The 107,497-nt window shown below is 40.9% G+C and overlaps 3 protein-coding genes across 4 annotated transcripts; 1 reads left to right on the forward strand and 2 right to left on the reverse strand.

Moving 5' to 3' along the window:
- Positions 1 to 359: 359 nt before the first annotated feature.
- LOC131233293 (novel plant SNARE 11-like) lies at positions 360 to 13,780 on the reverse strand. Of its 2 annotated transcripts, XM_058229944.1 has the most exons (10): positions 13,221 to 13,780; positions 11,450 to 11,542; positions 10,655 to 10,748; positions 10,475 to 10,512; positions 7,535 to 7,629; positions 2,519 to 2,598; positions 1,938 to 1,994; positions 1,738 to 1,830; positions 1,533 to 1,607; positions 360 to 767 (listed from the first exon to the last, which is right to left on the reverse strand). In XM_058229944.1, exons 1-10 carry the CDS (start codon positions 13,295 to 13,297, stop codon positions 678 to 680), a joined length of 792 nt encoding a protein of 263 aa, XP_058085927.1. In that variant the 5' UTR covers positions 13,298 to 13,780; the 3' UTR covers positions 360 to 677. The 2 variants fall into 2 exon arrangements, with proteins under 2 accessions (XP_058085927.1, XP_058085928.1); XM_058229945.1 differs by lacking the exons at positions 11,450 to 11,542; positions 13,221 to 13,780 and adding an exon at positions 11,383 to 11,399.
- Positions 13,781 to 26,644: 12,864 nt separating this feature from the next.
- Positions 26,645 to 50,180, reverse strand: LOC131233547 (novel plant SNARE 11-like). Its single transcript, XM_058230303.1, has 10 exons — positions 49,571 to 50,180; positions 43,017 to 43,109; positions 42,624 to 42,717; positions 42,444 to 42,481; positions 41,414 to 41,508; positions 29,020 to 29,099; positions 28,472 to 28,528; positions 28,276 to 28,368; positions 27,573 to 27,647; positions 26,645 to 27,098 (listed from the first exon to the last, which is right to left on the reverse strand). The coding sequence occupies exons 1-10, from the start codon at positions 49,645 to 49,647 to the stop codon at positions 27,009 to 27,011; spliced, it is 792 nt and encodes a 263-aa protein (XP_058086286.1). The 5' UTR covers positions 49,648 to 50,180; the 3' UTR covers positions 26,645 to 27,008.
- A 21,145-nt stretch (positions 50,181 to 71,325) lies between these two features.
- Positions 71,326 to 75,112, forward strand: LOC131233128 (uncharacterized). Its single transcript, XM_058229732.1, has 2 exons — positions 71,326 to 72,306; positions 73,485 to 75,112. The coding sequence occupies exons 1-2, from the start codon at positions 71,337 to 71,339 to the stop codon at positions 74,930 to 74,932; spliced, it is 2,418 nt and encodes an 805-aa protein (XP_058085715.1). The 5' UTR covers positions 71,326 to 71,336; the 3' UTR covers positions 74,933 to 75,112.
- Positions 75,113 to 107,497: the final 32,385 nt, after the last annotated feature.

The raw sequence follows: 107,497 nt of genomic DNA on the forward strand, positions 1-107,497 counted from the left end.
GATCACCCCTCTGATTCTATGGTTAAGATGGCCCTGGATAACAATCAATGGCTTGGATTGTACAAGGGATGGACCAGAATCTATGGTATACGATCTCTCCCTTTTCTCTCTCGAACTCTCGAAACCATTGGATGATCTTAACGAGAAAACTCCTCCCCTTTTTATATGGAATGGTCAGAGGAAAACTTGAGTGGGACCCACCCACTAGTGGTTGCCCACAAGTGGGCCCCATGGGGCCATGTCTAACATATGGATGGGCCCCATTGGACAGGGCCAATATGGGTATTTAGTTTTCAGACAGGTCGCCCTGAACATATCTTTCCTCCAGAATAAAGATGCATTACCATACTTTCCACCAATTGAAAATCAGTGTCTAGATTTCTATAAATTGAACCACGAGAAGAGAATTTCATGACATTAGGGAAAATTTGACCTGATCATACATATGTAAGGGCTATTGAATTTAAAAAAAGAAAAGAAAATATAAGGTAGAAAAAGTAGCCACGGAATAATCACAGGAATACCGCTACTACTGTCGGCATGTTGTGGAATCCAAATCGCCTCGGTGGTCATGAGATGCTTTGAACATCCAGCAAATGAAGCCCGGCAGCTTGACCAAGAAGACCTGATATTGGCAATTCTCCTCAGTGTGAAAAATTCAGCTCTTGTTTTCACCTCTAGTTCAGATCCCAGAGAAGCTTCCGGTTAAGCGCTGGCGGGGCGAATCCAGGGATATTCCGAATGTCCTTGTTATTTGGCTTTACAATCTGAAGACTCAAAATCCACCATAGCAGTTGAGTCGTACAAAATCTCAAATATGATATAAAATGCAAAATCTAACACAAAACAAACACCAACATGAGCATGTAAAATAATTCAAATATGAGGGAATTATAAGATCCTCAACCAGAGGATTCTTTACACTATCACTGCCCCTTGGTCTGCAGAGGTGGTCCCATGGTTTGGTGAATGAGACAATCACTCACACCCAGATCCATAGCTCAACTGGCAGACTGAGTGGAGATACCTCGTTTCAACACTTGAGGTCTTCGTATCAATCCCTAGTGGGGGTGGCTAACATGGAGTGTGTGTACTGACATGGGTGTGTACTAACAAGCTAACCCAAAAAAAAAAAGAAAAAAAAGAGAGAGAGACAATCACTCTAATGAGTCCCCTGGTAGATGGACCATGGTGGCCCAAAAACTTCCCTGATAGAATAATCATAACCCTTCGATCAGTGGCCTGCAAATAGACTGAAGATCCAAGAACAGTCCACATTCAACAATTAAAAAAAAAGAAGGCCAAAGATAGAACAGCTTCCTAACCGGGAAAGTTTTGAGTCAACATCCAATCACAGTGTAACCAAGTCATAAATGATCTGGATTAACAAAACAATGGGCCCCAGCATACAAACTGAGCACCTGAGAATATATATCTCCAGGGTTGAGGATCATATAATTCCTCAAATAAAATATAAAAGGGAGAACCAGGAATGAAAGCGTAATACAAACACAAGAAAAAATAAATCCAACCTTCACAATCATGATTGCTACCACTCCAAGAACAATTAGGAAGAGCAAAGCCATAATACATCGGTCAGTTGCAACCTAAGGCAAATGTAAATGAATTAATTAAATATATTTAAAAAAATGAAAAAAGAAAAAAAAGAAGCAGAGAGACAAACGTAGTCCAAAACAAACAGAAAAAGCACCGAGTTTGATATTTGAGAAAACTGACCTGTCTACCAATTTCCTTAACCAGTTGAGAGGCCTTCTTGATTGAGAAATGGATGGAGTCCAGCTCATTAACAATCCTACTCATTTGTTCAGTCTGAAAAATAATAAATTGACTGAGAGTTTTAATACTTGCAGCATATCTTAAAGGAGAGAGCGACGAAACAAGAAATTAGGATTCTCAAATCTTATCATATCACAGACCTGAGCTTTGAGAGCAGCTGTTGTATCGGCTCCAACGTTGATGGTCTCGTGAACAACCTGCAATCCACAGTGATTGCAGAAACAGATAGGCACGTAAACTTGGGAGTTTTAACTATTGCAGATCTATTGGCAACAAAGAAGGCAACAGTTCAAAAACATTCCAAAATCTGAACTCCAAGTGGTTGAAATCTTCTTTCATGTTTTCATCAGGGTAATTATGGACATGAGATCAATCATGACCTAAAGGGATTTTAAATTGACTTTATCTTCCGAATGATTAACACCATTGTGGGGTTTTAAACTACAGCGAAATGGTTTTAAATTTTTGAAAACCTATGTCAAAAAGTCAAAATTCAAATATCAAGGCTCATATTTACATCTATTAATTGCAGTTGAACCAAACAAAGAGTGCTGGAAGAAACCCAATCAGCAGATCCCTCAACAAGCATTCAAGACCAAGCAATTTTTAAAACAATTGACTTTAAAAAGAACTCAAATTGAGTAATCATCAAGCCCCAAATAGTGAAAACTAGAACACCCTTTTGTCCAGTGCCAAATTAATCCCTGGGATGGAGGTTGACCTTTTTCGACCGCTCGATAGTTTGATCTGTCTCATCCATCATTCGGTTTCCACTATCAATTAACTGTTGATTGTTCATAGCTGCAAAAATATATATTCTGCTTCAGTAATTCAGAAATGAACATGCTAACACGGTGTTAAAAATCTTAGAAGTTTATGCATTATTCAGTTAACAGGGCTGTCCTTTTTTTAATTAATGATGTTCTCATATATACAAGCCAAAGAAGATCACTTGAAACAACAATATCAGGAATGCCCAAAATTTTATTGCAACAAAATGGGCAGGTATAGGAAATCTAGTGTGTGCGCGAGTTTTTTTTTTTTTTTTTTGAGGGGGGGGGGGGGTTATCAGCAACAAAGAGGATGCATGCACAGTTCCTAAAGCCATTGCCATGACAACTGTTTCAACTCTAGAATATGAAGTATTTCAGTGGATATTCACTATTTGTTCATCCTTTAATAGCTACTGCAAAGTGCAAACAAGGAGTACTCATCTGGAAGGTTCTCCAGATAGTACCAGGCTTGTGCCACTTCTACTCATTGTTACCCATTCACAATTAATAGAGCACTACACACCCTTAGGAGGATTCTTCCAATACAGTCTGAACTTCCGTAAATAAATTTTAATTTCTTGTTATTTCCTCTTTCCTATCTAAGCAAATTCTCCGTGATTTTGATGTCCAAGTTCCACCTTAAAAGTTGAAATACTGTAGGAATTGAGAGAGTACACCATCCTCTAAGTGTTCCTTGGAACTTCATATGATTAAATAATAATTTACATGCATTTGGGCATGCTTTACAATTGTTGCAAATACCTCACCTTAGGTGATTATGATGACAACAAAACTTAGAATGCTCTACATGATGATAGTAGTGTTTTAGTGCCTCAGATCTACATGTGGAGATTGATGAATGTTATGGGACAAGAATAGTTGTATCATAGTAGCTTTCGCTAATATAAAAAATAAAAAAGAAGGAAAGAAAGAAAGAAAGGAAAAAAGATCTATCATGTCCCTCAAAAATAGGAAGTGGTGGAATTGTGTTGATGTAGGACAAGTCAAGGGAAATTATGCAGGTGGCCAAAGATTGAGAGAAATCAGATTGTATGGCTCGAGATGAGGCCAAAAAAAAAAAAAGAAGCTATAATGCACATTATAGCTTCCTACAGCCGTAGTTGTGTGACATTTATCATAATTGCACATATAATATGTCACTAGAAAGCTACCGACGAGCCCCATGTCCTAACCAATGCCAAAGGCAATTGGTCCCCATATAGTTATTCAAAAATAGGTCATTTTGGGGTTAATTTTGAGTTTTTAGTCAAAATTTATTATTTTTAATGACTTACAATTTTTGCTATTTTTAGGGTATTTTAGGTTTTGGAGATTCTTGCAACAACTTAAAGTCCTTGTTTGAGTCATATGAAAGAGTTTGAGTAAGTTTAGAAGTTGTTTACTATTTTTTAGTGAATTTACTATTCCAGGAAAGTTTACCATTTCAGGAAAGTCTACTACTCCGCATCAAATTATGGCTAGGGTTTCTATTGCTTATTAGATACATCATAAGCAACACTTTTCATCAATAATATCAATTTTTAGAGATTTTCTCTTTCCTTGTGGATTCAAAGACTTTTTTTTTAGAGCAAATGATGGTATAATAATAAGTATAAACTTTATACATCATGACGAGGACATCGGAGCACCATTCAGGGTCTACCAGATGAGGAGGAGATCAGCACCAGTTTTCCTCTAGATGGATGACCACTACATGGGCCCGAGTGGACCGTTTTGAAGACCCCACATGCATTTGATGCATCTTCAAAGACCCTACGTTAGGAAGATGCATGTGGGCTGCATTTTTTTTTAGTCTGGACAGTTAGATCGAGTGCATGCATCAATCAGACCATTGGATCGAGCACGATGGACTGTTAGACCACTCTTAATCGTGGTCCATGTTGATCGTGGACCACCCTATTGGCCACAAATAGTTTAGGATAGTTTAGATTTATTTGTTTTGAGTAGTTTTTGTCATTTGTTTTATTATTTTGGACTATTTTATGTTTTACTTAAGATATGGTTTTTTTATATGAGAATTCTTTCCTAATAGAGGTTTTTTGTAAAAGTGTCTTTCTAAGACTACAAAAGAGAATGGGGTGTGTGAACCTATTTATGTTATTGTTTCAAGAAATTTCAAAGTTCCTCTTGCTTCTTCATGCGATTTGAAGATTTTTCCATGCGATTTGGAGATTAGGTGTGGTGAAATTCCATTCCTATTCAACGGAGTTGTGAGGCTTTGATGGGGGAGTACCTTCACTACGCACGTACGAGAGGAGCAGGACCCTACCGTTGATCTACCTTGGCGACAGCATGGATTGAAGACCCACAACTTGTGGGAGGAGTATTGAGAGTCTTAGAGTCTAGAGTGGACCCGATTATGGCCCATCATGTCATGATCGTGGCCCACCACTATGAAACTTCGTAGGATTTTGGATTTTACTATTTTTCATGTTTTAGTTTTTGATGGTCAGCTCGGATTGATTAGTAGTTGTTTGGTTTTTATTATTTTTATGTGGACCTTTTTATGCGCACTTAGCGCAGGGGCACTTTAGTCATTCTCTCCTCTTAGGGTTTCTTTATAAACTCAAGGGGAGGGGGCATTATAGTTATGCTGTAGGAAATAAGAAAATAAAAAGGTTGTTTTCTCTCTTCTCTTTGTGTGTGTGGAGACGTGAACCATAAGAGGGCAAAAAGCCCCCCTTGTTCATCAAGGAAAGACTACCGAGGTGCGAAGCCTCATCCTAACTCATTCCCATCATCATCATCTCTTTCCCCTTCATTCACGTTGCTTGTTTAGCCCAACGAAACAATCCAACAACAATAGTGCATCTTCCAGATCCAGCCCGCTGTTGCAGGACCGCAACCTTCAATGTAGCACTACGACTACACCGCACATCGAATCGAGGCAAAACTCGGAGGATCAAGACTCCTCCCCTGGCTGACCAGACTGGAGGTAGCTCCCACCCCATACATGCGAGCCTACTCGCCCACGTGCGGCACATGTGCGGGTCCCACATGCGAGACCTTTCTTCCTGGATTGATTCATCCTTCTGGTAGGCCTTCCTCCCCACTCCAAAACCCCTTTTGGATCACCGGTTTGAAAGGTACAAATTTTTTTCTATTTTTCCTGATTTTTCTTGTTTTCTGCAAAATTCCCTAAATCATATTCAAACCCCAAATTGACCAAATTAGTTCTCAATTCTCAGCCTAATAAATCATCCAATCTGGAACCCTAACCCTAGATTACCTAATCCTCACTTTTCCCCAATTTTAGCGCCCTAATTTTGCCCTAATTTGCGATTAGAGGATCCCATTGATGATGAAACAATCCTACACAAGCTTGAGGGTTTCCACATTCCTTGGAACTCATTAGTTGATTATTTTGAATTAGAATCAACCCTAACTTGCGCATAGGCTTGGATCTTTACAGATTCCCCTATTCGGAATGGTTTGACTTCATTGTGGGATGTGGAGATTTATTATTATTAATTAATTTGATGATCTTAGCCTGAGTTTCTTGCATATCATAGTTAATTTTCATGTCCTACATCAGGCTTCCATCTATCATCTTCCTTCTCTCTTTCTTTCTATCCAAAAAGATGTATATTCTCAAAAACTTCATCTTTCTTCTTTCATTCCCATCCAAAACTATCCAAATCATCTTTTTCTTCAACTTTTCATCAACCAACTTCAACCCCAATCGAACCCAACCACTGAGGACCCTAAAACCCCATCCAACGACCCACATGTGTGACCGTACGGCCACACATGCGAACCCCTAGGCTAGTCGTATGGTCCAACCCTTTTTCCTTTTTGATTCTCTCTTACCCTACATCAAAACCCCTAAATCCCTTTCTAAAACCCTAACCTTAACCCTAGATTCCCTACTTTCCAAATTTCTCCAAAACTTCCAAACCCTATAATCCCAATTTCCCTAGTTAACCTAAACCCTAATCCTCCAACCACTCAAATTCCTAATTCCCCTCAAGCAATACCCAAAACCCTAATTTCACATTTTTCCCAAATTCCTTGAACCCTAGGTTAGCCTACATTCTAATTGAGCAAACCCTATGTAGTAATAGTTCTTCCCTTTTGAAATAGGCTTATTCCTATACTATTTAGGTGTTCTAACATCCATTAGATCCTAATTTATAGTATTCAATGATCATGTATAGCGTTGTTTGTTAATTGTAGCCTAGACTATTCATAATTTCATGTTGGATTCTTGAGATATTTGATGATTTTGGCGTGATTTATGATTTTGATTTTTTAATTGAATTTGTTGATTGACCTCACCTCACCATTTAGCCACATGCATGCGTCTTGCATCACATCAATTACTAATCACACACTCATAATAATAAAAATACTAATAACCTAACAAAGGATATCCGTTTTAGACCGAGTACTTGGCTCAGGCATGCTAGGCCTGAACTGGCCTGATAAGCAAACAAGCTCAATACTTAGGCCCAAGCCTGATTCATGGGACTAATTACCCAACGCAAACCCAGGCCCTAAGTGGGCTGGATAAGCATGGCTTGGACCAGCTTAGCCAACTTGCCACCATAATTGTAGCCATGCTATCTTTCAAGTTGTGGTGTAATGTCAAAACAACCAAGCATTTCGGTAACAAATTTAAAGCTATTGTCATTGTTAAAAAGTGGGAGATTTGGCCACAAGATAAAAAGGGCCATCTGACATGGCTATCATCATGACAAGCTATCGGATATTGTCGGTTGTTGCCTCTCCCCGCAATATATGTTTGTACAAGCACAAAGTTGACCCTTGATCTCTTTGATGTGTCTACTGTAATTTCTTTTCCTTCTCTCCTTAATAAAATTTTTGTTACCAATCAAAAGAGAAGTAATTGCAATAGCAAGAAATAATGGTGGAAACACAATCATGAAAATGGAAATAACGTGAACACTTGAACCTTAAAAAAGTATGTTATGTGTGCCTACATGAAGCTTGTAGAACATTATCTTCCACAAACCCCCCTCCGCCATCAAGCCCATCAAAGAGATCAACCCGCTTATTGTCAAGACTGCTTGCATACCTGCATTTCCATCCACAAGAAAAGAGAAATAAATACATAAAGACACACAATAAACAAATCTATGGCACCTGCAAATAAACTTCGCAAAATGAATAATATAAACAAGAGAAAATGGCACTAAAATAAATATGTTGATAGAAATATTTACCGAGTAGTATTTTAGTGAACTAAGAATTAATCATTTTCAAATCAATATTTTAAGTATCGACAATATCGGCCGATATATCCCACGATATATCTTGTATCCCACTGCGATACAAAACACACAAGTAGTGGAATATATCCCACATGTTCAATCCAATGAGCGCATTTTTTTTTTTCGATCATTTTTTTTTTCCTGTAAATCATGTTAAATCAATGTCAAATTGTTACAAATTCATGATTTTTCATGTTTTGCATGAAAAATCATGGATTGGGAGCTTCGATTTCGAGATTTGGAGGAGATGGGCCGAGTTGCGGAAATTTGAAGAAAATCAAAATTTCTCAATTCTCGCAAATTGGTTGTAATTTTTGTGTCCAAACATAAAATCAAACATGTATGTAACCTAATCTAGTGATTCTTCTTTTGCTTTTGAATGTGTTTCTTGTGTTTTCACACGTCTCCTTACATTTATAAATCATATGAATAGACTTCGAATATGCTTGCATCAATTTAGTTAGACAACACAGAGATTAGGACCCCATACAAAGAAAACCAATTATGTACACTTGTTTTTTTGTAATGCTTTGATTTATAAGTATGTATCGATACCTTTTTTAACAATCACTGAAGTTTCATTGAAAAAATCGACCAATTTCCTAATGTTTTCCCATGTTTCCAACAACAGCAATACATCATGCGATGCAACTGATATATCCCATGTGATAACCGATATGTATCTAAATTCCAAAAGTGCGATACGTAAAGCAATACCAATATTTTGAATATTGTTTCAAATTATGAAGCAATTCGTCAAATGGAAAAACCAATTAAATTATTTGGGCATTAGATTATAAAAAAAGGAATTTTAATATTTTCAATTTACTAACAGAAAAAAGAATTAAATGCACCACAGAGGGTGTGCGAGCACTGTTGAATCCAATCTACTATACACTCCAATGTCAGTGAAATACACAGTAATCAATGTTTGAATCTAGTTCACAATACTGCAGGTCCATCTTGACCCAACGGAGGATAAGAGGTGTAGAAATGGACAGCGCATGCGAGGTACACCTCTAAATCCTTCTTTCAGCTAACCTTGGATCAAGGCAAGGAGTTGGCTCCTTCGGCTAAGATATGGAAGATTCTTGAGCTGCCAAGAGTCCAAGCATTCTGTTGGCTCACTATGGCCAATAAATCATTATAATTGACAATCTTGAAAAGAGGATGTCTGCAATCCCCAGCGTGTGCATCATGTGTAGGGAGGATGGGGGAAGGGACACCATCTATCCCTTCACTGATGTGTGGTCAGAGCAGTTTGGAGTCATTTCTTCAGCCTCTTTGAGATATATCCTGGACTATCAATAATACTATCTTCAACCTCCTTGATAGTTGGGCAGATAGCCCTTGTCATCCCTGTGGAAGCACCATCTGGAAGATGGTGGGGATTGTGGAGAGAGAGGAATAGAAGAGGTTTTGAAGATAGAGGTATTTTGTCAGAAGACTTAAAAGTAATTGACTATTCTCATGATTAAGCAGGCTATGCCGGAACCTGAATTTTGAGGATACTCTCTCTGGATTTTTTTAGGTATTGGAAGTCTATAGTTTGGGTCTATCCTTAGCTCCCTGGATGCCATGTATCTTTTTTGAGAGATTAATCTCGAAATTGGTATACAAATTTCCTAGAAAGAGCAACTTTCCTAATCTAATTGTGATTAAGTACATTAAATTATGTCATCCATCTACATTTTGTTATGGGTGATTCTAATTTTATTCTTCTGTGCTATCTAAAGTTGTTGCCATCTGACTTTTTTCTGTTATCCAATCTAGTCTGGTTCATCATTCAATGGTAAATCTGAATTGCTATGCATGGTGAAATTTAAGCTGATTCATGCTTTTGTGCACTTCCTAGTTCCTATCAACAATAAGTCCCAGACCTCACCGTCGTCCTTATCCTACATTACAGCCACAGTCACATGGATCTCAGCATACTTTGCCATTATCCAGCAATAGAGACCATATTTTTAAAATTCAGCGGATCGACTCGAAACTCAGCTGAGTCAACTCAACTCGACAAGATTTCAAGCTGAGTCTCTTGTAAACTTGCTGATGGGCGTAACTTGGTCGGGACTCCACACGACTCGTCGAGTCTGCTTGAAAACTTGATACAAATTGGTGTAACTCGACCGAGTGAATTCTTAAAAAAAAATAATAATAAATAAAAATGCATGTGACGGGAGTCAAAAGTGCAACCAAAAACAAATGCATATGACAGGAGTCAAAAGCACAACCCCATGAGACAATGCAAGACCCGCTACCAGCATGCCATAAAGAACAATTGTGTTTCATTTCGTGTATTTTATTTATGTTACCTATTTTAAACAATCTTAATTTTTATTACCCACACTATATACTTAAAATTTAATTATATTAATATCGAGTTGAGACCCACAACATCTGGGAACATAGACCACTTATGCTAGAGACACGCAGCATCTGGGACCACATACCAGTTTTAGAATAGGAAGATGGAAAAGGGCATTTGCCATTTCCTAAATCAACCAATGTAAAGAAACTAATAGCTAAAGGCAGAGTAGATGTTCTAAAAAATTTGATGTTCCAAATCAAACAAAAGGATGTTTCGTAAATGAAAGAGTGCAAGATAAAACCAACTTAGGTAATTTGTATGAAATTTCAATAACTCACTGTTTTTTGAGAGCAACATAGGAATTCAATTCTTTAATCTGCAGAACAACAAGAAAGAACTCATATTTAAGTTTGATAGACAGTAATGAATATGGACTAAGTTTATAAGAGATTCAGACAATCATTGAGAAAGAAATAGCAATTGCTTTTAAAGAGTAAAGATCTTTGAGTGAACATCACCATTGATTGTTTTTTCTCATTGAGCATTTTGTTGGTGTCTGGAGTATTTCTACTTTCCTCTTCCTTAACTTCTCGGTCAAACTCTTTGATAAGCCTAAAAAAATTACCCAATAACACATTTGTATCAAAAGGTTCCTTCATCTAGAACATGGATTTTTCAAGATCTTTTTCTTCTTTTTTTCTGGGTGAGAGGGGAATCTCGCAATTTTATTAAAAGAAATCAGGACAAGAAATCCTAACAACAACTACAGCAAGCAAAACAAACGGAAACAAAATAAGCTACATGACATTACAAAAAGAGCTTCAGGTCAAAAGCCCAAACTATGTCATCCATCTCACCAACCTAAACACCTCATCCAGAAGCCTACGCCGATTTCAGAAACATCTATCATTATGCTCAGCCCAAATAAACCATAAACCAGCAAGAATTGAAAGTCTCAAATCTAGTTATCTAAAAACTAGCATCATGTATGTAAATAACTGCTAAATAACCATAGAACTATTATTTTTATCAGAAATAATAGTTCAATATGCAAATAAAATCCCAAATGCAGTATTTAAATAATAATAATAAATGAATAAATAACAGAGAGAAACAGAGTACATGTGTCTGTGTGTGGGTGGGAGAGAGAGAAAGAGAGTACGTGTGTGTTTGTGTGTGTGTGTGTGTGTGTGTGTGTGTGTGTGTGTGTGAGAGAGAGAGAGAGAGAGAGAGAGAGCTCACCTACCTCTTACATTCCCGCATGAGTGGGTGTGAGAGAGAGAGAGAGAGAGAGAGAGAGAGAGTTCACCTACCTCTTACATTCCCGCATCTTTCCCGTAAGTTCTTCCAATTGCCGGCTCTGCCTGTTTGAGTCTTTAATCTTCTCCAGTTTCTGGAATCCATTTCTACAAGAAATGACATTGCGTATTTCAGATATCCTTATCCAAGATTCATATGGAAGGATAAAAAATATATATATTTTTTAAAGAAAGATATTCTTAAACAAGACAATGTAACCCCGTTGATATCCAATGCCCAAGCACATGCCAACACAAAGCAATCCCACATCTTAAGAAGCAAACACTGAAGTGATGATTGAATTTCAATAACAACTTGTTTCTGGTAGCTCCAGGCATCAAATGCACATCTACAGCTTGACAAATAGAGCTCCCTTCAAACATAACTGTAATGATGACATGAACATGGAAATGATCCGTTGCACTAACACCTATAACAAGCTTTCATTTTGGGTGAATCTGACCACCATCTGATGTGAACGCACTAGATTTGACATTTTAGGGCACAGCAGTTTCAAGTGGGCTCCACTTGCTTCATCCTTTTAGGAGGCACTAGGATCAAGTGCGGCATAGGAACAAGCACCATCTGAACAGAAAAAGGCTCTTGCTTTGACTTTTTCATGTGGTGGAGATTCTTTGTATTGAATAAAGAAAATAAATAAACATTGAAACTCGAAAACAACTTTACTTTTACAGAATTACACTCAGAAGTAAAACTGCTTATTTAAAAGATGAAATTAATAGGTTTTTTTTTTTTTTTTTTTTTTTGTTTTATCTCTCTGCCTCTCTCCCAGTTCTTGTAAACATTCAAAACTTTATTTTATTATTTTTTTACCAATAGAAATTTATGGCTTTTTTTTGGTTACCAATAAAACTTAGGGCCTGTTTGGTAGAGACGCCTAAAAATGAGTTAATTTCATTTTTGTTAATCATAATTATGTATAAGAGATCATGATTGTTGGTTCTCAATATTATTTTTAATCCTTCCCACAAACAAATGCGATCTCTGACATATAATTACGATTAGCTAAAATGAGATGAGCTAATTTTTAGGCATCTACCAAACAGGCCCTTACAAATGTGATCTATAATACATAATTACGATTCACTAAAATGAGATGAACTCAGTTTTACGCATGTACCAAACAGGCCCTTAAACTCATTTTTGATATTTTCTTCCTTTACTCATTTAGCTTATTTATGAAATATTTATGTTTTAAATTAATAAGACCACTCTCTCATTTCAAGAGGGAATAATAAAAATTTTCCTTGTTCCATCTCTCTTAGCAGTAAGACATTCAAAATAAGAACTACACATGCACCCAGCTACAATGCATGTAGTATATATGCCTAATCATACAACCCAGTAATCATATAACTCTTGGGAAAAAAGCAATTTTGTTAAAGAGGAACTATACGATCCTCTACTGAAATTGGACCTTTTTGTTTTCTTTGCACTATTTCTAAAATATTTATTTTTATTAAAATATAATGCCGACTCCACAAATCCTAATTTTCAGGCTTCAACGAATCAGGTCCACACTTGTGTTGGATTCCAGCGCTCGTCCACACAAAGTGTGTTATTTCCAAATAATAAATAATTGCATCACTCCAATTGTACACATTGAAATGCCAATTACATTATTCCAGTTGTACACATTAAAATGCCGAATTCAAGTATAAAAAGAACTACCGAAATTAAACACGACTAACCAAATTTACGAGAGAGAGAGAGAGAGAGAGAGAGAGAGAGAGAGAGAGAGAATTTGAAAGAAAAAATGCTTACGATAGCGCACGAAGGATGTCGCTGATCTGTCCATCAATGTTAGCAAGCTCCTCACTGATCTCGGACAACGGATCCATCGCCAGAACCGAACACCGTCCCAATCACAATCTACACTTCTTCTTATAACCGCGTCTACGGTTTCGAAGCAGAAATCCACCAATCAGGAGTCAGATTCTCCAAACCAGCCCCAAAAACGAGTCGGAGATCGTTGAAAATCAAGGCATACATGTCTTCAATATCTTCATCAATGCAGAAAAACAAAATCCTCTAAAAGTACAGATTTCCAAACACTCAGAAACCCTGTTTCTGATACCGCTCAAAGTCGGAAATCCTGTTTCGGAGCTGAGCAGAATGGGATCGGAGAAAATGGTTTTTAAGGTCGGATCTAGACGGTTTGAGATCGGAAAAAACGGAAATGGCGGAAATGAATCCAAGGCAATGGGATTTGAAGAGAATGCAGGATCAGAATCCGGACATCTACGATCTTTTACCGTGTTTTGCAGATCGGGATGGAGATAGCAATCGAGAGAGAGAGAGAGAGAGATTGGCGTTGTGTTCAGAGAGTCCAACAGGGGAAACGGTTCGACCGGCTCGACTGTTGTTAGATTGGGTGAGGGCGTTGTTTGATACTCTGGCAGAGTACACACTCCATACGCAGGCACTCCGAAAGTTAGCTCAATTAAGCCACTGTTTTGTAGAAAGAACTTCAACCTACTCACAGTCATTGGCTGAACAATTTCAACCACTGATTCGTGGACACTTGTTTGTTGAAATATGACAAGAAGTTTTTTTTTTCATTTTTAACCGTCCAATAAATGTCCACGTATCCAATAGTGAGATAACGAAATAAGGGTAACTTTTGGATTATTATACATCTAAACAGAGGCCCATAATTTGGACCGTTTAATTTGAATTACTTGTATGACACGTGAGCAATTTCTTGGTACCCGCGTATCATCAGTCACACTCTCCAGAGTATGAAAGTTTTTTTTTTCTCTTTGGATTTCTCGAGTTATCGGCATTGTTTGACCGCTCGTGCTCACGCACGCTTCATCTTGTGTCCGAGTGTTCTACCTGGGCAGTGATCATCTGCTTACCAAACAATCCCTGACAGCGGCACGTTATGACGGTGCGATGACGCAAGGTAGGTACAGGGGAAGCTGTTGCGTGGTGGTGTGTTGATTTGACCGAGTTATGTAGGCCCATCAATATGTATGGTTCCATCCACACCGTCCATGCATTTGAGGAGAGCAATTTAGGATATGAGGAAAATTATGCATATCCAAAGCTTTAAGCCACACTACAGAAAGCAGCGGGGACAAACGTTCCGCCAACCATGGTGTTTATTTGTCATACAACGTGTTTATAATGCCACGCATACCTGAATTTTGAGAAAAACCAAATATCAGCTTATCTAAAATTTCTATACCTGTGGGAAGGACGCGGATTAGCTGCTGATAGGTTGAGCATGAAACTCGCTACTAAAGTGAAGTCACTAAATTTTGTGGGTCTTACCATGGCTAATGTTTTGTATCCACACCGTTCATCCATTGGAGAGACCATTTTAAGGCATGATTCAAATAATAAATCAGATCCAAATCTCTAGTGGACCCCACTATAGAAGACAGTGGAGAGAGTGATGCCCACCATTAAAAACTTCTAAGGGCCGCAAAAGTTTTCAATCAATCTAATAATTGTGTTTTACCTTTTTAATGTTTGTGTTAACTTATGAACAAATTAGATATCAAATAAACATCAGAGTAAACCTTAAGAAGGTTTCAATAGTAGCCTTCACTCTCTTCATTGTTTTCTATGGCGGGGTCGTTACAGCTTACGATTTACATTTGGCTCATGCCACAAAATGATCTCTCCAAATGTACGGATGATGTGATACAACACATACATCATGGTAGTACCCAAAGAACCTGGTGATTCAAAGTCTCTCTACGGAACCTGCCCTTAGGCAATCCCGTCCCCGTAGGAAGCATTCAATTGGACACCGATTAGCCACTCACAAGTTGAGCAGCGAGACGGCTTCTTGGAGCGACATCACCAAGTTCTGTGAGCTCCTCAGCCTCAGCATAATGAATGTTTTGTATCCTAACCAGTGATCCATTTGAAGAGATTTTTTTATGGTACGAGCCAAAAAACAATTTAGATCCAAAGCTCAAGTGGACCCTATCACAAAAAGTAGTGGGGATTGAATGACTGCTATTAAAAACTTTCAGGACCATAAAAGTTTTGGATTAAGCTGATATTTGTGTTTTCCCTTCTTTCATGTTAGTGTTAACTTATGTACAGGTTGGATCTCAAATAAATATCATAGTTAAGGTTAGTCTTCCCATTGTTTTATGCGGTGGGATCTATGGATTGCTCCATCTTTTGGCTCATGCCCAGAAATGATATCTCCAAACACAGCTTGGATATATAACACATACATGGTAGAGGAGCTTATAAAACTTTGTGATGTCACTTCAATAGCAAGAATCGTTACTCAACCTGCTAATAAAAGTTCAATTCCCTCCCTCAAGCTTTTAATCTTCTTGTTTTTTTAACCATCCCCGTTAACTCAGTAACGCCAACAGACTACCAAGGTGTGGTGCGGATTAGGTACTACCCCCCGCCTATTCGGAGCTTGGGACAGGAGGAGGCTTTGAGACCCATTAAGGGGCCGCCGTGATGTATTAAGTTTATCCACACCGTCTATCTATTTTTTTTTTTTATTTTAGAATATTATGCCAAAAATAGCTAAGATCAATATCTCAAATGGATCACACAGTGGTGATTAAATTTATACCGTTGAAAATTTCTTAGGAATGATGATATTTGTTTTTTCACTTCATCCAGGTGTGTATGACTATAGGAAGGTTTCAAAGATGGGTGTCCTTAGAACCGTTGCTTCCTATGGTGTGGTCGACTCGAGCCTTGGATATGACTTACTTTTTTATCCATTACGAAAAAAAGAAAGGATGTACGTTGTGGATAAGATTCATAAATCACAGTAGTTCTATTAGCCTTAGGAGCCTGTCCCGAGCTCCGAGCAGGCGTGGGGTAGTTCCTAATCTGCGCCCACCAAGGTGTGGCACCACTGCCACTCAATCCACGTTCTTTTTATCTACGCAGTCCAGCTCATTTGGTACAAGCAGAGACCATAGCCTATAGAACTTCGTGTTGCCAACACACCATAGGTGTGACACCACCACCACGCAATCAGCAACATTTTTATTTTTTATTTTATCTAAGCCGTCCAGCTCATTTTTGGTACGAGCAAAAAATGAAACAAATCCAGAGTTGAAGTGGATCAAACCAAAGGAAATAGTGGGGATTAAATAACTACAGTTGAGAACTTTCTAATGGCCAAGAATGTTTTGGATTGAGTTTATTTATGTTTAATTATCTACATTCATAATCTCATGAACGGGTTGGATGAAAGATAATCATAACCATGCCCCTGGGAAGGCTTCAACGGTAAATGTCTTGATCTCCATTGTTTTGTATGGTGTGTCTCATTTGAGCTTTGGATGCGTGGTGTGCTTAATTTGAGCTTGTATATGCTTTAATTTAGGGTGCATATACTGAAATGAGCAGATAAGAGAGATAGACGGTGTGGATAAAACACATACCTCTTGGTGGCCCCAAGAGTCCTTACTTCATAATAACGTGGTGCCAGAGTCAATGCACAATCCGCGTCTGCAGTCCGTGTCTGCTCCGTCCGGGGACGTCGAATGCACGGTGAACAGTGACATGACTGTCTGGGCCTATCATGATTTATGTCTCTTGACCGCATAGTCTTGCGAGCTTATTTAAAGCCAGGAACCCAGGGAGATTCAAAGCTCAAGTGGGCTACGCCATGCCAAACTGATAATAACACCCACCATTAAAACCTTTGCATGGCCCACCACTATGTTTATTTGCTATCAGGTGTACAGGGGTACTTTAGCTTTTGGATCTGCCTCATTTATGACCCATACAATGAAATGAGCTGTTAAAATATACACGGAGGCGGATTGGATACTGACATGTCGAGGTTGAGTAGGAGGACTAGCTACTGAAGTGACGTTACCCAGGTCTGTGAGCCCCACCAAGATGTATGTGTTGTATCCACACCGTCCGCCTCTGCAGTCAGTGTCTGCTCCATCCGGGGACGTGGAGTGCACGGTGAACAGTGACATGACTTTCTGGGGCCTATCATGATTTATGCCTCTCGTCCGTAGTCTTGCCAGCTCAAGATCCCAAGGAGATTCAAAGCTCAAGTGGACCACACTATAACTGGCAATAAAACCCACCATTAAAACCTTTGTATGGCTCACCACCATGTTTATTTGCTATGGGAGCGGATTTCCTGCAAGCTCGAAATTTAAGTGGGCCTTAGCTTGATGTTTGTGATAAATCCATTTCGTTTATTTATTTTATGAGCTTAATTTAAGAATTGGGACAAAAAGTGAGTAGATTGATGAGTGGACTGCATTAAAGAAAAAGGTAGGTGGGGAAATTCCAACCATTGAAATTTGCCTGGAGTTGATAGTTATTTTTACATGCCATCCTCACTGTTCATAACATCATTCTTACTAAAAATGAACTGAAAACACAAATATTATCGTGATTCAACACTTCCGTGGCCCCATAAATATTTCAATTGTGGACGTTCAATCCTCAACTTTTTAGCACATTTGAGTCTTCGATTCGGTTCATTTTTAGTTCCACACCCTAAAATGAGGTCAAAAAGTGAATGGATGGGGTTGATTTCTCACAAACATTACGGTGGGCCCTACCTAAGTTTTGAGAGCCCGAAAGGCTTTGTCGCATAAACCCGCGCCCATTTGCTATCGGGTATACTTTAGCTTTGGATATGCCTCGTTTATGACCCATAGCAGGTGGGATACTAACGGGCTGGAAGACTAGCACCGAAGTAACGTCACCAAGTTATGTAGACCCAGCATGATGTATGTGTTGTATCCACACCATTCATACATTTAGAGAAATCATTTTAAGGCATGATCCAAAGAAGGATGCATATTCTACCCTGGGTGGACCCTACCACAAAAAACTGTGGTAAGAGTGGCACCCACCGTTGAAACCTTTTAAAGGTCCACCGAGAAGGGAAAACAAAGATACTAGCTTGGTCAAAAACTTTTGTAACCCTTGGTACTTTTTAATGATGGGCGTCACTCTCCCCAATGTTTCTGTGATAGGGTCCTCTAGAGCTTTGGATCTAACTCATTCTTTAGATCATGCCCTTCTATAATCTCTCCAAAGGGGTGGACGGTGTAGATACAAAGCATACACGATGGTGTGGCCCATAGGACTTGGTGATGTCAATTCGTCGCTTCATAAATGAGTCTCGCTACTCAATCTGTCAGTAGCTAATCCGTGTACAATACATAAACAGCTGATAAAATGCATACACCATGGTGGACCCCACAGACTTATAGCCAATTCGGGCAATCCGCCTCCTCGATCGGGACATAACCGTTTGTCGGTGACATATAGGATGGAATTATGCGGAAGCGCATTGGGTAGTGAGTTACTCACTACGTTTAGCATACTTGGTAAACAATGTGAGATCCACCATAATTTATGTATTTTATCTGATCGGTCCATCCATTTTATTAGAAAATTTTAAGTATTGAACCAAAAAATGAAGCATATATAATACTCAAATGGACTACACCATAGGAAAAAGTTGAATTGAAGCGTGTACTATTGAAAATATCTTGGGAGCCGCATAAATTTTGGATCAATTTTATATTTGTGTTTTCCCTTAATTCATGTTTACATGATCTTATGTACGAGGTTAGATAAAAATAAATAAATATCATTGGGGGGCCTAACAAGATTTCAACTCCAACGGTGCAAATCATTATCCCCATTGTTTTCTGTGGTATGATCCACTTGATCTCTGGATACGCTTTAATTTTGGCTCAACCCATTAAATTAGTTGAAAAAATTAATGGATGGCTTGGATAGGCCATGTACATTCAAGGTGGGCCCAACTGAGTTTGCTCAGTACGATAAGAGAATCCGATTTCGAATTATACTCGCTATGAGAGATCCCAGCCCTTCATCAGAAGGCTACGCCCAGCTTGCGCCTGGCTTTGACGGTGCGCTTGTCCGTAGGAGCTGCATAAGCATGAAAATGACGTAAAAACGCGCTAGCCGTCCATATTGGATGCGCAAGCTTTGGTCCACACGATGAGTGGGGGTTATACATGGGATATAGTTATCAAAAAGCAAATGGTATGGTCTGATGAACGGTTTCTTTCTACCTCACGTGTACCATCATGACAGGTGCACCCGCGTGTAGAATTTTGTTCTACACGTGCGAGTGCCTGGACTCGGATTCGGTAGTGTCCTCTCCAGTACCAACGTTGGTACTGGTCGGTGCTGGAAAACTTATGTGGGCCCATAGTGACGTTTTTATTTTATCCAAGACGTCCATCCATTTTTTTCAACTCATTTTAGAGCATAATCGAAAAATTGAGGCAGATCCATGTCTCATATGGACCACACCACAGGAAAGAGTGATGATTGAATGTCCATCGTTAAAAATTTCTTGGGGACCAAAAAAGTTTTGGATCAAGATGATATGTATTTTTTTTTTCCTTCATCCATATCTGTATGACCTAATCAACAGGTTGGATGGAAAATAAACATTACAGGGTGCCCCGGGAAGTTTTTAAATGATGGGCATACAATCACCGCTGTTTTCCTCCAGTGTGGTCCACCTAAAATTTGAATATGGCTAAAAAAAATTTCTAATACTTAGAATAATTGAAAAAAAATGGATGTACGGATTGGATAAAACAAATATATTATGGTGGGTCCACAGATCACCGACGGTTAGCTACATCGTACAGGCAGCGTTGCATCCACGTCGGAGTTTCCTTCTCATTTGCTTTCCACGTACTCGACAAACAAGAGATCCGATTTGAACGGAAAGCCGAAAACGAACAGAAAGCGATGGAAAACGACAAACGGCAGGCAACTTGCGGGATATCTGCCTTGGACAGTAACACCTGAGACATTCCTATGACGGAGGCTACTCATCCAGTGGGCCCCACTTACCATATCCCTCGATATGAAAAAGATCTACTATTTGGACGATGTGGTGGGCCATATCAATACCTGCAATTGGACGGCTGAAATTAAAAAGGGAATTGGTTCACATCAAACGAGCATATGTCTAACTAGACGGTTAGGTTTGTGATCGGGCATGCACTGTGTTGCCATTCACAGCGAACCATTAGATGAACATCTACAACCGTAGAGATAGGGTTTACTCGGGTCGAGTGCGGAGGATTACGAATTCCAGTAGTCATGCCGAGTGTCACCCGTTAGTGTTCTTTTTTAACGTGGGAGAAAAGATCTGCATGAAATCCAACCCGTCAATCAGGTAGACCAATCCTTTTTTAGCTTTGATATTAGAAATCAGGATGATTCAACACTCAGGTGAGCCACCCATGTAATATTATACATAAAACCTCTTAATTCATGTGCTATGGCCCACATGAATTTTAGAACAGTGTATTTTTAGCTAATTAATTCATCTGGATGAGATACATCATATGAATGATTGTGTTTACATTGATTTTTTATATACCTATGTGGTTCAATAAAAAATTGTCATGTGTTGGCATTACAGGCTATCAAAATCATGCTTGTGCCTGAACATATATTTTGCGGCTCTTTCTTTAGTGATATGCCGTAAATGTAATGGCACATATATGTACACATGCCTACAATAAAAATGAACCAATAAATGATATCGTATTAAGGCATATAAGCAAGGCAATGTATGTGGCACGTTTATAGAAGACTTGTTGAGGCAATTATTCTATCACATATTAGATATGTTCTGTAAAACTAATTCTCACAATCCTATCAAAATGTAAGATTTTTTGGGAGTTATTAAGAGTTTTTGCGATGGTTATGAAGAATCTTAAAATCTAAAGGTCATACTAATATTTGAGTAAATTAGAATTGATAGGTTAGACTTGATTAGGATACGGTGGATCAAGTCCCACGAGGCCATGAATATTCCAAGACATGATAGGTGAGGAATGAAGATGGTTCTTATCGAGCTAAATTTGATGTAATAGTGTCCCGAAAATTCTAATCTACATAAACATCTATGTAAAATAAAAATTACAATTATGAAGGATCTTGAACAACAAAAAAACTTAGCAAGAGTTTTGTCGCCTCTGAAAAACCATAGAAGGATATATAATATAATGAAGAGATTAAGGCCAATGTTAAACATAATCTATCATTTTTATATTTATATTTATCTTAGCATAACCCAATCTAGCCTTAGCCTTAGCATACATCCCTATTGTTTAGCATTGTAGTACTGTAAGAATAATATAATTATTCAAAATCTTTTGTTGTTGGATTCCGATTAATCGAGTTTTTACTTGGGTGTTCAAACCACCTGGTCACATTTTGGCAACCATTCACTTGGACTATCTTTTCATTCAAACATTTTCAAATATTCATTCCTTTTATGTTTCTCTAGTTATTTTTACATTGCCGATTGTAATAAGCATCATTCAAAAATTAATAAAATGTTTGAAAAATAAACATCATTCCTTTTATGTACTTATCTTTATTTCTTTGAAAAATACATCCACAATTATTAGTCAAAAAAATTCATAAACGTAAACCAAAAGTAATCTATCAAGAAAGACTAACCCCTGCTCTTATGGAAATCGTCTGATCCATGTTACAACCTATGGTTAAGAAGGCAATTGGATTCTAGAATCTAATTTTAATCGTCCATCTCAACATCAGGCCAACGTTCAATCAAACATCATGAAATGTTTGATTGAATTGCAAAAACAAATTAGATGGCATATAATCTCTGACATGGCCCTGCCAAAAAATAATCATGGATGTGTCATCCCGATTGTTTCCTAAAGCAGGCCATGTATTTTTGAATCATCATGATTTTGTGGATCTAGGGTGAACATGAGGCAACTTGCTCAGATTACCGAAAGCCATCTACCGCGGCTCATTTTAGGAGGGCACATGAAGTGCTAAAAACAAGAGCCCCACGTGTGCCAACGTGGCATGTGTGGGTGAGATCCGTTCCATGGATCAAGTGGTCCTCGTTAACGAATATTCTATCCTAAAATCCCACCTGTCCATTCCATCAGTTGGGCCAAACATTTCGGGTCAAAAAAGCCATGGTTAGTGAAGAGATGGTCCACATTCAGCCAGCAAGTGTGGCCCACCGAATGAGTGGCCAGCCTGATTTTTAGGCCTCCATGGATTTGTATAAAAACCATCTGATGTATGCCCCAAATCCTGCTCAAATGCACCACGTCGATGTATCAGACTCACTTGTATCTGCGGCTAATGAGTAATGACATTCTTCTGGGCCTGTTTGGATGGGAAGAATCCAAAACATGGACATGAAAATCCACAAAAAACTAGAGACAGAGAATTGCTTGGAAAAGAATCCAAACAAACATACATGATTTCTATGGAAAAGGGGTATTCCTTTCCAAATCTGGTGTTTGGTTTGCCTCAGAACAAGCAAGGAAATGCATGGACGGTCCCGATCATCTCACCATGGACCCAAATGGACCAAACAACTGATCCTCAAGCACTTGTGATTAGGTAGATAAAACCCATGTAATTGCCATTTGGCTAAAAAGAAAACCGATCTCTCCATAATGCTTAATTTCTAGGTTGCACTTCTCTCTCAAAATAGCTAACCCTCTTCAACCAGTTTTAGAGTGGACAGCCACACATCATGAGAGACCACACCATGATCAGCCAATGGACGGCTACGTGCTAAACACGTCCAAATAACCACGTAATCATCAACATTGATCAGCTCTCAAGGCAATTAGGGTGGGGCACACACTCCAAAGGGGTGTTTGATGTGTAAATCCCCTTTTAAGCCAAACCAGAGCTTTTGAGGTGTCTTTGGATGCACTTTACAAACCCTATTTCTGGGTCCCATTGACAAAATAGCACTGATGAAAACCAATTTGATTGATTATTTAAAGCTAGATTAACAATTGGGTTCACATCAAACAATCCCAGCCATCCAATCTTCACACAAAGTCTATGTATTAAAATCACAGGCTGTCTAAATTAGACCTAACATGAGATAGACATGAGAGCAGTTGCCTCTGTGATCTTTGTTGTGGAGTTGACCTATGTTTTTTAAGAAAAGAAAATTACTTCTTTATTTTTATTGTTGCAATAATATTTAATATTTATTTAATTTTTGCATTTTAAAAAAATCTCAAATAATAAATGGACACGTGAATGGGTTGACCCCAAATATTAAATTTATAATATTCCTCAAATAATAAATTCGGTTCACGAAAATCCTAGTCCACAAACAGGATATGTGCAAAGCTCCCATTGGAGAAATAGTGGGCCACAGCCATGAAATGATGGGGGCCACAGGTAAATTGAGATTCTCCAACTGGACACAAGCGGTTGCCCATTGTTTTCCAAATGGGGGGCCCACATATATAATTTGTCTCGTCTCAGCATCTTTAAAATTTCCTGATATTTCTAAGCCACCAATGGGGTTGTTATATATATATATATATATAGACACACACACACTGGAGAACGTGGACAAGCTGTTGAAAGGAATAGAACTTTTCCATTGGGAGTGCATCGATGGTTGACGGTGGGGCCAAGTGATACATGTTTTGGACCGCTGAAGAATGGGCCCCACTTGTAAAAATCTAAAGCCGAAACTGTACCGCGGAATCTCAACCCAAGCAATGTAATGCTTTTATCAGCATCCAATCTGAGGGGCTCAGGCTGACCAATCCGACGTACATATGTTCTGGCACAGATCGTTATCAGCCTATGTTCTAAGAGAGTTGTTTGATACTCTGGCAGAGTATGAATTTCTATATTCAGGCACTCAGAAATATACACGTGGCATAAATCGACTCAAATTAAACCCACTAAATTGTTGAACCTACAATTGTTAAGTCAGTCCCAAAATCAGATTATTTGAACAATCCTAACCGATTGATGTACACTTCTTTGTTGAAATAAGATCATTTTGGATATTTTTCATTCTTTAACTGTCCAATAAATCTCCACCAATCTGATAGCTAGACAATAAATCAAATGCAATATTTTATAAATTATTTGTGATGCATATAAGCAGCATTTGGATCATAAGTTACTTTGGATAAGCTACTTATGCCATAAGCTACTGATAAGTATATTTGGTAACCAAACGTACTTGTCAGTCAAAAAGTCAAAAAAGGCATGTTTGGTTTTCAACATCATAAGCAATTATGTCTTAAATCTAGTCCCCCTCACATCCACCATCCATCATGTGGGGCCAACTTTGATGTGGGTCATTCAGCTGTATAAGCCCCACCTTTGATGTGGATCGTCCATCATACGGGGCCTACCTTGGATGTGGGTCATTCATCATTATGGCCATACCTTTAATGTGCACCATTCATTATGTAGGCCCACCTTAATGTTGGTCATCCATCAAGTGGGGCCCACATCAATATTATTGGTCATCATGTGGGCCCCACCTTCAATATCCACCGCCCATCATGTGGAACCCACCTTTGATGTGGGCCATCCTACATGTGGGCCCCACCTCTGATGTGGGCCATCCATCATCTAGGGCTAGCTTCAATGTCCAGTGCCCATCATGTAGAACCCACCTTTAACGTGGGCCATCCATCATACCAGCCCGCTTTGAATATGGTCTTTTTATTATTATGGGCTGACCTTTGATGTGGACCATCTATATGTGGGCTCACATTAATATGGAGCCACCCATCTTGTGGGGCCCACTTTTAATGCAGACCATCCACCAGGTGGCTCCACCTTCAGTGTGGATAGTGCACCACGTGGGGCCTCTTTTGATACGGAGGGTGAGAGAGAGTGTCCTTTAACATGGGCTGTGAAAGAGAAGTAGAAAAGTCATTAGTTAAAAAGCTAAAAGAAATTACTCATTAAGATAAGTAGCTTTTGGAATAAATTATTTTTATCAAACTAACTTAAGTGAAAAAGTAACTTAATTACTTAACATAAGTTAACTTATTTATTGGTATCCAAACGTGTCCTAAATGACCGTAGTGACAAATCTCCATCTTGGCAATTTCTCAGCATGGAAAATTTTCGGGATATTTTCATATGTTTACGTTTATCTCATGATATTATCAGAAAAGTCTGGTTGAAAATAAAATACATTTTCACTTCTAAATGCTCTTTACATATTAAGAAAATTTGTAATAATTTCACGAGAAAATCTAGCAATATTATCACAATAATACGTCCAATCTTGCGACATTTTCAAAATCCCAATAAAATTTGTTGCAGTGACTGGGGATGCGTAATGTGGAAAGTTTAATTGACTTACATGTATGCCACATCAATTTCTAACTGCCTGAGTATCATCCATCACACTCTGTAAGAATAACAAAGTTCTTCTCATATTCCAAAAGATGAAACACGAAATCCAGAACATCATATGGGAATCTGGGTCAGTTTTTAAAAGGGTGTTTAAGTAAACACCTGAAATCGAAAGAGGGGGGAAAAACAAAAAAAATAAAAAATAATCCATGTTTTCTTTCCTGAAAGGAACTCCAGAAAGCAGCACCTTTGCATACCAGGAATTTCAACATGTATGCATGTATAGATGCTTCCGAGGCCGGATCCAATACAAATGTTTCCCGGATAAGTTTATCTACAAATTGACATGTTGGACCCACCATGTACACGCCCCCTGATGATATCCAATCCGTCCATCATGTGTGCCCCCAATGTTCTCCTTGGCGCCCAATAATCCAACTGTCCAAAACTCAAGTGGGCCGCATCACAGGGGAACAGTTGGGATGGAGATGATTACCATTCAAAACCTTCCAGATTGTATGTAAGGCCCTTCGTGTTCTTTATATGGTATCCAATCAATTCAGAAGATGCATGTGACCAGGATGAATGGATACAAAGATCAGGCCATTCAAAAACTCATGTGGGCCACAACAAGTGGTTTTAGAGATCTTATGCACAAGTTTACAAGGTGTGACCCACCTGAGTTTTGGGGTCAGAGAATACGAGGGGGAGCACATGATGGATGGATTGGATGGCAATCAAACATCACATTGGGCTCCATACGTGATGTGATATCGGATCCGAGAAATGTTTATATTGGATCCGACCTTCTGAGTTTTTACTGCATGTGATATGATATGTACGTATAAATACATGATGTAATGATGTGGTTGGAGTCATTTGACCATAAAATTAGAGAGAGAAGCACCTTTGACTGACCCCATGTTGGAGGGCCCACACACATGATTTTAGCTTTTTGGGTGTGTATTGATGGGACCTACTGTAAGGGGATCAATCTGGAATGTTTTCGTTTCCATAAAGGTGGGTCTAATCATATCATTCCTCCATGAATAAAGGACTGCATAACAAAGATTACTATTCTTTCCTCACTCCAATTTATTAATGGCCAGTCAATGTCTTGATTTCCTGTGCTTTGATAGCAAAAACCAAATTTCATAAAAATGGAAAAGAAATTGACCAGATCAGACTTCAGGTTATTGATTTTTTTTAGAAGGACAAAAATAAAATATGACTTAGAATAATAGCCATAGAACGATTGGAAGACCACCGCTCAACCATCAGTCTTGTCGGATCAGAATCACCATAGTGATCATAAGATGCTTGCTTAGAACATCCCGTAAATGAAACTGGGCCACTCAACCAATAAGACCAGGATTCGGCGATTTTCTTTGGTGTGAAAGAATCAGCTTCAATTCCATGCCTCTAGTTTGGATCCCAGAGAAGTTTCCGAGTAAGTGCCGGCGGGGCGAGTCCAGGAATATCCCGTATGTCCTTGTTATTTGGGTTTACAAGCTGAAGATTCAAAATCCACCATTGCAGTGGAGTTACACAAAAACTCAAAATAACACATGAAAAGCAACATCTAAAACAAACCAGAAGGCCAGATGAGCTTGTACGGAGATTCATACAAGAGGGATGGTGATGATCCAGACCATCTTTCTGATGAGTGGCCAGCAACTAGATAGTTAAGAAGATAAAAGAAAGGTCCACATTCAGCAGAGAAAAGGCCAGAGATGGAACAGTAGGACCTTCCTATCTGAGAACATTTTGTGGGAAGGTCTATCCGGCGGTGGGGCCTAATCACAAAAAATGATCAGGAATCTGGATCAACCAACCAATGGACCCCACTTGTACAAACCGAGTGCCTAAGGTTACGATACATATCCAGGGGTAGTGGACTACATAATCACTCCTAAAATAAAATGTAGCAGTAAGAAAAAATTGTAACAAAAATGTAATACAAAGGCAAGAAAAAAGAAATCCAACCTTCACAATGATGATTGCTACCACTCCAATGACAATTATGAAGAGCATTGTCATAATGCATCGGTCAGTTGCAACCTAAAGGAAAACATGAATGAATTTGACCAAAAAAGAAAAAACAGAAAACATTAACAATAAAAATAACGAAAGAAAGAAAAAAAATTAAAAGAGTAGAGATGCAAACAGAGTTCAGATACATTGAAAAGTAAGGGTGGCAAAACTGGACCCCAACCTGCCAACCTGACCCGGACCCAACCTGGAAAGTTAGGGTTTTGGTCAACTCATTTCCTATTTTGGGTATGGCAGGCCTTGCCTCCTCGAAATGCTCTGTGTGTGTGTGTGTGTGTGTACTATATATTATAATATATTATAAGTTCAAAAATCCTAAACTCGGTTCTGATGTTTAGGGTTTGATTTTATATTAATTATAATTTCTAATATGTGGTTGATAATTTTGTATTTTTATACAAAATGATAATATTTTTTAATTTAGCTTTTTATATTTTTAATTAAATGGAGATGGGCTGGGTTTAGGTTGAACCATTTACATTTATGGATGGATTGGTTTGGGTTTGGGTTTGAGATTTTCAACCCATTCAATAAACAGGTTGTGTTTGTGTTGGGTCTATCCTCGTTATGACACCCGACCCCATCCATTGCCACCCCTACCAAAATGGAATTGAATTTGAAGTTCGAGAAAACTAACCTGTCTGCCGAGCTCTTTAACCAGTTGAGAGGCCTTCTTTATTGAGAAATGGATAGAGTCCAGCTCATTAACGATCCTACTCATTTGTTCAGTCTGAAAATAACAAATTGACATAGTTTTAATACTCATTACAAATCTTAAAACAACAGTGACAGGCGAACTAGTCAGGATTCTCAAATCTTAACATTTTGCAGACCTGTGCCTTGAGAGCAGCTGTCGTCTCGGCTCCAACATTAATGGTTTCGTGAACAACCTGTAACACAAAGTGATATGCAGAAACAGATTGGCATTGTAAACTCGGAAATTGAATACTGGAGATTTGTTGGAAAGAAAGGGGAAACCAGCACTTCAGACAGATTTCAAATTTTAAACTTTGAGAAGGTGAAATCTTCCCATGAGATCAATTAATGACCTAAACTGCTTTTGGAAATGAAATATCCTCCCACCAAGCACCTTTTAAACTACACCGACATCATTTTAAGTTTCAATCACAACACAACTCTCCAAAAGGAAAACATTCAAAAATCAAAAATCATATTTAGTTTTAGAAACAAAGAGTTCTGAAAAATAAAAATAAACATAAAAACCAATCAGCAGATCCTTCAACAAGAATTCAGGACCATGCGATTTTTAATACAATTAAGTTAAAAACAAAGTGAAATTGAATAACGATCAAGGCCCAAATAATGACAACTGACCCGCCCTTGGCCCCGTGCCATACTAATCTTTGGGAGGGGAGTTAACCTTTTTTGACCGCTCAATTGCTTGATCTGTCTCATCCATCATTCGGTTTCCACTATCAATTAACTGTTGATTGGTCATAGCTGCAAAAAATACAGATTCTGCTTTAGCAAAACAGGAATGAACATGCCTACATGATGTTAACATCTTAGAAATTACCATATCAATTAATATACAGGAGGTTTTACTAGACCCAAAAAAAAATGGTGTTTTGAGACATGCAATTTGAAGAAGTTAGCTTGTAGCAATCAATATCAGGAATACCCAAAATTGTGGCACCTATGGAAAGTGGAACATATGAGATAATGTGAACAGGAGCACTGATATGTAAACATAGATTGGTAGAATATATTAATAGAACCACACTCACGTAACTCACCTGGGATATGACTGGCGTAACTACCACTAACCAAGTGCTACATGGAGGGAAGAAGCGTATGACCCACCCCATCCATCAGATGTGCTGCCTCATGTTCACCAGGAAGCCAAAAAATGTGTGTGATCTAAACTCAGGCAGGCCATGCCATAGGGAACAGTTGGAATGGGGGCACCCACTATTAGTTGTGTGGGGAGCTGGCCATGATGTTTTTATGCCATCCAATCCATTTTTCAGATGCCACTGATCAGGATGAAGGGGCTCAACAAAATTCAATCTATTTCAAAACGCAGGTGGGCCATACCACGTGAATGTAAGTTTTAAGGTTTAGGCATGATTTTACACTATTTCTTATACTGTGCCCAACCTGAGTGTTTGATCTTCTGGATTTTTGGGATTAATGCCAAAAGAAAATGGTGTACCTGATGGACGGGGTGGATCTCATTTACATAAAGTATTTCCCTCTATATGTTAGCAGTAGGTACGCCCCTGTATACCTATTTCCAAAAGATGCTTTTTGGTGAGTGAAATGAACAAAATTACTCTCGCGTCTATTTTTTTCCTCAAAAAATGTGGTAGAGTTGAGCATCATGGAGCCCACGTGTGTATGACATCCAACCTTTCCAGCAAGTGCATCACACCACAATGACCTTACAAACCAAAAATCAGGCCATTCCAATCATCAGGTGGGCCACATGTAATGTAAATTTGGAGGTTTTTGGGTAGTAAAACAATGTACATCACCAAAAAATCTCCAAATTCACACACGGCGCACCTGATGATTTGATTGATCTGATTTTTTTGATCTTATCGTCAACATTGTGGGATGCACCTATCAGATGGGTTGGATGTCATAAACACACCATGTGGGCTCCACAATGCTCAAGCCTACCAACTTTTTCAAGTGAGGGCGAGTGCATTCTGGTAATTTCACTCACCAAAAAGGAGATCTCGGCACTTTAACTAAGCCAATGCATTGTTTGGAAAATTCATCATTCTTGAAGAATTTTCCAATAAGAAGTCCCTTTCAATATAAGTTAAATGTGCAAAAAAGAAAAGGAAAAAGACATGAGTTTTTTATCAGCAACAAACGAGTATAGATCCCAAAAATGTCGCTTTTTTTTTTTGTTGTTGTAATGATAACAGTAATTTCATTAAGCTAAAGGAGGGGAAGAGAATTCCCAACACGGAGGGGCCTCTAGGCCCGGATCTCGCAAGATCGATTACCAGAGGATTAGGTCCTCATGTTTTTGGGTGGTAAAACAATGTAAACCACCCAAATATCTCCAAATTCATACATGGCCCACCTGACTGCTTTTATCGATCTGATTTTTTATTTGTATGGTCATCATTGTGGGATGCACCTGTCAGATGGGTTGGATGTAATAAACAAATCATGTAGGCTCCACAATGCTAAGAACTTACTGGCTTTTTAGAAAGAAAGGATGAGTGTGTTCTAGTAATTTCACTCACCAAAAAGGACATTTTGGCTCTTCAAATAAGCCAAAGCATTGTTAATGTATAAAACAAAAAAAGGAATAATATATATTTTATCAGCGACAAATGAGAACAGGTCCCAAAACCAATAGTTGTAGCAGCTCTTCTTCTTTCTTCTTCTTCTTCTATTTTTTCAGAGATAACAATAATTTCATTAAGCTAGAGAGGAAGAGAATTCCCAGCATAGGGGAGGGAGCACTGGGCCCAAATCTCAGAAGATCGATTAACAGAGGATTAAGGCTTCATAGTAATCTCTTTAAAATTACAATCCAGAGTCCAAGGAAAAGCTTTGCTCCCATAGCCCATGAATATACCGCTGCAGCAGTTGTTTCAACTCACAAATACGTGGTGTTTCAATGCACATTGCATTGTTGATCAATCCTTTAGTAGTTATTATTTTACATGTAATTATCTTTAGGTTGTCTAGATTTTGTCAAATTTGTGCCACGTTAACAAATATGAGCATTTTTTAAAGGTGAAATTATGTTACTAGACCAAACTATTTACAGCCATAGTTTGCAAGCCTGAACTTGACTCAGGACACGGTCAGTCATGGGGTTGAGTCAACACTGCGAGTCCCAAGCCTTTAAATTTCGAGATTTTATTAATCCATCATCATTAGTTTCTTATATTTCTTCTTCCTCTCCTTTGAAATTACATAAATGCCCTTTATATGACTTGGAGAACTCGTTCAAACTGGGGCAAGTAATTATATACATGCCCTTTATATGACTCAGCCAACTCGTTGAAACTACAGCGAGTAACTACATAAATACCTTTTATATGACTCGGTCATCTTGTTGAAATTAGGGTGAGTAAGCCGAGTTCTGAGACGAACCAGAAAAAGAAGCCGAATTATAGGCAAACCAGAGCCAGCCTGGTTCACCAGACCCACTAATTAGGCCCCTGACTTGGCCGGGTTGACTCCAGGAAGTCGCGGGTTGGCCCACCTCATTTGCAAACTACTAAAGATAAAAACATAGCATAGAGAGGACTGCCAAAGGGCCTCCCAACCTATTTATCCTATTTGAAGACAGGCCTCAAGTTCTACTATGCTACAACCTCTAAAAAGGGAGTCCCTGCAGCCCAGGATATGATATACCCCTTGACCCCATGGAAAATCATCTCCCTTTCTGACTAATTGTTAAAATTTCTATTTGTTTCTTCTTGCCAAAGTGACCAAATAGTAGCATTCTAGCAATGAATGATGAAACGCCATTGTGCAGTTCTTTTCTTTTTATCAGATACCCTCCCTTTCCATGCTAGAAGCAGTGAGGCAGCCAATTAAGACATGACCCAATCAATTCTGCAAAGGTCCAACACTCCCTTCCAAATTCTAGCTGCAAATCGCAATGAATGAACAGATGATTTACAGTCTCCTCATCTCTTATACACATTAAACATATCTTTGTAAAGATCATCTTTCTTTTCCAAAGTTAGTCAACTGTGAGCATTTTTCCTTTTCCGCTAGCCATCCTAACACCACTGCCTTTGGTGCACCCAGGAACTACCATATTTGTGCTTCCAGCCTTGACCTGTTTTCCCCTCCCATTTTCAGCACCTGATAGAAGGATTTGACTGAGAACTAGCCATTTTTCTTAGAATTTCAACACCGCATGTCACTCTTGGCCAGACTAAATGTACACATCTGTAACTTTTCTTGCAAGTGAGCAAGTTGTTCTGTCACCTCTTCAAACAAATTCCTGTAGAACCTTGGCATCCATATCCATCCCCCTCCTCTAGTCAATCATCTTGAGATACTCTTTTCCTTTCGTTTTCTTTTTCTTTTCTTTTCTTTTCTTTTTTTTCTTTTTTTTTTGAGAGAGAGAGAGATAAACGAAAAATTTTATTAAAAAAGAGCAAAAACCAAATGGAACAAAACAGCAAAAAGAGACGCCGAGATGGCATCAAAACTACATCCCTAGGAACTCCATATCACACCCCTTAAGCTTAGAAGCAGGAGAAGCCCATTCGACTATCAACAATCTGATTCTAAGGGAGATGCCTTCCACAGACTTGATGGAATTATTAAATCATCTCGCATTCCTTTATTCCCAAACTGCCCACCAAAGCCCGACAAAGGCCATCCTCCAAAGGGCTTTTTTGATGGCCGAGACTGATGCCATGCCATGCCAACAAACAACGATCCACAGCTTGGATGACACTCTTTTCTTTGTCAGGTGAGATATTATAATGCCTTCTAAAGCTGTTGCAAAGGGATTCCCTACTACACCATGGATCTTCCCTGAACTTTACTCTGGTCCCATCACCTATCACAAAAGATGCACCATTCTTACATTCCTGCCAGTCACCCATCACCGTTTTCCACTCTCCCCATGCTCTATATAATGCTGATACTTTCACGGCCCATCCACCCTCTTGTGCACCATATTTTCCAGCAGTCACTTTTTTTAACAAAGAGAGCCTTCCTCATATCCAAACCCCCATAATCATTACCCAATCAAAGCACAATTCGTCATGCTCATATCCTTGCTACCCAATTCCCAATTCTCCAGGGACTTTCAAACCTCTTTGAAATTTACCAAATGAAATATCTTTTTCCTCCTTCCCTTTCCATAGAAAATCCCTCTGCAGTTTCTCGATCTGGCACCTAACACTAGCTGGGCATTTGAACAAGGACATAAAATACACGAGCAAGTGCGATAAGGCAGCCTTAATTAATGTGACACAACCCCTCTATCGGCAAGTATGTACATTTCCATGCTGGTTAACCAATACATATTGGTAGCCCAAGATAGGCTGAAGGTAAACTTCCAGTTTCACAGCCAAATATGTCCACCAGATTCTGCACCCCTTCTTCATTAAGCCAAACACCTATTATCTCACTCTTTTGCAAATTGGCCTTTTATCCTGAAACTATTTCAAACCATGCAATCACTCTCCTCTAAATTGGCAACATGTTCCGTGTTTGCATTGCAAAATAACAGTGTTCTTTGGCTTATTGGATGATTGATATCTGCATCTCATTTCAACCAATTGGAAACCCCTTCACCATTCCCTTGTCCATCATTCTACTCAACGCTTCTGCCACCACAGAAAAATAGATACAGGAACATAATGGATCACCTTAGGGCTCGTTTTGGGAGCTTGTATTTGGAATGCACTGGAATCCAAAACTTGTGTTTGGATGCTTGTAATTGGAATGCATTGAAATTCTTTAGTATATTCATAGGAAGCTGAATTTGATTAACTAAATCAGCTTTAATATCCCAAATTAGTGTACAGATGTGATATTTGACAGAATTATTGTAATATGCCCATTGAAACATATGCTTTGACCAAAAATGATGAAATTCCAAGCCATGGGTGGGCCACAAACGTAAGGATTACAAATGAGTAACTCACCGACGTTTTCTAACCGTCCATTTAGATGGCCGATGTTTCGACAGTTCGTGATCATTCTACTGATTTGATTTTAGTGCAGCCAATAATTAGATTGTTTTGGGGTATCATCAACATGCCACGTGTATAGTGGATTAGTAGCCTAGCAACACCTTTGTTAAACGTGCGACTCTTCTGCACCTTTCGAAAGCGATCCAAAAAAGGAATTTAACTCCAATTATACCCAAATCACAACAAAAATGTGAAAATTCAAAACACCAAAAATGTTTATTTCAAAGACCTCCAATTCCATTTACCTCCTTTCAACACGGCACCAAATGCAAAAAGCAGCCATGAGGAATCCATTTACCCCCAAGTACATCCAAAACGAGCCTACCAAACAACCTGTTATCGTATGCCTCTTGAACTTTTGAAAAATCCTTCAAGACTTCCATTGGAAATTACTTAAAGAATATTTCTAAAGATTATTAATAGATCATTATAGAACCAAGAAAAAATTCTTCCATTTTTTACTGTACTTCCAATAAATAACCTTTTACCTCTTGTAATTTCCACCTTCCTAATTAAGTAAATTCACCATGATTTTGATGCCCACCTGCTTCGCTAAAAATTGACCTCTCGTAGAAATTGAGTAGGGTCCATCCCCATTTCTATTTGATTTTTTTTATGAATAACTTAGAGTTCTACTAAGGAAAGAAAACAAAAACAATGAGGTGGTGGAAGCCGGTTCAATGGACAGGCCATATCGGAATCGGGTGACTCCAAGTTCGTTTACAATAAGTATTTTTCAATAATTCAATTTTATTTTTTATTTTTATTTTGAAAGGAAATTGTAATTTTATTAACAAAGCACCAAGAAGGCAGCAAAGAAAACACAACAACCACAACTCCCCTCCGCAAAATAAAGACAAAAAGAACTTTTACGCCCCACCATTACACAAACCCCATTCCAAAACAAAACCCATTGCCTTCCTATCACCCACTGAACATTGTGGCTAACATTACAAAAACATCTCCCATTTTTCTCTTCCCAAATTGCCCAAAGACACGCCAACAAACATAATCTCCAAATAGCCCTCTTCTCCTTCCCTACCTCCGCACCATGCCAAGCCATCAACAAGTCACCAACGGGACATGGCATAACCCAAGAGACATTGAAAGTGGAGATGAAACCACTCCACAACTTACTAGCGAACGGACAATGAAGAAGTAGATGATTAATTGATTCAAAATTACCACCGCATAGCAAACATACATTGGGTAAAATTATCCCTCCTATCTGAGGGTTATACATGGTTAAGACCTTTTCCCTACCAACGAGTTAACGAAATGTTGTAATCTTTGGAGGGGTGCTATAGGACCACAAATGCTTTGTATTCTTGAACGCGCCATCAACCCCTACTTTGTGAAGCATAGTGTAGAAGGACCTAACTAAGAAGTTCCTTGATTTCTCCTTTTGCCAAACCATTCAATTTGTTTCCCCACTAATTGAATGATACAAATGAATAAGACTCAAGAGTGAAGCTAATTCAATTACCCCTTCATCCAAAAGGAACAGGAAGCATGGTGGAGACCACACATCGAGGCACAATGCACAACGAGAATGTTGCAAGACGGAGCTAATCAAGCAATTTTTTGGAACAAATTTTGCAACAGCGTATCTCCCACCCACACATCTTCTCAAAAACAAACCTTCTCACCATCCCAAGACTATAACCAACCCCTTCATCAAAACTGGCCTTCACAAATAGAATCCATTTCCAAATGGCTGAAGCACTGTACAAGGATGACTTGAGTACACCACCCTCCAACACCGCAACCATATTTAGAAGCTATTGTAAGTTGTAACCCTCCACAATGCATCTTCTTCCAACCCGAACCTCCACAACCACTTATCACCTCCAACTCCTTAATTCCAACCACTCCCTCATCAAAAGGCTTACACAACTCACTCCAATTTAGTGGAACTTGGACACTCATAATTTTTCCAACTTCACAAGCATTGCCTTCGGATATCAGAATAGAGAGAAGTATATCGGCAAACTTGAAAGGCCCCAAGATAAATAATGCCACTTCCAATGGGCTGATTTCCTTCCAAACCTTTCCATTACTACAACCCATTGATGTTTTGTCGGTTTACCAGTACACAAAGGCAACCCAGGATAGGTAGAAGAGAAAGATCCTGCCTCAAACCCAAAAGCAATAGCTAGCTTCAGAAGATGCTCCCAAGGCACATGAACCCCCAGCAGAATAGTATTAGCAATATTCACCTTCAATCTAGAAAACGCTTCAAAGCAGCAAATAATCATGTGCAAATTTTGCCACCATAACCTTGTCGGCATCACAAAAAGAAAGCATATCATCTGCGAATTGAAGATGAGAGGCCGAAGAAGACACCCTATCCACACAAAAGCACAAAAGAGCATTTTGTTGCCCCATTCAAGCATCCTATCAAGTGCCTCAGCTGCCACCACAAAAAGGAGAGGGGTAAGCGGATCCCATTGTCTCAGATCCCTCGATCTATGGAAAAATCCTTTATACGATCCGTTAACCAACACGAAATCTGGTAGAGCTAATAAACTCCTTCACCCAACTCCACTTCATCCCACATACGATTCTACCAAGCATGTAATTTCATGCGATCATAAGTTTTCTCCATGTCCAGCTTACAAACAACACCTCGCAGAATATATATATATATATATATATATAGAGAGAGAGAGAGAGAGAGAGAGAGAGAGGAATGCTCACTTGCGCACCTTCTTACGTGAGCACCCATGCGCACCTTTGCACACGTGTCATGGGCACAGAATCTGAATGGTCCACATGATGTGGCACCCCTTGAAACTCTGTGGACCCAATTTTCATCTTGATCCAAAATTCTAGTGGGCCATAGCAATGAGAAATGCAAATTAAGGGAGGAAATTGTTTCCTTTTTCCATGGCCCACCAGAGTTTTGTATCGGGCTGAAAGTTGGGTTTGTGAGGTTTCAAAGGGTGTCGCATCACGTTTGTTGAAGTGATAAAGTCCCTTAATATACATTAATGCACCACACTCTGACAGCTTAAGCTTTTAGAGTAAATGGTTGTTTGACATGGTATTAGAGCGGGAGGTCCTATGTTCGAATCTCTAGAGCAGCAAATATGCCTCGCTAATATATTATTCTCCCACGGGGGGTCAGGAAAAATCAGGTCCAGCCCAAGGACCAGGAAATCAAGCCCGGCCTATTTATGGTGTGAGTGTCCCTCCACCCTTGTCAGTATGTTCCCATTCGGAGTTCCCACCCCGCATGTGCGGGGGGGTGTTGAAGTGATAAAGTCCCTTGATATACATTGATGCACCACACTCTGACAACTTAAGCTTTTAGAGTAAATGTGCCTAAGACACGTGTGAAAGGTGCGCACGGGTGCTCACGAAGAAGGTGCGCAGGTGAGCATTCCTATATATATATATATATATATATATATATATATATATATATATATATATATATATATATATATATATATATATATATATAAATGTTGTCAAAATCGTTATCATATTACAAATTGTAAAGGGGGTAAAAAAGTAATATATGGCATGATATTATCAATTGAGAAAATGTATATGGTATACACATCATGATATTAAAGGATTATTGTCTTTTTTTTTGTTTTCTTTTGGAAAAAAATGCCATAAAAAACATACAAGAGTCTTCAATAATTTTGTTCTTTTGTAACTTTCTTAAGCATAGAATCATATTAGAAAAAATGGCATTCGATTCCATTGTGAATAATATCTTAATTTCTTTGTTTTGGATTTTTGAATATAAAAATCCCAAAATCTCCTCTCTCTCTCTCTCTCTCTCTGAAAAGAAAAAAAAAAAAGGAGGATATATTTAATAGGGGAGGCTTTTTTCATGTTTTATGAGCAAAATGTTACAAAGAAAGAAGAATAAATTGAATAAATTTTTTTAAATGATTTTCTAAGTAATTTTTTGGCCCATTTATGTAATCTACGATTCATACGATTATGGATTTGTGATTTGGGTGTATGATTCAAATTGTACACCCATACAATACGATATGAATCGTACAATTTTGATAACACTATATATATATATATATATATATATATATATATATATATATATTGAAAGGGGTTAGAAAAACTAAAAGAAGCTATAATGCAACTATGAAAACATCTTCCTTCACTAACTATACTCTTTTCTTTTCTTTTTGTCTATAGGGGAAACTAAAAGCTTTCTCCTTTTTCTTCTTTTTTCTTTTTGGTCTGCAATGATGATTTGTTAAAAGGAGCCATCGGGCAATTATGATTCTTTCGCAAACTAAAATCATTGAGTGCCAATAAGTGCAAAAACATACAAAAAGCACACTACTACACCATCCATCCTTTTCTTTTCCCTTTTTCTTTTCCTTTTTGTCTATAACGATGATTTGTTAAAAGGAGCCTTCGGGCAATCAAGATTCTTCCACTAACTAAAGTCATTGAGTGCAAAAAAGTGCAAAAACATACAAAAAGCACACTACCACACCATCCATATACATAAGGTGAATATAGATGAATTATACATCCATTACACAAATGGCATACATGTGACTCAATCCAAACAATTGAAATTCTTACGGTTGATCTTCTTAAAAAGAGAGGTTTAACCCTTACAAAAAGATGTGTTATGTGCAAGACTGAGGATGAGATGGTGAATCATTTCTTTGCAATTAGGAGCTATCAACAATTATTAAATTGAAACTAGTCAATGTTCTGAATTCAACAAAGAAATGCCTAATCAGAGGTTAGGATCATCCAATAGACAAAAACTTTTAGGATATACAACATCAACCATGGTCTCAAGATTTGGATGGTCTGGACTAGAGTTGTACACGAGCCAAACCGACTTGAGCTTGGCACAGCTCGGCTCAGTTCGGCCAGCAGTCTATCCCAGCTCGAGTTCGGCTCGACTCGGTCCTCAAGCCTGACTGGCCAGCTCGACTCAGTTCGGTCAGCAACTTAGGTCAACTCGAGCCAAGTTCAAGCCAAGTTCAAGCTCAAGCTTTCAAGCTGAGTTCGAGTTCAAGCTTTTGAGTCGAGTGTCTTCTTTTTAGTTTTTATATGGGGGACCCCTTTTTATATAATATATAATATATTAGTTAAGTTATAACTCAAGCAGAGTTGAGCCGAGCCGAACCGAGTCAAGTTCAAGCCGAGCTTCGAGCTGAGTCGAGTCGCACTCAAGCCAGCTCAAGCACGGCTCGAAATTCTTCTGAGCTCAAAAAATCAGCTCAGCTCAGCCCGAACCCAGCTTTCGAGTCGAGCTAAGTCGAGATTATCCAAGCCGAGCTGAGCTAGCTCGGTTTGTATCCAACTCCGGTTTGGATTGGGATAGACACATATCGTGTGTATGAAGGTTGTGAGCATGTGCGTGGATCATCATTCCCTGCCAAATTTCCAAGTAATGCATCTTGCCTTTAATCTGCAATAGTTCCTCTCCTCGTGCATAAGTGTTACTCCACTTCTTGTCGTGAATATATATGTAGCATCAATTCCATATATTAAAGGTTGTTAAAGTTACAGAAACTCCAAACTCGTACATAACAGAATTACATGGACTATAGAATCCTATCAAAACTAGACCAACTTAAAATAAGAATTTTTAAATGGCTTAACATCTAAATTTGTGATTTATTTTTAATGGCGACAAATTCTATTAAATTTGCGAATCGTTAATATTTTTTAGGTCCAAAGTGGTTTTTTTCCTTTTTAAATTGACTTAGCAGATCGAGTCAACCTTTTTGAATTAGATGCTTCCACCAATTCACATAAAAAATGGACAATTTTTTCCAGTTTGGGATTTTTTTCATCTTAAAAATGAGCCCACAACTGGTTGATTAATGTGCATCACCAATTCACAAATTCACTGCATGAATCGACTGAATTAGGCCAATACCAACTGATTCAAAGGTGAATTGATTCGTCCATGAATTGATGCAGGACAATTAACCACTTACTCTAAAAGCTTGAACTCTTAAAGCATGGCAAATCAATCCCTTTATCTCATAGCCTAGGCCCCACATCCCATGGGTTAAGACCTTGGTCGAACCCCCCTTGTGGGCCCCACATCCCATGGGTTAAGACCTTGGTCGAACCCCCCCTGTGGGCCCCACTTCACATGGGTTCCACTTCACACGAGCCACCCGCCTCACACGGGTGGCGCCCACCTCACACAGGGCGCCCACCCCGAGTGTACCCCTGTATCCCACGGGCCACCCCACTTGAGATCGGTGTGAAAATGTCACTGTATTAATCATCCCTAGTGAGGAGTCTTGAACACGAGACCTCCAGCTCTGATACTACTTTGATGCAGGACAATTAACCACTTGATCTAAAAGTTCGAACAGATAGAGCATGGCGAATTAATCCCTTTATCTTATAGCTCAGGCCCCACATCCCATGGGTTATGAGTTATGACCTTGGCCGAACCCTCCTCGTGGGCCCCACTTCACATGGGTTCTGCTTCACATAAGCCACCCACCTCACATGGGCCGCCTACCCTGAGTGTGCCCCTGTGTCCCACCGGCCACCTCACTTGAGCTCGGTGTGAAAATGCCCCTGCATTATGAAATCTCATGTGGCCTCTAGCCAATCTACATTGACTCAGCCAACTCCGCATTGAATTGGTCATTGAGATCCATTGCAAGTGACAATTTTTACTTTTATTTATTTATTTTTACTTTTTTTTTATGTTTTCATTTCTTTTAAGAAACATTGTAACATCTAAGGTCGTTTATGATACTTTAAGCTAAGACAAGACTCGTTCAAGTTGTATCAATACCAGCAATAAGACAAGACTCAGTACCAATTGAGTCAATTGCCAACTGGTGTTTTTAAGTATTCGAAGACACTGACTACTTAAATTGTCCACTATCTGAAATCACAATAATGGGCATCTTGCTCATGTTTATGGCATTTACTCATCTATCTCCTTGACGGATTGTATATGATGTCGTCTTTTTCCCCTTATGTTATGTTACCTATCAAAAAGAAAAGAAGAACGAAGAAGAAAGAAATCACAATGGACGAGAAATAATGGTGGAGAACAAATCCATGAAAAAGGAAATAATTGGAATGCCTGAACCTTGCCAAAACAAGTTGTATGCTTACATGAAGCAAGCAGAACATGCTCTTCACCAAAACCATGCTCTCCATCAGGCCCATCAAAGAGATCAGCTCGCTTGCTTTCAAGACTACTTGCATGTCTGAAATTCCATACACAATAAGAAACTAAACAAAACTCTAGAAAAAAGGGGTTAAAAGGATTGCAAAAGCTACTTGAAGCAGCTCAAAAAAGTAAATAAGAAAGGGAACTCAATAAAGAAAACTATGGAATGAACGACAAACTTCAAGAAGTGGAAAAACTTCCTAGGAAATAGCTCCCTTTCCAGTCTAGTTGTGATCGAAAGGATAAAAGTAATTCATGAATCTCGAAAGATGGTTCCCTTGTCAATGTGACTGTTTTTTTTTTCTTTTTCTTTTTCTTTTTCTTTTTTAAAGGTAAATGTATTGTGACTTCATTATTTCATTCACTTAATTTTAGTTCACATGCTTAGCATCCTTTTAACATCCTCTCTCACTGCTACTACATTTTGTTTTATGCGTTTACAGTATTAGTCCTTTGTGCAATCCAAGTTGTTGCCATCTGAATTTCCCTTATCCAATCAAGGATTGATCCACATTCAGTGTCAGCATCTAGAAAAGCCTTTACGGCACCGCCTTCTATGCTAGGTGAACTTAAGCTAATTCATGCTTCCATGCACTTCCTTCAAAAAATGGGACACAAACCCTTTGACATCTTTCCCGTTCTAAAATCCACCCACAATCACATGGGTCCCAGAAGTTGACCCGATTAGTTGGGATAAGACTTAGCTGATGATGATGATGATTATGGATAACATGGTTCCCAGAGCCCTTTGTGACCATCCAGCAATAGAGGCCTAGAACATCTGGGATCCCAGACTGTTTTAGAATAGGAAGATGGAAAACAAGAATTTTCTATTTTCTAAATTTACCAATGTAAAGAAACTTGTAGCTAAATGAGAAGTAGATGTTCTCAATTAAACCAACATATGCTTCTGCAAATGAACGGGCACAACATAGCCTACTCAAGCAATTGTTAGAAATGTCAATAACTCACTGCTTTTTTAGAGCAACATAAGAATTCAATTCTTTAATCTGCACAACAATGACAAAAAATTCAGTTTCAAGTTGGATATAGAACAATGAATATGGACTACGGTTATTAGAGCGTTCAGACAAACATTAGGAAGAAGTAGCAACTGCATATAAAGAATAAAGATTAAGGAGTGAACAGCACCATTGACTGTTTTTTCTCAATGAGCATTCTATTGGTGTCTGAAGTATTTCTACTCTCCACTTCCTTGACTTCTCGGTCAAAGTCTTTAATTAGCCTGAAAAACAACGAACCAATAACTCAAGTTTGTATAGAAAAGAGTCCTTTGTTTAGAAGATGGGATTTTCCACATCCAGTTCACCTAAAATGCGAATGAAAATAGATTTAGACCTACTATTTGTTAAATAAAGCAAAATAAAGATTTAGGGAGTGTTTGGATGCACCAAATTTCATGAAATTTCACACCAAATTAGACTGCTTAATCATTGATAATGAAATTTGGTGCAACCAACCTCTTAATCTTCAAGCTAAATCCCAAACTAGTAACGAGTGAGGGGATCGAGAGAGTACACCTACCTCTTACATTCCCGCATTTTGTCTGTAAGTTCCTCCAGTTGTCGGCTCTGCCTATTTGAGTCTTTGATTTTCTCAAGCTTCTGGAACCCATTTCTGTAAGAAAAAGCATTGCATAACTGTCCAAATATCTTTATCAAGGATGACGAGACCCCATTAATTTCCAATTCCCAAACCCCATGCCAATACAAAGCAAGCCCACATCTTACAAAGCAAAACTACAGGTTAATAGATAGAAATTTCCCACTCAAAAGTTAGAACTAACATAAACAGCAGAAATGATTCAAAGTGTAATACCCATAGTGAGCTTCCATTATTGTTGAATCTCATCATCATTGCATAAAACTGAGTCACTTTCACTTTCACTTTGACATTTTAGGAAGTGGTGTCCAGTGGCCATATCAATATGAAAAACAATGACAGAACTGAAGGACGGGGATTTCCTGCGAAAGCCTTTCGCGGGAAGTTTCTGCGCTAGGATGCTAGGTGGGGCCCACCTTGATGTTTGTCATAAATCCACCCCGTTCATCTGTTTTATGAGATCATTTTAGGACATTCTACAAAAATTAGATGGATAAAAAAAACTCAAGTGGGCCGCACGAGAGGAAACAGTTGTGATTCAGTCACCACCGTTGAAACATTTTTAAGGCCACAAAAGTTTCCTATCATGATAATTTTTTTGTGTTTTCACTTCATCCCAGTGGGAATGACCTTATAAACCGTTTGGATGGCATATAAAAATCAAGGTGGAGCCCAGGAAGGTTTCAATGGTAGAAAATTCTTTCCCCAGTTTTCCCTCTCGTATGGCCCACTTGAGTCTTGAATCCACATCATTTTCTGTAGAATGTCCTAAAATGAAATCAGAAAACGGATGGACGGAATGGATTTATAACAAACATCACGATGGACCCCACCCAGCATCCCAACGCAGGAACTTCCTGCGAAAGGCTTTCGCATGAAATCCGCGTCCAGAACTGAATCTACAGCTCAACTGATGCAGGATGGTGAACCTTGGGATGGCGACCCTGGCTAAACATGATAAAAATCTCAATCCCAATCCTTGAACATATAAACACATAATTTCATATGAATGACTAGATTCCCATATTTCAATCTCTCTCACCAACCAAATTGGATAGCATCACACCGTCCAAATTGAAGTATGCCACTTTGTTGTGACAATCACGCTGCTATGCACATAAGGGATGGACTAAATAGTATCACCTTTCCATACATGAAGCCCAAAGGTCAGCTAGATCCTCACCAAAGCCGTTGGTCAAGAGAGACTTAGTCATGTACTTTCCAAGATATGGTATTCAAAAAACGGTTACGTAACAGCCGTTACAATTGTTTCATAATGGTAACCATGGTGCCCGTTGTGCAACACAGGGCCGTAACGGCCGATTTGGAGGGAAAAAAAAAAAGGCCCGTGACAGGCTGATATATATTTTTCCTTTTAAAAAATTTGACTGATGCAAACCCTGAAAGGGGAAGCAAATAGATCAATAAGAGAAGAAAGAGATTGCGGGGAAAAGACCCAACAATCCTTTAGCCGAATGCTAGAGATCACGAATACAAGACTATGAGCAAGCTCAATAGTCCTTTAGCTTTGAACTAGAGATACTCTCCAATAAGAAAATTTCATAAAGAGAATATCATCCAACTTATCTTATTCTATAGGCCATATGCCTTATTTATAATCAGTTACAATCAGCAATAAAACTATAGAATCTTAAAGATAGAATTCCTAGCTAGCCAATATCTGAGAAAATAGGAAACTACCTAAATAAGAAAGCATTGTATTTAAGAAAGTGCCTAAATAAGAAAAATCTAAAATTACTCCTTGCCTAATATAAAGTTATGAAAGAAAGAGAATTTCTTAATCTAGGAATTTGAAAGAAAAGGAAAGTAGTGATGGGCTAAAAAGGAAAAGTGGGCATTTTCTTGTGCACACGTGCGGAGTGTGCACGCGTGAGATGTGAGAATTTTCTTCAAATCTTGATCAATCACCTTGTGTGGCCATTTGGTTGTATCATTGGCTATTACAAGGCCATAACGGCCATCATGAGGCGTTGTTGCCCATACAGAATGGCCATAAGGCTGGCAACATCAGCTAGTGTCTGGAGAGGGTGACAATGTTGGGTCGAGAACAAGGTTGTGATAGTCAAAGATACACGCCCCGTTTGTTGGAAATAATGGCAAATCGAAGATTTGAGAGGAGTCTCGGAGATGCGGGGAGTTACGGCCCGTATCGTAGCAACCATAAGGCTGGACAACAGCTAGTGTCTAGAGAGGGTGATGAGGTCAGGTCGGGAACGAGGTTGCAATGGTCAATGACACATGCCCCGTTTGTTGGAAATAATGATAGATTCAGTGAAGTCATAGTTGGCAAGATCAATGGCTGACGAGATTGTTGGATCTAATGGGTTTTGACGAGGACAATGGTGTCAAGTCGAAGATGAGGAAGAAAGGGGGTGGCACTGGTGACAACTACGGATGGCAAGGTGTGTTGGTTCAGCAGACAAAGATGGTGGAATTGTGGTGATGGTGCCATGGATGGAGATGAGGAAGAAAGGTGGTGGTGCTAGTGACATTGGGTGGCAAGTTGGATTGGTGGGTGCGGCCTCAACGGTGGTGGGTATGTTGGGAATGGTGGTGATGGGCGCAAGATGGCATATTCCAAGTTAGGTATGGCAAAAATAGGTTGCATCATAATGGTTGACGGTTGGGTTCAGTTGAGAGCAAGTGGGACAAGGGCCACTGGAGGGATCTAATTAAAAAAAATCCAATTGTGAACAATGGTTGCCAGAGAGATCTTATCAAAACAATTTCAATAACAAAACAAAAAGGCCGAGAGCAGGAACAAAGAGATTTATTCAGAACAATAGGAATCTCATCACTCCAATATCATGTCAGATTGACGATGGTAACCAGACGTCATAGGAATGGTTGGAAAAGTTGTATCACTCCAAGGCCCTATGAAGGGTTTAAATACAGGGGGAAAAAATTGTGCATACACACATGTACGTGTAACTACTAAATATGGAGATTCTAATATATCCTTTGTTTTTTTCTTTTTCGTTTTTTCAAAGAGTACCTGATCAATTAATTCAAAGGGTGCCAAAAAGGCATAAAGAATTACAAGATAAGCAAAAAGGAAAAATTACAGTATTGTTAAGAATTAATGCAAGAAGCCCATCCCACTACAAGACTCTTAAGTTTAAAAACAACTTTCCCCTCTTTGGCCGCCTCATTATGGAAGCACCTTGAATTCCTTTCCCCACAAATAGACAATAAAACAGTTAGCGGGGCTAACCTCCATAGGTCCCGAGATTTCCTCTCTAACAGAGCACCATGCCACATTAGGAGAAGCTCCTTGATGGTCTCCAACATAACCCACGGGATGCCAAAATGGAAATGAATGAATGGATGATTCATTGACCCTGCATTTGCCATACACATAATGCACACATTAGGGAGAATCATAGCCCACATTTGGAGGTTATCAATAGTTGAAACCTTTCCTCAACCACCAAGCCATCCGAAAGCCCCTTTTTTTTTTTTTTTTTTTTTTTGGGGGGGGGGGGGGTTGTGGGGCTCCATAATGCCAAACAAAGGCCGTTGGGCTGCTTGACCCTTCACTATCATTACACCCAAGGGTAGTGTAGAAAGACAGAACCGATAAGCTCCCCAGCTTGTCTTTCGTCCACACCATTCTATCCCTCTCTTCCCTTATAGGCACTTGATCTTGAAGGGGCTCTCAAGAATTCTTGCAAACTCTTCAGTTTCAACGTCAGCCATATTTCTTCAACATGGGAGGTTCCACACCACTTGAGATCTTATATTGTTGTAGCACTTGGCAACCATGATATCCCTTTCCATTGCTAGATGCACCACAAGCAAGAAGGCTCTTTGGAGAAGGATGTCGCCACCCACACACCTCCCCAAATCTCACTCTCTCCCATTTCCTACCACAAGGCTATTCATTCATTAAACCCGGGCTTGATGCAAGCCATTTCCAAATCCATGACACTTTATAGACAAAGGAGGCTTTAATCTCCAATCTTTGGCCAATATTTATTCAATCTTTATAATCCTTGTCTCTACTTGTTAGGATAGTGGTAAAAGAAGAGAGGGAAAAAAGAAAAGTGCAATGATTATCCAATGATAGATTCCCATGGATTCCACGAGTTTAGTGACAAATCTCATTCTTGGCAATTGCTTAGCCTGGGAATTTTTAAGGAGATTTTCATATTTTGACATTTTTCTTGCTACATTATCCTAAAATCTCTTTGAAATAAAATATTAAAAATATCTATTATAAATTAATAACTATTTTTCAAAATAAGAATATGTAGTCATAAAATAATTATAAAAATGCAATAATTCCACGATAGAATTGTGCGAAATTGAAAAAAATAAAACAAAATCATAAGATTTTAAAAATCTCGCAATAATATTGTTGTCGGAATCTTTGGGACGATGAAGTAGCTGAATGTGCCTCTCTTTTTTATGTCGAGCAGGTTGCGGATAATTTCATCGCCAAGATGGACCAGAAAAGGCTCAATCAGAGACGGAGGTGATCCAGACCGTCAGAACCTAAAACAGACGTATCTCGCAAATTGGAATGAGTTATCTAACGTGCCATATATGATTTTGGGGTAGGACGAGCTACTTTAGCCACCCAACCCACTATGCCGGGTTGCGCACGCCGAATTTGCGAAATACCATCAGATCGATGGTCGAATTCCTGTTTTAATTTCGTTTTTACTATTTATAGTAAGTTTTAGTTTGAGTTTAACTCTTCATTCGTTGGGCTTTAGGAGTTGCGCCCAACATGAAAAGTGCTTAGAATAGTTAGGGGAACATCATGGTTCGGCCAAATAGGACACTTACTATTTTTGGCCGAAAATCATGCGCATTAGTAGGAATCACGACCGTCTATAAATAGTAAGTTTATTATTTATAGTAAGTCACGATCTCTAGGAGTTTTAGTTATAGTTTAATTCCAAAACTTCTTCCTAGGGTTTATGTTATTATTTAAGAGGTTGTAAGCTCATTTTTCATCATCAATCAAATTATTGCGAATTTTATTAGAATTTTTTTCTATTTTCTATCTCTCCTCATGGATTCGAGGTATATCCATGAGGAGTCTAGAGAAGTTCCATGGATTCAGAACAGTTATTCCTCTGAGGAAGGCGGTGCTCGACCTCGACATGTCCGCCCCTGTGTCACTTTTGGAATGGTTTTACTTCTATTGCCAATTGAGTGAAAATTGTGATAGGATGGTGTGGGTTGTAGACAAGTCAAGCCAATTCTCGGTTTGGTCCTTCTACTCCATGCTTCTTAAGGAGGGAACAATGGTGCCTAGACTCATCACATGTGGCTAGTGGACAGAAAAAGAGTATTGACTATCGATAATCTCTAAAAGCGATCAATTATCGTCCCTTATATGCTTTATGTGCATGTCTTCTGCCGGATCTATTGATCATCTCTTCATTCATTGCCCCTTCGCAGGGGGAGTGCTGTCAGCTTTCTTTAGAAGTTTCAATTTAGCTTGGTCCATGCCTCTCGGCATCAGAGATCTCTTTTAGGCTTGGCACAGCATGGCTTTTCATAAGGCAGTTAAGAGTTTTATGGAATCTATGCTTGTTGGCTGGCTTGTGGATAATTTGGGGAGAAAGAAACAGAAGGTGTCTCTGAAATGGAAGCAGTCGGGAGGACCAGGTCACTAATAGAGACAGGGTTCTTGTAAATGAATGGGCCGCAAGTTTGGGATACTCTGTTAAGTTGTAATTTTTTTGCATTTTTTTCTTTGTTTTTGCTTTTGCGTGGGTTCTAGCTAGCACCACCTCAACACCTCTTTTTTCTAATGAAATCTATAACCTTTCAAAAAATATATATAGTTTGGTCAATTTTTGTGAGAATATCGTGAGGCCATGAGAATGTTATGAGATTTTCAAAATCTCGGTGATATTTGTCACAATAACCATGAGCATGATTGACGCATGGATTCCCATGGATCCATTTTCGGGGGCCTTGTTTGGATAGCAATCAGAAATCTCATTTTTCCTCTTAAAAAAATGCCTTTGTATCTTGTGCCTGGGAAATTGGCTATAGTGTTTGGATAATGATTGCTTGGTGGAATCCATTGTTTCCTTCACCAACCAAAGATAGTGAAATGTCCCAAACATGGAATACTGCTTCATTTTTCTTTTCATTTCCCATTATCCAATCCGAAAGAGGTATGGGAAAACTCATTTTCTTCAACCACTTCCTTTCCCAACATCTTCCTTTCCTCTCTCATCATTCTTTTCTCCCAAAAAGCCATCCACAACATTCTGTCCAACATCCAAAGAATCCACAGACCTCAGAAAACTTCCTGACATTGCTCTTGAAATCCTAAGCTACAAACCAATAACTAGACAACATTCGAAATAATCCACAGACCTCAGAAAACTTCCAGAAGCAAATGTACGAATTAAAATGCCAAATTCATGTACAAACACAAAAGAAAGCTGCCTGAACTTCAAAAGGCAGAATTGGAAAATCCTTACGATAATGCACGGAAGATATCGTTGATCTGTCCATCGATGTTACCCAGCTCCTCACTGATTGCAGACAACGAACCCATCGCTGCAATGAATCAAATATCTCTCCCACCCCAATCTCCTCTTCTTACATCAGTAATTACGCTTTCAAAGCAGAAACTCGGAAAACGATGCTGGGATCGTCTAAATGCATCAGGAACGGACCGAAATTGGATTCAATCCCTTCATCAATGCATGAACCCAAAATGCATTTAGAAGAAAAGCGATTGCTGAAGACTCGAAATTCGAAAATCCTCTGCCGATTCTCGCTGTCTCTGAGACGGATCAGAATCGTCCAGGTGTTGTCTGAGAGACCCTATTTCAGGGGCGGGAATGTCGATTCGGAGCTGATTCGGATCCGATTTAAGAAAATGGTTTTGAGGTCGGATTTAGAGGAGATGGAGGCGGGAGAAAAACGGATTTAATGCCCATGAATCGAAGGGAATGAGAGAGAATGCAGAATCGGGATTGTACGAATGAAATCGATCGGAAAGCCGGAATCTGCAAGTTTTCTTTTTTACTTTGTTTGTTTCTCGGGTTTTCCAGATCGATCGATCGATCGAGAGAGAGAGAGAGAGAGAGAGAACGAGTTCCTCGAGTCCAGGAGGAATTATAGGTCCTGTCGAAAGAGAAATGCCACGGCTAGTGGGAGCGGATTAGGTGCGTCCCAGGCCACACTCAAGACGGTGCGGCCCTACCGTGGGGCCCACCTTGATGTATGTATTATATATCCACGCGGCCCATTTTTCCAGATCATTTTAGATGATCAGGTCAAAATTTAAGAAGATTCAAACCTCAGGTGGACCATACTATAGGAAACAGTGGTGATTGAACGTTATACCATTAAAAACTTCATAGCGGCTACTATAATATTTCCGTAATATTTATATGCCATCCAACCTGTTGGCAAGGTTACATAAAACTGGATGAATATAAAAAATAAATATTATATTGATACTAAACTTTTGTCGCCCACGAGATGTTTTTAATGGTCAATCACCCAAGTTTCCTACATTATGGTCCAGATCTATTTAATTTTTGGGATTGTTCTATTAAATAATCTTTAAAAACGGATGGACCGTGTAGATATAGAATAAATACATCAAGGTGGGACCCACGGTAATGGCCGTACCGTCTGGGGCGAGGCCAGGGCCGCACCTAATCCCTCCCACGGCTACTCGCGTGAGTGGGCAAAATCATAGTCGCGGGCAAGGGTGGCAGCTTGCATAACATGTTGTATGTGTAAAATCCACTCCGTTCATCAGGTTCGTAATCACTTAATAGAATCTTGATTAGAAAGAAATCCATATCCACAGCGTAGGTTGGCCACTTCACATGGAATAATGGGATGGGATGCCAACCGTAGGTTTGAATGTGGGGCCATCATGATGTTTGTCTTTCATCAAACCCGTTAATCAGGTGTTACTCAAAAAAATAATAATAATAATAATAATTTGAAAATACAATATTTATGCTGATACCAAACTCAGGCGGATCAGAACGCATGAAATAAGAGGTGTCATGAGCAATTGTACACAATTTTCATTGGGGTCCTATAAAAGTTTTATATTGTGCAAATATTTTTTTATGTACGGTTCAAATAAAGTTTCTCACATGATGAAAGGAGTGGATTACACATAAGTTATGAAGGACCCATAGAGCTTGTGTGGTTCATTCCATCTCATATTTCCATGGCCGCGCACCACGTGACTAGTTGACCAGACTTCGAAGGCAGTGCGTATGCGTGCCGCGGATTGCGTGATGTGGACACACCACCGACCTCGCGGTGTTTTGACGTGGCAAATTTCTATGACCCCACCCTAATTTATGTGTTATATCCGCACTGTCATATCCACTCTGTCATTTGAGCATAAGACATGAGCCCAAAAATTAGAACATTCAAATCTTAAGTTGACCGCACTATCAGAAGTTGTTGGGCTTAAACGCTTACCATTGTAAACTTTTTAGCACCACAGAAGTTTTGAATCGAGTTGATATTTGTGATTTACCTTCTTCTTGGTCCGTCTAACTTACTTAATAGGTTGTATGCAGAATAAACATAGATTGGACCCTAATAAGGTTTCAATGGTGGGTATCATTATCCCCTTCATTTCTGTCGTATGGTTTACTTGTGCTTTGAATCTCTTATTTTTTAGCTTTTGTTCTAAAATGATCTTAAGAAATGTATGAACAATGTGAATATAACACATGTATGATGGTGGAGCTCCATAACTTTGCCATGCCAACACACTACCATGGTCAGCGCAATCAACTTAGAATGTACTAGCACAGGTCGAGTTTCATGATGAGGAAGCGGATTAGCTTCTGCCCCTCACCTTCCAAGCTCGAGACAAACTGGGCTCCGATGGGATGCCATGATGTATAGATTATATAAACACTATTCATCCATTTTTTTTATGTCGTTTTAGAATTTGCGCCCAAGGGCTTATTTGGCCGGACGGATCCCACGGGATTAGGAGGGATGAGATATCCTGGGATTTTACCTTCCAATTCCTTCTAATATGTCTAACCAAACATGACCCAAGCATGATTGAATGGGATTAGGAGGGATGAGATCAATTTTAAGGGCCTGTTTGGCGGGGCGAATCTCATGGTATTAGGAGGGATGGGATGGGTTTTAAGGTAATGATGGTGGTGTCAGTGGATTGGTTTAAGATCCATTGGATTGCTATATCCCGGGACAAGTTCACTGGGTCTGTTTGGCACGCCTGGCATATCCCGGGATTTTACCTTCCAATCCATCCAACCAAAGGATGGGATCAATTTTAAGGTAATGATGGTGATGTCAATGGATTGTTTTAAGATCCATGGGATTACTTATATCCTGGGACAAGTTCACCGTGTCTGTTTGGCTCGTCATGCATATCCCGAGATATCTCGATATCATCCCTCCTAATACCATGGGATCAGCCGGGCGTGTTTGGGCAGTGGGATTAGAAGGGATTAGGTGGGATGGGATTCATCTAGTCTCGTGCCAATTCCACTTCATGTTTGGGAAGAATGGAAAAGCTTGGAATTAGATTAGATGGAGTTGCATTGGGTCCCGTGTCAATTTCACTCAATGTTAGCAAGTTGTGTGGGTCTCACCACAATGTATGGGCTATATCCACACCGTCCACCCATTTTTCGAGATTATTTTAGAGCATGGGTCAAAAAATCAGGTAAATCTAAAGCTCAAGTAGACCCCACCATAGAAAGCAATGGGGATTGAATACTTACCGTTGAAAACTTCTTTGGGGACACATAAGTTTTGGATGTACCTCATTTTTACGAAAATGAGGTCACATAACAAATGAACAGTTTAGATATAACACGTGTGTTATTCTCAATAATTTCAAATGATTGTGGGTATTCAATGTACCACCATATTACCAACAAAGCATGGCGTTAATCTTATCCCATGGCAACGGAGACAATCCCTGCCATGGATAATAATTATGTTTTTTGAATCCCATCCCACCTAATCCCTTCTAATCCCACCACCCAAACAGGCCCTAAGGTAATGATGGTGATGTCGGTGGATTGGTTTAAGATGCATGGGTTTGTTATATCCCGGGACAAGTTCATTAGTCTGTTTATCTCATTTGGCATATCCTGGGATTTTACCATCCCATCCCTCCCAATCCCTCTTAATCCGCCAGGCCAAACAGGCCCCAAAAATAAAGAATATCCAATGCTAAACTGGATCACACGGTGCGGATTAAATTTGTAACGTTGAAAAGTCTTGGGGGACCACGGATCAAGATATCATCTCGTTTTTTCACTTCATTCGTGTTTATGACCATATCAATGGATGGAAAATAAACAACACGGTGGACCATAAGAAGGTTTCAACGGTGGGTGTCTTAGCGCAGCTGCTTCCTGTGGTTCGGTGCACATGAGCCTTACATTTGCCTCTCTTTTTTTTTTATTTTTTTGCTACTAATCTAAAATGATATAGAAAAATTGATGGATGGTGTGGATAAGAGCCATATATCACGGTAGCCCCTAGGAGCCTCTGCCTGTCCCAAGCTCCAAACAGGCGGTCGTAATATCTAATCCGCGCCCAATTGATGAACGGCCTCGATCTGGCACGTGTCAGTGCGAATAGAAATATATTCGACACCTTAGAGGAGCCTTTTAACCGTTTTGTGCGGAGAGGACAGTAAACTTTATTTAAGGGAGTCATTTTGATACTCTGATAGTGACACTTAATAGACAGGCATATATGTGGAAAACATTGACTCACATTAAAGCGACTAAATTGTAGATTGAAAAAGAAAAAGAAAAAAAAAAAAAAACACCGTTGCTAGATCATGGTAAAAAACAGTATTTGCTGAAGAATCCTAACCACCAATTCGTACGCGCTGTTAAGAAAGGACTATTGCATATTTCATTTTTAACCGTCCAATTAATGTCCACCAATCTATCCTCACCAGATAATCCAATGATCCTCATTTTACCTCATGATACATCTAAAGTGGACCCATATTTTGGACAGTTTAATTGGAATTGATGTTATGCAACTCATGCAGTTTCTAAATAATTTGTAAGTGCCTCCGTATCATCCATCACGCTCAGCCAAAGGACCAAAGTTTCTCTGTCCAAGTCAGAGGATAATGGTAAACGCCTCTCTTGAGATTTATGGCTGTTGTAATATCTATTTATGGCCGTTGTAATTTCCCCCCGTCTTATGACTGCAGACACCTCCATGTGCAAGAGAAACATATCCGAAGTAGTAATAATACCCTGGTTCAAGAGGAATCTAACTGTGTACTGAGTAACTCAAAATGCTAAGGGCGTGTTTGGCCGGGCGCTGGATGTGGTATTAGATGGGATTAGGAGGGACGGGATGGGCAATATCCTGGTATAGGAATGATGAGCCAAACAGATCCGGTGAACTTGTCCCAGGATATGAGCAATCCCATGGATCTTAAGACAATCCACTGACATCACCATCATTACCTCAAAATTGATCCTATCCCTTGGTTGGATGAATTGGAAGGTAAAATCCAAGGATATACAGGGCATGCCAAACAAACCCAGTGAACTTGTCCGGATATAAGCAATCCCATGGATCTTAAGACAATCCACTGACACCACCATCATTACCTTAAAATTGATCCCATCCTACCAAATCCCATGGGATCGGTCCGCCCAAACACGCCCTAAGGGGTTCTGAGTTGACGTGTCACGAGCTTATTTGCTCTAAGATGTGGGGCCACTTCTCTCCTCCGAATGCCAAAACAAATGCCGTTAGCTTCTTTCTTTCTATCTTTCATGCAAGGAGGAAACGTATAAGTATCTACCACTCCTCTGAAATCGGATTGCATACTAAGTTACTTAGTACGCTCTTATGATATGGAGTAAACTTAGTTGGGCCCACTTTGAATGTATATGGTCTATCCATGCCGTCCATCCATTTTTCCATCTAATTTAAGGGGTTTAGCCTAAAATTCAACCATATCCAAAGATCAAGTGGATCATACCACAAGAAATGGGGATAATAATTTCCACTGTTGAAACCTTGCTAGGCTGCACAGTGGTATTTATTTGTCATCCAACCTGTTCATAAGATCATACAGACATGGATGAACTGAAAACACAAATATAAGCTTGATCCAAAACTTCAATGGCCCCCAAGAAATTTTCAACAATTGAAGTTCAATTTAACTGTTTTTGTGATCCATTTGAACATTGTGTATGCTTTATTTTTGGCCTAAAGCCCTAAAATTATCTGAGAAAATGGATGGATGGAGCTGATAAAATACATAAATCATGGTGGACCTCATAGAGTTTACCCAGTACGCTAAGCGTAGCGAGCAATCCGCTTCCCTCTGTTCAAGCAGAAATCGGATTGCTTACCGAGTTACTCAGTACGGTTTTATCATATAGGGTAAACTTAGTTATGCCCACTATGAATGTATGTGGTCAATCCATGCCATCCATTAGTTTTTATAGCTAATTTAAGGCGTTCAGCTCAAATTTTAAGCATATCCAAAGATCAAGTGGATCATACTACAGGAAATAGTAGAAGTAATGATTTCCACTGTTGAAACCTTTCTAGGCCCTATAGTGATTCTTATTTGTCATCCAACCTGTTCATGATATCATGAAGACATGGATGAAGGGAAAACAAAGATATAAGCTTAATACAAAACTTTTGTAGCCCTAAGAATTTTTCAACGGTAGACATTCAATTCACACTATTTCTGTGGTGTGGTCCATTTGAACTTTATATATGATTCATTTTTGGGCTCAAGTGTTGAAATTATATGGTAAAATAGATGAACGGAGTGGATAAGATATATAAATAATGGTGAACGTCACAGAATTTAATCCGCACGCTAAGCCTAATGAGTTAACCGGTATATAATGGAAGCGGATTGCGTCCTACCCCCTGTAGGTTAATGATTTTATCCACGCCGTTAATAACTTTTTTCAGATAATTTTACTGCATGATCCAGAAAATTAAGCAGATTCAGATATCCAGTGGACCACACCAGCGGTGATAATGACATCGACTATTAAAACCTCTCCAAGGGCCACTGTAATGTTTCAACGGTGGAAATTATTATTCCCGATGTTTTCTGTTCCATGGTCCACTTGAGCATTGGAAATTATTCAATTTTGGTCTCAACCATTAAAATGTGCTTGAAAAACGGATGGACAGCGTGGATAGACTACATACATTTACAGTGGGCCTACCATTGAAACCTCTCTAAGCAGCAGTAGATCCTTCTACGTTTCCTCCTTGCACGAAAGAGAGAAAAAGAGAGAGAAGTTGCGTTTGTAGGAGGGAAGCCACCCCACATCTTAGAGCCAATTGGCTCATGACACGTCAACTCAGTATCCCTTAGCATACTGAGTTACTCGGTACACAATCCAATTCCGTTCGGGCGGGGTAGGACGCAATCCCATGATCCTAGCCGTTTGCATGGTGGACTTGTCTTAGATTGACCGTTCACCAACAGTTCTTCAAGTAGAAAGTTCCTAGCCGTGGAAGTCAAGAACATATCAACGGCTTAAATCCTTCAAACATAGTCATCGTTGAAAGCATGAGTACTATCGTCCAAACTACAAAATTTTGGCAGTTGCAAAAATGAAAAGTAATTAATGGTCCAGATTCGGTAAACAAATGTTCATTAATCAGTCCTTCAAATAATCCCACAATGGATCAAAAGGTTTAGATAGTTTAGGTTATTAGACACATCAGCCATCCATCGATTAGAGAGTTAAATAAATAAAATCATTGAATCTTTACATTTAATATCTATGTGAATTAAAGTCCATAAATTGTATTATTTATTTTAAACTTAAAAATTTTCACATTTACGATTAATTAGTGTTTGTTTGGACCAAATCTGGTAGTACCTAATGAACGGTGTAGAATCAGCCACATGATAATACAAGTTTTACACCGCATTTGTTGAATATATGAAGGACAATTGATTTAAGAACAAATTCTTGAAAGGGCGTGCTGTTCACGTGATGGCGACCTTATTACTGAAGAATGTGCGGAGACTAAGGACAAGATAAATATGCATTCGATAAAAGGCTAAGCACGATTAAATAAAAGTAACTGTTACTTTGTAGTTGGCAACATACGAAATCGTCACATATGCAACAATTATTCTTATGATTCCATCAAGGAGTTTATAAATAGCAGAGAAAAATACAATGAGAAGAATCTACAATAAATTAATTAAATTGAATATAACTAACTCAACTCCAACACAACGTTGTTTATCGAGTTGTCTGAAACATTTAGCCTTCTCCATCGCTTAATCGCCTTGAAATTTTAATCTCTAAGATTAACTCAGTACATTCCCATCTTAAGCCGGACCGACTTAATGACAATTACACGATATAATTCTCTTTCATCCATGCATGCATGTTTGATCTTAAGGAAGGTCGTAGTCATAAGAATAATCCACTTACGCTTATGTGTTGAGTCGTAGCTTGTAATGTCAGCATTGCTTATCTCCCGCTCATCAGCACACTGCTCTTAATCAAGTTGATGATTTCGTTTTAGTGGTAAATTTCTATCTTTTCCGCATCCATCTTCAACTTATTTTTGTTCAAAATTATAATTGTTGCACTTTTGAAAGTTCTTAATTTTTAAAGAAAAAATAAGCTCACTAGAAGAATATCATCAACCTCTACAAAATCATCCGATGACGCACTCGGTAGTTGGCTAACTAGACAATTAATTGCACATTCAATCAAGCACCACTCTATCTCAATGTTGGGGGTCGGTGGTTTTAATTTGAATCAAACACAATTAGTTATGGCACAGCCACAAATCTCACACACATACCATGTGGCTGAATTTCAAGCCAACAATGTCGTACCATCGACTTGGATTGGTAGAATTATCTAAAGCTACTATTCACACCATTTATGTTACTATTGAGCCTTGCGGGTGCAATCATACATAGAGAGATCGTGGAACTCATGGCATTGAAAAGAGCGATGAGGATGAGGAAGCAAGAGTTTTTTCCATATTCAAAGGTGTGAGGGTTGAAACTCATGCCCTTTGAAATTGTGCACGTCACTATTATCTCGGTCAAGCCATTTGAGCAGTGGAAATCACATTGGGCCTCATTTAGCATTGTGGATTTGAAATACCTGGAATCAGCAATCCCCTAGATTTGAAATCCTCCATTTGTATTTGTCACATTGACTCAAAATCCCTAGTAATCCAAAAGTAGCTATGCATTTGAATTTAATTACTAAATCAACTTTAATATTCCTAATTAATGTAGGCATGTAATGTTTGATACAATGATTATAATAAGCTTGTTGAAATATATAATTTGGTTGAAAATGATGCAATTCTAAGTCTTGGATGGGCTACAAGCATAGATCACATCTGAGTGACTAACCAATAAATTTTAACTGTTGATTTACATTGACAATGTTTGGACGGCACATGTCATCCTACCTAGGTAACTTTAGTGATGCAGTTGATAATTTAATTGATATTATCAACGTGTTATGTGCCTAATAGATTAGTAGCTTCGTAATACACATGTTACACATGTGACTTGATGTAATCCTAGCCTCCACATTAGATTTGAAACTCCCCTCTTTGTAGAGTTTTGAAATCCTCAATTACTTTATGGTGCCAAACATATGAAGGGATTTGAAATCCCCTCAAATCCTCCCAAACTCATGGTGCCAAATGTCACCTAAATTACTCTTTGAATTTCACATTAAGTTAATGTTTTTAATCTCAATTAGTGAGCATTTATTTGTTGTAGTTGGACTGTTAAATATTTTTCACTTTATCATTTATCAAACGTCCACCAAATAGCTGCTAGTTAGATAACAATATCAACGTATTTTAATTAAAATTAAATTCAGTAAGAAAGCATGGTTTAACTTTGATTCATTATCTTTCCCACGTGTAAGTTGTTGTAGTTATCTTTCACTTTGTCATTTATCAAACGTCTAACAAGTGTAAGTGGTTCTCATTGTACAAGGGGAAAGTATAGTTGAGGAAGCATAGTTTTTAAAGTTTCAGAGATAACCTCTCCCTATTAATATCTGCATATACTTTTCAAATTTTCATAAATACACTTTCATGTTCTCGAGAAAGATGAAGCTATAACTCATCCAAAACGAATTACGTGGGTAAAATTGTCCATAATAGAGATGTAGAGATGTCCGGCACATGCGCACATATCCAATGACTATGAACATGCTTGTCAATTGTCATACGCCACATGGCGGCTGTAACCACTCTTTCCTGCGTCCTAGCTGCGATTGAGGGAAGCGGATTCGCCATCTATATAACTGGTGTATTGATGTCAGCAAGTTCAGTGGGCCTTATCATGAGATATGTGTTATATCCAAACTATCCATCCATTTGGCGAGCTCATATTAAGCCTGGAGACTATAAATAAGACAAATCTAACTATCAATTGGCCCACAAGACAAAAAGGAGTAGGAGATTGAAAGTTTACCATTGAAATCCTTTTATGTGTCGCAGAAGTTTTAGATCAATATGAAATTTATTTTTATTCTTCATCCATGTATTTGTGAACTTATGAAAAGATTGGATGGAAAATAAACATTATGTGGGCCCTAATAATTTTTTAACGGTGAAAATCATTATCCCCGCTGCCATTTGTGGTGTGATCCAGTTGATCTTTGGATATTATTCATTTTTTGGATAATTCTCTAAAATGATCTCAAAAAATGGATGAACAGTGTGGATATAATAAATACATCACTGTGGGGCCATGTAACTTTGATCTCCTTTGAACGGTTGGCTCAGCACGGAGCTCGAGGAGCGTCTACAGCAGATATATAGCTTGTGGTACACCAGCCAATCCACTTCCGCGATTGGGGAACCAGCGATGTAGGTGGGAGTGGGGGACCCTGACCGCATTGTATATTCAGGCCGTCTAACTGTCTTGTCTCATAAGTGAAGCTGATATTCAGGGGGATATAGCGGCCGTTGAACAGCTGCCGTTAAAACTTTCAAGGGTCCAAAACTTTTGTCGCCAACTTAAGGTTTTTAATGGTTAATAACCACTGTTTCCTGTGATGTTGTTCAATGATAATATATTTATTTTTTCATTTTTTAGACAGTGCCCTAAATAAACTGGCAAAACAGATGGACGGTATAAATATACAATGCATGCATCAGGTGGGTCCTACGGTGTTCCCACACACATTGCCGGTCCGGGTGACAGCCGAGTTGCGCTTGTCTTTTGCTTCATCAAACAGACGGACCCACTCGAGAGGTAATATGCATGCCAGAAATCCAAGCCATTCATTCACAGAGCGCAGAAGGAAATGGTGCGGCTTCGGTGGATGCGGGGATCCACCAAGGTGGGTGGGATCCTTGACGGTGGGGCTAACCTTGATGTATGTGAATTATAAATCCTAAACAGTAAACCCTGAATTATATCCGTGCTGTCCATCCATCTTGAATAATCACGGTATAATATCAAAAATGAAGTAGATCAAAATCTCCGATGGACCATAATACAAAAAACAGTAGTAATTGATCATTAAAAACTTCTCATGAGCTATAAAAGTTTTGGATCAGGCTGATATTTGTGTGGTCTCTTCGTCCAAGCCTTTGAGACCTTACGACCGGGTTGGATGACAAATAAACATTATGGGGCTATGAAGTTTTTAATGGTGGGGATTCAATCACTACTTTATCTCGTGGTATGGTCCACCTAAGATTTGGATCTACTTTATTTTTTGACCATAACGTAAAATGAATTATCAAAATGAATGGATGGTGTGGAAGTAAGGCATATCCATCACACTGGGCCCCACAGTTAGGGATTCACCGACCTCGGATCCACCCAAACCACGCCCAAAGGAATCAGGCCATGTACCATTTTTTGTACTAGGCTTTTTCACCGCTCAGTACCGTTATCTGGCACGTGTGCCATCCGAGCGGAGAACATGTACCTAACCCGCATTCTCGCAAACCCAGCTGATGCATAGGACCTGCTACGTGTGAAATGGCCGAACGCTTTCCACGAAGGTAACTATGGGTCTCGGTACTACAGCAGTTGGGTTTCATGTCATGTTTTGTCATCTAAACCGTTGATCCACGAAAGACATGGATGGAGGCAGCTGCCCTAAAGTCTTCGAGATTGAAAGATCCTAAACCTGATATCAACGTTTAAGGAGCGGTCCATATTCAAATAAAATGAGTTAAAAGATAAATTGTAAAAGAATTCTAAAGCTAACAGCTTTATTACCAATCTTCCTCTGAGGCCCATCATATAAACGGGTTGGATGACTGAAAAATGGACCCAGACTCAACATCTCTAATCCCAGCCTAATACTCTATCAGTACGCCAAGATGTACAGTAGCAAACCTCTTTCCCACGAGCCGAGAGACGGGACATGTATGTTACGTACTTTGCGCGTAGAAATACAACTGAAATACAACTTCTCTCCAGAAGTACCCTAACGTTCCGGCTACAATGGAGGGGAGGGTTACAACAGATAAACCCAGTTCCATCATAACCGCATATCATGGCGGGAACCAATCTTGACCGTTAAATCTAACTTTAACAATATTTTTTTTATAGCCCCCATCTGGGATGGTTGGGTTTGTTCCATCAGTGTATTATTTGAGATATGGTCCACTCCCAATGAGCCTTGGTATTTGGACATTGTAAATTGATGCACGTGTACGCCACTTGTACGGCGGATGAGTCATGGCAGGAAATTGCCATAGCTACTGTGATCGAGGCTGTTATAAGCAAGGACCATAAATTACGAATCATCAGTCATCGAACTATCCTGAATGTGCGTCAGTGATCTGAAAATGGACGGTTGAAATATGGTGACAGAAAAATAGAAATAGGAGAGTGCAATATTTGAGATCCTGCGATCTATATGGAAGGATCTATGCTTCATGTCATCACGTGGAGAGTAGAACGCACGTGATAAATAAGATTGATGGCACACGTGTCAGACATCTGGCCATTCAGGCGGTAGGGTGCACTGCGAACATTCATCTGGTGCGTTCATAACACGCACTATCTATGACTATGAACGATCTGGTCTTTGACAAGCGTGCCGCCCACGCAAATGCGTTCCCCTCGTGGGGTTGAGTTTTGTCTGGATTTTCAGTTTGTGCGAGTGGGCCCACGATCAGTGATCCAAACCGTTGGCACGGAAGTGCATTGGGTGGTGACCCACCAACCCAGCTGGGTGGCGTTGGCCCCACTGTAATTTATTTGTTTTATCCACACCGTCCGGCCATTTTGCTGGCTCATCTTAAGAAATGGTACAAAAAATGAAGCAGATCAAAAGCTTAAGTAAACCACGCCACTGGGATCGGTGGTGATTGAACGCCGATCTTAAAAGCTTCTTAGGCCCACACGTTTTGTATCAAGTTGATATTTGAGTTCGTGTGACCTTAACGGCAGGTTGGACGGCAAATAAACATTATGGTGCGCCGAAGAAGTGTTAGGTTCAACAGTAGATGTTATTATTCTCACTGTTTTGTGTGGTGTTGTCTACTTGACCTTTTGATCTGGTTCATTTTTTGATTCATGACATGGCAAAGCAGATGGACGGCATGGATATAAAACACAAACATCATGGTGGCCCCACAACCCCTAACACCACCTAGATGGGTGGGGTTGGGTTCATCATCCAATCCCCTTCGTGCTGGCATGGGATTGTTATTGCGTAGGACGCGGATTAGATGCTAAGAGCCTGTTTGGCCAAACCGATCCCAAGGTATTAAGAGGGATGGGATCACGATATCCCGGATATGCATGACGAGCCAAACACACCTGGAGAACCTGTCCTGGGATATAAGCAATCCCGTGGATCCTAAAACAATCTACTGATACCACCATCATTACCTTAAAATTGATCCCATCCCTTGGTTGGACGGATTGGAAGTTAAAATCTCAAGATATGCATGCTATGCGTGCCAAATAGACCCAGTGAACTTGTCCCGGGATATAGCAATCCCATGGATCTTAAACCAATCCACTGACACCATAATCATTACCTTAAAATCCATCCCATCCCTCCTAGTCCCCTGGGATTCACCTGGCCAAAAAGGCCCTAAAAGGGATCATTTGCAATGTGGATTAGAGGGGATTGGAAATCCAAAGGGTTTCTAATCCCTTCTTTGAGGGGTTTGCTATTTACGGTGAGAGTTTGGATTACACCTAAAATCATTTTAATAGTTGCATGTGTGACATGTGTGTGTCACTGTACACTATTATTCTATTGAGCACATGGCCCACTAATGATGATCAACACCGTCCAAACATTGTCCATGTAAATTAGCACCGTCCAAACATTGTCCATATTAATCAACGATTAAAAATCATTGATTAGTTACTTAAAAATGATCTTGTGCTTGCGGTCCATTCGGGACTCGGAATTTCATCATTTTCAGGCAAAGTATATATTTCAGCGGGCTTATCACAACAATAGTGTCAAAAATTTTATATCTTACTAATTAAAGATATTAAAGTTGATTTAATAATTAAATTGAAACCCCCATAAATATACCATGCATAAGTATTTTTGGATCAAAGTTGATTCACACTCCAGGGTGCCAAACACAATGTGAGGATTGCAAATCCAGGGGGTTTCCAGTCCTTGGATTCCAAATCCAGGGGTCTAAATCCATGCTCCCAAACAGGCCCTAACAGGTTGAGTAGCCACGGGCTCCGCTTAAGTGCTGTCATCAAGTTTTGTGGGACTCACCATGATGTATGTGTTGTATCCACACCGTCCATCCATTTGGAGATATCAGTTTTGGGTATGAGTCAAAGAATGAGTTAGATCCAAAGCTCGAGTGGACCCACCACTGAAAATAGTTGACGGAGTGCCGCTCATAGTTATAAATTTCTTAGGACCACAAAAGTTTTTGATCAAGCTAAAATTTGTGTTTTCCCTTCTTCAATGTTTGTCTTAACTTATGAACAAGTTGGATCATAGATAAACATCATAGTGACCTTAGGAAGGTTTCAATGGTTGCGTCACTCTTCCCACTTTTTTTTTATGGTGGGATCCACTCAAGCTTTAGATCTAGCTTATTCCTTGGCTCATGCCTTAAATTGATATCTCCAGATGGATGGACTGTGTGGATACAACAAATACATCATGGTGGGTCCCACAGAACTTGGTGACGTCACTTCAATAGCGGCTCTCGCAGCTTAACCCGTCAGTATCTAATCCCTGTCCGATTGCGTAGTGTGGAATACAGCACCCAATGGTTACTGTGTTCACGTGGCAGAGTACGCGGATTTCCAGCGAAGGGGCTTTGGCACGAAGTTCCTGCGGTGGATGCTAAGTGGGGCCCACAGTAATGTTTGTGAGAAATCTACACCGTACATTCGTTGTGGAAGCTCATTTTAGAATATAATACATAAGATAAGGTGTATAAAAAACTCAAGTGGGCCAGAAGAGAAGGAAAACTGGAAAAATATTTTCTACTGTTAAAACCTTCGTGGGATCTGCATTTATATTTATATTCTATCAAAACCGTTTACAAGGTCATTCCCAATCGAACGAAGTGAAAACACAAAAACCTTAGCCCGATATGAAACTTCGTGGCCATACCAATGTTTCAAACGGTGGCCAATGAATCTACACTGTTTCCTCTGGTACGGATCACCTGAGTTTTTGATACATTTCATTTTTGTCCGCATGTTTCAAATTGATCTCCCAGAACTGATAAACGGTGTGGATTTATCACAAAGGTGGGATCCACCTAGCGTCCCAATGCCGCGTGAACCTCCTTCCAAAGCCTTTAGCAGCAAATCCGCGTCCGTGCTCCCTTAAGCCTGTCATAACGTAAGTGTTATATCCACACGGTGCATCCATTTTCTGATCACAACCGTTGTCTAGATGGTTGGGATCTTTGAAGCATGGAGCATACCGTACGTTTCAGCATTGCTACATTGCATGCGTCACAGCGCTGGCCTGAATGGCACGACAAATTTCGTTCTTGGCAAGTTATCGTACAGTAGTTTTTCAAGATATTTTCAGATTTTGACTTTTTCCTACGGAAATAATATCTTGCCGAAAATGTTAAAAATTATTTGTTTGTAAAACAATAAACTAATTAAGAAAGGTATCTGTAAAATTAGTTAATTTAACTTCTAAATATTTATTTACTTATCATCGTATATTCAGTTCATACTGCGATAATTTAATGAAAATTTAAAAATACCGACATCTTGAAATTCCTGCGAAATCTCGGAAATATTTGACACATTGGCCTAGTTAGTCATCAAATACGGTGTAGAATACGAGAATATTATACATGCACACAGCCATCACAAACGGCGTACGTGTATTCATATACCAACCGGCCAAATAGTGGGGGCCGGCCATGGCTCTTGAATCACATTCGTTGGATCATCCGTTCAGTATAATCTGAAGGGTTTGGATTGAATCACAATGCGAAATGCGTGATTTTTAAAAATATAATTCTATGCTTCGTAGCGAAGAAAGCAAGTACAACTTCCCTTGGAAAGAAAAGAGAGCTGATCTCATCCAAGAAAGGTGCATGAACTTCACATGCAACTTTCTTCGCCATTTCTTGCCAGCGCATAACATTCACGCGATATCTGAGCCGTGAAAATGGTGGGCCATGCCATGTAGATTATTTTTGAGAATCAGGCTGCTGCATTCATTAGCTGATCCTCACCGTTGAAAATCCGTGGAAGCTTGCTCCAACTCACCATACAGGTCTGGCCTACTTAGCGAGTGAGAGGGGATTTTCATGGAAGGTGATCTTAGGGTAGTGGTTCATCTTTTAACGGTACGGATGCGCCAATGGAAAGATGTGGGTGGATGGGAACTTTCCCTCGAGCAACGGATGCGAACAACGTCATTTGATAATTCTTTACACAGTCCCTTGGCACTTCTTGTTTGTTACTGGCCATCCATTTACACGGTACCTGGCTACGATGGTGGATACAGTTACCTTTATGACGGGGAGAGCATGAACGTGCATAATCACGTGCAAGTCGAGCAAGCGCCAACATCTGTGCATGAGAGGAAGCATGTGTGTGCTGGTCCGTTCTTTTCAGCGGTGTAGCTCACCTGATGATCTCATGGGCCTGATTTCTTTCGAATTCTCATAATCTTGGTGGGGTTCACTTGATACACAGGTTGGATGGCAAACATGGTGGCCCCACCGTTGAAAACAATGGAAAGCCACCCAAAAGCCACCCATGGCCACTTGATGGTTGGTTTTTGGGGGCCACCTTTTTGCACGGTTTGGATGGTATGAAAAAATCATGGTGGGCTCCAAACGGGTCCGGTCTCATAAATCACTCCTAAACAGATAATCAACCTAGAGAAACAAGTAACCGCTCAATGTGTGACCAGAAAATATTAAATACTCCGCATAGTAAATGGATCATATGCATGCTTACATCTACATCCACGTGGTAGCGTACATGTGTCAAGTTAAACCGTTTTAATAATCATCTCCAACAAGGATGGTGCATTGCATAAGAAATTACATTGATTGATGATCACATGGTCGAGATCTAAGTTCAACAAAAGGACAGTTAAAAGTACAATGATCAATGGTCATTTTCATTGGACATAATCAAAATTTCGTGCTTTGGTTGCGTTCTATCATTGTTGGGAAATTTCCATGGCTTGGATTCTCTTGATTGAATGAGGAGACTGAATGCCACGTGTTTCTGGCATGCGTCCATTCAGTTTATGGTCTGTATGCAACTGGCATACATGTACTCGATCCTGACTATCCAAATCGGTGGTCACCATTTGAACGGAGTGGATATTGAGAACGACACTCGTTGGTCAATCCTACCCAATTGATATGTTGCAATCAATTGAGCGGTTTAGAGTACAACATTCAATGTTCGAGGAAAAGTTTCCATCGACCGGATGATTAAGGTCTTCCATACATTAGTGTAAGTTATTGTTCATGCATATTTACATGAATTTCTGCGAATTGGACGGTCTGGATTTATTATAGTCCCGGTGGATGTGTGCATGTGTAAAATTTTTCATACTCCTCCCTGCTGTCATATATTTTCTCAGTAAAACCTAACTAAAATAGGAGAATGCATCATATTGGCAACAAAAGTCGGTCACATACAGTCCCACCCAACCGCACAAAGGAGAGACGTTAGACTACGGCGTGTGTTCAGCAGAATCTGTAAAGCCATGGCAAATCAAGAACCGTTGGCTTGGCATGCATGTCCATCGATCTAAAACGTTCAAATCTTGGGACGATGATCGGATGCTGATAATCATCCGTTCACCGTTACTTTATCTTAAAACCCATTGCCAGGGCTTTGATGCCTTGCAGCTAGAACTAAACAAGCTTATCTACACTGGGAATGGATTAGGTGCGGCCCGGCCTCACCAAACACGGCATGGCCCTGACCGTGGGCCCCACCTTAATGTATGTGTGGTATATCCACGCAGTCCATCCTCTCTGCCCTATCACTTTTAAGGCATGAGCCCAAAAATGAAGTTTATACAATCTCAGGTGGACGGTACTACAAGAAAAAGTGGCGATTGAACGGCCATAATAAAAAATTTCCTGGGTCCCACTGTAACGTTTATTTGTCATCCAATCTATTGGTAGGGTCACAGAGACCTTGATGAAGGAAAAAAAAAAAAAAAAACAAATATCAGTTTGATAAAAAAAAAAAAAACCTTTCGTAGTTTACAAGAAGTTTTTAATAATCAATCATTGCTGTTTCCTTTAGTGTGGTCGAACTGAGATTTGGATCCATTTCATTTTCCGTCTAAATCTCTAAAAAAAAGTTGTAAAAACAGATGGGCGGCATGGATGTACCACAAATACATCAAGATAGACCCCACGGTCAGGACTGCAGCGTGTTGGGTGAGGTTGGGCCGGCCTAATCCGCTCCCATCCACACCAGTACACGTGGCATTGGCCTCAAATCCGAACAGCCCACGTAGCGAGACTCACTATAGATTGATCAATTACTAAGCACATTTATTAGTAAAATCCTGACCTTTGGTTGACGGACTTCTTCGCTTTTGCTGCATTTACGGTCAGTTAGATGTCTACCATTCTACTGTTGGGATCATAGCTCCAGTCTAATTTATTTTTGTTTAAAATCATAAACCATAAAAAAATGGGTCCCACGGGCTGCACGGTTCGGATATGAGGCACGTGCCACGCGTAAGGTAGAAAGCCACACGATTGCGCGTTACCCCGAAACTCATCCACAGTGGGCCTATATCACTGTCGGTCTAGATCGAGTCACACGCACGCAAGGCTTACCGTGGCTTAGTTACCACAATTTAGTAGTACGCAAGAAACGCACGGCAATAGGAAATAGAACCGCAGGCGAGCAAGCAATGCAGAGCGCAGAGTATCGGAACTAGACTTGTCTGCAGAGCACAAAAGCGTCCTCAATCATGATGAGTGAAGCCTGTTTCGCTAATCCGGACCATTGGTTCGGTGCGTTGCGTCTTTTATGGCAATCTTGATACTTTAATTTGTGGCTTATAAACGGACAGTAGAAGATAACAAATGAAGCAGAAGAGACATTTAACGGGTACATCCATAATATTTTGTAGGTCTACATCCATGTTGAGACGAAAAACATCAATGGTCTAGATTAACGATTCATGGGCCACGTTTGTGAGAATTGAAAACACGTGCATATACCGTTCAAAGATACGGGCCACGTATGATATAACTCGTCAGCAAAGCAACTCCCAGGAGCGCGTCCCTTCGTCTCTCTCTTCCACTTTTTTTTAATCCTTCGCTTATTACTCTGCCCTTCTTTCCAAAAATCCAGATTCGACTCTCTTTCTCTCTCGCTCGCTCGCTCGCGTCATGATTCCCGCCACTCTCTTCAATCTCTCTCCCACCGTTTAAAACCCTAACATCTTTCTCTTTCTCTCTGCAAATCGTCTTCAGGTAAATAATCATCCAAACCCTCCCTCTCTGGATGCAATTCACGGGCTCTTCGTTGCTCCTCCCAAATGCTGATTTCTAGGGTTTCTTTCTCTTTATTCACATTTTCTTGATCTGTTTTATGCTCGTTTAGATTCTCTGATCGGTAGATCTGTTCCTTTTCTATTGCAGAGAAGAGAAAATTTAGTAGAACGACGGTTCGGATTTATGTCCCTCAATCAATCTAGGGCCGAGAAGAGCGAGGCCCAGGCGAGGAAACCGGGTCGATCCGGAAGCTCTAACTACCAAAGGAGCTCCTCGGGTGGGGCAGGGAAGGGTGGCAGCGGGACTAGCTTAGCTCCACCTAATTTGGATGAGCAAAAGCGTGACCAGGTTTGTAGTTGCCAGATAGGTTTAATATAGCTTTCTCTTCTTTTGTTATAAACTTATAATGATAGTAGGGCGATGTGATTCACTTAATAAAAGGGAGAGAGATGGTGGGGCGATATTATGTCTTCCAGTATGCCTTTATGAATAACCAATTCACCATCATCTTGTGCTTGACTCGCTGCCACCGTCTTATTATTATTATTATTATCTAAAAAGTAATGTAATTTATTAAGAGAGCCAAGAGGCCAACACAAACAAATGCAAACCGAAACAAACCAAGATACAAGTAGGAAATCAGGGCACCCACTTGGTGAACAATTTAGCCCGACCAATAGTGCCCAAAAGAAAGCCACTTCTATTCTGGAAACAAGGTTTATTCTTCTCGCCCCACAGAGTCCAAAGAATGGCAAGCAACGCCCCACAGTGTTGAGATTTCTCCTACAAGGAGGGAACCATAAACCCCCATGACCCTGGGCCTGAGAAGCAACGGGCGACCGAGACTGCACACACTCCCATCACCCGGACAACCCACCACACTTGCTGCACAATAATCTTCAAGCATGTTGCCAATCAGCTGATATCACACTGATGTTAAAGAGTTAAAAAAAAATTGTATATGGTACTATTGGTCTTCCCTGCATCTTCAGTACAAGTTTCCGACAACTGTGTATTCTCAAAGTAACATAGCCATAAGCAACTATTGTTGTTAGTCTCATATCTTCAAATGTGACGTGTTTAAAAGTTTGTAAGTCTACTTTGCAGGCACGTCATATTTCTGTTAGAGGCGTGCCCACGATGCCTATCCCTCCTGTTCTTAAGCAGCAGCAGATGAGGAAGGATGTCGGTAGCATGAACCAGTCTAACACAGCATCATCTCATCCACAACCACAGACAAAGAGGGATATACACATTTCTATTCCAGCTGCCCCTGCCGCGACAGCCCAAAAGTCTTCTGTCCTGCCCATGACCGGAATGTCTATGCCCATGCCATTTCAGCAGCCACAAGTTCCTATACAATTTGGTGGCCCTACCCCACAGATTCAGTCACAGGGTGTCACGGCCCCTTTACTGCAAATGCTACCTGTGGGCAATGCTGCCCAGGTTCAGCAGCAGGTTTTTGTTCCAAGTCTCCAATCTCATCCATTGCAGCCTCAAGGGATGATGCATCAGGGACAAAGCCTGGGCTTTGCACCTAAGATGGGTCGTCAAATGGTCCCCCAGTTGGGCAACCTCGGAATTGGAATGCCCCCGCAATTTACTCAACAGCAGGCTGGAAAATTTGGTGCTCCTCAAAAAGCTGTCAAGATAACTCATCCAGAAACTCACAAACTTGATAATAAAAGGACAGACTCGCATTTGGATGTTGGCTCCTCGGGGCAAAGGTCTCATCCTAATGTGCCCCCTCAATCTCAGCCCATTCCATCCGTCTCTCCTGCTCATTCAATCAATTACTATCCTATACCCAATTCTTATAATTCCGCTCCCATCTTCTTTCAACCTTCGTCTTCTCTTCCTTTAACAGGCTCCCAAATGACTCCCAGTTCCTCTGCATCAAGATATAACTACTCCGTTGGACAAGGTGGGCAAGCCATATCTTTTATGAACCCCTCTGCTATGAACCCCTTGCCTGTTAGTAAGGCCGGGCCTCCTGTGCAGGGCATGTCCGAACCCATGAATGTGGAACGCACTCATGATGGTCATGTAATGGTTTCTGCCCCAACAGCTTCGGTTCAGGTGACAGTGAAGCCACCTGTTGTTCCACTTGCAGCAAAGGCTGGTATCTCTTCTGTGGCAGTGAATCCATCTACTGTCAAGGGTGAGCCATCCAAGTTACTGAGATCACCTGGTGAAGCTAGTGCTCATCATCAGCAAAGGGAAATTGAGATGGTTTCAGAAAATAACTTTCAGCAGCCAAAATCTGAAGGGAGAAGTGCAAGTTCTGCCCCTGCTATGCTTTCAGATTCGTCTGAAAGTGCCCAGAAACTTGAAGGGAGAAGTGCATATAACATGAGCAGTGGTCCAGTTTCTACTTCATTGTCAGCATCCAAGGATAGGATCTCTTTGGAACAGAATAGAGCCAAGGGTGCTGCAGGAAAGAAGAAAAAGAGAAGGGAATTTCATTTGAAAGCAAATGCTGCAGGGACAAGTTCTGACCTGTATATGGCTTACAAGGGTCCAGAGGAGAAGCCTGAGACAGCTATTACTCCAGAAATTGTGGATAGTACTTCTGATGTCAAGCAGGTATCTGCAGATGCTACTGAGAAGGATCTTCCAGCAACTGAGGATGATGCGCAGAGTAAAGCGGAAATCGATGATTGGGATTGGGAAGACGTGGTGGAGATTTCCAGTCCAAAACTGAAAACGTTAGAAAATGGGGAACAGTTAGATGGTGCCGGTAAGCATGACGATGAATATGGAAGTGGAGTTTCACGTAAAAAGAAGTACTCTAAAGATTTCCTCTTGACGTTTTCAGAGCAATATACCGACCTTCCTTTAGGTTTGGAGATTGGATCTGATATAGTAGATGCCATAATGAGTGGTCCGGTGGCTAATCCCCATCTTGTCGAACGTGAATCATATCCAAGTTCTGGAAGGATTACAGATAGGCCAAGTGGAGGATCTCGTCCTGACCACCGTGGTAGCAGTATTGTGGATGATGACAAATGGAGCAAAGCACCTGGCCCTTTTGCTTCTGGACGTGATCCACGTCTGGATGTTGGTCATGGTGGTGCTGTTATAAATTTTCGGCCTGGCCAATGTGGCAATCACGGGGATTTACGGAATCCACCTGGACAGCCATCTGGTCAGTATGGTAGTGGGATTCTCTCCGGGCCTATTCAGTCATTGGCATCTCCAGGAGGGATGGCACGGAATAGTCCTGATGCTGACAGGTGGCAGCATGCTCCTGGCATTCATAAAGGTTTGATTCCTTCTCATGAGCAATTGCACACAATTTTCATTGGTGTCCTATAAAAGTTTTATATCGTGCAAATATTTTTTTATGTACGGTTCAAATAAGGTTTCTCACATGGTGAAAGGAGTGGATTACACATAAGTTATGAAGGAACCATAGAGCTTGTGTGGTTCAATCCACTCATGTTTCCGTGGCCGCGCACCACGTGACTAGTTGACCAGACTTCGTTGCGTATGCGTGACGCGGATTGCGTGATGTGGACACACCACCGACCTCGTGGTGTTTTGACGTGGCAAATTTCTATGACCCTAACCTGATTTATGTGTTATATTCGCACTGTCATATCCACGCTGTCATTTGATCATTTTAAGACATGAGCCCAAAAATTAAAAAATTCAAAGCTTAAGTTGACTGCACCATCAAAAGTTGTTGGGCTTAAACGCTTACCATTGTAAACTTTTCAGCACCACAGAAGTTTTGAATCGAGTTGATATTTGTGGTTCACCTTCCTCTTGGTCCGTCTAACTTTTTTAACAGGTTGTATGGAAAATAAACATATATTGGACCCTAAGAAGGTTTCAATGGTGGGTATCGTTATCCCCTTCATTCCTGTCGTATGGTCTACTTGTGCTTTGAATCTCCTATTTCTTAGCTCATGTTTTAAAATGATCTTAAGAAATGTATGGACAGTGTCTATATAACACATGCACGATGGAGGAGTGACATAACTTTGCCATGTCAACACACCACCGTGGTCGGCGCAATCAGCTCATAACGTACTAGGACAGGTCGAGTTTCATGACGAGGAAGCGGATTAGCTTCCGCCCCTCATGTTCCAAGCTCGAGACAGATTGGGATCCGATGGGACGCCATGATGTATGGATTACATAAACACTGTTCATTCATTTTTTCATGTCGTTTTAGAATTTGAGCCCCAAAAAAAAAAAAAGAATATCCAATGCTAAACTGGATCACACAGTGGGGATTAAATTTGTAACGTTGAAAAGTTTTGGGGAACCACGGATCAAGATATCATCTCGTTCTTTTTTTTTCGCTTCATTCGTGTTTATGACCATATCAATGGATGGAAAATAAACAACACGGTGGACCATAAAGGTTTCAACGGTGGGTGTCTTAGCACCGCTGCTTCCTGTGGTTCGGTGCTGATTCCCTCTTTTGGACAGGAATGGAGGCAGGCGGCTTGAAGAAGCAGAGGTCGATAGTGTCGCGCCCTCCGATGGACGTAGTCCTCTCATCTGAGCTAAGGACGAAGGTGACTTCGAAGATGAGGAAGACTTCTGAGGCTGAACCTGCTTTAGCTGCAGTCATAACCTCTACTCCCGTCGCCAGACCTTTTCCTGCTGTGGCCATGACCTTCTCAACCGAAGTTGTGCCCGTCATGGCTCCATCTGAAGCCGTTCCCATCGCTCCCCCGACCCCTGCCCCTGAAGCACGAGCCCCCGAGGCCCCTGTCGGAGTCGAGCCCATCACCATCTCGAAGTCATCTGCAGAGGAGCAAGCTCCTGAGGTTTCGCCTTCAGGGGTAAGGAGAGAGGTGGTTGGGGAGATTCCTGGTTCTGTTGTCCCTGTACGATCTGTAGCTCACTACCCTACCGCTAATGCTGAGCTCTTAGTCGGCCGAACCGACGCCCTTGTCAGATATACTACCACGCTTGAGGCTGCTGCTCAAGCTTCCGTGGTCAGTGGGGTCGGAGGAACTTCTGAGCCCACTTCAGAAACTCTGCCTTCCGGTTATCACATGGCTTTGCTGAACCCGTGGGCGGCCAAGCATGCACCAGAGGCAAAGATAGCCGCCACCCTCTCCCTACGTCACATCAACTTCATGAACGATTACGCGGCAGTTTGTTACCAGTCGCTACCAATGATGGTGGAGGTGAAGGAGAGGTTGAAGGAGATGGAACGGCTTGAGGCGGAGAGGGCTAAGTTTGTGGTGGAGAAGGCAGAGCAAGAGGCGCGGATGGCCAAACTCGAGGCACAGAGGGTTAAGCTCAAGAAACTGTTGGAGGCTTCAGCTGCGGAGCGAGAGGAACTGAGAAGGGCAGCTGCCAGGGGTCGAGTGAGGGAGCTAGCGCTCCAGGGCGAGGTTAACCAACTCCAAGCTCGCTTGGACGTGGCCAACCCTGAAGTCAGGCACCTACGGGAGGCAGTTAGGTGTCTAGAGATCTCTCTCGAGGATGCAGAAGGTGATGCCTCACGACTAGAGAAAGACCTCGAGAGGGTGAGGCACAAAGCTACCGAGGGGTTGGCTCAACAGCGGACTGTTCTCGAGGCCGTGGCTGCTGCAAATCAAGAAAGACTACGAGGTGAACTTGAGGCCCGAGCAGCTTCGCAAGTTACCGTAGCAGTTGCAGCATATAAGGAGTCGGCGGAGAGGGCTAGAGAAATGGACAAGTTATATTTCTTTGGCTACAATACCGGCTTCGACACTTGCCTTGCCGAGGTTAAAAAGTTTTATCCGACCATTGACCTCGACGCTCTTGCTGCAGACAAGGCTGAGGATGCCGAACCAGTCGCGGCAGATGATCCTGAGAGTGCTCCTCCTTTCGTCGAGGCCGGCCCTGACACTCAGCCCCCCAGCTCGGTGGCTGGTCCCTCTACTCGGAGGGAATGAGACTTTTATTATACATATTTTTTTATATTTCATGGATAAAATTTTTTTTTTATGAATGAATGATCCTTGGGAGGTGGCATATTCACATGTGTTAATTGTTGTGATGATTTTTTGTTGTTAGTATTTAAGGATCGACCTTTTGAGAGGTCAACCGCCCCACGAATTGCGCGCCCCTTAGTAGTTTTCATAGGTTTGTCATTGTGTGATGAGCCGACCCATTTTTTAGGGAATCGGGTCATCTTGGGGCTTTTCCCCTACGTTAAGAGGATCCCCTTGTAGATTTTCGTGGGTTTAACGTTCTGATCCCTTCTTTAAGGATCGGTCTGTTAGCCTTTGCTCATGAGAGGTAACCTTTCATTTGTAGATAAATCGCACAAGTAGATTATGTAGAAAGACTTTTATTATGAGTCTTAAAAGGCTAGTAGCTCCGAACAGTACATTTATTGAGGGTCTACAGCGGCCAATAGATTTTCATGGATAGTAGATCTTCATGTGCTCAACATTCCAAGGGTGGGGGAACTAACGTCCTTCGAGGTCCTCCAAGTGGTAGGAGCCTGGATGGGTTGATCTGACCACACAGTAAGGCCCTTCCCAGTTGAGCCTAAGTGTCCCAGCCCCCAGCTCGGTTATATTTTGGAAGACGCGGCGGAGGACAAGATCCCCTGACCTGAACCGCCTCGTCTTGACTCTAGAGTTGTAGAATCGTGCCACTTGCTGATGCCGAGCGAGCGGCAACTCGGAGTCTGGTGACCTCCTTAGTTTCTTCCAGCAGATCGAGATTCACTGCGACTTGCTCGGTATTCTGGTCCTCCTGGTAATTTCTGACCCGGGCTGTTGGGAGGCCAATCTCAACTGGGACAACTGCCTCCGAGCCCTAAGATAGGAAAAATGGAGTTTCTCCAGTAGACGACTGAGTAGTAGTCCTGTAGGCCCAGAGAACAAATGGGAGCTCCTCAACCTAGTTACCTTTCGCTTTCTCCAACTTCGTTTTAAGATGGTGTTTGATGACCTTGTTCACGGCTTCCACTTGTTCGTTGAACTACGGATGCCGAGGTGAGAAATAGGCGTTCGAGATGCCGAGCCCCTTGCACATGCCTCAAAACTTATCATTGTCAAACTGCTTGCCGTTGTCAGAAACGATAGTGCACAGGACTCCAAACCGGTGGATGATGTTCTTCCAGACGAAGTCGATTACTTTCTGTTCAGTAATCTTGGCTACAGGTTCAGCCTCAGCCCATTTAGTGAAGTAGTTGACCGTGACAATAGCGAATCTCACATGTCCTTTCTCTATGGGCAAAGGTCCAATGATGTCAATCCCCCACTGAGCGAATGACCACTGCTCGCTCATGGGGGTCATTTCTTCTGCAGGTTGCCTTGGTATAGCTGCGAACCTCTGATACTTGTCACATCTTCGGACGTAATCTTTCGAGTCTTCTCGATTGGTCGGCCAAAAGTACCCTTGGCAGAGTATCTTCAGAGCCAAGGCTCGGCCACTGGAGTAATTTCCGCATATGCCTTCATAGTTCTCACGTATTACATAGTCCACTTCCTCGGGTCAGAGACATCTGAGGTAGGGCTGTGAGTGTCCCTTCTTGTATAAGACCCCATCCAAGACAATATATCGAGTAGCTTTGATCTTCAGGCGTCGGGCCTCCAATCTATCCTGGGGGACATCACTAGATACAAGGTAGTTGTAAATCAAGTCCATCCAACTTGGGGTAGTTTTCACCAGGTTGACCACTTCTTGATCCGTTCGGTAGATGCTCGGGCTCTCTATGAATTCCACAGGAACGATCTGAGGAATCTTTCATTCCATGGCTGAGGTTAACCTTGCGAGGGCATCAACCCAAGAATTCTCTACCCTTGGAATCTGGTTGATGATGCAGCTCCAGAATCTTTCTATCAATTTCCTAGCCTCGACCAGATATGTCATCATCCTGAATCGGGCGCGACCAGGACAATTCCTGCCCCGACACACTTGGTATTGAACAACCCGTCAACATAAAGAATCCACCTCTGCTCTGACTTCATATCCTTGATAGGCAGTGGAACAGGTGGGGTTGCGAGAGCTACTTCCGTTTCGGTGTCTGCACTCGAAATGGTAAACTTAGCTATAAAGTCAGTCACAGCCTGACCTTTGATTGCGGTCCCCGGACGATATTGGATGTTAAACTCCCCGAGTTCTATCGCCCATTTTGTCAACCGACCTGAGACATCGGGCTTTTGAAAGACTTGCCTGAGGGGGGAATCGGTCGGGACAACGATGGTGTGTTTGGAAGTACGGGCGTAGCCTCCATGCTGAGAAAACCAAATTGAGTGTTAGCTTTTCCATGCTTGGGTACCTGGTCTCGGCGGGTACCATTGCCTTGCTTATGTAGTAGACAGGAAACTGCTTAACTTCTACCTCCCTAATGAGTGCAGAGTTGACGGCCGAGGTAGAGACCGCTAGGTACAAGAATGGGGATTCACCCTCTTCCAGCTTCGACAGCAAGGGAGGCGAACCTAGGTATCGCTTCAGCTGTTGGAACATCTGCTCGCATTCAGGGGTCCACTTGCCTTTCTTGTGACCTTTCAGTTGCTGGAAAAAGGGAAGACACTTGTCTGTTGCTCTGGAGATAAACCGATCGAGCGCTACTACTCGGCCAATCAGACACTGGATCTTCTTCGTTGTCTGAGGCGAGCTCATGTCGAGCAACGCCTTGATCTTCTCGGGATTCGCCTTGATGCCTCTTTGGCTGACTTGAAACTTAAGGAGCTTGCCTGAATCGACTCCGAAGACACACTTGGCCAAGTTCAGCTTCATGCAATACTCTCGAAGGAACGAGAATGTCACCCCGAGGTCCGCAAGGTGGTCGGATGTTCTAACGCTCTTGACAAGCATGTCATCGATGTAAACTTCCATTATTCGACCGATCTACTTGGTGAACATCTGGTTCACCAATCTCTGGTATGTTGTCCCAGCATTCTTCAGGACAAAAGGCATGACTCGGTAACAGTAAAGTCCTTTGTCAGTGACGAAGGTAGTCTTCTATCTGTCTGGGTGGTACATCGGGATCTGATTGTACCCGTAATAGGCATCCAGGAAGGAGAGTCACTCGTGTCTAGCCGTGTTGTCCACCAGCTGATCGATCCGAGGCTAGGGGAAGCTATCCTTTGGACAGGCCTTGTTTAGGTTTGAGTAGTCTACACAGACCCGCCACTTCCTGCTTGATTTCTTCACCAGGACCACGTTGGCGATCCAGTCCGGATAATGTACTTCCTCGATGAAGTTGACGCTGAGAAGCTTAGAAACTTCATTGGCTATGGTCGTGTACCTCTCGGCATCGAACGCTCTTCTCTTCCATTTTACTGGTTAGTGGTCCGGATCCACGTTCAACCTATGAACCATGACGTTGGGAGAGATGCCCGACATATCCTCGTGCGACCATACAAAGACATCTCTGTGATGTTGTAGGAAAGTCAGCATTTGAGACCTCTGCTCGGAATTCAGCGAAGATCCGAGCTGAACAGTTTTACTCGGGTCAGCTTCCTCAAGCGGGACAATCTCCAGGTCCTCGGGGGGATCTTCCATGGGAGTTCTGGGGTCGAGGACGTTGATGGTGAGGGCCTGCTTTACCGACCTTTTCTCACAACCATCGCATAACATCTCCGAGCTTTACGCTGGTCCCCTCGAAGGTATCCAACCCCACCTTCGACGGGGAACTTCATCATTAGATGGTATGTGGACACAACCGCCCTGATTGCATTAAGGGAAGGTCGGCCTAGAATGACATTGTGCATTGACGGCATATTGACAACAAGAAAGTTTACAAGAAGTGTGACTTGATGTTGTCCTTCTTCTGCTATCACGGGGAGAGCGATGGCTCCCTCGAAGATCACCCTATCTCCGGCAAAGCGTGCAGAGGGGTTTTCATGGGTCGGAGGCTTGACCTTTCGATCCTCATTTTTCTCGAATGCTTCGGAATAGATGACGTCGACCGAGCTCCCTATGTCGACTAGAATATGATAAACTTTGTGGTTGACTATGGTCATAGTCACCACGAGGGCATCGTCGTGCGGATGCTGGATTCCGCGTGCGTTATCCTCTGCGAAAGTCAGACTGTAGGGGCTGACTCGGAGTTCTTTTATCGGCCTCTCAATCAGGTGGACATAGTGCTCGGGGTTTGAACTTCAAGAGTGGGCTTTCCGAGCCCCGTTCGAGTTGCCTCCATTGGACGAGCCGCCCGTAAATAGTGCGGATCTCGGCCGGTTCTTCTGCCGGCTTGCTTGACTACTCTCCTCTCCGGGTCGATCTCTCCTCTTTAATGTATTGGCGCAAATGATCCTTACGGATGAGGGCCTCAATCTCATCTTTGAGGTCCATGCAGTCGCTCGTGTTATGACCGTGGTCACGATGGAACCGGCAGTACTTGCACTTATCTCGGTTCTCTGCGTCGGTCTTCATGCAAACCGGTCAGTTCAGGAGTTTCTGACCCTTGATGTCTAACATGATCTGCTCTGGAGATGTGTTGAGTAGAGTGTAGGAACGGAATTTGCTCTCAGGCCTCTACTCGGTTGGCGATTGCTAGACGCTCGATCGTGGGGCTTTTTGCTGGATGACCGAGGCTCTTCGTTCCTTGGCCTCTTCTCTTTGGATGACTGCTTGTCTAATTGTATGTTCCTACAAGAGTTGGAGAATTCCTCAGCATTGGTATATTTCTGAGCCCTGCTGATGGGCTCGGCTAAGGTGGTTGGTGGATTCTTCCCGATCGAGAAAGTGAACTTCCCCTCTTTGAGCCCGCTGAACATGGCTGAGAGTGTCATTTTATCATCGTAGTCTTCCACTAATAACGTCTTCTTGTTGAAGTGGGCAATGGAATCCTTCAGTGACTTCTTATTCCCTTGCTTGAGAATAAACGGATGGGTAGTCGGCTTCTGACTCTTCTTACAAGAGATGAATTGGGTAAGGAACAATCTGCTGAGCTCCGCGAAGAAGCTAATCGATTTTGGTTTGAGCTATCGATACCAACTCCGAGCAGATCCGGAGAGGGTTATCGAGAAGGCCTTGCACATCATTGCATCCGTGGCCGACTAGATCTGCATCTACGAACGGTATGACTCTATATGCTCCGACAGGTCTCCAGACCTAAAGAATTAGATGACTGGAGGCATCCTGAACCTCGGCGACATCACCTTACTCAAGATTTCTGAGGTGAAGGGAGGCTCGGTCTCTTCCATCATTACTTGGACTGCAGTTAGGACAGATGCAGATTGCTGATTTTTCTGAAACGTCTTAAACTGGTCGCAGAGTTCCTTAAGTTGAGTTTTCCAAGGATTCTGATTCTGTGTTACTGTCTCCTGGGGGCCCTCTGTCATTATGGGTGCTCTGTTGTGTCTTCTCCTCTCCGGCTGATGGCGGAGGTCAGTGGGGGCCAGAGCCGAAGTGAAGGACACGTAAGATAGCTCTGGATCTCGAGTAGGTTCTAGGATTCGGACAGATCGATCCTGGGACATTATATTGCGCGCAGGGTCGGGAGCTCGTGCGGACTGTGTTTGGGAGCCTATAGCTTGGGAACTAACGCGTTGTGGTCGTTCCTCGGGCGCCGGGGTGGCCTCCACCATGTTAAGAGGTGGTTGTTGATTCTGTTCGCCTTCATTCGGCTGATTTCATCTTTCAGCATCTGGACTTCATTTTGCAGCACCTTATATTTTCCTCCTCGGCTCCGAGTCCGCTGGGATGACCCTATTGGAGTCGACTCAGTATGCAGCAGCGAGGAAGACTGATATTATCCGGTAGGTTTGGGCTCCACCACTGTCACATTTTTCTTTTCTTTCGCCATATTTGATTATCTTCCTAGCTTTTTATTTGCGATTCCCACTGACGATGCTAAAAAATGTTGAAGTCAAAATCTGGATCACCCTCCACTCAATGCTGCGAACCTCCAACGAACCCTGCTCCTACATAAAGGGGTTAGCAAAGGAGACCCTGGCTCAGCCGAGGGACCCTCCGATGCCTAAGTCAGGCTAGGAAATCTGGGTCTAAGTCGAATGTAGAGAGAGGGTGTGAGATATTGCATATCTGTAGCAATGGGGTCCCCTGGTATTTATACTTGTGGGTTAAACGATCCACGTCCGTTAATCTCGACGTGATTTGCTCAATCAACAAGATATTGAGATCGTGGAGATATTATCTGCAATCTTTGGGTCATGCAGCGTATCATATCTTAAGGGCGCGTATCCTTGGGCAAGATCTTCGGTCACGTCCGTATTTAGATTAGTCTTCAGACTCGGCACACGGAATATCTTCACCCGGGCTCGGCCTCAGGTTGTGTAAACCCAAGGCCGAGTACTAGTAGTCGGAGTTTGTCAGTAGATCATCGAGGTCGGAGTTCGCTGAATGAAGCTGAAGACGGGGATCAGAGCTTGGCTCTAAAGGTTTGATCGGCCGATTAAAGCTGTAGTTCCGAGTCATGATTCATCAGCGGAGAGCTTGTCTCAGCTAACCTATGATCGTAACTCAGAGGTCGGCTCATACTTGACGCGGTATCCTCATTCCGAGGCTTTATTAACTGATTCGGGTAATTCAAGCCAACCCTGATTATCCTTGTTCAGATTTTTCCATAATAGAATTCATCTTACACAAGTTGAGAGTGAGTTAGGGTCTACTCAAAGTATCGACTAGGGTAAAAATGGAAGAGTTCAAGTATAACGTGCAGCATAGATTGTTACATGATTGTTTTATAAAAGTGGCAACAATTACACATTACTGAGAGGGCCATGATCGTAATTATGGAAAAAAAAACAACCTATAATGGGCCGTTACACTTCTCATAAAGGTCACAACAGCTAACAGAATTTTTAAATTCTTTTAATTAAAAAAATCATAAATGTCATTACAACCTATATCATAAAAGTAATGATAGTGGTTGTTTCAGCCACCATTATCGTTGCCGAATACCTTGAGTTCAAGTCAATTTCTATGAGTGAGTGCTAAACACTTTCAAGCCTCAATAACATCGGCTAAACTATCTAATGAAATTGATTCCCCAAATGCATCCATACAGTTGGGCATACATTAGATGGATTAGGAGTTAGTATAAATAAAAGGCTCTAAAAGGAAAAGACAGTAGCCTAAAAGGACATGAATGAAGTCAATAATAAAATTATCAGGGCCCGTTTGGCAAGTGGATTGGAAGGGATTGAATGGTATTAGGGTGGATGGCATGGATTTCAAGGTAATGATGGTGTTGTCAGTGGATTGTCTTAAGATCCATGGGATTGCTATATCGAGTCCGTTTGGCACGCCCGGCCAATCCGGGGATTAAACCCTCCCATTCCTTCCAATCCCTCGAACCAAACACGTCCAAGGCAAATTTGAACGGATTAGGGTGGATTGGATGGGATTTAAAGGTATTGATAATGTTGTCAGTGGATTGTCTTAAAATCCATGGGATTGTTGTATCCCGGGATCAGATCACCCAGTCTGTTTGGCACGCTCGGCCAATCCCGGGATTTAACTTCCAATCCCTTCCCATACCATCCAATCCCTTCCAATCCGCCCGGCCAAACGGGCCCTCAATGAATCATGGCCTAATTGAAAGTATAGCCCTTGATTGGCATAGTATTCCAATTATTTGGATTAAGGCTTGATGACGGTGGGGCCGCATTTTGGGCAATTTCAACCGTGGTGTGTGTATGCCTAGTGTGGACCCACTCGGTTGCATGAGCATAAATGGTCATGCTCATGCTCTGCCAATGAGAAAATTACCACTGTAAACCCCATCATTTATCCAGCGTCTTTTATGAAGGATCCAAAACTTACCTTCCTAACTTAGACTTGCACGTACGGACAACATTTGAGGACAAAAATACCCTGCTTTTCAAAGTGATTTTTAGTTTCTATAGACCTATTGCTACATATTATAACCATAGCTATAGGTAGCGTAGAAGGGGTATTTTCATCCTCAAATGCTATGTCCGTATGTGCAAGGTCTATGTTGGAAAGGTAAGTTTTGGATTCTTCATAAAAGATGCTGGATAAAAGGTGAGGTCGACAGAGGTAATTTTCTCCTCTGCGAATAACTATCAAAATCCAACTCAGGTATTGTGTACAAAGACGCATTCGTGTAGTTAAAAGGGCCAGCTCATCTCTGATAGTGTACGACACCACCAACAGCATCGCGTCACACTCTTCACCACCGAGGTGGGAGTAGGGGTGCACACGGTTCGGTTTGGTCCGGTTTTGGGGTGAAACCGGAACCGAACCGTTCCTAACGATTCTAGGAAATTTGGAACCGGAACCGAACCGTTGGCACCCTAGAACCGAATCGGAACCGAACCGTTAAAACCGGTTCAGTTCCGGATCGGTTCCACGGTTCTTGGCTTTTTATAATCCAACCCAATTGCAAGCCCATGTCTATCCATGTTGTGGTCCATTTGATGAATGGTTTAGATGTTGTATAAGGTGTTCAAAAATACATTTATGAAAATAATTATTCTAGAGAAAATAATTATAAGATATGCAAAAATACATCGGTTCAGTTCAAGGTTCGGTTCCACGGTTCGGTCCTACGGATCGGATCCACGGTTTGGTTCTACGGATCGGTTCACAGTTCGGTTCGGTTCTACATACCCCCAAACCGAGAATCGAACCGTTGTCACCGGTTCTTTGAATTTTGGAACCGGAACCGGAACCGTTGCACTCTAGAACCGGACCAAACCGGACCGTTTGGTCGATTCCGGTCCGGTTCTACGGTTCTACCGGTTAAATGTGCACCCCTAGGTGGGAGGGCGGATTTGGTAATAACCCAACCTCACCCAAGACTGGTGCGGTACTTACAGTGGGGCCCATCTTGACGCATTTATTATGTATCCACTCCGTCCATTCATTTTTCCAAATCATTTACTTGCATTATCCCAAAAATGAAGTATATCCAATTATCAAGTGGACCATATCATAGGAAACAATGGTGATTGAACGTCCTACCATTAAAAACTTCTCAATGTGCACTTTAATGTTTCCTTAGTGGATCTGCTTCATTTTTGGGATAATACCCTAAAATAATCTCAAAAACAGGTGGACGGCGTGGATACAGAATAAATACATCAAGGTGGCCCATGATAAGGGCCGCGCTTTCGATGGTGAGTCCGGGGTCTTACCTAATCCGCTCCCCAGCTGGTTGGTGAGCTAGGTCCGCGCCACCCAAGGTCAACCGTTTCCACTAAAAAATAAAAACCATTGTAAACGTAGCGTTACCACTCAAGTCATGAGCACAACTTCTTTAACGAGTCGTGACCAAAAAAGCAAGATGATGTGGTAATACCGCCTGGACTAGTACAAATGGGGCCATTATCCCATGATCCTAGCCGTTTGCATGGTGGACTTGTCATAGATTGACCGTTCACTGAGAGTTCTTCAAGTAGAAAGTTCCTGGCCGTGGAAGTCAAGATCATATCAACGGCTTAAATCCTTCAAACATAGCCATCACTTGTTGAAAGCATGAGTACTAACGTCCAAACTACAAAATTTTGGCAGTTGTGAAAATGAAAAGTAATTAATGGTCCAGATTCGGTAAACAAATGTTCATTAATCAGACCTTCAAATAATCCCACAATGGATCAAAAGGTTTGGATAGTTTAGGTTGTTATACACATCAGCAACCCATCGATTAGAGAGTTAAATAAATAAAGTCACTGAATCTTTACATTTAATATCTATGTGAATCAAAGTCCATAAATTGTATTATTTATTTTGAACTTATAAAATTTCACATTTACGATATATTAGTGTTTGTTTGGACCAAATCTGGTAGTACCTGATGAACGGTGTAGAGTCAGCCACATGGTAAATACAAGTTCTACACAGCATTTACTGAATATATGAAGGACAATTGATTGATGAACAAATTCTTGAAAGGGCGTGTGAACAGTGCAGTTCATGTGATGGCTACCTCATTACTGAAGAATGTGCGGAGACTAAGGACAAGATAAATATGCATTTGATAAAAGGCTAAGCATGATCAAATAAAAGTAACCATTACCTAGTAGTTGGCAACATATGAAATCGTCACGTACGCAACAGTTATTCTCATAATTTCATTAAGAAGTTTATAAATAGCAGAAAAAAATATAAGGCGAATAATCTATGATAAATCAATGAAGTTGAATATAACTAGCTCAACTCCAACACAACATTGTTTATCGAGTCCTTTGAAACATTTAGCCTTCTCCACCGCTTAATCACCTTGAAACTTTTAGACTTTAATCTCTAGGATTAACTCAGTACATTCCTACCTTAAGCCAGACCGACTCTTTTTTTTTTTCACACGCACACACAACCCACACACTCACGCTAGTGGAATTTCACCACCTATGGGTACTCGAACCTTTGACCGGGAGTTGAAACTCTTGAGAGTCTACCACCCGGACCGACTTAATGATAGTTACCAGTTATAATTCTCTTTCATCCGTGCCTGCATGCTTGATCTTAAGGAAGGTCGTAGTCTTAAGAATAATCCACTTGCGCTTATATGTTGAGTCGTAGCTTATAATGTCAGCATTGTTTATCTCCCACTCATCAGCACACTGCTCTTAATCAGGTTGATAATTTCGTTTTAGTAGTAAATCTTTATCTTTTCCATGTCCATCTTCAACTCATTTTCATTCAAATTTATAATTGTTGTACTTCTGAAAGTTCTTGATTTTTAAAGAAAAAATGAGCTTACTAGAAGAATATCATCAATCTCTGCAAAATCATCCGATGACGCACTCGGTAGTTGGCTAACTAGACGATTAATCGCACATGCATTTGATCAAGCACCACTCTATCTCAATGTTGGGGGTCGGTGGTTTTAATTTGAATCAAACACAATTAGTTATGGCACAACCACAAATCTCACACACGTACCACGTGGCTGAATTCCAAGCCAACGATGTCTTACCATCAACTTGGATTGGTAGAAGTATCTAAAGCTGCTATTCACACCATTTATGTTACTAGGGAGCATTGCGGGTGCAATCATACATAGAGAGATTGTGGAACTTCAGGCATTGAAAAGACGTTGAGGATGAAGAAGCAAGAGTTTTTTCCATACTCAAAGGTGTGAGGGTTGAAACTCATGACCTTTGAAATTGTACACATCACTATTATCCCGGTCAAACCATTCAGGCAGTGGAAATCACATTAAGGCCTCATTTAGCACCGTGGATTTGAAAAAACCTGAAATCAGAAATCCCCTAGATTTGAAATCCTCCATTTGCATTTGTCACATCGATTCAAAATCCCTAGTAATCCAAAAGTAGCTATGCACAGTATATTCACATGCGTTTGAATTTAATTACTAAATCAACTTTAATATCTCTAATTAATGTAGGCATGTAATGTTTGACACAATGATTATAATAAGCTTGTTGAAATATATAATTTGGTTGAAAATGATGCAATTCCAAGTCTTGGATGGGCTACAAGGACAGGATCACATCCGAGTGACTAACCAACAATTTTTAAATGTTGATTTACGTTGACAATGTTTGAACGGCACATGTCATCCTACCAACGTAACTTTAGTGATGCAGTTGATAATTTAATTGATATTATCAATGAGCTGCATGCCTAATAGATTAGTAGCTTAGTAATACACATGTTACACATGTGACTTGATGTAATCCTAGCCTCCACCTTGGATTTGAAACTCCCCTCTTTGAGGAGTTTTGAAATCCTCAATTACTTTATGGTGCTAAGCATATGACGGGATTTGAAATCCCCCCAAATCCTCCTAAACTCATGGTGCCAAATGTCACCTAAGTTACTTTTTGAATTTCACATTAAGTTAATGTTTTTAATCTCAATTAGCAAGAATTTATTTGTAGTTGGACTGTTAAATAATTTTCACTTTATCATTTATCAAAAGTCCACCAGATAGGTGTTAGTTAGATAACAATATCAATGTATTTTAATTAAAATTAAATTAAGTAGGAAAGCATGGTTTAACTTTGATTCATTATCTTTCCCATGTGTAAGTTCTCGGTGTTATCTTTCATGTGTGTAAGTTCTCAGTGCCTATTCATCTACCAAGCTAAAGATGTTCTCATTGTAAAAGTGAAAAGTACAGTTGGGGAAGCATACTTTTTTGAGTTTTAGAGAAAACCTGTCTCTCTCTTTTAATATCCACATATACGTTTCAAATTTTCATAAATACCCTTCCATGTTCTCTAGAAAGATGAAGTTACAACTTATCCAAAACTATTTACATGGGTAAAATTGTCCGTAGAAGAGATGGTAGATATGTCCGTCACATACGCACATATCCAATGACTATGCACACTTCACATGCTTGTCATACGCCAAGTTGAGGTCAAAATTTGGACTATCCTCTGCTCGGATATCCGAATTCCGAGCCGCTTCAGAGTCCTGAACCTGCACAACAATGGTGAGCAAAGGAGACCCTGGCTCAAATAGGGGACCCTCTGATACCTAAGTCAGGTCAAGGCAATCTGGGTCTAAGTTGTATTGTAGAGGGAGGGTGCGAGATCTTGCGTACTTGTTTCCTCCCGCAAGAAGTTATTTATATCCCCTCGCCTAAGATGGGCATGTCCGCATAACTCGACTCATCTTGGGGCATTTGCCACATCCTTCGAGTGATTCGACTACCCAGTCATTGTGTGGTCGTGCGGACGTGGGCGGTTGAGTAACCGTTGCCAATCATACGGTAATGGAACACCTCATGGTTCTCCTTGTTAGTGGATTCTGATCTGAGTTCCGAGCAGATCGTTCCAAGCCAATAACTACAGCTTCGGATCATTCCAGGATTCCGCTTTGAATCTCGAGCAGACCGACTTGGCCCCAGATCATTCTGCCTAGGGCCTCAAAGCGAAGGCGTAATAGTCGTCAAACTGGAAGTCCATCCTTCGCCTTTGCTCATAACTCCGAGTTTAATCTTAAATCTTAAGTCGGCTCTGAATAGCCTCAGGCCTCGGAGTTGAGACGTCTCTGATCTTCCCATAACAGAAGCCCCCTACTCTCCGAGTTCAGACAATGACTCAGAGAATAAGTACATGCGAAAAATCAGTAGCTTCCACCATTGCACCCCCAACGCGTGCATTCACAATCATGGTTTCCATATCTGAAAAGATACGTACTCGGGATTTTCCGTCCACGAGTTAACCTCAAGTGGACGCGTGGCGATGGTTAGGATTTCGAATCGTCATAGTAATTATGAGGTATCACCATGCGAGCCAAGAGGGATAGCTAGGTGATGCTTCCACTACTCGGAGCTCGTCGCCCGATGCTAGGGGCATGCGGCTTGGCAGTGCTTAGGCCAGTGACACTCAGCCACGTGTCTTTCGCAGTCAGCTCGCGATGGTTCAACTACGGTCATCATGTCTCGCCATAAATGTGAGAATCACTTGGGTCATAAAAACCCTTGCGCTCAGAGACGCCCTCATTTCTATTTTCTGAGTTCTTATTACTGTGAGCTGCCTAAGGAGGCGATTTTCGACGAGCGTGACCTGTGGAGAGAGGCGATTCCGACCGATCGACAATTTTCGGTAGAAGAGATTTCCAGCGACCGTCCCAGACCACTTCCGGTGAGTCCCCGAGTGGGTCCAGATTGGCTACAATTTGCTCGCCGTTATGATCTTCTTGATAGTTCCTAACCCGAGCTGTAGGGAGGCCAATCTCGATTGGCACCATCGCCTCCGAACCGTAGGATAGTGAAAATGGAGTTTTGTAACATCCCGAATTTTCACGGCCAGAGTATGTACTCGTGCCCGAGGAAACTAGGATTAATAATGTATAACTGGATGCTCTGAAATTGTACTCTATTTTTTTTCGTTTGTTTAAATTCAGATACATTCATAAATGTAACATTCACAAGAATAAAATCAACTGTATTGATTATATATCATCAAAGTAAAAGGAATAATCAAGGCCTTCCCAATGAAAGCTTGTTACATTTATCGAGTTCGCAGCGGAAGTACAAGGCTTAATAAATAAAACTATCTTAACATTCTTTTGTATAATCTTCTATAGGGAAGTAGTTCTCCAAATCTTTAATCTGTACGTTACCTGCATTGACAGTACGGTTGGGAGAGGTTCAATGCCCTACTCATAGTGAAGGTTATCCTTTAAGATTAACAACAATTCAAGAGATTCACAAAAGTTACGTAAAGGGTTCTGATATATCCCATAGTCCACTAATACGAGGATATCAGAATGCGCAAACAACCTACATGATATGCATATTTGGCAAAGTATGTGGGGCTCATCATACGTAGTGATCATCACATTGTGGAATACGATTTATAGATAACCGGCTCGACCCGCACTCTCACTATACGGATATTCACCGACATGACCAACGTTACTGTGGATTTACGAGAACTCCTCAGAGCACACAACACATGGGTTGGGTGATTTACGTGACACGATTTGTTCATGGAGTTACTATTTGTGACATCCAATCCCAAAGTAATGTGACACTGCATTTACAAATTACACACATCGATTTATGCACCACTACCTGAAGGCTCAAGGACTTACGTGCTCTAAGAGGGTCTCCAGAGCACATTATATCCATGATAGAATATTTGAATCACTAGTCGTGATACATCTTACACATTACTTGCACTTATAGAGAATATAACTGCATCATAACGAATATAACTGAATCTCAATTATAAAGAACATCAATTGAATTATGGAGGTCCTGTAATAGCAAGACACAGGCCTAAGCCATAAAGATAAACAGCACAAGGCCTGAATAATAAAGAGAAGAGCGACCAGGGTCAACTCAACACAAGTGGCGATGGTCAATCATAATAAGAGGAGTGACAATAGTCAACTCTATAATAAAGAGAGTGGTAATGGCCAACTCAAATAAAGAGACGAGTGGCAGAGCCAACTCAAATAAAGAGACAAGGCAGGGGTAAGGCTTGCATCTATGGCCTCACATAAATTAAGAGAAAACCATTATAATTGACATCATGTCATAATCCCCAAAAGGGCCAATAATTGTAATGATATTCACTAAATCAATTGATAGGATAACTCCCAAAAAGTATAACATGAAAGACAGGATAATCCGTAACATTAAAGGCATGAAAAAGGTTAGAGAATTAATAAAAATCTAAGTAAGCTAATTCACATCGTAAAAGGCACGAAAGAGGCCATAATTGATGGAGAAACATATAATAGCATGGAAGATTCGAAGTGATATATAAAAGGCCAAATAAAATACATGTAAAGGCACAATCATATTCATGAAGGCACTTATAAAGACAGGATGAATTTAACGGCTTAAATTAACGTAAGCTTAAAGGATAAAACCCTCACCTTTAGTGCGTCTACTTTGAGAGTGGCTACGTGATGTAATGTTGAATCTTTATCTTATGCTAATGTTCTATTGTCGTGACTGTATGAAATTAAGAAGTTAAACCTCAACTTATGTTGACTCGAACCTAAACTCAAACCTTCCTAGTTTGACTCGGTGAGTCGCACCGCTCTTGCATGCATCTTCTTGATATCTCCCTTTCTTTCCTTTCTTTTCTCTTTTCTTTTTCTTTTCTTTCTTTCTCTTTTCTTCTTCTTCTCTTTTTTTTTTTCTTCTTCTCTCTTTCTTGCTGCCACGTCCAGCAAGGGCTGGACTCGCAAAAGATCTCTCGCTCTCTCTTCTTTCTTTCTTAGCTTATTTTCTGTCTTGCGGACGATTATGTCCCCTTTTATAAGTTGTCTCAACCGACAATTCTCCCTATGTATTATTTGTTTACACAGTGGGAGAGACAGCGTATGTGTTTACCCATCTCGATTTCGCATGAGGAAACGGACTGCGTTATGAAGGAAGTGGGCGGTCAGTGTCTTCATGTAGATCTTTCTGATCTATTTTTGTGGAAAAGGTCGGGGTGTTTCCTGGAGGGTTTTGAGCGGTTTAAATCGTTTAGAATAGTAGGATAGGTGGCCCTCTTGGATCAGACGCCAGCTGTTTCACTCGCGGTGCGATGAAGCTCTTTTACTTTCGCGTGAGAAGATCGGCCAAAAGCCAAATCTCTGTTTTTTGCTTTCTCCCTTTGGTCAGCTAGGGTGGGATCAGAATCCCAAACCTTTATTTTTTTTGGGCGGTCCAGATTGCAGTCTGGCCCCACGTGCGGGCCGTCTTACGTGCAGAAGACAGACTGCTTCCGATTTCTTCGTTGTTGCGAAAGGAAGTCGACTCCGATTTTTTACTGAAAATAGTGAGGTCCACTCACGGTATATCTAGGTCAATCCACACCCTCCATTAGCTTCATTGCCTCGTGTTGGCATATGGGTCCAAATATGGAGTAAATCTGAATTCTAACTGGGCCACACCATCAGCCAACGTGGGACTACGTTAGTCGTTAAACCTGTTACCGTGAAAATCAGTTACACGTGAGATTTCTTTATTTGGTTTCATGAATGACTGAAGGTGGGGTCCACTGTGATATTTGGTGATCAATCCACTCCGTTCACAAGGGCTATGGAGTTATTTTATGTCATGGGTTGAGCCTAATCTGAGCCCTGAGTGGCCCACACGTTGTAAACCTCCGAGTGAAAACTCACACATAAAAACTTATGTGGATTTCGCATGCATGTTGGTTGTATAAATTGACGCTTATAATTATAAATTTGTCATTCTTCTTCGTCATGACTTACCTCATCCGTTCCTCTTAATTACACTGTTCAAATGAGATGAAATTTCACCACTAATCATTGTTTTTCAAGATCTCTCAACAGGTTAAATTTGGGATCGAATCTCTCAAGGATGACCAAGATACTTCTTTAGCAGATCCAAACATGACGGATGGTCAGATGACTTGTTAAAAATAAGGGGACTTGATGGTTAGCACTCTGACCATGTATGTATGTGGATGTACGGTCAATTTCGTAAATGAATGGACATAAAGTAGTTTATGGAGTGATTAGGAGTTGGGCATGTATAACGTTAGATTCGAGTGACTCGTTCGCATAAATAAGTTTTTCAGATTATAATTTTAATGGTGGATTAAGCATATTCATATGGGTTGAAGAAGATGAACGAATCCGAATCTTGGTCTGATGAATGTACGAAAGGATGTAGAGGTCAAGTAGCTAATTTACTACGATCTAAGGGGTAAAATTCGACGTGTATGGTTAATTTATGAGAATTAGGCTTGGTATAAAATTTCATATGAAACGGATCGTGGGAACCATATGATCTAGAATTCAGGGGTGTAGGTCAATTGCATTTTCGTAATTATTGTTGATCTGTGAGTTTTGGGAAATCTAATAGCTCCACATGGTTATAGGCATGTTTCCAAGAAATTATTATAAAAGAATATATATCTAAATCATTACGGATAGGGAGTTATTCATCGTGTCATACATGAGAAAGTACTTGCGTCAAATCACGTGATGGATGGTCTTGTCTTGAAATCGATTGTCAGATGGTTGAATCTATTGAATGGAGCTAACTCTCAATGGTTAGGTTTGTGTCAGGGTGAGGATGCAAGGCTAGAATAGTTGGATTGGTATCGTATACGTGTACATACTAAGTAAATTTCTTGGTAACGCTGAGAACTTTCAATACTCGGGTATTGAAAAGTTCGGGGCGTTACAGGTTTCCCCAGTAGACGACTAAGCCATAGTACTATAGGTCCAGAGGACGAATGAGAGTTCCTCGGCCCAGTTGCCTTTCGCTTTCTCCAACTTTGTTTTAAGATGGTACTTGATGACTTTGTTTACTGCCTCCACTTGTCCATTGGATTGCAGGTGCCGAGGCGAGGAATACGCATTCAAAATACCGAGCCCCAGATACATGCCTCGGAACTTGTCGTTGTCGAACTGTCTTTTGTATCGGATACGATAGTGCGTGGGATTCCGAACCGACAGATGATGTTCTTCCAAACAAAGTTGAACACCTTTTGCTCTGTGATTTTTATGACAGGCTCGGTCTCTGCCCACTTGGTAAAGTAATCAACCGCAACAATAGCGAACTTGACTTGTCCTTTTCCAGTGGGCAGAGGTTCGATGATGTCGATTCCCCATTGGGCAAATGGCCACGGCCTGCTTATGGGGGTCATCTCTTCTGCAGGTTGCCTTGGCACGGCTGCATATCGCTGACACTTATCATACCTCTGGACATAGTTCTTCGAGTCCTCCCTAATGGTCGGCCAGAAATATCCTTGACGGAGTATCTTCAGAGCCAGGACCCGACCACCGAAGTGATTTTCGCAGATGCCTTCATGAATCTCCCGAATCACATAGTCTGCTTCATTGGGTTGGAGACACTTGAGGTAGGATTGTGAATGCTCTTTCTTGTACAAGATCTCGTCCAAGACTATATACCACGCAGCTCTGACCCTTAGACGTTTTGCCTCCAACCTGTCCAAGGGGATCTCACCAGATGTGAGGTATTTGTAAATTGGGTCCATCCAGCTCGGTGTGACTTCTACTAGGTGACCATTTCCTGCTCCATTCGGTTAATGCTCGGATGTTTTATGAACTCCATGGGGATGACCCGAGGAATCTTTCCTTCCGTGGCCCAGGCTAGTCTTATGAGAGCATTGGCTCAGGAATTCTCTGCCCTTGAAATTTGATTGATAGTGCAGCTCCAGAACCTTTTTATCAACTTCCTGACCTCGGTCAGGTAAGCCATTATCCTGGTCTCCTTGGCCTCGTATTCGGTGGAGATGTGGTTCACTACCAGCTAAGAGTCGCATAGTACTCGAGGGACTGGATCCCCAAACTGGCCGCCAGCTTGAGTCCAGCCAATAAGGCCTCATACTCCGCTTCATTGTTAGAAGCTTTGAAACCGAGCCTGATTGCATACTGGATAGGGATAGAGTCAGGTGCAACTAAGACAATCCCTGCCCCGGTGCGTTTGGCGTTTGACGACCCGTCTACGAAGAGGATCCATCTCAGTTCTGACATTGTATCTTGATTAGTCGGAGGAGCAAGCGAAGGAGCTGACTCTATATCGACGTTGATCCTCTCTTCACTCGGAGCAGTAAACTCTGCAATGAAGTCGGCCACAGCTTGACCCTTAATCGTAGTCCTCGGTCGAAACTGAATATCAAACTCTCCGAGTTCGATCGCCCACTTAGTTAGCCGACCAGACACGTCGGGCCTCTAGAGGACTTACTTAGGGAGAGTCAGTCAAGACAATGATAGAATGGACCTGGAAGTACGGGCGTAACCTCCAGGCTGATACAATCAAACAGAGTGTCAACTTCTCTAGAGCCAGGTACCTCGTCTCAACAGGCACCATTGCTTTACTCACATAATACACAGGATGCTGCTTGCCCCCCACCTCCCTGATTAGTGCGGAACTAATGGTTGAGGCCGAGACTGTGAGATATAGGAACAAGGACTCGCCTTCTTCAGGCTTGAACAGTAGGGGCGGTGAGCCCAAATACTGCTTCAACTGCTGGAAGGCTTGCTCACATTCCGATATCCACTCGACCTTCTTATGACCCTTCAATTGCTGAAAGAAGGGTAGGCATTTATCAGTGACTCTGGATATGAACCATCCAAGCACTGCTACTTGTTCAGTGAGACATTGTATCTCTTTTATCATCCGAGGTGAGATCTTATCGAGGAGCGCCTTGATCTTGTCAGGGTTTGCTTCAGTGCCCTGCTGACTAACCTGAAACCCGATGAATTTGCTGGAGTCGACTCTAAAGGCACATTTTGCGGGGTTTAGCTTCATACGGTATTCTCGGAGGATGGAGAAGGTCTCTCCGAGATTTACTAGGTGATCGGATGCCTTAATGCTCTTGATGAGCATGTCATTAACATAAACCTCCATGGTGCGTCCGATCTGCTTAGCGAACATCTGATTCACCAAATTCTGATGCGTGGCCCTAACATTTTTCAGGCCGAATGACATGACCCAGTAACAGTAGAGTTCTTTGTTGGTGACAAAGGTAGTCTTCTACCTGTCTCAGGGGTGCATCGCGATCTGGTTATACACGGAATAGGCATACAGGAAGGAGAGCAGTTTATGCCCAGCTGTACTGTCTACCAGCTGGTCGATTCGAGGCAAGGGAAAACTATCCTTGGGACAGGCCTTGTTCAGGTTTGAGTAGTCCACACAGACTTGTCACTTCCCATTTGCTTTCTTGATGAGGACCACATTTGCGATCCAATCTGGATAGTGTGCCTCCTCGATGAAGCTAACGCTGAGGAGTTTAAAGACCTCGTCGGCTATGGCTGCATATCACTCGACGTCGAACGCTCTCCTCTTCTGTTTCACTGACCTGTGATCTGGGTCCACATTTAGCATGTGGACCATGACATCGGGAAAGATTCTTAGCATGTCCTCATGTGACCATGGGAAGACATCTCTATGTTGCTGCAGGACGGCCAACATCTCAAATCGTTGCTCGGTATTCAATGATATGCCGAGCTGAACGGTTTTGCTTGGATCTACTTCGTCAAGCAGCATGGCCTTCAAGTCTTCCACGGATGAATCCTCTATAGGTTCCCTGGGATGGAGGACATTGATGGTGAGGGCTTGCTTCACCGACCCTTTCCTCATTGCTATCGCATAACATTTTCGAGCCTCGCGTTGATCGCCTCGTAGGTAGCCTATTCCGCCATTGGCGAGAAACTTCATCATTAGATGGTATGTGGACACGACCGCCTTCATTACATTGAGGGAGGGCCTGCCCAAGATAACTTTGTGCATTGACGGCACGTTAACGATAAAGAAGTCTATCAGGAGGGTGACTTGATGCCGTTCTTCTCCCGCGGTCACAGGGAGGGAGATGGCTCCTTCGGAGATCACCCTTTCTCTGGCAAAGCCGTGCAGAGGGGGTCTTCACAGGTCTGAGGCTTAATCTTAGAATCCCCATCCTTTCGAAAGCCTCCGAGTAGATGACATCAGCTGAGCTCCCGGTGTCGACCAGGATGCGGTACACCTTGTGGTTAGCTATGATCATTGTCACTACTAGGGCATCATCGTGTGAATGTTGAGTTCCATGCGCATCATCTTTCGTGAAGGTCAGGCTGCAAGGGCTGGCTCGGAGTTTTTTCTCCGGCCTCTCGCTCATGTGGACATAGTGTTTCGGATTGAATTTTCGAGAGTGGGCTTTAAGGGCCCTATTTGAGTCTCCTCCACCGGATGAACCACTAAAAATGGTATGGATTTCGATTGGTTCCTCTGCATCTTTACTCGATTGCTCTTCTCTTTGAGTTGTTTTCTCCTCCTTGGTGTATCGGCGTAGATGACCCTTACGGATGAGGCCTTGATCTCGTCCTTGAGATCTACGCAGTTACTTGTGTTGTGACTGTGGTCACGATGGAACCGGCAGTATTTGCACTTATCTTGGCGTTCCGCATCGGCCTTCATGCAAACGGGTTAATTCAGGAGCATTTGACTCCTGATGTCTAGCAGTATTTGTTCTATAGACGTATTAAGGGGAGCTTAAGAACGGAACTTGCCCTCGAGCTTCCTGCTCAGCCGACGATCTCGAGTAACATAGTCGTTCGATTTCTTGTTTGATGACTGGGGCTCTTCGTTCCTCAACCTCTTTCCTTTGGCAGATGGTTCTGTTTCTTGGACATTTTTACGGGAGTTGGAGAACTCCTTGACATTAGTATATTTTTGAGCTCTGGTGATGAGCTTGGCCAAAGTCTTCGGCGGATTCTTCCCAATGGAGAAGGTGAACTTCCCCTCTTTCAATCCGCTGAACATGGCAGAGAGCACTGTTTTGTCATCGTACCCCTCCACCTGTAATGCCTCCTCGTTGAAGCGGGCGATGAAGTCTTTCAATGACTCTTTGGGCCCCTGGTTGATGGTGAATAAGTGAGTAGTCGGTTTCCAACTCTTCTTATCACTTATGAACTGGGTAATGAACAATCTGCTGAGCTCTGCAAAGGAGCCGACTGAATTGGGCTTAAGTTGCCTATACCAACTCCGAGTGGATCCGGTATGGGTGATCGAAAAGCCCCTGCACATCATCGCATCCGTGGCCGTCTGAATTTGCATCGATGAACAATAAGCTTCTACGTGCTCAGACGGGTCTTTAGACCCGTAGTACTGGATGACAAGAGGTATCCGGAATCTCTGTGGCATCACCTCGCTCATGATTGCAGAGGTAATGGGAGGTTCGGTCTCTTTCATCATCGCCTGAACGGCAGCAAGGACGGATGAAGGCTGTTGATTCTGCTGTTGTGTTAGAACCTGATTGTTAAGTTCTGCGAACCGCGCCTCCCACGGATCTCTATTTTCAACTACTGTCTCCTACGGAGCCTCTACTTCAGGGGTTCTTCCCCCCTTCATGATGGAGGTCCGTTAGTGCCAGGGCCAAACTGACTGAAACGTTCATCAGAGCTCGAGTCATTGGATTCCGAGCAAAAACTTGGTTTGGATCAGAGGGGGGTTCTGGACTGAAGCTGGAACTCGGGCTGATTGATGTTGTGATCCTATCGGTCTCACACTTCGCGGTGCGGACTCGACTTCCACCACTGGTCCGACTGTTTCCCGGACGAGGTGCGACTGCTGCTCCTGTCGTTGCTTCATCTGATTGATTTCATCGCGTAAGGCTTGGATCTCGCCTTGCATGGCTCGATACTTACTTGCCTGATTATGAGAACGCTGGGATGGTCCTGGAGCTGACTCGGCGCGAAGTAACGAGTAAGACCGAGTCTGATTATTCGGCTCCAGCTCCACAGCTGCGAATTTCTTCTTTCCTCTTGCCATTGTATTGGAGAATAGAAAACTGACTTTTCGTATCAGATTCCCATAAACGGCGCCAAAAATGTTGAGGTCAAAATCTGGACTACCCTCCGCTCGGATATCCGAACTCCGAGCCACTACAGAGTCCTGAACATGCACAACAATGGTGAGCAAAGAAGATCGTGGCTTAAAAAAGGGACCCTCTGATGCCTAAGTTAGGTCAAGGGAATCTGGGTCTAAGTCATATTGTAGAGGGAGGGTGCGAGATCTCGCGTATCTATTTCCTCCCGCAATAAACTATTTATACCCCCTCGCTCACATCCGCACGACCACACAACGACTGGGTAGCCGAATCACCCGCATGATGTGGCAAATGCCCCAAGATGCACCGAGTTATGCGGACATGCCCATCTTAGGCGAGGGGGTATAAATAGCTTCTTGCGGGAGGAAACAAGTACGCAAGATCTCGCATCCTCCCTCTACAATACAACTTAGACTCAGATTCCCTTGACTTGACTTAGGCATCGGAGGGTCCCCTGTTTAAGCCAGGGTTTCCTTTGCTCACCATTGTTGTGCAAGTTAAGGACTCTTAAGCGGCTTGGAGTTCGGATATCCGAGCGGAGGGTAGTCCAGATTTTGACCTCAACACATCACATGGCGGTTGTAACCACTCTTTCCTGCATGTGAGACCCTGACTGTATATGCATTGTATATTTAGGTCGTCCATCTGTCTTGACAATTTATTTTATTTTAGGGTAGTGTCTAAAAAATGAAGCTGATATTCAGGTGCATATACTGGTCGTTGAACACCCACCATTAAAACTTTCAAGGGTCCAAAACTTTTGTTACCCACAAGGTTTTTAATAGTTGATAACCACTATTTCCTATGATGTAGTTCATTGAAAATATATTTATCTTCATTTTTTAGATAGTGCCTTGAATAAACTGGCAAAACAGGTGGACGGCATGGATATACAATTTTTTAGATAGTGCCTTGAAAATATATTTATCTTCAATTTTTGTTAAGGGGGGTAGAATATAACCACTCATTTTTTTTTTTTGTGGGAACTAACCCCACCGTCTGCTTGCATTTGGCCCACCTGAGTTTTGGATCAGCTTCATTTTTGGCCTTACATCTTCTCTTGGCCAGGCCGAGATGATGGACAGAGTAGATTTATATTATCGTTAGTGGGACCCATCATATCTTTTAAAAAATTAATAATAATTATATCTTCCGCACGCTGACTAAACCACTTTCTCCATTCTTCCTTCCTTTTCGTACGGTAATGGGCGCCGAACCCTCCCACTAAATGAAACCGTCCCATAATCCCCTCTCTTCCATTCCATTACGCACCCCTTTATAAAAAAATAAAATAAAAGGAGAGAGAAAGAAACGAAGGAAACAATCAAATTAAAAATAGAGAGGGGAAGAGAGAGAGCTCCGTAAATCAAGAGAGAGATTAAAGTGGGGCCGGATCATTAGACTTTTAAGGTAAGTGATCTTATTCTGAAGTTTATCATTTTTAGTTATTTATTATGCTTACTTAATCCAAAATTTCGATAGGAATATTATTGTCAGTTTATTATTATGTAGGGAATCCTACTCATTTATGAATTTTTATATTTCTAATATTTAATACTGAAATAATTTATATATAAATAAAATAAAATAAAATTACAAAATAAAATAAATAATTTATCTAACTTTATATTTTAATTTATTAATTCTTAAATTTTTTTTGTTAAGATTAAAAATTAAATATGAATTATTCCTAAATTTTTTAAAATTAATTGATATGAAAATAAATTATTAAAAACAGATTAAATTCAAATTAATTTATGAATTTATTTAAATTAGTAAATTTGAATTAATTTTAAAATATTTTTAATTAATGAGTATGTTAGTTATTAAAATTAATTGTATAATTAATCTGAATTATGTATATATATATATATTTCAAGTTAAAAAGTAAACCAAATATTTTAATTCCAATGATTATATAATTTATTATAATAAAAATAATAATTTAAAATTTGAATGTAAAAAAATAATAATAATAATAATAGTATCCAAAGTCCAAATTAATAACTTCTTTAAACTTATTAAATTTAGATATAAAAATAAATAATAATAAAATCCTGATTTAGATTTAAAATAATTAGATAAATTTTTTTAAGATAGATCAACTTAATTATTAAATAAATAATTTTTATTACATTATTAATGTTATATTATAGAAATCAGTGTAATATTTTTATTTCTGTAAAGATTAAAATTTAAATTTTAATTCTAAAATTTTAAAGAGTTAATTAAATTAAATTTAAATGAACTTAAGATTAAGAAAATTTTTAAAATTTTAGAATTGAAACTAAAATTTCTTGTACATTATTTCAAAGAAAATTTTAAATTAAATAATAGTAAAATAATATTTTATTTAAGTATTTAAATTATTAAAGTTTCAACAAAATTTAAATCTAGAATTATTAATTAGAATTATATTGCTGATATTTTTTTATTATGAAATAATTATTCATCCTACATGTATGTCTACCATTCATTAAGCATCAAATTTAATATGTTGGATGTAACGTAAGCAAGTAGGGCAATCGTATCCCTAGGGTGAAAGACCATAAATTAGCAAATAGGGCAATCGTGTCCCTTGGGTGAGAGACCCTAAAGCTAGCAAATAGGGCAATTGTGTCCCTTAGGTGAAAGACCCTAGAACCCATTGGATCCTTTGGAGTCTCCTTTTTGTACGGCGTATGAGTACAATTGTGTGCGTGAACATACGTCAGAGGTACGACTAAAGCAGTAGTCTGACCAGCTAACGTATAAATGAATCTATCACCATGAGGTACTAGTGCGTGGGCGTTAATACAACGTGACCATCTACTTGAGTACGGTGTTGTAAGAAATAATATAAATGTTATAAGTATTCATGGAAATATCACATGTATCGTATTTTCACAATTCTGTTGTTAAATTTCATTATCTGTATTCTATTTTCCGTTATTGTTATAAAATTGATATTATCTGAACATGTTAAATTTTGGGTAAGAAATGACCCTACTGGCTGTTATGCTCATCCTACTAAAAAAATGCACAATGGCAGAGCTGGAATATTACGAGCAGGCGGGCCTCTACTATTAGCTTTATTTTCTAGAAAATTAAGTTTAGTTTTAATTCAATTCATTTTTTTTTTTGTTATTTAGGTTTAGTTTATGTTCAAATTTCAATGTAGAAAGGACAAACTATCAAAAGAGTTGAATTTAATAAACATTTCAGTTGTATTTTCTTTTATATGACGTTGAGTATTTATTGAATTTGATTGAATCAACTGGATTGTAATAAATGTCATTATATTATAACTCATGAACCTTGGGATTTGGGTCTCGAAGACCTTATTCGGGTACTCGAATTTCGGAGCGTGACAAGTCCACTCCCAATGAGCCTTGGGATTTGGACATTGTAAATTAATGCACGTGTATGACACTTGTACGGTGGATGAGTCATGGTAGGAAATTGTCATAACTATTGTGATCGAGGCTGTTATAAGCAAGGAACATAAATCACAAATTATCAGTCATCGATCTATCCAGATTGTACATCAGTAATTTGAAATTGGACAGTTGAAATATGGTGACAGAAAAATAGAAAGAGGAGAGAGCCGCAGGGTTTCAATGTGCAATATCTGAGATCTTGCGATATATATGGAAGGATCAATGCTTCATGTCATCATGTGGGGAATAGAACGCACATGATAAATAAGATTGATGGCACACGTGTCAGACATCTGGCCATTCATTTGGTAGGGTGCATTGCGAACATTCATATGGTGCGTTCATAACACGCACTATCTATGACTATGAATGGTTTGCTCTTTGACATGTGTGTCGCCCACACAAATGTGTTCCTCTTGTGGAGTTGAGTTTTGTCTGGATTTTCAGTTTGTGCGAGTGGGCCCACGGTAAGTGATCCAAACCGTTGGCACGGAAGTGCATTGGGTGGTGACCCACCAACCCAGCTGGGTGGCGTTGGCCCCACTGTAAATTATATGTTTTATCCACACTGTCCATCCATTTTGCTGGCTCATCTTAGGAAATGGCGCAAAAAATGAAGTAGATCAAAAGCTTAAGTGAACCACGCCACCGGGATCAGTGGTGATTGAACGCCCATCATTAAAAAACTTCTTAGGCCCACAAGTTTTGTATCAAGTTGATATTTGAGTTTGTGTGATCTTAACAACCGGTTGGACGACAAATAAACATTATGGTGTGTTGCAGGTAGTGTTAGGTTCATTAGTAGATGTCATCATTACCACTGTTTCGTGTGGTGTGGTCTACTTGACCTTTTGATCTGCTTCATTTTTTTTTGGTTCATGACATGGCAGAGCAGAGGGACGGCATGGATATAAAACACACACATCATGGTGGCCCCAAAGCTCCTAACACCACCTACATGGGTGGGGTTGGGTTCATCATCCAATCCGCTTTGTGCTAGCATGGGATTGTGATTGCGTAGGACGTGGATTAGATAGTTGAGTAACGACACTCACCACTTAAGTGACGTCGCGAAGTTCTATCTAACCCACCATGATGTATGTATTGCATCTGCACCATCCATTCATTTGGAGATATTAGTTTTGGGCATGAGCCAAAGAATGAGTTAGATCCAAAGCTTGAGTGGACCCCACCACAGAAAATAGTTGACAGAGTGACGTTTACCATTAAAAATTTCTTAGGGCCATAAAAGTTTTCGTTCAAGCTAAAATTTGTGTTTTGCTTTATTTAATGCCTGTCTTAACTTATGAACACGTTGGATCACATGTAAACACCTTAGGAAGGTTTCAATGGAGGCATTATTCTTCCTACTGTTTTCTGTGGTGGGATCCACTGGAGCTTTAAATCTAACTCATTCTTTGGCTCTTGCCTTAAATTGATATCTCCAAAATCGATGGACTGCGTGGATACAACAAATACATCATGGTGGGTCCTGTAGAACTTGACATCACTTCAATATTGACTCTTGCTGCTCAACCCGTAGGTATCTAATCCCTCTCCGATTGCGTGGGTTACTGTGTTGACGTGGCAAAGTACGTGGATACCTAGCAAAAGAGGCTTTCGCACGAAGTTCCTGTGGTAGGATGCTAGGTGGGGCCTACAGTAATGTTTGTGAGAAATTTACACTACCCATTCGTTGTGGAGCTCATTTTAGATTTTTTTGTTTTTTTGTTTTTTGGGTCAGCTTGTTAGTACACACCCATGTCAGTACACACACTCCGTGTGCCACCCTCGCTAGGGATTGATACGAAGACCTCAAGTGTTGAGACGAGGTATCTCCACTCCGTCTGCCAGTTGAGACATGGATCTGGGTGTAGCTCTTTGTAAGAAATACTATGAAAAAAAATGAGGTGTATAAAAAACTCAAGTGAGCTGGAAAAGAAAGGAAAACTGGAAAAAGAGTTTTCTACCGTTGAAACCTTCTTAACATCTACATTTATATTTATATCCCATCAAAACCATTTATAAGGTCATTTGCAATGGGATGAAGTGAAAACACTGAAAACTTAGCCTGATATGAAACTTGGTGGACATACTATTTCAAACGGTGGTCAATAAATCTACGCCGTTTCCTCTCATACGTATTACTTGAGTTTTAAATACATTTCATTTTTGTCTGCTTGTCTCAAAATGATCTCCCAAAACTGATGGCCAGTGCGGATTTATCACAAAGGTGGGATCCACCTACATCCCAGTGCCGCATGAACCTCCTGCCAAAGCCTTTGGCAGGAAATCCGCGTCAGTGCTCACTAAGACTGTTATAACGTAAGTGTTATATCCACACCGTTCATCCATTTTCTGGTCACAACCGTTGTCTAGACTGCGGTTGGGATCTTTGAAGCATGGGAGCATACCGTAAGTTTCAGCATTGTTACATTGCATGCGTCACAGCACTGGCCTAAATGGCAGGAAAATTCTCGTTCTTGGCAATTTATCATACAGTAGTTTTTCAAGATATTTTCGGATTTTGACTTTTTCCTACCGAAATTATATCTTGCCTAAAATGTTAAAAATTATTTATTTGTAAAACAATAAACTAATTAAGAAAAATATCTGTACAAATAGTTAATTTAACTTCTAAATATTTATTTACTTATCATCGTATATTCAGTTCATACTGCCATAATTTTGCGACAAATACGCTGTCAAGATACGAGAACATTATACATGCACACAGCCATCACAAACGGCGTACGTGTATTCATGTACTAACCGTCCAAATAGTTGGGGCCGTGGCTCTTGATTCACATTCGTTGGATCATCCGTTCAGTAAAACCTGAAGGGTTTGGATTGAATCACAAAGCAAAAATGTGTGATTTTTTTAAAATGTAATCGTATGCTTCGTAGCGAAGAAAAGCAAGTACATTTTCCCTCGGAAAGAAAAGAGAGCTGATCTCATCCAAGAAAGGTGCATGAACTTCACATGCAACTTTCTTCGCTATTTCTTGCCAGCCCATAACTTGTACGGGATATCTGAGCTGTAAAAATGGTGGGCCATGCCATGTAGATTATTTTTGGGAATCCGGCTGCTGCATTCATCAGCTGATCCTCACCGTTGAAAATCCATGGAAGCTTGCTCCTACTCACCATATAGGTTTGGTCTACGCAACGAGTGAGAGGGCATTTTCATGGAAGATGATCTTAGGGTAGGGGATCATCTTTTAACGGTTCGGATGCGCCAATGGAAAGATGTAGGTGCATAGGAACTTTCCCTTGAGCAACGGATGTGAACAACGTCTCGTCATTGGATAATTCTTTACACAGCGCCTTTCCACTTCTTGTTTGTTATTGACCGTCCATTTACACGCCACCTACGATGGTGGATACAGTTACTTTCATGATAGGGAGAGAATGAACGTGCGTAATCGCAAGTCAAGCAAGCGCCAGCATCTGTGCATGAGAGGAAGCATGCGTGTGCTGGTCCGTTCTTTTCAGCGGTGTAGCTCACCTGATGATCTCATGGGCCTGATTTCTTTCGAATTGTCATCATCTTGGTGGGGGTTCACTTGATACACAGGTTGGACGGCAAACGTGGTGGCCCCACCGTTAAAAACCTCCCATGGCCACTTGATGGTTGGTTTTTGGGGGCCACCTGTTTGCACGGTTTGGATGGTATGAAGAAATCATGGTGGGCTCCAAACGGTCCGGTCTCATAAATCACTCGTAAATAGATAATCAGCCTACGGAAACGAATAACTGCTCAATGCGTGACCAGAAAATATTAAATACTTCCGCACAGTAAATGGATCACATGCATGCTTACATCTACATCCACGTGGCAGAGTGCATGTGTCAAGTTAAACCGTTTTAATAATCATCTCCAACAAGGATGGCGCATTGCATAAGAAATTACATTGATTGATGATCACATGGTCGAGATCCAAGTCCAACAAATGGACAGTTAAAAATACAACGGTCAATGGTCCATTTTCATCTGACATAATCAAAATTTAGTAACATTCTAAAATCTGATGCTTTGGTAGCGTTCTATCATTGTTGGGACCATGGCTTGGATTCTCTCGATTGAACGAGGAGAATGAATGCCACGTCCATTCAGTTTCTTCTGGTCTGTATGCAACTGGCATACATGTACTCGATCCTGACTATCCAAATCAGTGGTCACCATTTGAAGGGAGTGGATCTTGAGAAGGACACTGGTCGGTCAATCCTAACCAATTGATATGTTGCAATCAATTGAGTGGTTCAAAGTACAACATTCAATGTCAAGGAGAATTTTCCATCGACCAGATGATTAAGGTCTTCCATACATTAGTGTAAGCTATTGTTCATGCATATTTACATGAATTCCTGTGAACTGGACGGTCTGGATTTATTATAGTCCTGCAACTTTTCCTGTGGATGTGTGCATATGTAAAATTTTCAGTACTCCTCCCTTGTGCCATATACTTTTTCTGTAAAACCTAACTAAGATAGGAGAATGCATCTTATTCGCAACAAAAGTCGGTCACACACAGTCGAGACGTTAGACCACTGCGTGTGTTCAGCAGCATCTGTAAAGTCACGGCAAATCAAGAACCGTTGGATTCGCATGCATATCCATCGATCTAGAACGTTCAAATCTTAGTACAATATGATCGGATGCTGATAACCTATTGCCAGGGCTTTGAAGCCTTGCAGCTGGGGACGCGGATTGCGTCCTACTCCCGCCCGGACAGTAATCCGTCCGGGCAGGGCTCTGCGGGGCCCACCGTGATGTAAGTTTTTTTATCCACGCCGTTAATCGTTTTTATCCAATCATTTTGAGGTATGCATTTAAAATTGAAGTAGGTCCACAGCTCCAATGGACCACACCGGAGGGAGCTGCAGTGATAATGACACGCGCTGTTGAAACCTTTCTAAAGCCCAACGTGATGTTTTTTTTAATCATCCAACCTATTAATAAGGTCATGTAGATGTGGATGAAGTGAAAAAACAAATATTAGCTTGATCCAAAACTTCTCGAGCTCCTAAAAAAATTTTAACGGTGGAAATTAAATCTCCACTTTGTCGTCCACTTGAGCTCTGTACCTTGCTCAGTGTTTAGATCATAGCTTAATATTATCTGATAAAAGCAATTAACAGCCTGGATAAAGCACTTAGATCATGGTGGGCTCCACAGAGCCCTGACCAGACGGATTACTGTCTGGGCGGGGGTAGGACGCAATCCGCGTCCTGCAGCTAGAACTAAACAACTAAACAAGCTTATCTACACTGGGAATGGATTAGGTGCGGCCCGGCCTCACCGAACACGGTGCAGCCCTGACCGTGGCCCCACCTTAATGTATGTGTAGTATATCCACTCAGTCCATCCTTTCTGCCCTATCATTTTAAGGCACGAGCCCAAAATGAAGTCTATGCAATCTCAGGTGGACGGTACTACAAGAAAAAGTGGCGATTGAAGGGCCATAATTAAAAATTTCCTAGGTCCCACTGTAACGTTTATTTGTCATCCAATCGGTTGGTAGGGTCAAAGGGACCTTGATGAGGGAAAAAAAAATACGAAAAACAAATATCAGTTTGATTAAAAAAAACCTTTTGTAGTTTAATCATTGCCCTTTCCAACTGAGATTTGCATCCATTTCATTTTCAGGCTTAATCTCTAAAAAAAAGTTGTAAAAACAGATGGACGGCATGGATGTACCACAAATACATTGAGATAGGCCCCTCGGTCAGGACTGCAGCGTGTTGGGTGAGGTCAGGCGACCTAATCCGCTCCCATCCACACCAGTACACGTGGCATTGGCTTCAAATCCGAACGGCCCACATAGGGAGACTCACTATAGGTTGATCAATTACTAAACACATTTATTAGTAAAATCCTGGCCTTTGGTTGACAGACTTCTTCCGCTCTACCATGACGCTTTTGCTGCATTTATGGTCAGTTAGATGTCCACGATTCTACTGTTGGGATCATAGTTCCAGTCTAATTTATTTATTTATTTTTAAAAAATCATAAACAATAAAAAAAAAAGAAGGCCCCACGGGCTGCACGGTTCGGATATGAGGCACGTGCCACGCGTAGGGTAGAAAGCCACACGATTGTTTCGCCGAAACTCATCCACAATGGGCCTATATCACTGTCGGTCAGAATCGAGTCACACGCACGCAAGGCTAACCGTGGCTTAGTTACCACAATTTAGTATTATGCAAGAAACGCACAGCAATAGGAAATAGAACCCCAAGCGAGCAAGCAATGCAGAACGCAGAGGATCGGAGCTACACTTGTCTGCAGAGCACAAAAGCGTCCTCAATCATGAAGAGTGAAGCCTGTTTCGCTAATCCGGACCATTGGTTCGGTGCGTTGCGTCTTTTATGACAATCTTGATACTTTAATTTGTGGCTTATAAACGGA

The sequence above is a fragment of the Magnolia sinica genome, chromosome 18 (genome assembly GCF_029962835.1).
Source record: "Magnolia sinica isolate HGM2019 chromosome 18, MsV1, whole genome shotgun sequence".
NCBI lineage: Eukaryota > Viridiplantae > Streptophyta > Magnoliopsida > Magnoliales > Magnoliaceae > Magnolia > Magnolia sinica.

Coding starts and splice junctions, on each gene's coding strand:
- LOC131233293 (XM_058229944.1), bottom strand. CDS start 13,297: ATGGATCCGTTGTCCGAGATCAGTGAGGAGCTTGCTAACATTGATGGA. Junction 10,749..11,449: donor AAGATGCGGGAATGTAAGAG/GTAGGTGAACTC, acceptor TAATTTTTTTAG/GCTTATCAAAGAGTTTGACC. Junction 2,599..7,534: donor TAATGTTCTACAAGCTTCAT/GTAGGCACACAT, acceptor ATATTTTTGCAG/CTATGAACAATCAACAGTTA.
- LOC131233547 (XM_058230303.1), bottom strand. CDS start 49,647: ATGGGTTCGTTGTCTGCAATCAGTGAGGAGCTGGGTAACATCGATGGA. Junction 28,529..29,019: donor CAATTGAGCGGTCAAAAAAG/GTTAACTCCCCT, acceptor TTTGTGTTACAG/GTTGTTCACGAAACCATTAA. Junction 28,369..28,471: donor CAGCTGCTCTCAAGGCACAG/GTCTGCAAAATG, acceptor TGTTATTTTCAG/ACTGAACAAATGAGTAGGAT.
- LOC131233128 (XM_058229732.1), top strand. CDS start 71,337: ATGCTTTCAGATTCGTCTGAAAGTGCCCAGAAACTTGAAGGGAGAAGT. Junction 72,307..73,484: donor TGCTCCTGGCATTCATAAAG/GTTTGATTCCTT, acceptor TCTTTTGGACAG/GAATGGAGGCAGGCGGCTTG.